The 123,179-nt window shown below is 41.9% G+C and overlaps 3 protein-coding genes and 1 pseudogene across 5 annotated transcripts; 1 reads left to right on the forward strand and 3 right to left on the reverse strand.

The window, feature by feature from the left end:
• Positions 1 to 34,879: 34,879 nt before the first annotated feature.
• On the reverse strand, positions 34,880 to 67,107 carry LOC100473722 (allergen Fel d 4). Of its 2 annotated transcripts, XM_019806630.2 has the most exons (10): positions 67,033 to 67,107; positions 66,247 to 66,476; positions 42,494 to 42,645; positions 39,052 to 39,392; positions 38,555 to 38,691; positions 37,755 to 37,828; positions 36,973 to 37,083; positions 36,517 to 36,618; positions 36,316 to 36,361; positions 34,880 to 35,142 (listed from the first exon to the last, which is right to left on the reverse strand). In XM_019806630.2, the coding sequence occupies exons 4-9, from the start codon at positions 39,304 to 39,306 to the stop codon at positions 36,324 to 36,326; spliced, it is 717 nt and encodes a 238-aa protein (XP_019662189.2). In that variant the 5' UTR covers positions 39,307 to 39,392; positions 42,494 to 42,645; positions 66,247 to 66,476; positions 67,033 to 67,107; the 3' UTR covers positions 34,880 to 35,142; positions 36,316 to 36,323. The 2 variants fall into 2 exon arrangements, 1 of the variants encoding a protein (XP_019662189.2); XR_004626542.1 differs by lacking the exons at positions 34,880 to 35,142; positions 36,316 to 36,361; positions 36,517 to 36,618; ... (3 more) ...; positions 39,052 to 39,392; positions 42,494 to 42,645 and adding an exon at positions 62,500 to 65,042.
• Positions 55,036 to 89,250, reverse strand: LOC105240560 (zinc finger protein 420). The gene is given in 6 exon segments (XM_034664311.1): positions 55,036 to 57,814; positions 76,817 to 78,067; positions 79,862 to 79,951; positions 81,558 to 81,684; positions 86,988 to 87,046; positions 87,662 to 89,250. Coding segments are annotated over 5 exon segments (2,502 nt in total). The 5' UTR covers positions 87,003 to 87,046; positions 87,662 to 89,250; the 3' UTR covers positions 55,036 to 56,795.
• On the forward strand, positions 70,173 to 70,687 carry LOC105240562 (annotated as a pseudogene).
• Positions 89,251 to 103,026: 13,776 nt separating the features above from the next.
• ZFP37 (ZFP37 zinc finger protein) lies at positions 103,027 to 115,660 on the reverse strand. 2 transcript variants are annotated; one of them, XM_034664313.1, is made up of 5 exons: positions 115,316 to 115,441; positions 110,549 to 110,605; positions 110,339 to 110,465; positions 109,647 to 109,781; positions 103,027 to 105,155 (listed from the first exon to the last, which is right to left on the reverse strand). In XM_034664313.1, exons 2-5 carry the CDS (start codon positions 110,555 to 110,557, stop codon positions 103,621 to 103,623), a joined length of 1,806 nt encoding a protein of 601 aa, XP_034520204.1. In that variant the 5' UTR covers positions 110,558 to 110,605; positions 115,316 to 115,441; the 3' UTR covers positions 103,027 to 103,620. The 2 variants fall into 2 exon arrangements, with proteins under 2 accessions (XP_034520204.1, XP_034520203.1); XM_034664312.1 differs by lacking the exon at positions 110,549 to 110,605 and having other exon boundaries at positions 115,316 to 115,660.
• Between the last annotated feature and the right edge of the window lie 7,519 nt (positions 115,661 to 123,179).

A 123,179-nucleotide genomic window follows, 5' to 3' on the forward strand; every position in this document is an offset into this window, starting at 1 on the left:
AGAGAGAGAGAGAGCACACGCAAGCACAAGCAGGGGGAGCATCAGGCAGAGGGAGAAGCAGGCTCCCTGCTGAGCAAGGAGCCCCATGTGGGACTCGATCTCAGGACCCTGGGATCATGACCTGAGCCAAAGGCAGATGCCTTTACCAACTGAGTCACCCATGCGTCTCTCTGGGACCAATCTCTTAAATAATTATAAAACATTCAATTTATGACTCAGTTTATGATCAGGCATACGTTTTTATGATTATTATATCAGTAATGATATTATTCACTAGAAAGTCCCACAAGGATAGGGACTCTGTCTGTTTTGACTCTCCAGCACAAAGCAGTCTGTGTGGATTGTAGCAGATATTCAATGAGTATGTGTGAAACATAAGTGGGTGATTAGTTAAAAGAGCCAGAATTTCAAAGCCTTCTCTAAAGCCATTTGACCCTTCTCGGGCAGTGATAAAAGATACTAATACGGGAGTGAGGTAAAATGGAGAGAAATAAAGTAAGTCAATTTCCCAAATTGATCTTTTTAATTCCTTGAGCATCTCTAGACATCTTCCAATATTTCTTAAAGATGACTGACTGTTATTCTGGGTTTATATCTGACTCTTGTTTCAGTGTCTTAAAGTATTTTTTATCTGGGCTTTAGATTAGAATTTACTCAAGTAGTTCTGAATTCTCTGGTTATCTTCGTCTCTAAGCCATTTTGGGTTTTAATTCCTCTTTTATCACATTTATTATTCCCTTCCTAGTTTGAAGATAATTTTCCTTGCCCGGGGAAGGCAGGTTGGTGTGGTGGCTCAGAGCACAGGCCCTGAACTCAGGCTAGTCCTCGAGGCTAGTCCTCGAGTCCTGGCTCTGATGCTTACTGGCCATGTGATTTTAGTCTCTCGTAACTTATTTTTCTCATTGGTAAAATGGGAACGATATTAGGACCTACCCTGAGGGTTGTGGTGAGGACTAGATGAGTTAATGCATCTAATATGTTTAACATAGTCTCAATAACTGTTAATTTCTATTATTGTCAGCCCGATAGAGGAGTCAGATGTTAATTTATAATTTTCTAGCTGCCAGGTTGTAGGTTTAACTCTTTCTTGTTTGTTTCTGTACTGTAATCAGGGCTAACTATGTCAGTTCCATCTTTTGTGTTCATCATAATCTCCAGAAGCTTTGGCTCATTAAGGGATTTGGTCTTTATTGGCCGACGGAGACTGTTCCAAAAGGGGCAGTGAGAATGATGAGTGACTATTCAAGATATTTGAGGACCTGTTGGAAAAATCATGCTTTTTAAACAGGAAGAAAAGAGTACTAAGGGACGAGGGCAAGATGGGGTAGAGGGAAAAGGAACAGTGTGTTCCTTAATCTGCTTAAAGGACTGCCATGTTGTTGGGGGAGTTGACTTGTTCTTTGTGATCCCAGAAGAAAGAGCTGGGGCCACTGGATATAAGGTTTGCTTTGATCGAAGGCAAGAATCCCTAACAGAGCTTTCCAAACCTACCTCAGCCCAAACCACCAGCTTCTCTCTCCCACCTACTACATAATCTCATAAATTATCTCCCACATCACCAAGGCACCCTGCAGCACCCCAGCTACGCTGCAGCCAAGGTTCTTTTTGTAAAGCACCAACATGATCAAATCATTTCCTTGCTCATTACCTTTCAGTGATTCCCAATCATCCTTGGGACAAAGACCCCAATCTGTATCATGGCCTGGGAGGCTTACTGGATCTGGCCTTTCTCCCTCTCCACCCCTCCCCCCGCCCCCACCGACTTGACACTCTCCTTCCTCACAGTAGTCCACCCACACTGGTCTTCCCCATTTGCGTCTTCAAACTGCCCACTGGGCCTTGAACCTGCTTTTATTTCTGCTTATGACATTTCACTTCCATTTTATCTCATCACTGCCTACTCTCCCTTCAGATGCTAATTCAGCCATGCGTTCTCGAGGAAGCCTTGCCCCAACTTCCTGTCTTGGGCTATTAGATGTTCTGGTAGCATCATGTACCTCTCGGCTGCGTGCAGTTCTTAACGCTGTTACGATTTAATGGTATTTGTATGAATTTTGGCTTAATGCCTGCAAGGTCCATGAGTGCATAGATCATGTTTTTTTCTTTTTTATCATCACCTGACTCCTCATGGAGCATAGTGCCTGGTACACAGTAGGTGCTCAGTAAATACTGCTTGAATGAATGTATGAATGACCCAACAGCTGACGAGCTGTGTTGGTAGGAATTATACTGCTTCTGTGGGAGAAGTTTACAGCTGAGGATATGCGAACTCAAAGCTCTTTTAAAAGAATCTGAGTCTATAATCCCAGGGCCTTTTAATAGAAGTTTATTTGACTAAAAAAGTGACAATAAGCTCACCGGATTGCTGCGGTCAATCTCTGTACTATTGTCGCGTGGTGTAGTTGAAAGCTGCCTGAGCGCCACCTAGTGACAGAGGAAATGCGCCTTTCCCCATCCTCACTGTCCCCTTACTGTCTATTCATTCTATTATGTGCCTTGCTCAACTCCAGGAGGCACCATTCACAGAGACCACGATGTCAATGGGGCTTGTGAAGTTCTGCAACATGGTGTCCCTGACTTTCACGCATGCTTGTTGAGACAGAGAAGAGAGCCATTGGAAAGGAACAGGTTGAAGAATTAGGATGGTGAGGGAACAAGTAACGGATCAAGATTCTACAGGGAAGAGGGAGGGCTGGCAGCACTGGCTTCTCTGAACTGGAAGAGGCCACAGGGGAAAAGGTACAATGGGCCAGATGTAGATGAGGGATTATGTGGGAAGAAGGCATCCTAAGGGATAACATCCTATGTTTCCGATAGTTTTGAGCTTTTAAACTACTCAAAGATAAATACTTTTTCACTGAACGTGTCTTGGGAAAATATCATATGAGGTAAGTTTTCTCAAACTTACCACATTTCACCAAGAGTATAAGACCTGCTCTGTTTTCTGAAATCAGAGATTCTGGACTCTGTCCCCGTCATGTAGGAGACCAGCAAGTGCAAGCCTAGACTTTTTATGGGGTTTGGGCTCAGAGGACAAACGGAAGTTCCCTTCCGCCAGCTCACTTCCCTCAATGTGGGAATTCTCTCCCAATTCCCTGTGAGTACACGGTCCCTCTTTTTCCAAACCCCCAGGCTTCTACGGCCCTATTTTGGTATCTTTGGACCTCAACCATTTTTAGCTGAGGCCTCAGATTCTCTGTAGAGGTAGGAAGGTAGGGCTCGATCCCTCACCACCTTACTACCTCTGCAGACCAAGACACCAGAGTGCTAATTTTGTCCTTAGAGAAGGGATCAGACCCTGGAACCCCCAGTTCAGGAGTTGGCAAGTGACCCCAATTGGGGCCAGCAATCTCTTCCATATCATATCTTAGCTCAGAAGAGCAAGATGGGGAAGGGAGGTGAGGGCAGTCCCATTATAGAGGCTAAGAGAGGAGCAATCATTTCTGAGGGTCAGGGAGAGCTGGACAGTTAGGGCACCTGCATGCCACTGTCAAGGCCAGGGACAGGTGTGTGTGTGTGTGTGTGTGTGTGTGTGTGTGTGTGTGTGTTGAGTCTGGGATTGGAAGAGGAATACATGTGGCTCTTAGGCCAAGGAGCAGGACTCTGGGACCTTGTATGTTGGGAACTGCAGGCCGTTGATGCTGTAAGTAGGTTTATGGTGTATGTCAATAGGCTAAAATCTGTCACATTGTAGGGGGGTCCTTTGTACCACTCCTTCCATAAGAGTTGCCCAGAATGAGACCCATCTAAAGCTCAGAGAAAGCACATGCTGCGTGAGTACCACTTTTTCGTTCACATCTTGCATAGTGTTTGTTGCAAGTGCATCATGGGGGGGGGTCCCCATCATTATCTTCTCACCGACTACTCACCCAAAGTCCAACAGTCTTAAATCATCCAGTTAGCACTGACTACATTTATTAAGGTCTTTTACATCAATCTCCCAGCTCATAGGAGCAAAGCTGATAGCTAGACCCAGATGGACACATGAAGCTGGTTTTTCATCCCATCCCCCCTAAGTCACCCTACACCGTGGATGCTTCGACCCCCTTTATCCCTTCCTACCTCAGGGTAGCATATCTTCTTTGTTCTTCTAGCTCACCTAGGTATCAAAATAGTGTTGGGCTGGCCTAGAAAAAGGGGTCAAGACACCCAAGATGGCCGACTCTCCCGCCAAGATAACCGACTCTCCCGCCAAGATTTAAACCAAAACCTAGGCGGGAAACCAAAACCCGTCCTACCGACTTTCCTCACCCCCCAGCAGTACCCAATAAAACCCTGCCACGACTCTCCAAGACAGACTTTCCCCACCCCCAGCAGCACCCAATAAAAACCCTCGCTGCCCTGCCCTGGGCGCGACTTCCCCGACTCCCCCCTCTGGAGTCACCGAACCTCGACCGAGGGTGCACACAATAAAGTTCCTCCTAAAGGACACCCTCGCTGCCCTGCCCTGGGCGCGACTTCCCTGACTCAAAGCTCTTTCCCGAGTCGCCCGACCTCGCCCGAGGGTGCTTGCAATAAAGCTCACCCCCTGGACCACGTTTGCCTTTGCGGTCTTCATTTTATTCGAGACAAGAGAAACCTTACAAATAGCTTTCCTTAACTTGTTCTGCAAAAGATAATAATGACTTGAGAAACAATTTGACCTATATAACATTTAGGGCTAATCCAGTGTTTTCTTTAAGTTTTGGGTTTTTTTTAATCATTAGGAATAAGACAAGCATTCTCAGCTTTTAAAAATGAGCGCCTACCTTGGGTTCCCTATGGAGCAGACCCGGAGGTAGAGATCTGTGTGTGGGAGTTTATCATGGACTGCTGTGGGGACCATTGCCATGGGGGAGGGGGAAGGAGGGCAGTCAGAGGGTGGAGGTGAATTGTAGTGTAGTTGTAATAAGGCCTCGTCCCACCTTGAGTTGAGGGCACTAAGCCTTTACGTTCCCCTCCCCACAACGCTGATCAGCCATTAGGTTCAGGCTGCCCTAGAGAAGGGCATGTGACTTCGAACAAGGCAGCTCTCCTCAGCTGACACCAGTTCCCAGAGGGGACTCAGCTGCCAGCTGCCAACCCTCTTAGCATCTGAGGGAATTAATGTCTCAGTCCTGAAAGAGCGAGCTGGAGAGTACATCACATCTTCCAGACAATGGGCAAATGACAGGAAGAGACCATTCAGATAGGAAGAAGACATCTGCACCTTCGGCGTGTTAAACAAATCTCCAGCCTCGTTAGTAGTGTGAAGTGCAAAATTAAACAATATAGCACTCTTCGCCTATCAGATTTGTGAAGTCCTAAAAAAAGAGTGGCCACGATTAAAGGAGTTACACTAGCATACTTTGAGACACTAGGCTGGTGATGGTGATGGATTTAAGACTTGGCATACTGGTGGTAGAAACCATGGGAATAAAGGTGATCATTCAGAAAGAGTGTACGTGAAGAACCCAATAATCTTACCAGCTCAGAGGAAAATTAATGTAAGATACGTAGCATAACACGTATTTAAGGAACGCCCGATACCATTGTGCCCGGAAGCCTTTTTCCATGGGAATTTACAGAGCCTGCTTAAAGCATGACCCTGAAATCCACGGGAAGGGCAAAGACATTCTGGTGAGAGTTCCTAACCTCGGTTCTGTAACCGAGGCTTTGACTGGAAGGTCATCTTGAGAGAGACGTGCATAGTTAGATATGACCAGACCGCTCTAAGGAAGTAGGGTTAACTTTATGGAGCCGATGAAGCCCTTTGGAAAGATCAACCTGCTTTCTTGCTTATGGGGCTCCTGGGAGTCTTACCAGGTGAGTAAAAAGGCACTTCCTGGCCGTCTTAGAAACCCCAGGATATCTGGGAGACCTCGAGAAGAGACGAAATAACCCAAATCTATAGCTATTGCAGGTGAAAGTGAAGGGCAAGTATTTGGCTTGGCCTCTGGTCTTGAGAGGCTCTTAAAGCTTTTAAGGTCAATCAGTACTCCTATGTAAGTTGCACTTACATAATTAGGCCCAATTTGTTAAAACTGGACTTACTTTGCCAACAAGTTAGTCTTAATTGGGCTATCTTTGCAAATGAGGGTTAATTTTAGAAATCCTGTTTTAATAACCTACCTTTGTGGATGTTAAATTCTAATTCTGATTGCCTTTGAATGTTTACCTCTAAAACTGGGCTGGATCCTGAATTTTTCTAGTTTCTTTGATCATCTGCCTAGGACTCCCCAAACTAAGGTTTTCCAATTTTCTGCTATTCTTTCACCTGGACTCACCCTGCCCTTTTCCCTGAAGCCCCAGGAACGGAAGCTAGACAATTTCAGGTAAATGTCAGCGATGTGGCTACAACAGACCATGTTTAGACAAGCTTTGTGCCTGTTGCTATATGGGCCACTGGGACCACCAGGGGTTATTCGCACTGAAGACCAGGAAACTCTGACCGCTTGCCACTGTCTGCCCTCACTCCATCTGAAGACGCTTCAAGCCTGACATCTAGAAGTCTTCTCCCTGGCAGCACTTGACACTCAGGCACTGCATTTATAATCTGCTCCAACCATCAACATGTCTTTCCTTTGTGTCCACAGAAATGCCTCCTAGTATGGGACTGCTTATACAATACAGGCCTAACTTTGAGAGCCCACCTGCAGGACCACCTCCTGACAGGACACCACTGCTTAACTGAACTGACCTAGTCTCAAGACGGACTGCTTCATGAGCTCTGGAGTAGACTTCTTACCGAAGGTCCAGAACAGTTAAACTCTGGCCAGGAGGGAATAATGTTGATCTGTAATGTTTGGGGGGGGCAGAATCTTGGTCAAAAGGTAGGTCCTTCCCATCACTTCTCACTAAACCCTGGGCTTCTCCGTGTCTTGACAGTTGAAAAATAAGAGGGATCTACTTATTAGGAAATTTGGTGACCCCGTTCGGTCCACAGTTCCAGTGAAACTAAGAGGGCTGGTCCCCTGACTAAACTTTTTACTGAACAAGGGAATCAACACCGGATGGGGATTAGTCGCCTAGTAATCAAGAGGAGAAATTTTGATATTCAGTTGGGAGAACATTTTGACCCTGGTGGGGAATAAGGGCTCGGGAACCCATGATCAAAAATCTTTCTTACCTTACGGACTTTGGCCAATGAACCTGCTCAGGCATTAGCGGCTCAGCACAGACCATCCGACCCCTTGGCCCGGGTGGTGCTGGACCATAGAACAGCCTTGGACTCGATTTTGGCAGAACAAGGAGAGGGATAAGCAAGGCAATTAACTTTTCCTGCTGCCTTTACATTAATTCTCCAGCTGAAGTGGACAAGCCCCAGAGACAAGAATAGAGAACAAGCCCCTTGCTGCAGCAAATTGGAGCAAAAGGGGGGGGGGTTGGGTTTTCTAGTCTTTTGGGATTCCTCACGGAAGTCCATCAATACCCTGGGGATTAACCCAAGTTGGCTTGTCTGTTGTGCCTATTCTTTTTGTGACTTACCTGCCGGTGAAATGCGGCAAAAGCAGGAATGTAAGCAGCCCCGTTAGGCAGCACCAAACAGGGCTCACGGTCAGGAGCAAAACCCTTTCCTTTCTCCAGTCCTGACCTGGGCCCCTCTTCCACAGAAAGGAGCTAGACTGGTCCTTATCCCTACCCCTCATTACTGAAGAGTGGTCAAAGACAAGAGGGTCTGACCCCAGCGATGCAAACCCCCACATCCCCTGCCTTGTAGACCGATCGCTCCTACCTGGGACCGGGGTAGCCCTTACTTCCTGAGGCAGTTTCATAGGTTTTTAAAAATAGTAACGAAGTTGCCTCCAAACAGCCTGTGGGCTGCCCTTCCTCCTAAGAACTGTGATGTTTACAAGAAAAAGCTTTGCAGCTTCCTAAGTCGCAGGATGGAGAACATGTGCCTTCGAAGTCCAGAGCTGACCTCACTCAGGCAGTCAGCCGGGAAGGGGGTGCGGTACCAGGCCCCTGACAACGAAGGACCCCCTGCCTCCAGTCACACCAAAGCCAAAGGGACAAGATGATCAGGAAAGGAATTACACGCCAACTTAATCCCTAATCAGCAATCAAGCCCCTGCGACCCTAACCCTGAATTTTTAATCCCTAATCAGCAATCAAGCCCCTGCGACCCTTACCCTGAATTTTTACCCTTTAAAAGCCCCTGCTTCTAAGCCATGGGGGAGTTTGGGACATTCTCCTGGGCGGTGCCAACCCATTAAAAGCCTACCTTCACTGCAAAACTTAGTGTCCGTTTTTCTTGACTTGCGGTGCATCCGGTGGACAAACTCCCGTTTGGTTTGGAAGAGGCAGGGGGCCAGAGACAGTAGTCTTGCTCCTTAAAGAGTTGGAATAACCCAGCAGAGATCCAGCAAAGCAGCAGTTTGAAGAGCATCTGGTGCCTGGGAAGAGGAGTTACTAATCTCCCAACACACTGGAGAGGTGGGAGACTTCTTTAAGGATAAAAGACCAGTTCTGCGCCCTCCCCCGCAGCCTAGATAGGCAGACACCTGCGTGCCCCACTCCCCTCTGCTCCTGAGGATGGGCCCCATCATCCAACCCACCCCGTGCTATAGGGGTCCCTCCAAAGCCGCTCCTGCCCCCACATACCCTGCAAGCAGCCCCAGCAGGGACTGGCACCACTCACCACTCCAAAGGGACTCCTGCCCTGGGCAGAGCGGAAGACAGCCACACCCACCAGCGTACCTGCTGTCCCTGCAGACAAGCCTTACAGATGGCAGAGGGCCTGGGGGCAGGCATCTGGTCTGACTGCTGGCCTGCCCAGCAATGAAAACCTTTGTGGGAGGGCAGCACAGGAAGAGGGCCCAGCAGTTCAGTAGGCTTTAGGATATAATTATTTGCAGTTTAAATAGGAAATATAGGGGTGCCTGGGCGGCTCAGTCAGTTAAGCATCTGCCTTCAGCTCAGGTTATGATCCCAGTGTCCTGGGATGGAGCCCCACATCAGGCTCCCTGCTCAGTGGGGAGTCTGCTGCTCCCCCTGCTTGTGCCACCCCCCACCCGGACAAATAAAATCTTAAATAAAAAATAGGAAATACAATAGTGAACCTCAGCCTGCATTTAGCTACCTGTAAAAGAAAAAAAGAAAATGGGGCGCCTGGGTGGTTCAGTCGTTAAGTGTCTGCCTTCGGCTCAGGGCATGATCCCAGCGTTCTGGGATCAAGCCCCACATCAGGCTCCTCCCCTGGGAGCCTGCTTCTTCCTCTCCCACTCCCTCTGCTTGTGTTCCCTCTCTCGCTGGCTGTCTCTCTCTCTGTTCTCTGTCAGATAAATAAATAAAATCTTAAAAAAAAAAACCACACCCAAAATACAAATGAGACTTGATAGGACCTGTTTTCAACAATCATGCTGAACTTAAGAGGCAAAAATAAAACAACTTGCAGTAATCTAACAGTTGGGTAGTAAAATACAGGGAGAACAGACACCCTGCGGAGCACATGAAACAGGACACATACATGACTACATATTTAAAACAAAACTTCAAGGTTCTTTTCTGATTAGTAATAAAAGATGAAGAATTACTAATTTAAATTGAGAGAGTATCTTGATTTCCTCTTTGATCCACATACTGAACTTAATAAAGTAGAAGTAATCTATAAAAAGCGAATTTTATACCAAAAACATAGGACACAAATTTGAGAGCATGTTAGCTTTAAACACCTTTTATATTTTTAAGACTAAAAGGTAATAATGAACCAAATGTTAATTTCAACATATGGGGAAGAACAAAACAGTAATAGCTTTGAAAATAAACAAGTGCTGGGCACTGTTTTAAATGCATCAATCCTAACACAAACCAGATGAAGTAGGTAAGGAGGAAACAAGTGAGAGGATAAGAAACCTGCTCGAGATCACACACCTAGACTTTCATGAGGGATTCAATCCCAGGCAGTCTGGTTCTGAGTTCATGGCATTACCTGCCATGCTCGACCCCTCCCTTCATATAAAAGTTGAAATTAACAGACTAGAAAAAGTTGAATAAAACCAGAAACTGGCTCTTTGAAAAGACCGGTAAAGTATATAAATCCCTGGCAAGGTCTGATAAAGGAAAACTTCACCTTTTAATATTTACATGCTCTGCTTCTGGGCTCCCAGGGAAGCTATACCTTAACATTTACCAAGGTCAAAATGAGTCTGCGAAACCCCGGAGCAGGGCCTCTATTTCCGCCCTGAGCACACATTGTACATCTGCTTTGTTAAAAAATAACCAAGGAGCGTTCTACACATTAAAACAAAACCAAAAACAAGAAACCTTCCCTGTTCCCATAAAAGTCAATAAGTTTGCATATTACTAAAAAGGTAAGCTAAAGCCTGTAACATTCTGGAATGTTCTTTGTCATGATGCTTTGTAACTCTTTACATAAAAAGCATCCACAACCCTCCACTATATGCCCCCCCCCCAGCCCCGGAGCATTCTCTTCTTGGTGAAGATTGTGTAATCCAGCCAGCTGTCCTAACACAGGCTCAAATAAAACGCTCTTCCTTTCTCTTTAAAATTTTAAAAAAGGTTTTGTTCATTTTGCATCAACATTTCTTGGCACAGTCAGCAGGAAATCAGGGTCACTTGCCTGAGAACACTGGGGGTCCTCTGGAACTCAGCACTCGGTACCAGGGAGGCCCCCTTAGTGCTCATCTGACTTCTCAGCACCTCACAAGTTTATCTGCTGAGTTCTCCTGGTATCCAAACCTCCCCCAATTTGAGTGGACGGTCCTTTTATTTGAGCCGTTGAGAGTTGCCAGTAATACTGTCTAGGCGGGAATAACCTAGAGGGCTTGCACTTGATGGATTGGTTGTTTTTTAATTTGGCATTATACTAACTGATATTAATATAAGGCTAGAGTAAGCTTTCTAGCTAGAAAAAGGAGACTGAATCATTCAGCTCCAAAGAGAAGAGACACTTGCTCCTTCTGGCGCAAGGACACTTTCAGGTGACCGACCGAAAGCCTAGCAGAAGTGTCTGAGGCTGTTCTTCGAGATGTGTCGTGGTCCCATAGGACTGTCTCATCTCATAAGGTAATTAACAATCAGATCCTCCGGGGACACACATGACTGATCATCCAGGGCTCAGAGTTCCTTCAATGGGCTTGGACCTTGCAGGCAGAAACTGGGACACACAGAGTGTATTGCAGCAGTCTGGAAGAGACCCGTACAAGCCACAGCCTCTTGACCCGCCATACTTAATATCCTCAGACCTTATTCAAGCCTTATTCTAAAAACAAAAGTGAAACTGAAAGGAATACGGAACCATGCTTCAAAAGCTACAGAGCTGGGTGGCTCAGTCAGTTAAGTGTCCGACTCTTGATTTTGCTCAGGTCATAATCGCAGGGTCGTGAGATCAAGCCCGGTGTGGGGCTCAGGGCTTGGTGCCCGGTCTGCTTAGGATTCTCTTTCCTGTTCTCTCTGCAACACCGCCCCCCCAAATTGTGCTCTCTCTCTCTCCCTCTTTCTCTAAAAATAATAATGAAAAGCTAAACAGCCCCCCCAAAACCACCAACCACCCACAGAAAACTCCAGTGGGCTTTATGTACAATACATACGGAACCTATGCTTGTAAGTGCTTACTTACTTGGGAAAATGTCAGGATAACCTGGGTCTCAGAGGGCCCAACTGGGGGTTCTTTGGACATGTATGAATTACTTTCTTGTGTGCACAATTAGAGAAAGCCAGCTATAAGACTAAGCAACCAGAGTCTAGGAAGCCATTTGGTTCATTCAGTGAAACTCGCTGGCTTTGGGGGAGGAACCGGTGCTCATGGGGGCGCTCTGGGCCTCATTTGGTTGGTTTGTTGCTGCAGCTTCTGGTGTCTTTGGGTGAAACTGATTGTGTTCTGATTGGAGGGTGGAAAATAATAAATGACTCCATAAATTATAATGCTATTTTGCAGTTAGATTCATTTTAATAAAAGGGAGATATTTGGAAATTGGGGTCTCTAATTACCTCTCCACATACACGACTGAAACAAAGGCTGTTTCGTTTACATCTTGCTTGTGCGTATGTGTCCACAGGTGTTATAAATGAGATAGTTTCTCTGCCTCCAGATGGTGTTGCTACAGCTTATTTGTAAAGGAGCTCTATTTAATTGATTTAAAGACAAGTGCTTATAAAAATTAGGCATTCTCAACCTCAGATAAAAACTCCAGCGTTTTTCAAGTTCACGTGATCTGGGATGAAATTCCTCACATTCAGACGTTGATGTTACTCTATAATAAAGATGCCTCGTGGGAAGGGACCCAACTGATGGTCCAAAGAGATAAAGATGGACAAAACTCTAAGACCTGACCCTCATCCTGATAGTCAGAATAATGAAGAAATGGAGGAAAACGGGCAGACACCAGAAATCCTAGATCCCTCCCCTCCTTTGCCCCACGCCCACCCCCAAACACAACACTAGAACTGGAGCCCAACCCCCTACCTGTACCCCCTCCAGAGGGCTGAAAAGCCACAAACAACCCACCCACCCTTGTCTCTGCAGGAGGGAGAGACAGGGACAGAGTTGGAGGAATGCTAGTCCAAACTCTGAATCTGCCCCTGGCTCCTGCCCACTTGAGATTTCTCCACGGGAGCCCCAGGTGAAACCGACCAGTGGGGAACCAACTGCCTTGTGCGTGGGCACAGGGGAAACATATTTGGTACGAAAGCTAATTCAAAGTTGGTTTGATTAAAGTCGACACGTTTTTGGAGTTATCGTCAACTGTAACAGATAATCAGCTTTCATTCTACCTGAACTTACTAAATTCACATTGTGTCTGTTGCAACTTGTCAGCAAAAAGGACTTAAAATGATATTTGATTTTGTCTGTCTCATGAAGTTTTCATGGGTAATTGCTAAGAGCAAATAGTTTAAATAAATAAAAACATTTAGAGATAAACTTTTAAATAGCTCCCAAAATCTTTGGGTTAAATCCATTAGGTATCTAAGTCTTTTCCAAATAAAATAAAGTCCTGCAACATTAATTACTAAGCATAGGTTTGTCTGCTTAGGTCTTATTACGGAGAAACTAAAGATACTTTCATCTGCTAAGAAACACGTTTTACATTTTATTGAAAGTTGTACTATGAAAAACACGTTTCTAAAAATTATGAAATGTACTCATAAGTTTACAAGTCTAAAGAGTTCTAGTGTAATAGTTCACAACTGGTTATGACTTAGTTTTCACTGGAGACGGAGGTTTCTAAGAGTTAAAATTCTGCATAAATATAACTGAGACTACAGGAAATAAGGAAAGCAACTCTGTAGGAGATGTTTGAGAAAGGTATAAGTAATGAGAATACATTTTTGTTGTGGGAAAAGAAAGTAGTTTTGTCCCGAAATGAGATTGGTTATTTAGAGAGGGAAAACTTAGGGCAAAGTCTAAATGAAAAAGAAAGTTGTAGCAGCTTTGTGAAGGGGAATCTTTGGAAAAGAATTTTATGCATGGTCAGGACTGGTGAAGTTTGGAATAAGGGAATTTTTAAAGTATGCTCATATAAGACTGGAATTTGGTTTTTCTCTCTGTTAAAAGAACAAAGTTTTCTTAGATTTTTGGTCTGCTCTTGATAAAAACAAAACAAACTGTAACAAAGGTTTTTTTCTTTATCTGCCCAGAAAAACAAGGTTTCTATATTTGTTTTTTATCAGGTTTTTAATTAAGAAAGCAAAACTTAACTAAAACTTCTCAATATTAAAGGAGGTAACAACTATATAACCTTCTGTGGAATCTCTAATGGCCACCCTGGTTATACAGAGAATTAAATATTAAGTTTTGTAGTAATCTGTAATTCTATTTAGGTATGTGCTTTAAAACCTTTTCATATTTTTAAAGGACTTCCCAGAAATTCAAATCCCAGATAAAGTCTTTCTGACTAATTAGGCTTATTTGGTTTGTTAAGTTACATGGGAAATATGGTTGAACAAATGATGATGAGCGTTCTCAGGTTGTATTAATATGTGAGTCAATGCTGTAACTTCCAGAGATTATATAAAAGTCCTCAAGTTTCAACATATCCTGGTATAATGTCACCACATGTAATTCTAATTGACAGGTTGTAGGTCACAAAAATAACCAAATTCCCTTGTCAAGTGCATTATAATGAACTCCCATCAGATTTTTTTTTTTAAAGATTTTATTTATTTATTTGACAGAGAGACAGCCAGCGAGAGAGGGAACACAGCAAGGGGAGTGGGAGAGGAAGAAGCAGGCTCATAGCGGAGGAGCCCGATGTGGGACTCGATCCCAAACGCTGGGATCACGCCCTGAGCCTAAGGCAGACGCTTAACGACTGCGCTACCCAGGTGCCCCCCATCAGATTTTTAACCATGCCCGTTTTGGAGTCTTCTTTCATTTATAGTTATTGTTCTGATGCTCTTGCAAAATATATTTCAACTTCAAGGGGATTCATGAAAAGGATTTTCCACAAATACACATTTCTGATTCCTTTAGATCATAAAACTAAATCGCATAAGAATTTCTGGAACTAATGGGAAATTTCATTCAAGCAGACGAACACGGAAGCCTCTGCCTTTGGCTCAGGTCATGATCTCAGGGTCTTGAGATCAAGCCCTGTGTCGAGCTCCTTGCTCAGTGGGTCTGTTCCCTCTCCCGATGCTCATGCTTTCTATCTCAAATAAATAAATAAAATCTTTTAAAAAAAAAAGCCAGACTAATATGGGACTGAATGAATTAAGGAAAATAATTATAATTTCTAGGGCTTGTTTGAAACATTGCTGGTTCTCTAATGTTTGCTCTTCTAGATTTAAAGGAAACTTTTTTTTTCTTCAGATATCTACAACTTACAGAAATTTGAAAAAACATTCTTTTGTTAAAAAAAAAAAACCTCCAGGGGCGCCTGGGTGGCACAGCGGTTAAGCATCTGCTTTCAGCTCAGGGCGTGATCCCGGTGTTCTGGGATCGAGCCCCACATCAGGCTCCTCTGCTATGAGCCTGCTTCTTCCTCTCCCACTCCCCCTGCTTGTGTTCCCTCTCTCACTAGCTGTCTCTATCTCTGTCGAATAAATAAATAAAATCTTTAAAAAAAAAAAAAAAAAAAAAACCTCCCCCCAAAAAACCCAAAAGACAAACATTTCTTTGTAAAGAAATATTTTTCTCCCTACCTGAACCCTCCAGAATTCAGAAACCCTCAGTGAGAATTCTTTCTTTGATGACAATTATACATTATGTGCACAGGTTCAATGAGAACCTGTTCTCATTGGACACCAATGGAAACATCGGTCCTATTACCAAGGCTTTGATTGGAAAGTCATCTTTGAGAGAGACGTGCACAGACTCACATATGACCAGACAGCTTTAGGGAACTAGGGATGACTTTCTGGAGCCAGCAAAGCCCCTTGGAAATACCGGCCTGCTACCTTGCCTACAGAGTTCCTGGGAGCCTTACCAGGTGAGTAAGGAAAGTCACTTCCTGACAGGTATGGGAACCTCAGGGCATTCTGGCACCTCAAGAAGAGATGACTTCACCCCAATCTATAGGTATCACAGACAAATCTGATGTCAAGTTATTTGACTTGTCTTCTCCCTTGTTTAAAAGGACAATTAAAGGCTCAATCTGAAATTACTTATAAAAAGTTCCAGCAAAGCAGATTAAAACAAACAAAAAACCCTGTATGGTCGAAGGCTATCCTATATATTGTGCTTATGTAAATAATTAGGCCAAGTTAAGTTGGACTCATTTTACAAACAAATCAGTCTCAATTTGGCGGTCATTCACAGGAATGAAGGTGACTTTAGAGAGGAGGATTATATTTCAATAACACTTTGGTGGATGTTAGATTCTAGTTCCGATTCACAGTCTTTGAGTGTTTGTTGTTTGCCTGTAAAACAAGGCTGGATCCTGAATTCTTCTGGTTTCCTCGAGTATCTGGCTAGGACTCTCCACAAGAGGTTTCTTCTCCCATTCTCTCATCTTAAAATGCTGAACTAACACTGCCCTTTTCCCCGAAGCTCTGCACATTGAAGGGGAAAACTTGACATAAGCTTCAGAGAAGCAGCCACACTGGCTCACGTGTAGACACTCTCCGTGCCGGTTGCCCTATGGTCACTCCAAAGGATCACCAGAGACATTTGAACTCCAAACCAGAAAAATCCATCGGGTTGCCCCTCCCTGCTCCCACTCCATGTGAGGCTTTGAGCCTGACATCTAGGGACCTTCTCACTGGCGGCACCGGAGCCTCAGACACGGGGTTTATAATCTGCTCCAACCATTAACGTGTGTTTTTCCTTTGTTTCCATAGAAATGCCTCTTATTTAATTCGCTGATTGCTTGAACGAGGCAGAGCCTATGTGATGGCTACCACGCCTTGCTGCACCTGTATTCACTCTTCCTTGCAGATAAGAACCCATAGAAATAAAATATCCTTGACCCACGCCCCTTTTCCTTTCAAGGTGACCGGGGCTAATCTACTGATCTATGCTCTTAGATACCCACCAGCATCAAATTCATTTTAGAGGTAATGATAAAATCGGACTTGACTATACCGTTACCATTCCTTGGAATATACTCAGGGATAAAATTAACGATGTCATGTAGTACCGAGCTGTGCAGAAAAACATCCAAGTTCTCAGATAAGGAACTACCTCTGACAGCCCTCCATTAGCACAGGGGACCCAAACGTACATCCTACACCCTGTCAAATTCTTTCATTCCAAACCCCTGCTGCGCCCTAAATCAGCTTGTAGCAGTTCGGAAGGTGGACCTCCACCCATGTTCCATAGAAATGGAAGGAAGGATTGATAATGGGAAAAAGACTTAGCATATCGGACTCCATGTTGCTTCCATTTCCCTCGCGGCTGTGGCCCATAGGTTAAAAACGTCTGCTTAGCCCTGCATGGAGGCATGTTACCACTAAGAATTTACAAAAACTGCTCTTTCCCCAAAACCTACCTCGCCTGAGAAGACAAAGAATAGCCAGAGCTGTTTTCATCCCAATTCCTCAAGATTAAGGAATGAGCATAACTCAGGGCTGGGAGGGGGGGTACTGAAATCGTGCCCCATAGGGTTAATGAAGTTAGAACTGGCAGGAAATTTAAAGATGGTTCTCTGAAGAGACAACTCCCCCTCATCAGCTATTGTCCCTGCCCCCGCCAGGTGCCTCTGCAGAAGCCAGGACTCAAGGTCAACCAATAGGGTTCTAGCCTGGGAGCAACACAGGCCCCGCATTCCGTATTCAAGATAAGGAAGCCTAAGACCCCTTCCAGATTATACCAGCTTTCAGAGCATGCCCATAGCCCCTTCTCGTCCTCAGATCATCTCCTGACATCAGGGGCTGAATGTGGCCGTGTTCTGATGTTACGTTTCCACCCCAAAAGTAAACATGGAAACGTATGTTACATATGTTTGCTCCTGTGTGCGCTCCGTCTTTCCTCAGGAATAGTCATAAACTTCCCTGCCCTTTTATCCAGATGTACGTGAAGGATTCTTTGAGTTTTACTCGTCTGTTCAAATTTATTCCAATGTTGCTTCAGTTCCTTTGGCACGATTGGAATTCTTTTACTGTCCACCTACCTTTTATAAGAGCCTTATCAAGTGCAAAAACGGACAACCTAAGCCAAGCACACATGCTATGTTTGCTCATCAGCTGGACTTAATAGAGAACATAGGTCCCTTTTCAACATCCCACCATTTATATTACAATAAATTCCCCCTAACAAGGAGCCCTAGGCAAAAACCAAACCAGACCAAACCAAAACAAAAAACCTATCTATCTATCTATCTCTCTATCTCTCTATCTATCATACCTAGTAACATACGTAGCAGCAAGGGACTTAATAGATCCCAGGAAGACAAGCCAGTCACCTTGGCACCGAGGGACATAAAAACAAAGTTGATCATCAGTGCTTTCTGATGGAAGATGATCGATCAAAAGGGGGAAAGATAAAGGTAAATTTCAACTTTTAATATTTGTGGGCCCTGCTTTTGGGCCCCCAGGGAAGCTATAGTTTAACATTTACGAAGATCAAAATGACTGCAGAACCTCAAAGCAGGGGCTTTATTTCTGCCCTGAGCACACATTGTACAGCTGCTTTGTTTAAAAAAAAAAAAAAAAAAGGAATATTCTAAACAAAAACAAAACATGAAATAAATCCTGTAACATTCTGGAATGTTGTCATGATGATTTGGAACTCTTTATGTAAGAAAGATATATAACCCTGCACCGAATGTTCCGTCCCTGGAACATTCTCTTTGTAAAGATTGTGTATCCTGGGCAGTTGTCCTAACTTAGCCTTGAATAAAACTCCTTTCTTTTTAAAATTAATAAAAAGAAAGAATGTGTTCATTTTACGTTGGTAGACTGATTCAGATAGCATGAGAGTAAAAGTGAGACTAAGAAAGGCAACATACCTAATAACATAATTAGACGAGATTACAAAATACACAAGAATATGAAGTATAACTTTATGACAATGTACTTGAACACCTAAAGGAATTTTGCTTTCCCAGCAATGCCTGAGTGTCCAAAATGGAAGCCATGGACCAGGCAGGGTATGCCATGTTACACTGTGGTGACAACCTTCAAATTCCAGTGGGTCAACGCCATGAGGATTTCTTTCTCAAACTCAACCACCCGTCACAAGGTGGGGACTTTGAGCTTTGGGTCATTGTCCTCTGGGACCAGGTAGACGGAGTCACCATTGGATACTGGCAAGGTGGCAAAGGAAGGGACAGACAGAATGCATATTTGCTCTCAAAACTCCTGCCAGAAAGTGACACACATCACTTCTAACTATTACTAGCCAAACAAGTCACATGGTCACACCCAACTCCATGACATGGGTGGGGCAGGGATGTGGGGATGGGGTGAGTGGAGAGAGTGATTCCACTAAGAGCCCCAGGGGAAAGCCAGAAATAAAGGCAGAGGCTACAAAATGTTCCCAGTCTTTCAGTTTGCAATACCCAAATCTTCATGGAATATTTGTATTAAAATAATGGGTTTGGGGGCAGATGTTCAGGGGAAACTTAGATTTTAAAAAATGCCACATTTTGGGGTGCCTGGGTGGCTCGGACAGTTGAGTGTCCAACTCAGGTTGTGATCTCAGGGTCCTGGGATCAAGCCCTGTGCTGGGCTCTGCCCTCAGTCGGAGGTCTGCTTGAGATACTCTCTCTCCCTCCCCCTCTACCCCTTCCCCCTGCTCACATGCTCACAATTTTTTTTAAATGGCACATTTTTAATCTGTGGGAAAGCTTGAATTATATTCTATATACAATCTGTAGAACTTCAGAATCATCAACAAAAGGAATATGCATCTTTGATGTTCTAAGAAAAGCATCACAGTCTTACTGAACATAAAGCAACCATGTTTGTTTTTGGCGATGAAGCAGCAATGTTTTTAGCTGTTTACATCCCAGCATTACAGTTCACTGCTTTTTGTAACTGAACACAAGTTCATTTGCCCAACATGCCCCACAGCCAATCCCTGAGATATCAAGTATGCAGCAAGAAAGGGGTTTATTCTAGAAGCAGCCTGTAGAAGTCTGGAGAACAAGCCTCCAACCAGGGGCGTCAGGGATATCTAAAGGCAAACCAAATAAGGTCTGGGTCAAAAGGTGCAACTGTACTTATTAGCCCTGTTGGCCCCTTGGTGACTGGTTTCAATCCCCACTGTTCTTTGATCATTCCTCATTCTTGAGGGAATTGGAACGGTGACCAGCCTAGCTACTTCCTGCTGAAATGGGGCAAGACTGGGGGTAAAGGAATGGAATCTTCCTGCACTCATTCAGAAATATTCTTTGGTTTCTTTGGACCAGTTCTCCTAAATGGTAGCTTCAGGTCTGTCAGAGGCTTGCTGGTCCAAGCAGAGTTCTTTTTGATGTTCTCCTTGCTGACAGAATAGAAGGAACCTATGGATCCTTGTGGAACCAGCTTTACTCCCTTTAGTTTCATTGAAGAATGGGTGGCCCACAGCACCTCATAGGGTCCTGTCCAATGAGATTGGAGTTGGTCCTTCAAGGGGCTTGTTTCCAGGTCTTTAATAACAAACACCAAGTTCCCAGGATTCAGGAAGTGTAAGGGCACATGTGTGGGAAACATTATCCTGCTGTTAAAGGCTACCCACCAGTTGGGGCACCTGGTTGACTTGGTCGGTAGAGCATGCAACTCTTGATCTCAGGGTGATAAGTTCGAGCCCCACCCTGGGTGTAGAGATTACTTAAGAAAATAAAATCTCAAAAAAAGAAAATCTGCCAGTCTTTAGCTTTAATTTGAAGTTGTATACCTTCAAAAACTGGCGGGGGCCCAGTCTTGTTTTTAGCACAAATGTCCCACTTGTTGGACTGTACTTTGAATGGTTCTCTGAAGATTAGGACCCACAGTGTATTTCTGGACCCACTGAAGAGTGGCAGCTCACCTATAATGGATGCTTTGGTGAATATGGCGAGTTATTTCTTCCATAAGATTTTCTGTGATAAGGATTATTCCTTGTTCATTATATTTCCAGCCAGCTTTAGTGCCAGCATGGTGTCCAAACCCCCATTCCTCAGCTCTTGGGTCTTCTGAGGAATATTTGGGATGATATTCAGATCTGTGTCTGGTACTAAAGCCATCATAGAGGGTTTTGGAGTCTCTGTAAGTTTCAGTCTACAGAGCTTCAGGGAAAAGGGCATTTTTAGTTTTCAAGGATTCCAAGTCAAGAGAATGGGAGAACATCAGACACCTTAGCTTGGAGAGTCACAGCCAGATATTTAAGGAAATCAGAAGAATCCAAGGTCCAGCCAGTTTAATAGGCGAACAAACTCTCCAATACAATTCATCAGAACTAGAATCTAACATCCTCAAAGGGGTGACTGAAACATGATTTCTCTAAAATCACCCTCCAATCCGCCAAAATCACCCTCCTATATACCAAAGGCAGCCAAATTAAGATTAGTTTAAAAAAAAAAGTCAAGTTTTAACAAATTTGGTCTATCTATATAAGTGCAGTGAGAATAGTGATTGGCCATATGGGTTTTTTTTTTTTTCCTTAATCTGCCTGGCTGGAACTTTTCATAAGGGATTTCAGATTGAACTTTTACAGCCTCTCCAGGCTAATAAACCAAGACAAATACTTGTCAGACTTTGGTTGCAATACCTATAGATTTGGGTGATTCCCCTCTGAGGTTCCTGCAACTGCCGGGAAGTGGCCATATTTCCTCACCTGGTAAGGCTGCTGGAAGCCCTGTAAGCAAGATCAGTTTTCTTTATTTTCCCCAACTAAAGTCAACCTTCGTTCCTTAAAGTTGTCTGGTCATATCTGAGTCTTTGCATGTCTCCCTCAAATAGGACATTCCAGTCAAAGCCTTGGTAACATAACCAATTTTTCCAATTGCGTCCTGTCATAAGGGGAACAGAGTCTCATTGAACTTAATCCACAGAAAATACATTGCCATGAAAATGTAAGAATATTCATGGAGAGTTTCTAAATTCTGAAATCAGATAGGGAGAAAAAGACAAATGTTTCATTAATAGTTTACAAAGGAGTTTTTTTTCCAGGTTTCTCTAAGTCCTTAAATTTGGAAGAACAAACATTCGAGAATCAGCAATACCATCATCTGCCTCAATTTGTCCAGCCCCATGCTAATTCTTACTGTTTGAATGCAGTTTTCCCATTAGTTCTGAAAATTCTTAGTTTTAGGCTCTTAAAGCTATCAGAAACCTGCAGGTGTCCAAAGTCCTTTCCACGAATCTCCTGGTGCAGGAGGGTCGGAGTAAAACCAGTGACTGTGAATGACAAGAGACTCAGAGATGGCCATGGGTCAAGATCTGATGAAAGTTCATTATAATGCGGCTGACAAAGAAATTTAGTTATTTCTGTGACACACAGCACTTCAATGATTAGAATTACAAGTGATGACATTCTATCGGACATCAAAACCTTAGGGATTTTGTGTGATTTCTGGACCAGTTCTAGCGTTCACGCACACAACACAGCCTAAGAAGGTTTATCACCACTTGTTAGAAAATGCTTCCCATGGAACTTGACATACCAAGTAGACAAGCCTAACCAGTTAAAAAGATTTCCTTTAGAAGCTGAATTTGGGGAAGTTTGTCAGAATTATCGGAAGGTTTTAAAGCACATGCCTAAATAGGATTACAGATCTTCACAAAAACTTTAAAAACTTGATTATCTATCCAGCCAAGATGGCAGCAAGAGATTCCAAAGGCAGATTCGGAGGGGTTGCGTTGCCGTTAGCAAATCCTAGGTTTTTTAGCGTTAAGATTCAACTTTAAGTTATCCAAGACCTGATAAAGACAATACATAGAAACTGTTTTTCCAGATAAAGATTAAGAAAAACCTTTGTTTACGGTTTCATACTACAACCAGACCTAAGAAAACCCAGTCATTTTAACAGAGAAAAATGAAATTCCCATCTTACACCGGTGTACTTCTGAAATTAAAATTTCAGTCCAAAAAGATTTTTTATTTCTCTTTTCTTAAAAAAGATTTATTTTGGAGAGAGCGCACAGACTGGCGCAGGTGGGGGGAGGGGCAGAGGGAAGACTCCTCAAGCCGACTCCCTGCTGAGCCAGGAGCCTGATGTGGGGCTGGTCTCAGGACCCTGAGATCATGAGCCAAAACCTAGAGTCAGACATTCAATCAACTGAGCCACCCAGGCACCCCCCAAAAGATGAATCTTTAAAAAATTTATGCAGCCCCTCCTTTTTTCCTCCGGGTCATCTGCCATGTTGAAGCATGCTTACGGAGACAGGGACACGGAGGCACGGCATGGCCCGGAGTTCTGGCGGTGGGTGCGAGGAGGCGCTGGTCAGAGCCCCCATCGGGAACGAGGGAGTCTCAGCTGTGGGGTTGCTGCCAGCAGACGGTTCTCAACTCTCAGACGCCATCAAGGATTGCCTTGACTGAAGACAGCTGCCTTGCCAAGGCTGTGGCCTCTTCCCAGGTGGTCACATCGAGTGACTAGTCATAGGACGGTATCAAAGTCTGGCCCTTTTGCTCCAGTGTAGGATGGTTCTCAAAGGTAACCCAGCCTTTGGAACTGCTCGGAGAATCAGCTCAGCTTCTGCCTCTTCTTGTTCCCTTACCCTCCCTTCTCTTCCCCAGGTGTCGGTCACTTCCCTAATAAACTTTTTGACCTACTAATCTCTGCAATCTTGTGCATGGTTGGGACTAAAAATTCCTTTCTCAAGATTCCCTTCTCACGAACCTTCTACAACTTTCCTTTTTAAAGGCAGATTTTGTCCTAAGTTCTCCCTCTTTAAATAACCAGTCTCACTTCACCTGCATAGAGTTGTTTCCCTTATTAAAATTCTTAACTCTTAGAAACCACAGTTTCTAGTGAAAACTAAGTAGATTACCTGTAAAACTTCATTAGGCATTACACAAAGTTCTAAGAGGTTTTTTTTTTTCCTTTTCCTTCTGACAGATTTTGCTACAGAGAAAACAAAAATAGCATGAGCCCAGCTGACTTGCAGTAAACACAGACAGAACAAGAGTTTTACATCAAATGCTGGCAACTCTAAAGACGTGTCCATTTTAATTAAACAACGACTTTTGCACGTTTTCCTAGATTACATGAACTCGGAAAACATTTGGGTTAGTTTCTATCTTTCAGAGTTAAATTTAGAATGGCTAATTTTACAAGCACTTGCCTTCAAACCAACTACCTAGAGCCCTTGTACAAACTAATTTTAGCAAAACCACCCAACGTTAGAGAAAATAGCTCACATTCACAACATACACGGACCACACACAAATACACAGGTAAGGTACGAACAAAATCTTAAAGGCCCACTTCCCAAATAGCTCCCTTTTACAAAATAAAATTGCAACCTGTTAAAATTTACGGTTCCATTATCGGCCATTTTCCTCCAGAGTCTAATGAATATTATCATCAAGCATTGTTGGTAGAAAAAAAAAAAAAAAGGATTGCCCAATTTTGGAGAACACAGCCAAAGGGCTGCATGCGGGCACTGACTGTCATTTCCCATTTTTCAATTAGAACACGGCTAGTTTGATCCAAAGATACCAGAAGCTACAGGAACAAACCGAAGGAGCTCAGAGTACCTCTGTGAGCATTAATTTTTTCCTCCCTGAAAGTTGGGGCTTCACTAATTGAACCAAATGGCTTCCTAGTTAACCCATTTTTTTAAAAAAAGTATTTTGTTTATTTTAAAGAGAGAGGGAAGGGGTAGGGGAAGGACAGAGAGAGAGAGGGAATCTCCGGCCGACTCCACCGGGAGCGCAGAGCCCAACACTGGGCTGGATCTCACCTGAGGTCATGACCTGAGCCAAAACCAGGAGTCAGCCGCTTAACCAACTCAGCCACCCAGGCACCCCAACCCCTTATTACCAGAGCAAGAAAAAAGGCTAAGAGAGCCAAACCAATGGGAGGAAGGAGTAAGCTCACCTGTCCTCACGGAGTTCTCGCCAAGAGATGTCTGTCCTAAAGGAAACCAAAAAATGGTTAAGCATGGAAGGCCGGTCACGTGCAGTCAGGGTGGGGTCCTGGGGATGATCCCTAGGACAAAGAGCCCGGGGAAGCCTGCTTGCCCTCCTCATGGGACTCCTGTTACAGGCTGGGGGCCCCAAACAACCAGCAAAGAGCTCGGGGCTGGCTTGCCCATTGTGTAAGCGAACCCAGGCTCGTGGGCCTGACCGTCAGCAAAGCCAAACTGCGAGATACCGGGGATACAGCAAGGAAAGGATTTATTGGAGAGGCAGCCAATGGAGGAAGACGGGAGAGCAAGCCCAACTCTGCCTCCCAGAAGCAGGACAGTAGGGGTTGTTTAAAGGCAAAGGAAAGAAAGGTGGGAGTAAAAAGTGGCAGCTGTGCCTGGTAGCCCTGTTAACCCTTTGGTTACTGGTTGCTTTCCCACATAGGCACTTCCTATGTTTTACTTGGATTTTAGGGAACCATTGGGAAGTGCGGGGTTCTGCGTCACACATTATTTAAAGTGGATGTGGAGGAACCGGAACTCTCATACACCGCTGATGGAAGCGTGAAATGATACAGCCGCTCTAGAAGAGATTGTCAGCGTCTCTCACAAATTAAACATACACCTTGTATATGGCCCAGCTGTTGCACTCCCAGGTATAACCCGAAAAAAGTGTGTCCATAGCGGCGCCTGGGGGGCTCAGTCGGTGAAGCGTCTGCCTTCAGCTCGGGTCATGATCCCAAGGTCCTGGGACTGAGCCTTGCGTTGGGCTCCAGGCTCAGCGGGGAGCCGGCTTCTCCCTCTCCCTCTGCAGCTCCCCCTACTGGTGCTCTGTCTCTCTGTCAAATAGATAAAATCTTAAAAAAAAAAAAAAAAAAAAAANAAAAGCTATGTCCCAAAACATGAATGTTCATCAAGCATTATTCGTAATAGCCAAGTATCTGCCAACAGACGAATGGGTAAAAAATTTTAATATTTCCATAAAACTACATTATTCAGCAATAAAAAGGAACGGGCTATTGGTGAGCACAACATGAACGAGCCTCAGAATAACGATGCCAACTGAAAGTAGACAGAACAACAGGAAAAGCCTCCCTACTGATGACGGCATTGCTATAAACCTCTAGAAAATGCAAACTCTGGAGCCAGACCATGGATCAGTGGTTGCGTGGGACTTGGGTGACCGGTGGGAGGGAGGGTTTATGAAGAAAACTTTTGAGGGTGAGGGATATATTCACTACCCTGACTGTGGTCGTGCTTTCATGGGCCTATCTACATAAAACCTCATCAGATGTTATACTTTAAATAGGTACAGTCGATTGAAAATTACATCTCAAGAAAACTATTAAAAATAGGAAATAACTTTTCAGTTAGCATTTTCACATAGAGCCTCCGATGGTCATGAACACGATTTTCATTCCTGACATTAAGCGGGAAATGCCTGTGGGTGGAAGACAGGACAAGGGGCCTTGCCACCCAAGTTCTCCCAGCACAGGGCCCCTGCAAATCCTTATTCTGAACTTTGCAACAACTGCGGGTGTCAGGAGGAGGAGACCAGAAGGGTCTGGAGGCTCCCTGACCCCCAGGTTCTAAAAAGCACCTGTACCAGCCTCCCCCTTCACCGTTAGGCTGCCTTCCGCTCCATGCTCCGCGCCGACCTGGTTTCTCTGGCCTGCAGAGAATCTGAGGAAGCCAGCATGAGCCCAGGCCTTCTAGAAGAGGCTTTCCAAAGTGGCCCATGTCCTCTTCCCGCTGGACTAAGCGCCGCCCCCACCGCCCCCTCGACGCCCGGCTGCGATGCTCGCGGTCGGCCACCAGGCGGCGCCAGACCTCCCGCTGACGTCCTCGGAGGGCGGCCCCAGCCAGTGCACCTGCCCGCGGGAGGTGCGGCCCTCCCGGTACATCTCTCCCTCCTGCAGGGAGACAAGGCTGAGCAGAGGCATTGAGAGGCCGCCTGTGAGGGGGCCGAAGTCGTTCTCTGGATCCCTCTGAACACCGGGGCCGATCTGAAAAGGGCAATCTGCGATTTCCCCTCCCACCCACGGACGCCCGGCAGCAGCAAAGACCTGGTTTAGGGCCTCTCTGGGCATCCCCTCTCCGCAGTGGTAGTTCTAGAGATTCTAGTTTAAAGAGTTGTGAGGAAACCAACTCGTTCCATCCTTACATCAATGTTTTTCACTTTGGCTGCCCTTGTGAATCACCTGGGGGGCTTGAAAAATCCTGAAGCCCGGGACATATGGAACTTCCCTCACCTTGTACTGATCAAAGCAAGTCATAGAGCCGCACCTAATTTCAGCGTGCCCAGAGAAACAGAAATCTTTGGTGGTTAACACAAATATCACAGCCCTCCGGGCGCCTGGGGGGTTCAGCTGGTTGAGCGTATGCCTTCAGCTCAGGTCATGACCCTGGGGTCCTGAGATTGCGCCCCACCTCAGGCTCCCAGCTCAGTGGGGACCCTGCTTCTCCCTCTTCCTCCTGCTTGTGCTCTCTCTCAAATAAAAAAATAAAATCTAAAAAAAAAAAATCACAGCCTAAGAGAAATAGAAAACTAGTAAAGAAAAAAAGATACCAAAGATGATGGTGCAATGATTTTATAGATAAATTCTCTTTAATTTAAGTGATACTCTAAAGACTAGATCATCCTGAAGCTATTTAAATTATTTTCAGGTGCAAACCTGCCTTATCTGTTTTATGAAGGCAGCATTATCTTAAAATCTGATAAGAATCACTGAATAAAAAGACATTACGGAGGAAGCTTAATTGTGGAGGTGTGTGTAAGAATTACAATGCAATTATCAGCAAACTACTTCCAGAAATGCAGCAAAGGAATAATGACAGCAAAGGCTTTAAATAGTACTTACTGTGTGTCGGGCACTGTTCTAAACACTTTGCAACTTTAATTTAATCTTTACAACAATCTATCGTTTAGATGTTGCTATTATTATTCCCCTCTTATAGATGGGGAAGAAATGTGTGGAATCTTGCTATATTTGGTGCTTTAGAGCTGAGATGAGAAAGTGCAGTGAGCGCGAGTGGAGAACAGCGACTCAGGTGGAGACGCTTCCTGCACTCTTTTCAGGCCCCAGGGGAATGTGGACATGTGGGCCCCGCTGTCACTTCGGGCGGAGGCGTAGCAATAGAAATATCGCACTAGATGACTGCTACTGTAGCAATCTCTGTTTTTGTTGAGTGGAGGTTCATTCATACATGTACGTGCCCCGAGAGTCTGAGTCAAACCAGCCAAGCTGATTTGCGGGAAGGGAGACAGTAAGGTAGGCATAAAGTCTGCCCCTGAGCTCCCCACGTGCTCAGTCCCTCCCTTTCTTCCTAACCCTGCAAAGCTGCTCTTCCATTTTCGTCTGTAATCCAGAGACCTCTGGTGCCCTCAGGCCACCTCAACTCAACTCTGAAGCCTGGATCACATTTCAGAAACATCCATCTCCTTCCATCTGGCCAAGTCTGTGCCTATCATTTCACTAATTTCTCGAATCTCAACTTCTTTCAAGCCGCCCCCCTGGGGAGGGAGGGACAGAAATGGCAGTGAGGTGGCACTCTGGCCAGGGTGGTAGGAGATGGGGAGACAGGAAATGAATGGATCCCTTCTTCCACTCTCAGAGGTTGATTGCTAGGCCTGCTCTTCTTGGGTGTGTGAGGGACAGCCAGGCCCCACTCCAAGAGCCCAGGGTTTTATGACGCAATCGCCTTCCCATCTCTCCAATTCCACCAATGGGCAACATTCTGGAGGTCCCACATTCTTCGGTTTGAGCTGAGACACTCTCCTGAAAATATTAGGGCAAGAAAGGGAGAAAGAAGAAGGGTTCTTTAATTCCTCCTGTGCAAGTCAGGGGAGCCCACATATTAAGGCAATAAACATGGGGGGCCTGTGTCGTGATAAGCACTCTTCCAGGTGTTGGCTAACGTGGTGAACAGAATAAACTCCTTGATTTCATGGTGTTTGCATTCTTGAGGGAGTGGGTCCAGGCAAGAAACAAATAAATAGGAGAGGCCAGTCAAAGAAGGTGGAGAAAGAGTGATACTTGATCCTCGGGGTTTGGAGGAGTCCCTGTAGGGTGACGCACAGGGGCCAGAAGGTGGCGAGGGAGTGGGCCATGCAGATATCTGGGGGATGAGTATTTTAGACAGAGGGAACAGCAAGGACAAGAGTTCAGAGATGGCATTGCTCATGGGTGTTTGAGGAAAATGGTGTGCATAACTAATTCAGGCTTAACAGAAACATGGAGAGAGAAGGTCGTTGTGTCAGGTTGTAGGAATCCTGGCAGCTGGATAATGGTGTCCGCACTGTTGACCAGGTCTTATCCCCCAGGCCAGGCTCTCCTGAACCACCTGGCACTCCAGTTCTCTGTCTTTACCAAGAGATTAGCCAGTAATTGTCTATTATTCTCATAACCAAAACAGAGCCATCACACGTTTTTTGAAACCAACAGAACAGTGTTTCTGAAATGCTAATTTTAAAGAATAACAGCTAATATTTTGATGGGCTTACTTCCAGGAGCACATTCTGCACCAAAAGTTCTGTCCTGGGACAAGAGGATCAGATGACAAAGTCCTCTGAGCCAAGAGTAGAGATTTGGAATCTTCATCCTTCCCTTAAGCCCTGTAATAACCTCAGGGTGTTCTGGTTTGATATTTACTCTGGAAGTTTATTTGACATTTATCTAAATTTTCTCCTTTCAGGCTCAAACGAGTCATGATATTTGAAGGAGAACAGTAACAGGACAGCTTGAAAATAGCTCCTTAATCCCACAATCGTATAATCGAATGCCCGTGTTACTGAAGGCACTCTGCGGGGACAAGCTTGTTTACTTGGGGGTAAATGCAGTACAAATAACTATAGTAAATAACAATCAGGGGAGAGGCCATGTATAGAAAAGGGGGCTGGCAAAGTGCTTCTCTTAAGGGCCAGATAGTAAATATTTCAGGCTTTGTGGGCCAAGAGGCAAAATCGAAGATGTTATGTAGGTACTGATATAATAATCCAGAAAGCACCTTTTCATGTTGTTGATGAAACTTAAAATATAATATTGAGTACAACTTATTTCTAATATAGGTCTATTGGTTAGAAGAATGGATTTGGACGGGGTAACATTTTGCTTAATTGGGGTTGAAAATTAGTGTTCCTAATATGTTCTTAGCTCATGGGCTATATAAAAATAGGCAGATGGAAGGATTTGGCCCATGGGCCATGGTTTGCTAACCCCTGGTATAGATAGTACGGTTTCAACGTTTAAAGTGGTCCTGAGGTTTGGCTAACGTTATAGGGAGAGAAAAAAAGGGAGAGAGAGAGAGATGTGCAAGCATTAGAAGACATGCATTGACATTATTTGCAGATAATATGACCATACACCTAGAAAATCAACAGAATCCATAAAGCATTAGAACTGATTTTACTGTTACTAATAAAAAAATGTCATCAAGCTTGCTAAGGAGCTTAACTTACAAAAATCAATAACATTTCTCTATACCCAGCAAAAACGCATGATAACAACTAGTGGTTACAAAAACCAAAAACCAAAGCAGACAGTCAAAGCATATAGGACTCAACAACCAAGAATACACAAGATTACTAAGGGGGAAACTTTAGAACTCTAAAAAAAGACATAGAAGATGATCTGAATAAATTGACAGACTTGGGGCTCACTTTGTTTTGGCCCAGTAAGCCCCATGTCAGTCTTCTGACCTTCGAAACATGTGCTGTGGTGATTTGTTACAAGAGAAAATCAGTCCGGGACCCATGTCTCCTGTCCAGCTGGATGCCGAAATAGGGTTTCCTCACTGTATTTTGATGCATAAGCGAGTTTCCTTGCATATATCTTTCACTCCTGGAAGGAAACGTGGCAGGAGTGAAAGTTTGTATCTGTCCGCATTTGAAATATGTTCAGGGGTGCTCTTTGTAGCAAATTATTTCCGTTCCTCAACTCAATTTGTTTTCAGACCTAAGAATATGTGGATGGGCAGTGAGGTGAGAGTAGGGTGATAAGAAAATAATTTAAAAAAACAACTTAGAATTTATGTATCACGGTGGAGAATCGCTGGTGGGACTTGGCTGTGAGCTCGGCCCTCCAGTTCCTGAACAGAGTGTATTGAGAAGCAGTAGCTTAGCTCCGGGTGGTGGCTGATTCCGCCACCTTTCATACGATCCCTGATTCCATTAGATATTCTAGAAAACGTTTAAGTAGGTTTGAAAACGCGACATCTTTCTATGTGTCTTTTCGGTGAAATAATCTGAGCTGACATCAGCGAGATGGTGGAAGAGGCGGTGTGAGCCCTCATCCCCTAACAGAAACACCTATTTCGCGACCACTTATGGGCGAGGATCCCTTTGTGGGAGCTGGGAAGAACAACTGGGAGGTTCCAGCAGCCAGGTGGAGCAAAATACTCCCAGACTAGAAGCACTGAAGAAAGTTAATAGTTTCACTTCACCTGTGTCACCCCTCTCTCTGGGTGGCACAGCGCTGACGTCTCTGGGAGCTCCTGAGAAAGCAGAATCTCAGTGAGGGTCACGGCTTCTCTATGAATAGTTTCACTTCACCTGTGTCACCCCTCTCCCTGGGTGGCACAGCGCTGACGTCTCTGGGAGCTCCTGAGAAAGCAGAATCTCAGTGAGGGTCACGGCTTCTCTACCCCAAAGTGAAGCAGTTGGAAGCAGTGGCTGTGAAGGGGCCATCTAGTCTCAGTAGGACGTAAGTACGATGTAAGGGCTGTGTTCTAGAAGGTCTCAAGCCTGCTGGCAAAGAAGTGATTAAGGGCCCACCCCATTCAAATCCATTGTTTCTGATGGACTCAAAGCAGCTACCTTTAAATTAAGAAAGGGAGATGGGGTGGCCAGGGCATAAATGCCAATCTAGAAAATCGCAGTTTCCAGGCATAAATCTATGCCTAAATAAGATTTTGGGGGATCCTGGGGCGCCTGGGTGGCACGGCGGTTAAGTGTCTGCCTTCGGCTCAGGGCGTGATCCCGGCGTTATGGGATCGAGCCCCATATCAGGCTCCTCCGCTATGAGCCTGCTTCTTCCTCTCCCACTCCCCCTGCTTGTGTTCCCTCTCTCGCTGGCTGTCTCTATCTCTGTCGCATAAATAAAATAAAATCTTTTAAAAAAAAAAGATTTGGGGGGATCTGGTTATCAATACAGGAAAAGTCAAGAGCCAAAGGCATCAGAAGCCTACTGAGTATTTGAAGAATTTGCATTGCCAAAAGAAATTTAGGACTGGCCTATAGCAAAAGCATGTGACTCTTTAATCCACAAAATAANAAAAAAAATATTTTGGGGGATCTGGTTATCAATATAGGAAAAGTCAAGAGCCAAAGGCATCAGAAGCCTACTGAGTATTTGAAAAATTTGCCATTGCCAAAAGAAATTTAGGACTGGCCTATAGCAAAAGCATGTGACTCTTTAATCCACAAAATAATCTCTCCAAGCTTTGACAAGCAGAACGTGGGTGTGGCTGGCGGTGCAATGGACAAGGAAGAACCCCCCAGGGCCAGGGACCACAGAGGACAGTGGGCATAAGACCATATTTCCACCACATTCTCTTTTCTCTCACTTCCTGCAACTCAGGTTGACCACACGGATGAGAACAATGTCTTAGGGTTGGAGAAACAAGATAGGAAGAACGGAATTGCCAGCCAACTTGGAATGCTCACTTTAGATTTTTCATGGGAGAGTGAAATTAATTCTATCTTCATTCAACCACAATGGATATGGTAGAGTCCCCCCCACACACTTTTTTTTTTTTTAATAGCAGGCAAGCTAGATAAATTAATGAAATGTCCCAAACTGAGATACTGATCCTTCCCCACTACACTGGTTCCTCCAGCTGACTGGAGGACATGGCAATTCCATCCTCCTAGCTACCCAGGCCAAACTCCTTGGAGGCGTCCTGTGTCCTAGCCCCCGAGGATACACAGCATTAAGCCAGACCCGACATCTGTGATTTAGCTTGGTGCCTCCCAGAATTCCAGGCAGTACATGCATGGAGTGGGTCTGGGTTCTAGTCCTAAAAAGGTTAATACTCTTCAACCAAAGATCACTAGGAACATACTGGAGTTGAACAAGCTGGGTTTATTATTACAGGGAGGAAGAGCGCTCACCATGGGGAACCATGAGTGTCTCGGTAAGAGAAGGTTAGGAAGAACCTACTACAGGATTTGGGGAAGATCTGGGGAAGCTCTAGATTGGGTGCTGGCAGAAAGCAGGGGCAAGTCTGATTGGTTAGCTTAATAAATCTTACCTATAAGGAGTGGAGACGAGCATGAGAATAAAGAAGTAGAATTCAGTCGTTTTAGCAGAGAGAGGGGGCATATTTGCACAATGCCCTTGTTTTTTTTTTTTTTTATCTCAGAGTGACGCTGTCTGATGTTGATTTTTTATGAGATTGTTTATGTCTAATAATGGTCTAGCTGTGAGCATCGGGCCAGCTTGTGATAACACTGAAGCCTAGCAGTGGGAGTCACGATGGTTCTAGAATAGCAGGGACTGTTTTTCCTTCCCAAACGGGTGGTGGTATCTCCTTTGCAGGCCACAGGCAGTCAGCTTCTTTCTGTGACCCCACTGGCCATTGTGCCACTTGCTCCCAACCCTGCCTGAGTGACCCAGCTGCCTGAGTGACCCAGCTGCCTGAGTGACCCAGCTGCCTGAGTGACCCAGCTCTGTACTTGGAACCCAGAGGACGGTGCTGCTCTGGCTTGTTTACCCACATCATTTCTTTCTTTCCCTTCCTTTCCCTTCCCTTTCCAGAAAGACTGCTCTGCTTCTGATCTACAGACATCTTCACTCCTTGCTTTCCAGTATTCTGAACGTTTCTTGACTCATTTGCATAAAGGGGCTGGAGTTGGAGAGTAGGTTTCAGTGTGAGCTCAAGCTGCCAGATTGACCTGAGAACAACAGAGGGTCCTTCTCTGCATGCCTCTTGGCCGACATGTGGCACTACCCAGCCATCTCCCATCATCATTGTGGCCCTCCTTGGATTGTTAGTGTTGGTAATGTCTTCAGCATTCTCAAGGGTATGTTAAACGATGCCTCTCTGGGTATCAGCTGTTCTATCCCGTAAGTGCTAACAATTAAAAATGAGGGGTTCTATGGGTCGCCTGGATGGCTCAGTTGGTTAAGTCTCTGCCTTGGGCTCAGGTCATGATCCCAGGGTCCTGGGATTGAGCCCCACATTGGGCTCCCTGCTTGGCAGGGAGTCTGCTTCTCCCTCTCCCTCTGCCCCATCCCCCAAATCGTGCTCTCTTTCTCTCTTGCTCTCTCTCTCTCTCTCAAATAAACAAATAAAATCTTTTTTAAAAATGAGGGGTCCTAGGGGCGCCTGGGTGGCTCAGTCAGTTAAGCATTTGACGCTTGATTTCGGCTCAGGTCGTGATCTCAGGGTCATGGGATCGACCCTCATGTTGGGCTCCATGCTCAGTGGGGAGTTGGCTTGAAAGTCTCTCTCCCTCTGCCCCCCTTAAGTAAGTAAGTAAGTAAGTAAGTAAGTAAATAAATAAATAAATAAATAAATAAATATTTTTTTTTAAAAAATGAGGGATCCTAGATTTTCTCGAGACCTGGCATCAGGGACATGGCTACTCCATTTGATAGACTTGTTTCATCACTGTGTTACCTGAGAATAATGTAACATTGTGTGTCAACTAAAATTAAAAAAAAAAAAAGAGGGATCTCAGCCTGACTGGTTGGCTTTCTACATAGCCTTTTGCCGTATTTCAGCCAATCAGACCAAATGCTTAAGTCTGGAGCAATAAGTCTGAGCCTAACTTCTTCTGACCTGGAGGCAGAGTAAGATGTGGGGAGTGCCACATGCCTCCAAAGCCTTCCCTCATTATCCATATGTCCAGACTGACCTAGTCATTCCTTTTGTAGGACAACCCCCCACCCAGGTCTTGCTCTGCCCCAACTCCCATGTGTAACTTTTACACTGTTGCTAAAGGATTATAAGTGGGGAAGGGTCTTTAATTTCCCTTTCCCCAAAGCCTGTAAGCTCCCCAAAGAAGAGGCTGATAGCATTTTGCCTCCTTAATGCCTCCTGACCATACCAAGTGCAGACTGCTGAAGGTAGGGATTGCTCACACTTAATGGAACCTCATTCAATATGTTCACAGAAGATGACTGTAGGGATTAAAGGCGCTTTTCCAAGAGAATGGGAGGACACCCACCATCTCCGAGGATGAATGACATGGAGAAGCTGAAAAAAGGGGACAGGTCCTGAACCCTGTTGAGCCAGTACCAGGCTCTGCGGCATCTGTCTCTCAGCACTCCACTGAAAAAGAGAATTCTAGCATGGGGCAAACTCTGGGCAGGTTTGTCTTAACAGGTCACTAAGAAATAGGCAAGTCAAAGGGCAAGCAGCGCTCACAGGGACAGAGAGTTACGGCAGAGGAGGGAGAAACTCAGGGACGATTCTGAGAAGCTAGAGAAGGATTATGGGTTCAGAACCAAGGAGGTCCCCCCCCCCATTCAATTGTTGTCAGCCCCACATTGCTCATATACACAAAGACAAACCACAGGACTGCAAGGCTAATGATTTATTGACCAAGTAGAGGAAGGTCTTATTCATGGTAGAGTTCTCCTGGGTATGGCAAAGGGAGTTGGAGTTAGGAGAAAATCTTTAATTCTTGGTTGGTCGTTGAGTTTTCCTAGATAATTAGGGAAGATCCTGAAAACCCAGACAGAGATAATGCTTTCACAAGTGATAATGATGGAAATCAGGTCACAGAACTTGTTACTAGATGGCGTGGGGACCATGGAAGGGAAGATCCTGGAGCCCAGATGAGGAAGCATTCACTCAGCCCTAAATCAGCAGATGAAAAAGAGAACACAGAAATGTATTACGCACTTCTTGGATTGAATTGAGAACAAAAAGAATTTCTATTATAGAGACAAATGGTGAGAAAGGAGATGTCAACCTGTATTCTAACCTATGTTATTTGCCAAAATAGGGGAGGGAGGGCAATGAGTAAATGCCTTTTTTTTTTTCCTGTTGCTGATCTCATCTTAATATTCCCCAAACTGAATCTATGACAAAAAGAAAGGAAGCAATGAGGGATACAAGGCTTCTTTCTGCCATCTTCAGCACTAGAAGTTTTGAAGAGTTTTTGATAAATGGAGAGACAATGGCAAAGCCATAGCTACCTTTTATTAAATGCTTACTTTATGCAAGCCACATTATCTGAATGAAGCTCTACAATAAATCTAAGATAGGAAAACGATGAGAAAAGTCAGAGTCTATTTTCCAGCTTAGAGGACAGTGGACATTCAGACAGTGCTATTTCCAGATGAGAAGTTAAGGACGTGTGGAGATCAAAGGAAGAAATGTTTGCCATAAATTGGAGGGTGAGATGGCCTTCTGGGCGTGGAAGATAGACCATGAACACAGAAATGGCTATGTGTATGAATAATGAGTATGAAACTCACACCCTGTTACTCTTACCCTATTTCAAATGTTTAAGTCTTAACGATTTTTAGCACGTCATCAATTACTGAGGCCTTTCACCAACATCATGTCCACACAGTAACTCAGTAGGGTAGACATCATTGTTCCCCTTGTAATTGCTTAGGTCATCTGTTCAAAAGCACATGATAGGAATGAGTCCTGAACCCAGCTCCTCCAACTCCACATCTCAAGCTCTCCCCACAAAGCTTCCTACCAAATTATTTTCATTGTCATCTTTGGTTTTTGTTTTTTGGTTTTTTTTTTAGATTTTATTTATTTGACAGAGAGAGAGACAGCCAGCGAGAGAGGGAACACAAGCAGGGGGAGTGGGAGAGGAAGAAGCAGGCTCATAGCGGAGGAGCCCGATGCAGGGCTCGATCCCGGAACGCCGGGATCACGCCCTGAGCTGAAGGCAGACGCCTAACCGCTGTGCCACCCAGGCGACCCTCATTGTCATCTTTGGACACAAACCCCTAATGCTTCTGGAAGGCACTCATCCCTGGGCCACCGTCTCCACCAGAGATCACCAACCTGGAGTCCTAGGCCTTTTCACTCCCCCGGGCCTGGAGACAGCGATCTGTAGAGACAAAGCATATGCAAACACCACCCCCAGTTTACTCCCCAGGGTAAGACAAAGGAAACAAATCAATTGGGGGCATTGCCTTCTCTTGGTTTTTTCCCTTCAGTAACATGGGAATTTAGGAAGGCATAACCAAAAACAGCTGAACTTACCAACTTCTGTCAGGTCGAAGATGTTTTCCTTAACAATTCCATGTTTTTGGCAATATTCCACAAACCTTTTCCTGACTTCTTCACTCGTGTCTGGTTCTCGGGCTGTGGGGAGAGTGACAGGAACTATTGTATCTTGAGTATGTCACTGAGGCTCGTGAGGGGGCAGCTCCAGATGGATGGGGAAATGAACAGCACTGATTGGGTGCTTAGGTGGAAGTCTTGGGGATGGGTTATAACCTGTCTTGAATTTTACATCTTAAGGATATGTTCTGGCACCATGAGAGAGGTTACCATTTTCCCATCACTGAGCTTGAGGGATTACCAAATGTGAGCATCTGTCTTCAGGGGAGCAGAGACATTCCAGGATAAAATTGGGAGGACCACTTTGTCTCCAGGCTCACCTTCCTTTCTCCCCCTCCCCACCCCAAGATGAGTGTCAGAGTGAAAATACTCTACCAGAGAGCTCCATCATTTGAAATGAGTCCTTCTCCTTGAAATTCACAAGATGAAATATAATGTAGTCAGTGTAGTCTGTTTCAACTATCCTAAATACATTGTATCCATCATCTGTGGAGGAAACAGAAAACAGCTCAGAGCTTGTTTGGTCCACAGGAAGCAAGGGAAACCCTTAGTCTCACCCACAAAACAGATTCAAGTGCATATGGTGGAAGAGATAGAGCGCGCTATCTAATGCCTTCATTTACATCTCCCGGGGCTTTGTGAGGCAACATCCCAAGGGATACTGGTACAATGACTACAAGTGGTAGAAAAATTCAGCCATAGCGGCAACTTATGCTCTATCACCCTCCCTGAGACTCATCTACCTCCCTTGACCAACTTTGCCAACTATGTGTCTCTGTCCTCTCTACAAGCCCCACTGGCATCCATACCCAGGGCTGTATCCTGAGCCATGTGCTGTGGCAACGGCCCACCAGACATCATCAGAAAGTGCGCGGGGAATTGGAAGCTGCCCTGCCACTTGTTTTTCTGCGAATTTCCTTTCCTTGCTGGAGGTACCTATAACCAAACTGCCTTCTTTATCTGATGGCATTATGTGCCAGGCATTGGCTTTTATACCCAAGATTCTTCCAGATTCAGGATATTATCTATTAGATGGCCCCCATTATATCATGTGCATAAACACTGCTCAGGAATCGGTCAAGATCCTGAAGATATTGGAGTTTAGTAAATTCTTGGAGTTGGAAGTCAAATTTAGAAAGGCTTTTTCATATACTTACACTCAACACTATATTCACCATCCTTTTCTGTTTTGTCAGAAACCAGAGCAATTTCAGTACACTTTCCATCCACTCTGTAAAACAGAATAAGCTGATGTCCCAGAGATATTGACGGGCTAGGCTCTCTCACACTCTACCTATGAGTTTCTATTCCACTTAACTGTTGAACGCTTTGGGGGTGCAGTTTCCAAAGAGCTTTTATTTACATTATTTCACTTTAGGTGATACTTTAAGAATGAGTCAATGACTTCTATCACTGTTCTTCTGCCACTATTTCCCACTATTACTACAACCACCTGGCTAGATAATTAGCCGAGGTCTCACCAGGGGCCAACCTCTCAGATAAGTGCTCTACAAACATCACCTCACGCGGTCCTTGCAAAACACCACGAGGGAATTATTATCATCCTCTTTACCCAAGGGAAAACTGGGGTGGAAAGAAATGAAGTTTCTTGGTCATACAGCTAGTAAGAGAGAGGTTCAAGAGAGAGAGAGGCTGCCAATTCCAAATCCTGTGCTCCAAACCTATGCCACACTCCTTATGATTCTGAAACCCTCCACCCCTCACCTCCTCTACTCCTGTTTTAGTTTATTTCTGTCATGATTCTTATCCCTGAATCTAGAAAAGGCCCAGGTTCTCCAGGTCCTGAATCAGTGTCAGATAACGGGCTCTGATTTTGAATACAGACCCAGGGTGTATGTGTGCACCTGTGTGCATGTGCGTGCGCTCGCACACAGAGTTCTAACACCCTATTCAGACTCTCGTGTTTCCTTTCCCAAGTGAAAAAGGCCACACTTACTTTATATGCATGTTAAAGAGCAGAGAAGAGTTGCTCAGGACTTCAATGTGATTCACAAAAACCCTCATGCTACTGTTTTCTTCTGTCTTTTCCCTGACATCGGAGGCCAAGAGAACAGAATACCAATATCCTGAAATCTGCAATAAATCAGTAAAATGATTGGGTGAGAAAAGAAGAAAGGGAACACCACAGGATCACGTGTCTCCATGAACCCTGGCTTGTGGGCCGGGACTCATAATGGTGACATGAACGTGGAATTAGACCTCAGGTCAATTAGCACCACATCTAGGGCTCTTTCCACTGCCCCTCCAAGGAGAACAGAGGACCCCAAACACTGTCGTCTTTTCACATGGGACAACTGCTCTAAGTGGAAAGTCTGAAACCACCCCTTTGTCTAGTATGTCAAAGGAACCCCTGTCCTCCGGTAGGGCCATGTTGCCTCAGAATCCTCCAAACCACCCCCAAGGTCCGAAGTTACTACACTTTACTGACTCTACCTTTGAAACATCGAAGTTTCTTCTCACATCGTTTCCTTCCTCATGGGCACAGACTAGAATCAGCCCCAAACACAGCACCAGCAGCTTCATCTTGGCAGGGTATGGCACCGTCTTCCCCACAGTCACTGAGACGGAGTCTCTTCCTGATGGTGGCTCCACTCTCCAATCCTCTGTTTTTATATCTGGTCCGGGTCTAGTTTTTTCATCCAGGGGACACCACCTTTTCTCCTCCCACTCCATGAAATGGTCTGTCATTCACTGGTGTGAGGCCAAGGATTGTTCTGCCCTTTTGAAACTTGGCAATCTCCTCTCTTTTAGGTCTACCTGGTGGCCTTAGATTTCTCAAAACACATACGCAAGAGATAGTGGGAAAAAAAAGAGCTGCCTTTTGGAACCAGATTTAACTGTGGATCTGGCTCGGAATCAAAAAGGCAAATATGTGTGGCGGGAATGGACTATAACTGGGACATGGAGTGTGCAGCAGACCTGTATTCCACCACTTATGTGGTGTGCAGAATTGGGCATGCCACTCCATTGTTATTAATTTCAGAAGCAAAGAAACTGTCTCTACCAAAGATGATAGCACCTTTCACAAAACAGTAAAATAGAGTTGATCAAAATAGGATTGGGGCGCCTGGGTGGCACAGCGGTTGAGCGTCTGCCTTCGGCTCAGGGCGTGATCCCGGCGTTATGGGNTTAAAATAGAGTTGATCAAAATAGGATTGAATAAAATAATGAAATATGGTTTCTGATATTCAGTATATTTTAATTTCTTTTCCTTATTCTCTGAACCACTGTGGTTTCCCCTTCCCCCCACAATGAATGGACAAAGTATTTAATCCTTGTGTATATTTCACTATACCACAGGCCTCGTAAGAGAGATGGAGAANGATTGAATAAAATAATGAAATATGGTTTCTGATATTCAGTATATTTTAATTTCTTTTCCTTATCCTCTGAACCACTGTGGTTTCCCCTTCCCCCCACAATGAATGGACAAAGTATTTAATCCTTGTGTATATTTCACTATACCACAGGCCTCGTAAGAGAGATGGAGAAGTACAAAATGTCATCTCTTCCTTCAAGTAACCTTCAATGGAGTTGGGGAAATGCTTCATCTACTCAATGAAAACTTTATTCTACAAGTATATGAAATAACCCAACTGAGTGGGACTAAGTCCAAACCATTGTAGGTCAGAAAAGGGGTGACACTGGGAGGTGGAATCCATAGAAAGGGCTTAAGAACATGGCTTTGGAGTTAATGTAGATCTGGGCTTCCTTCTTATCTCTGCCATTTTGAAGCCATGAGGACAGAGTTAACTTCTCCGAGCCTTAGTTTCCTTTAAATGGGGATAACTGTATGTGCCTCATAGATTACTGTAGGGAATTCACTGAGGGTGTGCGTAGAACCCTCGGCATAATGTCTGGCACGTAGTGGTCAGAGAATTATTCCTGGAGAAGGTGGGACTTGGTATAGGTCTTGAAAGTCAGGGAGTGTATAAAGATGTGGAGGGCATGTGGGAAGAGCATTGCAGGTAAGTAAGATCCCGTGCCCCCAGCTGGGGCTTGTTAAAAGCTGTGGTTCATTTCTGCCTTGTGTCTTGTCCCTTTCTGCACCACCCCCCAAACAGAAAGAGGTGGGTGTCATGGAAGGAGCTGGGCACAAGGCAGTGAACCCAGGAATTGTAGCATTCTATTTGCAGCTTTAAAGAGTCACTCCAGGAACACCTGGGTGGCTCAGTTGGTTAAGCGTCCCATTCTTGATTTTGGCTCAGGTCATGATGTCAGGGTCCTGGGATCAAGCCCTGTGTCGGGCTCTGCCCTCAGTGCAGAGTCTGCTTGAAATTCTCTCTCCTTCTCCCTCCCTCTCCTGCTGTGTGTGCACTCTCTCTCAAATAAATAAATAAATCTTAAAAAAAAAAAAAGTCCCTCCAGACCCTGTGAACCATTCCTTATATCTGCTCAACCAGTATCTAGGCACTGGTATTTTGAGGTCTATATAACTTTAGCCATTATGGGCTATGGGTCTTCCTGCCCTTAGATGAAAGAACTGACCTTGACTTGGTGGCAAAGGCTGTGTATTTTATTCCCTCCATTTGATTAACCAAAATCAACATCCCAGTAGGCACTTTTTGCTAGAAATTGGCAAATAGATTTCAAAATTTTTAAATTTATATGAAAATTCAAAGGTTCTAGAATAGCCAAGACAAATTTGAAAATGATGAACAAGCTGGAAAATTAACATTATTCTATTTCAAGATTTTTAAATAAAGCTAATAATAAAGACCATGTCATATTAGCATGATCAACACATACACGAATGACCGATTTTTGACAAAGGGTATGATAGTTTCAACAACTGATGCTAGAAAAATTGGCTATCCACGTGGTGAGATGAATTTCAATCCTTACATCGTATACAAAAATTAACTCAAAATGGATCATAGACATAAACTGAAAACCTAAAACTTCAAAACTTTTCAAAGAGAATAGAGGAGAAAATCTCTGTGACCCTACGTTAGGCAAAGATTTTCTAGATATAATACAAAGTATGAGTCATAAGAGAGCAATTTCCTAAATAGGATATCATCAAAATTAAACAGTTTTGTTCTTCAAAAGTCACAAAAGAATGAAAGAGACAATTTGGGAGAAAATACTTGTAAAATAAATAAATATATAAACAAACACACATACATATATGTTTTACATACATATTTATGTAATATATATTATTAAAAATAAAATGATATTTTACATTATGGGTTCTGGCACAATCCCATGATTGTGGCCTCTGCTGCTGTATTGGGGAGCTAGTCTTTGCACCTTCCCTTTTATGAGATCAGCTGAGTAGGGTCCTGATTCTTGTTAAGGGTAGCCTGTCGTTCCAGGGCTGAACTGTTTAGGCCCCAAATATCTACCAATCTTTTACGACCAGAGAGCTAATATTCAATCATATAGTCACATTTCAAACATGAAACCTGAATCCAAACTGCTATATTACAGTCAAGTTGCTTCAGCAAATTTTATATTTAAGGCTTTTAGGCTTCATCAAACTTAGGAACAATCTGGTAACCAAAGAAAGAAGGTCTTGTTCAAAGTCACATTTGTTCAAGGATGGGATTGTGCCAGAATCCACTTACCAAGGCAAATAGCTGTAATGAGGATACGGCAGTACAAATATCATTTGTCCAAGGGCCCGATACATTAAAAAAATATTTAATGTCAGAAATAGAGTAAGAACTCAGTATTAGATAACTGCTTTACAAATATCCTTTCCTATAATCCTCATAAGAGCTTTATATGATAGGGATTATCCTGTTTTGCAGAGGTAGGAACTAAGATTCAGAGAGGTTAAGTAAACCGACCAAGACCACACAGCCAGTCTGTGGGAGAAGCCATATTTGAACCCAAGACTGTCTGACCCCAGAGCCCCTACTCTTACCACTTCACTTGTCGAAGATCAAAGCTTGATGTTTCTGACATGAAGGACAAATGCTTTAGACCCTCAGAGGCACCTGCCGGGTAGTTATGACTGAAGAAGCCGCATGTCGATTTCTCAGAAATGTGGAACCCGTGGGTGTAGCTGCCAGGGGTCTGACCGGATGAAGGGCAAGTAACAACTCTTTAGTAAACAGATATCTGATAGCTGAATGGGTGGACGGGTGATATGGACAGATTGTTCTTCTCATAAGGAATGTGGAGATACTTCTATACCAAAAAGGAAAAACTCTTCCCTTCCATTCATGGCTTCAAGTTCAGAACCTGGTCACCAACACATTAGGACTTCCTCACTCAACACCAAATACAAGGCATTTTATAAGTGACCCAAGAGAAGGGTGACAGTCTACCAGGTGGTTGAGAAATGACTGGCCTACATCGTGACTCAGCATGTGGGTAAGGGGCTTATGGAATCCATATATGAGTGGATAACAATCCATTTACAGCCAGGCAACTCGATTGAAATGAATTGGCTGACTGGAAATGGACTTAGTGACCTTGTCTTCAGTCATACTCTTAATTAATTGAACAGATCACTCACTGAGAACGCCAGTGGGAACATCCAAGCCATGTTATATAAGCCAAGATGTTGCCAGTGCCAAGAAGAATAGGAAGAAACACAAGCTTACTTAATTCATGCGCCAGAATGGAAGTATTTCTTGGTCCCTAGCACCCAGGGTGATTATACATTCTCTTGGTACCAACGCAAATCCAGTTCTAAAATATCCACTCCCTTTACGGATGAAAGGTTTCTTGGAGCTAACAACATACCATCTGTGTCAGCTGGGTCCTCTGGAAAGCAGACACTGAGACAGAGTTGGGGTGTAAAAGGCTTATCTGGGAGTAACATTTGTGAAAGGAAACAGGAGGAGGCAAGGTTACAGCAGGATTAGGAAAAGACGGTGTAGGTCCAACAAGTTTCCGTCAGCCCAGTGGGCAGCTCTGAAGAACGCTGGAGGGGTCCCGCGTCAGGCGGAAATTGGATAGGACCTTGTACCACAGTCGCGTTCAGTCACTGGCTGGAGCCCCCTCAGGAAAACCAGTACCTCAGCTCAAGAACGGAGGTAAATCGGAACAGTGGAGGCTGTCAGCTAACCGCACTCCTCATAGCTCAGCCATGAGCCCTTTCTCGGAGGGAGAATCTGAGGAATACATCTCTATGTCTGGCACACCATCCTAGTGTCCAGAAATAAGGAGTCTCCTCAAAAGAGTCCATAGCTCTCTTTCCACATAGGGTAGAAGCAATGGTAAAAGCAGAACTCTTTACCTTCTTTTCTTTTTTGGGGTGGGGGTGGGGGTTCCTTTTTTTAAATTTAAATTCAATTTCTAATGTCAAGTTTCTACCACAGCACGAGGGCTCCCTGTAGGTCAGAAAACCAAGAATCCCAGTGATTATTGCCTCCAGATCCACTCATCAAAATTCAGCAAGTACTTATGTGCATATGGCCCCAAGCTACCCAGAGGACCGTCTTTCCATTGAAAAGATAATAGTGACTTTGGAGTCAGAAAAACCTGGATTCAAATTCTGACTACAATGAACCCCTGTGAGCTTCCCTTTCCTCAAAGAGCTTTTGCGAAGATAACATGAAAAGGTTTAGAAGGTGTTAGAATGCAATAGGTTCCCAAAAAATATTAGTCCTTGCACTCTCTTCCTCTCCTCTTCTGAGGTTAGAAACCACGTTTGGTATTTCTTGTGAACTCCACCCTCCCCCTCCCCCTTGGTCCCCCACCCCAGCCAGGTTCTAGTAGAACGCCTGGACTCTGCATAGCAAGTTTTCAATAAATCTTCGCTGACTGTGTTATATATGTCTCATTCGTGACTTAGGCAAGTTCATTCTCTTCTCTGGCCTCAATTTCCCCAGGACAAAAATGAAAAGATTCAGTGGTTCATAACTATGGAGGGCACTAGTCCTGCGAGGTTTTGGAAATGAGGGAGGGGGTATGGCATTTTTGGTTTTTACAGTGACTGGTAAGTGCTACTGACATTTGGTGTCCAGGATCCAGGGTTGCCAACCCTTCTACCACACCTAGGCTGGTCCCCCGCGGTGGAACTGTTTCATCAACGCATCCATAGCGCCCCCTTTAGAAAGCATTGAATGATCTCTCTAGGGCTTGGCAAATCTCACCTTCTGACACCAAATTGATGCTTCTCTGGTGTGTGTGTGTGTGTGTGTTTTCAAAGGATGGACCATCACAGCTGCACTACAAAGGCCTGTTTTGCTTAAAGAAGGTATTTTTGTTTCCAAACATTTCAGCAATTTCCAGATTATTCCGGAAGAGCCAGAAGTGCAGCAAGGCACAGTGTGGCCCCCTGGTGGTCATCCAGAGGACTGCGCTGTCCCCCCGCCCCATTGCTGGTGCTCCCGACCCGCTGGAACAGCCTCTTGCCGGCTTCCTTTCGTCCTGCGTGCACTGTGAGGTTTCTGCCGTCGGGAGTATTAAATGGTTGCTTATTTTTGTCATATGCATACATACAAATATAATTTGCACCTATCAGCTGAAGAGTCTCAGCGGACTACAGAACTGGTTCACATTACGGTCTGAAAATTGGGAAGTCTGTTATTTTGACAAATTTGAGAAATCTAGCAAAAGCTCTTGGCTCTCATCTTCATCTCGTTGATTTCCATTCACAACTTAACCCTAGTCCTAACCAATTTTCCACAAAGCTTCCAGAGCAAACTTATAAAAACGGTAAAGAGATCACTTTACTCTACCGTTCTCCCCATCTGTTGACCCCTCCAAGCCCAGCCTCATGTCTGAGTCCCCTCCCTCTTCCACTGGTCTGCTATTCCCTGAACACGTCGAGCTTGTTGCCGGCTCATGACCTGAGCAATTGCTACTCCTTCTGCCTAAAACACGTTCTCCTACCTCATTGCAAGGCTGGTTCTCCCCAGAATCGCTATCTAGCCCTGCTTTATTTTCCTCCATAGCACATAGTCACTGCAATTTTATTATATATTTATTTTGTTGCTTGCTTATTGTCTATCTCTCTGAATAGGATATACACTCTGGAGAATAGGGATTTTGTGTGCTTGTTCCCTGCTGTGTCTCAATGCCCAGGACAGCACCTGGCACAAAGCTGGAGTTCAGTGTGACAAATAAAGAATAAAGAAATGGTAAGACATTGGCTATGCGGCATTTCAAAAATCCTACTTTGGATGTTTCATGCCAGAGTGTTGTTTTGTTTTGTTTTTTTAACATGTTTGTTTGTTTAATATCTAAGAAGGAGCCAAAAGCACTGTGGGAATAAAAGATCTACTTCTAGGGGCGCCTGGGTGGCTCAGTCAGTTAAGCATCTGCCTTCAGCTCAGGTCATGATCCCAGGGTCCTGGGATGGAGCCACGCATCCATCAGGCTCTCTGCTTAGCGTGAAGCCCACTTCTCCCTCTCCCCCTGTTGGTGTTCCCTCTCTTGCTGTGTCTCTCTCTGTCCAATATATAAATAAAAATCTTAAAAAAAAAAAAAGAAAGAAAGAAAGAAAAAAAAGAAAAGAAGATCTACTTCCATCTTAATTCTGTAGATATGTAAGTAAACTAAATCACACCAGTGACAAAATAAATCAATTCTGGGAACTGAGTAGACAATGCTTAATACTTTTACAAACATTTTACTAATGTTTCTTAAAAGAGGAAAACAATCAAAGACCGCAGATAATTATGTATCGAAAATAACAGAAATATTAATACAGTCTCCCCCAGAGGGTTCAAACTGGATCATTTCTGGGTGTCCAGTCTTTTCTCTCCCCCAGATGGGAATCATCACAGCCATCTTGCCCAGTGTGTATTGGAGGAAAGAAGCACTCAGGATCCCTCTGGTTTTCTTTTTTACAGGATGCACTCAACAGCGTTCACAAGCCTCAGCCTCCTGGTGCCCAAAGGGGAGGACTTCTGCATTGCCTCCGTCACCCTTGCTGCAGGGTAAGCCTGAGGCTGTTGCTCAGCAGGGGCAGGACATGGAAAGAAGAGCCAGACACAGCAAGCTGAAGGTAAGGAGATCAAGTGCAAGCTGGAATCTACTGGGCACGGCTGCATCTGTCTGTCCATCACCTCATCGGACTACAATGACTTCAGAGAGTCATGGCCATTGCTTCACTTCCAAATTTCCTGCACGCTCTTCTTTTGGCTAAGTCCAACTAGAACTACACAGGGAAAGCATTGCTGGAAAATACAGTTCTCAGGGTAACCAAGCTGACAGAACACAAGCCACTATATAGTCACGAAGACCATTCTTAGGAGGTGAGTCCTGAGCTGAGACCCAAAGGATGGGAATGTATCAACCCCAGAAAGCATCAGGCGAGAGCTTTCAGGCAGAGGGAACAGTATGTGCAAAGCTGTAGCTTATGTAAAGAACAGAAAACAGACCAGGGTGGCTGGATCAGAAGGAGAGAGGGGGGGAAAGGGTATGAAATAAAGTGAAGCTAGAAATAGGGAATGGCCAGATTATGTTGGGCTTTATTTTGTTTTTTAAAAATATTTTATTTATTGATTTGTCAGAGAGAGAGACAGCGTGAGCACAAGCAGGTGGAGTGGTAGGCAGAGGGAGAAGCAGGCTCCCTACCGAGCGGGGTACCTGATGTGGGGCTTAATTCCAGGACCCTGAGATCATGACCTGAACCGAAGGCAAGCGCTTAACTGACTGAGCCACCCAGGCAGCCCACAGTGGGCTTTATAAAGACAGGAGTTTGTATTTTATCTCAAGTACAACTCATTGAAGGGTTTTAAGCAGGGAAGTGACATGATTAGACTTGAGTTTTCAAAGATGACACTGGCACTGTGAGCTAGACTGCAGCGCAGCAGGACGAGAGGAGCACTAGTGAACGCCGTCGCACATCTGTGTGTGTGTTTCTGTAATCTGGATTTCTAACAGGAGGAATCTCTCGGTCAAGAGGTAAGCACATTACCTTTAGTTACGAATCCAAATTGCTTAAATATCACCTTGCAGGGCCCTCTAGGACCCTGCTACCTAGGTATGCCAACCTCCAATCTTTACTTTGTGGCACCCCATTTACTTTCTTCTTAGCAGGTGACAATGATATATAAGATTTTGTGTTTATGTTATCATCTGTTTTTCTCATGAAGGCAAGACTTCTTCTTATTCCCCATTTGACTTAGTGCTTAGNGAGGTAAGCACATTTTACCTTTAGTTACGAATCAAATTGCTTAAATATCACCTCCTTGCAGGGCCCTCTAGGACCCTGCTACCTAGGTATGCCAACCTCCAATCTTTACTTTGTGGCACCCCATTTACTTTCCTCTTAGCAGGTGACAATGATATATAAGATTTTATGTTTATGTTATCATCTGTTTTTCTCATGAAGGCAAGACTTCTTCTTATTCCCCATTTGACTTAGTGCTTAGGACAGTGCCTGGCATAGTAAGTGAAGATTTACTGAATAGATAATGGCCCTCCAAAAACCCTGCACAGACTTATACTTTCAGCAACACTATATGAAAGTCTGGTTTCCGGGGCGCCTGGGTGGTGCAGTCATTAAGCATCTGCCTTCGGCTCAGGGCATGATCCCAGCGTTCTGGGATCGAGCCCCACATCAGGCTCCTCCTCTAGGAGCCTGCTTCTTCCTCTCCCACTCCCCCTGCTTGTGTTCCCTCTCTCGCTGGCTGTCTCTGTCAAATAAATAAATAAAATCTTAAAAAAAAAAAAAAAGAAAGTCTGGTTTCCAAATTCCTCAACCAAGAAAGGATATTACTACTTTTTTTTGCCAGGGAGAGGAGGCAAATCTAAATGATATTTTGATATTTTGGTTGTTTCTTTACATTTTAAAATTAAAACTACAGTGACATATCTCTAGAAACTAATGAGAACGGCAAACCCTGGAAGAATTCTCATACATTGTTGGTGGAATGTAAAATGACACAGTAGATTTATATGACGGTGAATGAAAAGATCCAAAATTAAGGAACATCACAAACTTAAATTTGAGAACACTGGAGGAGAAGAAAAGAACCTAAGAGTTCACAACAACAACAAAAAGTCACATGCAAAATCAGATGGCATTCTTAACAAAAACACTAGAAACTCAAAAATGATGGCAAAATAACTTCAAACTCATGAAAGAAAGTGATTTTTAACCCAGGGTTTACAAAATCCAGCCAAACTATCAGTCAAATGTAGGAATAGGATCAACACTGTTTCACCTATGAAAAATTGAACATATTCACTTCCATGAATCCTTGATCGGGAAGTTTCTGGAGGAAGAGAGTCACAAAATGAGGAAGGAAGTAAAGAAAAAAAAGATGTGGACACGGGATGGTACACAAGAGAAGCAAAGGGAGACCTGCGGATAATGGGAAAGGAACGTTCTAAGACAAGAGCAAGTACCTGACTGGAGAGGGGGAAGAGCGCCAGGATTGTGTCTCCGAGTTTAAAAGAAGGAGGAGGAGGAGGAAGATAAAAAGGAAGAGGAGGAAGAAAAGAAATAATTAAAAGGCAAATTACATTTCTATCACATAATGAATAAGGGAGAGATACATAAAATAAAACTACAAAACAGTAAGTAACTCTAAGGAAAATGGACGTTTCTGGAAGAAAAGATGTGTAATAACATTACACCACAAAGTTCCAGTATAAGTCATACTGAGAGGGACCAAATAAGGTAAAGCCGTCAGCGTAGCCACCTGTCGGGAAGCCTGCGCGCCTAGCCTGATATTCATGTTCTACGGACCGCAAGTAGCCCTGGACCCGCTGGACACTCACCCCCCTGGGAGTGGGCGCACAGCCACCAGCCCCGTGGTGCACCTGGCTCAGTGGGTAGTTGATGCATGTTCTGCTCAGCACTTGGGCAGCAGGGATTGATCTGTAAACCGACAGATGGATCAGATGTATCGGGCTGTGCACGTGCTTCTGAGCAGGGCTCATTTTGTGGGAGGGCAACCCATTGGGACAATGGAGCAGGTGCATGGACAGAGGATATTCGCACAATATGTATGTCTGCCATTCCTCGCTTTTCATTTGGATATGATGTTCCCCAAGTCCCATGAAGAGGGAATTGCAGTGGACTCACAGTGTGTAGAAAGGAACTCAGTGAGACTCAAGAAAGGTTAAGTGTGTTGTAAGTACAGGTGCTGACGGCCAAAAAGAGGCTGAGCTTTCTGTTCCAATGAGAAACTCGTTTCCATCTCAGCATGAAGGCAATGGTGTTGTAAGAAATACAAACGGTACCAAGGAACCACATCTTACCCTTTTTCATTAGAGATACATCCCTGCATTTACTGAGGCTGAAAATTATGACAAAGACAGGAAAGAAAACGTGGCATAACACGGAGTTTCTTTTCTCGTGGTCCTTACTGTACACTCATCAGGAAGCTGGAGGGAGAGAACGTTGGTGGAGCGTGCACATGTCAAGAAAGGATGTAAAAAGTGAGTTCGTTTTGTATGGCATTTTTCTGCTGTCCTGGGAGAATGAAACGCATGTGCATACATGAATTACGAAACCCAATTGGCTTAATTTTGGTGATTCTACATATGTGTTGAATGCTGTTTATTGCATTTAAAGCCGACATTGCACTATAGGAAGATGAAGAGGATAAGTTATGCTAATAATTAATAGTGAAGACCGGAGAAGGGGTAAAAAAAACCCCTATTTTATTGTTGTACCTTTCAGGGCACATTTTTCTTCTTTTTTTTGAACAAGGATTCCTGACTTTTCATTTTGCACTGGGGCCCACAAATTTGGTTGCCAGCCGTGCTTCTGAGGTCCAGTCCCCTTGAATTTTTCATTAATGTCTTCTTGTTTCCTTCTCCCTCCCCACTTTGCCTCGATTACATTAACTAGTGGTTGTCTAATTTTCCCCCATTTTTTCCAAAGAATGAGGATTCTAACTTATTTGCTAGTTCTACTGCCTTTCTATTTTACACAGCACTAATATCTACTTTTATTTTTATTCTGTCCTTTCTTTATCTTGATGTTTTCATGGGCTTTTTGAGATGGGAATTTAATCTGTTTTCTCCCATTCTAATTGACATGCCCTACAGTCTAAATTCTGACTCCCTATCCACTGCCACGCTAGCAGAAATCTCCACGGCCCTGGGGTTCCGTGTTAAAATGAGAGGCAAAATCTTTTTCCACGGGGCCAATCGACAGTTGCAAAAAAGCACGACCCTGGGAGGTTGCAGTTGAGGCTGGTAGCCGCTAGGCGGAGACAAAGCACGCGGGGGTGAGGCCACGCCTTCCGGCGCGACCTTAAGGGGATCTAATTAGTTGTCCATCAGACTTCGAGAGCGAGGTTAGCCCCCCACCCGCTCTTTTCCGTCCCTCTTCCCCACGGGGCCCTCGCCAAGCCCTGGAAGTGGTCCAAAGAGACCAGTCGAGAAACCTCTGCGGGCGCCGGGAAGAAAATGGGGATCCAGAAAAGAACACGCAGAGGGACAACATGCTCAACCCAAGGGAGACTGAGGCCACCAGAGCAGGACAGCAGGAGGGCCTACGATCAGCTCTGCGGTGTGCCCGTGAGCACGTGTGCACGTGAGCGCGTGTGCGAGTGTGTCCACTTACCGGGTCCTCTGTCTCGGGCGAGGGGCCTCTGAGGCCGAGCACTTGGTGGCGGGATTGCAGGAAGGTGGGACCGGTTTCAAGGCCCTGTGGGCTTAAATGAAGTAGTCCAGGGCTTGGCACAGGCGCCCAAGGGAGCAAGGAACGGGCAGCCAGAGCCCGGGTCAAAGAGGAAATCACAAGAAAATTAGGAAATGTTCAGGTCAGTTAAATGACAATAAAGATGCATCATATCAAAATCTGTGGGGTGCAGCTAAGGCAGCGTTTAGAAGAAAATTTGTAGTTTTAAATACTTCTCTTTTTATGAAAGAAGTCTAAAAATCAGTGCCCCAACGTTTCACCGTAGGAGGCTTGTAGAAGGGCAAAGTAAACCCAAAATAAATAAAGGAGGTGGGTGCTGCCTGAGGGCTCCACCGCTCCCCTTCTTTGGCCCTGTGCCGCCCTGTTGGGGTGCTGGCCCGGGCACATCCTCTCTGGAGGCAGGGGTGGGTGGGTGCATGGCATGCTGGTGGGTTAGAGGGCATCCTGCCTGGGCGCACTGGGATAGTTCAATTAAAGCCCCAGTCCCACAGGACGCTGGTTGCTACCAATAGGATCTTTTCAACTGGGGCTGTTTTTACTTTGAGAGAAGGAGTAAAATGGAGAAGCACCCAAAGCAACTCTCTCGAACCCTCCCGGCTCAGGCCTTCTTCACCAATTTCTCTCAGTGTGGTTAAACATTGATTTTAAAAAGACAACTTAGGTGAGACGCACAAGCTTTAACACTTCGTCAAGTAGCCAGTCTCCTTTTGGAGAACTGCAAAATGGGGCAAAAAGCAAAAAGACTTTATAGCATAAAGAACAAGGAAGAGACAAATAAAAAATATCTAATTGGCTGGGGCCACATAGACAATCTTGTTTCAGGTAAGAAGGCCCAGAGTTGGCTTGGCGTTTGGGGATTGGCTGACGGAATAAACTGCATTTCTGTCAAATGGAGCATTTACAGGGACATGAGCATTATCTAAATTTTTTTTGCTGAAGAGCCCCCAGGAGCAGCTCCATGTTGGGTCTAGAAAGTTATTTCAACAGTGCTCCAAAGGAGAATGCTGAAGGGAAGGTTATCAGGGCACACACCTCCAATTCAGATATAACTAGAAAAACAAACAAACAACAACAACAACAAAACCAAAACAAACCCAGAAGAATCTAGTATTCCAGAAACTCTAGAAAATGAAAGGAAAGCAAGTATATCATATTTCAAGAATCAAAGAGGAAGGAAGAATATTGATTTATCTTCCGCTGGTGACGATGCCTCCTCAAATTGCTCCAATAAGGCTCAAGAGACAAAATTAACAGACACAGTGGTTTTAGTTTCTGAGTCATCTAGAGATGAAGGCTGCCAGTGCCCTCCTACCAGAGCAAGGAGAAATAATATTTCAGAATAGGAAATTCAACTTCTTTGATGAAATGGCAAAATTCCTCCAAAAATACAACTTAGCAAATCTTTCACAGTATTAAACAGAGAACCTGAATTTGAATGATCTATTAAAGCACTGGGTGACTGTGGATGAGTCCGTTAACTTTAGCACCTTAATTTCTTATACTGTTTAATTTAGCAACCAATAAGTGTTTGTTCTCCTTCCTGTATATCTAATCTCAAAGGTGTAACCTTTAGAAAGGGTCCTTCACTGCCATCACGGTTACATTTAATCTTGTTCCTATGTTTTAGGTTTATTCTTTTACAATCTTTTTTTCCCCTAAAGCAATGTTGTTTGCTTTTTCCATTTTTTGGGTAATGATTTGGAGAATGATGCCATAATTCTATCAGCGGTTATAATAAAACTTTTTCAAAACTCCTCTTAAATTTGCGTTTACCCAATTGTGATTGTACATTTCAAGAAAACTTCAGACTCGTGTGCCCAGCTCCTGTCTCACAGAAAACTATCACAAAATGGCATTCACTTACTCCTCCCTTCTGAATTTAATTTTGTGTGTGTTATGAGGTAATTATTTTCCCAAATAAACAGTCATTCAACTCAACATCATTTAATGACTAGTCCATTTTTTTCCCTACCATTTTGGGATGCTACTGTTACCATAAACTAAATTCTCATCTACTTTTCTGTTTTCTATTCTCCAGATCCAATGGTTTCATTTGCAGTGTACCAACTATTTTGTTTCCTACAGACGACTATTAGAATTTCTTGGAGGGCAAGCCCCATATGTTGTTCCTAATTTTTAACATTCTTTTAGTTATTCAAATATATTTAGTGTGCTAAATTTTATTTTAAAATCCCATTGAATGACAAGGATGATGAGACAATTAAATGTGAGAAATAGTCTTTTCAACAAAGGTGCTGGGATAACTGAATATCCATATGCAGAAGAATAATGCTGGACCCTTACCTCACACCGTATACAAAAAGTTACCTCAAAATGGATCATAGACCTAATAAGCACTAAAACTATTAAACTCTTGGAAGAAAATACATAACTCTTCAACTTTGGGTTACACCAAAGGGACAAACAATAAAAGATAAAAATAGGTAAGCTGGACTGCATCAAAATTAAGACCTTTTCTGCTTTAAAGAACATCAAAGAACACCCACAGAATGGGAAAAAATATTTGTAAATTATATATGTAAAGTTTTAGTATCCAGTATAAAGAACTCTTACAACTCAATAAAAAGACAGTAATCTAATTTAAAATAGACAAAAGATCTGAACAGACATTTCTCCAAAGAAAATATACATCTATATTTATTATTTATGAAAAATATACCTATTGTATATTTGTGGAAATATTTATGAAAATATACACATACTTTTATAGAGAAAACAAGTGTTGGTGAGGATGTGGAAAAATAAGAACCCTTGCATGTTGCTGGTGGGTTTGTAAAATGGTGTAGATGCTTCAGAAAATAATCTGACATTTCCTCAAAAAGGTAAACATAGAGTTAACTTGTGACTCAACAGTTTCACTCCCAGGTATATACCCAAGGGAACTGAAAACATGTCCACACAAAAATTTATATGAGTGTTCACAGCAGCATTATGCACAGTAACCAAAAAGTGGAAACAACTGAAATGACCATCAACTGATGAATGGAGAACAAAATCTGGTAGATCCATACAATGGAGTCTTATTTCACCATAACGAGAAACAAAGTACTGATACTTGTTACAACTTGGATGAACCTTGGAAATATTAATGCTAAGTGAAAGAAGCCACAAAAGGCCACATATTCTGTTATTTTCACTGATATGAAAAGGCTAGAGTAGACAAATCCACAAAAAGAGAGTAGATGAGTGATGACCAGAGGCTGGAGGGAGGACAATAGGGAATTACTGCTAATGGGTATGGGGTTTCTTTATGAGGTGATGAAAATGTTCTGAAATTACATAGTGGTGACGGTACCACAACCCTGAATATGCTAACAACCACTGAATGGTAATTTAAAAGGGTGACATTTTTGGTGTAAGAATTATACCTCAATAGGGGCGCCTGGGTGGCACAGTGGTTAAGCGTCTGCCTTCGGCTCAGGGCGTGATCCCAGCGTTATGGGATCGAGCCCCACATCAGGCTCTTCCACTATGAGCCTGCTTCTTCCTCTCCCACTCCCCCTGCTTGTGTTCCCTCTCTCGCTGGCTGTCTCTGTCAAATAAATAAATAAAATCTTAAAAAAAAAAGAACTATACCTCAATAAAACTGTTCTTTTTAAAAATTCCNTTGGGGGCGCCTGGGTGGCACCGCGGTTGGGCGTCTGCCTTCGGCTCAGGGCGTGATCCCTGCGTTGTGGGATCGAGCCCCACATCAGGCTCTTCTGCTATGAGCCTNACCTCAATAAAACTGTTCTTTTTAAAAATTCCATTGATTTGATTTAAATTTACAAATCAAAGATAAATTTGAAACAAATAGATCTCTTTATACTNAAATAAAAATTCCATTGATTTGATTTAAATTTACAAATCAAAGATAAATTTGAAACAAATAGATCTCTTTATACTATTTTTCCAAATATGTTTCTTCATTTATTATATTATTCTGTGTTCTTCTGCAAAGATTTGTCCTATAAACATCTCTTGATTTTCTTATTCCTGGTATTTTTAGATTTTTTGTCAATATTGTGACTGTCACTTTTTTCCACATTTTCTATTTTTCTACTTAAGATAGCTTTTCACTTATGCACTGTTGATAAATTATGTATCTCCACTTTACTAGTTCTACTAGATTTTCCAGTCACCAAACATACCATCTCAAATGATGTTAGTTCTTTCAAATATTACTAACTCATTTTTTTTTCTCTTACTAAATTATCTGGGACCTTCAGAACAATGCTAATAGTACTGACACCAAACATCGTTTCTCATTCCTGTTTCTGGTAAGAATGCATCTGGCTATTCACAATGTTTACATAGGTTTCTGATAAATATCCTTTATCAGCTGAAGTAAGTTTCCTTCTGGCCCTAATTTTAAAAAAACACCAATCCCTGTAGAACTTTGCCAAATATTTTTATATCATCTGTTAAGTATATTCTCTTTATTAATGTACATTTCTACTTTTGAACTAGTTTGGAAGTCCTATGATAAATCTCAGTATTGTTTTTACAAAACTGCTAGATTTGACTTGTTAGTCATTGAATTAGAAATTTAACTTCCCTTTTATGTACCTTTACATTCCTTTTTTTATAGATGTTTTTTTCTTTTTCCATTGTCCTACTTGCTAGAATTTGTCTATTGGCTTATCAAACATATTTTTGTTCCTATTTCATTAATGTGTACTTTTATATTTATTAATGCATTTTTTATTTTCTTTGGTTTCATATAATTATTCTATTTCCTTTTTTGGTAATGTAATAATTTATGCCCTAATTTTATTATTTTCTAATAACTGTCTTGTTTTCTCTTTGGACTTATCCTTTAACACAAAAGTTACTTACAAAATTATTCTGTAATTTCGAAATAACTTTGTGGTGCTATTTTTACTTGTTCATATCTACTTTTATCTCATTGTGGTTTTAAAAAAAAACGGGAAGGGCTTGAATATTTCCCTTGGGGAGAATTTGTTGAGATCTTCTTCATAGCCATATTTTTTAATGGGCCCATATATATACACATATATAAAAATATATGTATATATATTTTAATGTATACATTTTTTAATAGACCATGTATATATTTTTTCCAGTATTCATGGAATATTTTTTAATGGACTATATATGATGTGCTTTGGCAAAAAACTATATATATATTCCATTAAAAAATATTCCATGAATACTGGAAAATAATGCAAATTTCTCTGTGGAGGAAAATATTCTCTTTTATGGCTATTAGACAAACTTATTAATTTAAAAAAACTCAAACCCACTATAAAGGTGTTTAACAGTGAAGAATAACATGAGAATTACTAAAAGGATAAAAGATGATATATAAACAATTTTCATCATCCCACTAAAACTTTTGTGTACCTGAAAAGCCTTTATTATAAGCAAATATATACACTTGTAATAAATTATTTCTAAGAATAATTTTCTAAATATGTTTTTAAAAACAAACCAGTTTGGGGATAATTCCATTATAAGTTTTTATCTGAATGATAACACATTTTCAGGATTAATTGCAAGAACAATGCTTTTTCTCAGCATAAACAAAGTGAGCAATTTGCCTAAAGTTTTGCTTGCATTAACAATCCTAGGGGTTCTTACCACCGAGTTTTCAGATATAAGTGATGATCTATGGCTGCAAGCTTCCCCACATTCATTACTCTGATAGGATTTCATTTCTAAAATGAGTTATTTGATGTCAAATTAAAGCAGCACTATGACAGAAAACGTCACTACATTTCTTACATTGATAAGGTTTCTCCCCTGAGTGTGTTTGCTTATGTTTAGTAAGAGCTGAGCTTAAGCTGAAAGATTTCCCACATTCATCACACTGGTAGGGTTTCTCTCCTGTATGAATTCTCTGATGTCGAATTAGTGATGTCCTATAGCAAAACAGTTTTTGACACAGATTACATTGATAGGGTTTCACACCAGAATGAATTTTTAGATGTTCAGTAAGGTGTGTGCTTCGGCTGAAGGTTTTTCCACATTCCTTACAAACATAAGGTTTCTCTCCAGTATGAGTTCTCTGGTGTTCAGTAAGATGTGCACTCCGATTGAAGGCCTTTCCACATTCATTACATTCGTAGGGTTTCTCTCCAGTATGAATTCTCTGATGTTGAATGAAGGCTGGGGTATGACTGAAGGCTTTTCCACATTCATTACATTTATAGGGTTTTTCTCCGGTGTGAGTTTTCTGATGTCGGATCAGCGATGTGCTATGGCAAAAAACTTTCCGACATTCCTTACACTGGTAGGATTTCTCCCCAGAATGACTTCCCTGATGTTCAATAAGATGTGTGCTCCGGCTGAAGGTTTTCCCACATTCAATACATGCATATGGTTTCTTTCCAGTATGAATTCTGTGATGTTGAGTAAGGGCTGAAATATGGCTAAAAGCCCTTCCACATTCATCACAAGGATAGGGTTTTTCTCCAGTATGAATTCTCTCATGATTTCTAAGGGATGACCTATGACTAAAGGTTTTTTCACATTTGTTACACTCATAAGGTTTCTCCCCAGTATGGACTCTTTGATGTTGAATAAGATTAGTGCTCTGACTAAAAGCTTTTCCACATTCATTGCATTCATAAGGTTTCTCTCCAGTATGTATTCTTTGATGCTGAATAAGATTAGTGTTCCGGCTGAAGGATTTACCACATAGTTTACATTCATGCTTCTCTCTCATACAAATTTTCTTATGTTCCATTAGTACTGAAGTATGGCTTTACACTTAAATTGTTTCCAGAATAAGTAAGGTTTGAGATAAAAATGCATCCTTGCTTATTTCTAATAAATTATTTTCCATTTATGAGTTGCCTTTTAAAAAAATCAACTGACACAGACTATACTTTAAGCTGCTATCATTTATAATTATGTCATAATTGTCATTAGAAACTCTCGGTTGTTTAAAGAGAGTTGAGTTCAGGTTAAATATTTCCTCAAAATTATTATAATGATCTTCCTCTTTAATTGAGTGTCCTTGTAATTCGGTTTTACTAGCATTTCTCAAGTTGGTTATCAAATTCCAATTCTTCTAATGCAAAGTTTTAGGAACTATCATTTAGAAAAATGTCTAACATCATGCCATGACACTATTCTTTTTCAGAAGCTCTCTGCTTTGGAGTTGATGTTCTGACTTTGGATATAGTATCCAGGATTAAGGAGAAGACAGTATCTCTTCTCTCTGGAATATAAAAGGAAAAAAAAAACTCGCTCATCAATTACAGAAAAAAAAAGTATAATAGAAATAAAAATGAACCAGTGCTATGATGAAACAAAAGATTATACAGTATAGGTCCTGATTAATATGAAAATTTGAAGAGGGGAGAATTAATACAGATAGGTAGAGTAGAAGAAATGGAAGCATTGCGACAAAATGCATAGCATAATAAAAAATAAAGACACAGAAAAGTACATGACATGACAGAAAGTCAATGACACTAATTCAAATGAATGTTTTGGAAAGCAGAGGTTAAAAAAATAAGAAAGGAAAAGTGAAATGTGACTGGATAATAAAAACTCTGACCAATACAGAAATTCAATGCCATACAGTAGGAGATAGGAAAACTAAAGTTTTCTGTCATAATAGTAACATGATAACTATGAAACATTTTGGATAAAGATGTTTGTTAATTTTATTTAAAGTGGATAATGAAAGAATAAGGCTTCTGAATTCAGCAAAAAGTATAATATAAATGATATGGGCCTGGACTGGGGTAATACTAGCAATAATTTAGTGTAGGAGTAAATCTAAAACATAAACAGGAAGAAAGAAATTAAAAAACAATACTGACACTGATTATGGGGAGTTTTTACAAAATGAAGTTTATAAAGATACAATAGTTTCTAGCCAGTAAGTTTGGAACTAATGGTCACACTAATTATGGTACTAACAGAGGAACTAACAGTAAATACCCTAATAGGTACTAATGATAGAAATATTGAAGGAAAAGGAGGCGACTTAGGGTAAGCCGGTGATTTAATTTTTCACCATATTGAATTTAAAGTCATTTAAAGTGAAGTGGGACATTTAAGTGGAAACAAGACTCTAAGCAGGAAAAACTATGGGGACAGAATGCAAATGAAATATTGGGACTGAAAAAAACATTTCAGGAAGTTAATGGCATGGGAGGACTATGAAGATACCAGAATGCATGGATTCTTTGAGAAAAAAAAATAAACAAGTAGAACATAAACCTTAAAAGCGCATGCATTTGTGTTAGGGCAAAAGTGAAGCTATTTAAAAAGCATTTGGAAAGGGACCAGAACAAAAAAGAATCCACCGATGTCACACAAGCAAAGAAAAAACATCAAATGCAGCAGAAAGTCCAACTACAGAAACGACTAAGAACAGAGTGCTATCAAGAAAGAATTCAGGATTCAGGAGTGTCTTCCAAATAATGTTAGTATAAAAATAGAAGATAAGAATCTGCTTCATAGACAACAGCAGAATAGGAACTGAGGTTGTTAGCTACAAGTACAGCAAGTCTGATAATGAAAGGAGAGAAAGGTGGATAAAAATTAAATTATGTTATACAAGGAGTACTTTTAAAAGAAAAAATTTTGACTGTCGGAAGTTAGAACTGGGAATGACTAAATAATGCAATAATTACTAAACCAAAGTCCTAAAACCTTGATGAGTAAAAAAGAATGGAGTCTGGGGTACAGATGGAGAGATTAATTAGCAGTAGAAGAGCCAATATCTATTTCTCTGAGATCACAGAGTTATGTGAGAAGATGGATAAAGATACGTAGAAATGAAGTTGATGTTCGCCCTAGATGAACTCAGTTTTTGACACCGATAAAAGGGCCCTGTGTAGTGGGCACTAACAAACATTTCCAAATCTATCTTCTAGTACCAGTATTGTTACTATCACCACCACAATGGACAGATGGACTGTTACAAGGATTTCTAGCTATTTGGTTGTTACTTAGCTATCTGATTTCTTCTTGGTTAAGTGTTTTGTGAAATTTCTCCATTTTTTCCTCTTATCTGTATAAATATGGTTCTTTCTTCTTGAAAGATAACATCCGATTTAAAAAGCTGATATCCCATTCTCGATTTAGGATATAGGCTTGGGTGTTTATGATGGATCTCACAAGTGTGTCCTAAGTTGTCTTCAGGAACTCTGAGATATAGGAACGTTGATGCTAAGGTGGCACAATAAAACTATCCATTTACAATGTTTTGAAGAAAAGACATATCACCTGTTTAATAGTAAAAGAAATATCTTATCTCTGTGCACAAATAAAATAAAAAATCTCTGGTCCCCAAACTCAAAGCCCAGTCTCAGATAAGCACTTACAAAACATACTTTGACATATTTCAGGGGAAAGTCACTGTAATCTGTAGTAATTACGAAGCTTTATCTATCTAAGGAGACACGGCCTCTATAATTGTCACCACATCCCTTACACTGTCTGCTAATGATCTGGTTCTTTTCATTCTTACGAGGTAAAGTTCACTGGCACATCCTCCAGTGGCACTGGTTCCTAACACATCAAACACCTACTCACCATAGGATCACTTAGGCAACCATTTATGACAGAAAGAGTAAAGCTAAGAACTGAAAATAACGAAGTGCAGGGCTAGCAAGTTGTTAAAAAACGATTCACATTCTAAGTAAAAAAAAAAAAAAGTGGTTAAAAGTACATTATTTGGCACCACTATATATCTGTTGAAAGCACAAAGAAGCGAAACAAAGAAACAAATCTGGGAAAAATAAAACAAGACGAAATCAGAGAGGGAGACAAACCATAAGAGACTCTTAAGCATAGGAAATAAACTGAGGGTTGCTGGGGGGGGTGGGGATGGGGTAACTGGGTGATGGGCATTAAGCGGGCACTTGATGGAATGAGCACTGGGTGTTATATGCAACTGATGAATCACTGAACTCTACCTCTGAAACTAATACACTATATGTTACTTTACTGAATTTAAATTATAAAAGGAAACTCCCGCCCCAAAAAGCAGCAAAACAAGAGGAGAGAACAAGAACATTGCAATATGTGAAGGAATAAGGGTGGAAAATTTTCCCAACTGATGACTCAGAGATTCAAGAAGTCCCAAGCCATAAGCAAGCTAAATACAAAGAAAAGCACATCCAAGGATATCATAGTCAAACTTCTGAAAATCGGTGGGGGAAAATCTTAAAACCAGTATAAGAAATAGGCATGGCAACTTCCAAATAGCAATACTCTGCTCACTTCTCAGCAGTTAAAGAGAATCAACTGAAAATGCATCTATCTGGATGAAGAGACTCAATATCTTAAAGATGCCAGCTCTCTCTTATGAGTTAAAGGTACCCTCCCAAACACACTGAGGTCCTAACCCCCAGTACCTCAGAATGTGACCTTACTTGGAAAGAGTCAGTGCAGATATAATCCAGATGAGGTCATACTAGAGTGGGGTAAGCCCCTTATAAGTCACGTGAAGACACAGACACACACGGAGTACGCCACGTGACAATGAACGCGGAGACTACAGCTATGCAAGCCACCAGAAGCGAGGAAGGGCTCCCCCACAAGTTTCAGACACAGCATGGCTGTGTTGACAACTGGATTTTGGACTTCCAGCCTCTAGAACTATGGGACAATACATTTCTGTTGTTTTAAGCCACCTAGTTTGTGGTACTTTGCCACAGCAGCCCTATGAAATGAATATGCCTCCTAATTTTACTTAGAGAATATGTATTTTTGAAAAAGAAAAACAAAATGAGGCCAAAGGGGGATGTGTCCATACTTCCTATCAAAACATAGAGTAGGTTCATTAAAACAGGGTAATAGTGACACAACAACCGACAGAAAAAATAATAAAACTGAATAATGAGCCTAGAAATAGGCCTATGCTTTTTAGGGATTTAATGCATGATAAATGTAGCATTTCAAATATTTGGGGAGAGATGGAGATTCAATAAATGATCTTGGGACAAGTGGCCTATTCATTTAGGGAAAAAATAAACTTAATACTATTGCCTTATAAAAATAAATTATTGGTGAATTAGAGTGAAACGTTAAAAATAAAACTACAAAGTAACCAGAAAACATATCAGAGGAAAATTTTTGTAATCTTGCAGTGGGAAAGTCCTTTAAAAATGTAAAACCTGGAGGTTATACAGGAAAAGACTCGGATCTGACTACACAAACCTACAAGGCAATCAATGAAACTAAAAGAGAAAAGTCATCTTGGCAGTAAATATTTGCAACTTAATAAAACAAAAGGCTTATGGGCTGTATTATATAGAATTTTTACAAGTCAATTAGGAAAAAATATAATGCAATACAAATGTGAGCAAAGGAAACAAACAGTAAATTTAGAGAAGAAAAACAAATGGCCAAGAAATGAAAAGATTTTCAAGCTCACCTTTAATCATGGAAACACAAATTAAAATAAGATCTCATTTTTCAAAATCAGATTGGCAAAAATGTTAAAATACAGATAATATCCAGTACTGCTTAAGTTATGTGGGGAAATAGGTGCTCTCATATACCATTAAGTGGGTGTTTAAACTGTAAGAGTCTTTCGGGGAGGGGACCTTTTTTGAAAAGGGCACTTATTTATATGTATTAAAGTTTCATTACAATCATACCAGGTTCGTGACAATAATTTATCTTTGTTTTAATCATATATTTTAATAATAATTATGTTACCTGCAAAAATTAACCCATGGCATATTATACTCCATCTATTATTACATTTATTATGTTTCAGTGTTCCACTTTCAATGTTCTGTTTTCCTTCCTAGAGTATAATCTTGAGGACAATGACATTGTCTAAATTACTCGTTTGTCTCTAGCGCCACACACAGAACCTGGTATATATGACACATCCATTAAATATTTCTTGAATGAGTGAAGACTACTCTCGATTCCCAATCCAGTGGTCTCTGCACAATAGCATCCTGCCAGTTAAACCAGCTACCTTAAAGAAGTGTGACTTAAGACACTATTTTTCCCTATGTCTCAATAGTCAATCAAGGTGTACAGACTGCATTACGAAACTACCGTAAAAAATTCAGAATTGAACAGGATTAGGATCCTAAAAAATCATCTAGTCTGTCCCCCTTCTTCTGTGCAGGCCTATCTAGAGCTAAACCATTACTAATTACATTTTTCAATCCAGCATTTATGGAATGTCTTCTAACTGCAAAAGAAGTTTAGAGTTAATGTTTCCTGTGGTCAACTTTCTTATTTCTGAGCAAGGACTACAATCACCAATTTTTTTAAAGCCCCATGTACTCAGTAGGGTGCATTTTAGATGTTTCAGTGAGTACTTGTTGATTAATATTCTACAAACTGATATTTATTCCTTTATCAGCTTAGTTTCTGGAAGCCTGCATCTCAGAACTCTAAACCATACCTCTGCTGTTGTTGCTGAATCTGTGAGGTTTCTGAATCTGAGTAGCCAGACAGAACCCATGACAACCCCCCCAAAAATGTCATCATAGACCCTGTCTTTCTTACGTCCTAGTATCCTGGTGACCTGACATCTGTCATTAAAACTCCGTGTGGTTACTATTCTCTCAACTCAGAACCATCCCCATGATCAGCCAGGCAAAGATGTGCAACTGTCCTAATCTTTGCCATGTTCCTCAGATCATCAAACTGTGAATTCTTTGTTGTTGTTGTTTTCAGGGCTGACTCTGATGTTGATAGAGAAGTAAAGACAAGAAGGTGAACACAAGGACCAGATGCTAGAGGCTTTTACTTTCTGAACCTCACAAACGATGTCATAATGTCAGGCATTTGAGCTAGAAAGAGGCTCAGGAAACATGACGACTAATACCCTAGTTTGCCCAAGACACAATTCAACCAGCAGGAATGAAGTAACTTGCCTAAGGTCACACAGCTGCTAGCACTGTAGTCTCTCTCCCATTCTCAAGTTCAGTATTATTTCTCTCCATTTAAAAATAGTCCGAGCACTATTTATGAAAAGAAAATGACAAGAATGACCAAAAGTATATTTTGAATTATCAGTTAAATCCAGAGATAAAAATTATTAAAAATCAATGGTTTAGAAGTCTGTAGCAACGAGCTATTCAACTTTACCTGAGTCTTTCTAAAGACATGAATACATTATAAATTAAGTGTTTAAATAATGAAGACCATAACAATGCATCTGTTTTTAATCAAACAGATAGCAGTAAACATTTTTAAATGGACAGCCTCACAGTTGACACTTGCAACTTGAATGCCTGTAAAGCAAATCTCCACGCACGAATGACAATGGGATCCGTAGGCAACTGAAGTGAAATCACTACATTTCAATGGTTTAAGCCCAAGTTGAAAATATAGATAGCAGAGCTTTAAGAATTGGCTAAGATGTCTTGTCTTTTCTATGTTCGAAATAAACTAAACTGAAAATGAGACACACTTGGAAGAGAAGGAAATCTTATACGTTTAGTTCTGTTCCAATAAGGGCTATAGGTGAGCTTTTCGAACAGAAGTCCCTTGTAACTCAAGAATGACAGATGCATGAAATAACTGTAGAGATTACTTCCAGGGCATATTAGTGTTGATGGATATTATATCATTTACAATTTTTAAATCTGCATTTGAATTTTTCTGGAAAAATTACTGTTGTTGATATATCCATTTAAAAATATATATATACGAACAACAGAACTATCAGGAATTTTGTCCAATGATTATCCCAGACACTGGCCTGGGAATATGAGAGGAAGTGAGATCTAACACATAAGAAGAGGGGCTGGCCATAATTAGAGCACAGACCTTTTCGGTATCATACCAGGAGGACAGACTACATGGGGATACTTCCAGGAAGGTTGGTGGACGGGAGGATGAGAGCCTTTGGAGGTTCTTTTCTGGTTGTTCTCTCCTCTCAGTGAAACAGGAAGCAGGATCATCAGCTGAGGGTGAACACAGGGAAGGAGCTGGAGGTCTGATGTGAGTAAGGTGTCAGATGGTTGGCAGGAATGGGAGAGTAAAGAAAACAGGGAAATCATCTTTCACCTGGATCACTGCCTTAGTTCCTAACTAAATGTCAATGTCTGCTCTTGTTCCCATACAGTCTATTCTCAACAGAGCACCCAGAATGGTTCCTTTTACAGGTCATATCACTTCTCTCCTCAAAATCCTCCTACAAAAATCAGTAAATTGCATGTAAATTATACCTCAGTAGAGCTGATTAAACAATAATTACTACAGCCACTTTGCTATGGCTTCTCTTCTCACTCTGGGTAAAAGCCAAACTCCTACACAGCCCTGTGTGATCTGGACCCCTCTTATCTCTCTCCTCTCAACATCTACTATGCTGTTACTCACACTTCTGTCCACAATGGCCTCCATAAAGGTTCAGCACATTTGAGCCTCTGAGCCTTTGCATTTGCTGTTCCCTCAGCCTAGGAACTCCCCAACTCAGATACATACAAGGCTCACCCTCTCATTTTCTTCAAGTCTCTACTCAATGTCACACTACGTGAAATAACAGCTCTCCCAGGCCCTCCCTAAGCCCGTTACTCTAGTGTAATTTCCTCTGTCAGTCACCACCTGACACACTTATATTTACTTGTTTGTGGCCTGTGTGCCCACCCTAGACCATCAGTTCTGTGTATGCAGGGACTTTGTTTTGTTCACTGCTGTATCTCTAGTGCCTCAAACATTACCTGGCAAAAAGGCAGGCCCTCAATCAACACTTATTCAATGAATGAAAGAAAGAAAGCTCTTTCCTCCCTCTGGGCACAGAGAGGATACTTCAGGAAAGAAAAAGTAAAACCGAGTTGCATTACAGACTCACTTGCATTTTTTATGTGTACAAAGTTGCCAGATAGGCTCAAGAAAGTATGCCACCTGGAGTGAAGCATGAGATGGAAGATTCTGTTTCCTCAGTCTCAAGTCTCACATGCTTCTTCTAAGTGAACGTCTTGCCACGCTAGGAATTATTTCAATGTTTAAAGAACATATTTGGGTACATTCATACATATATTACTGCATAATTGTATACATATAATGTGTACATATAAATTATGAGCAGTTTAAGAAAATTTCAAAGGATATTCAATTACATGTGGTTTTTCAAACTTCAGATGGGAACTTTAGAAATTAAAACCAGCTTATGGTACTTGGCCTTGAAAAGTTTTGCTCACCAAAGGCAATGTAGTCAGGTCTTCTTTCTTAATGCCATTTGTCTAGTCAAATAGACACCTGAGAAGGCAAAGCTGAAAAAGACAGGGGCCCTGAGAAGCCAGGATTGTCTTTATGGGAACCTTCTGACTACCCGGATGTGACTCACAACAATCGCCGCTCTTCATAGCCCACAGAAAGTAGGCAAGCAATTCCACACGTGGCTCCTACAGAAGAGGCTTCAGAAATTTGCCTACAAAACAACAAAACAAAAAACCTCTGCAGAAAGTGCTTTTCAGAGGAAAGAGCAAAGGCGTGGATGTCGGAAGACCTACATCCTACATTGGGGCGGCGGGGGGGGGGGTGCTACTAAGTTCCTAGATCAGTTTTTCTCTAATTCCCAGACAAGGTCTGGAGCAGTCGATCCCCAACACAGCCAAAGGCCCCGCAGCCCCACGCTCCGTGCTCGTGACCCCCCCCCCACTCCCAACCCACAAATGACAGCCCAAACCCCGACCCTTAAGGCTGAGATGCCCAGCCAGAGCTCTGCCTCCCCCTAACCCATACACAGCCCTAGACCGGCTTAAACCCGATGCGGAGTCCAGGCGACCGCTTCGCGCTGAACTCGGACGGGAACCCGGACCTCCCAATTCTCCGCCTTTCTTCCGCCCCCTCCCCTAAGCCCGGACTACAAGCTCTCCAGGCCCCTCGCGCCCCCCGCCCCAGCCCCAAGGGTCTTGAGGAGTCCTGAGCAGAGGCCCCTCCCCAGCTACCGCCCGGGTGTAGGCGTCAGGGAAAAGAAGTCTCACCAACTCCAAGGAGAAAAGAACACCCTCCGACTATCCAAACCCCCACTACCTCGCAAGCCAGAAAGTGCGTCTGCGCACGCGGCGTCCTGGAACTACATTTCCCAGTATGCTCTGCCAAAGCCGGCGCCCTCCACCTGCGTCTCCTACGGCGCCAGAGTTGCCTTTCGCTCTCTGGAGCGACTTGCAAGCTTGAGTAGCGTTGTTCTGTAACTCAAATAAAAAGTAAAAAGGAACGGAGACAAGCTTTTTCTTTCGCAATAGGCAAATGTGAATCTGGAGGGATGCAGATTTTTCGTTGACCTTTACGTAAAAGGAACGCCTGTTCATTGTATTAATAGATGAACATAACCTCTTATTCAACAAGTAAGCTAAAAAGCGCCAAACTAGATGGAATTCCTTAACAAAGAGATAGTCACTGTTAACATTGTGGTGTATGATGTGGGAAACAAAGGCAGAAGAAAAATTATAAATTTTTTTTTACTACCTACAGCCCACTGACAAGTCCTTGAAACAGGCAGAGTGACATTCCTCTAGGGACTCAACCGCCTCAATGTTAATACTTTGCTAAGGGCAAAAGGCAATCCTGGCTGGACACCACCCCCGCCCAAGGATCCTATAAGTCTACTTTAAGGTATAAAATTCTTTTGGAAACTTCCTTTATCTCTAACCCCCCCCCCCACAAGGTACGTGTTGGTAATCATCCCCCAAGCATATGGCCCACCGATATACATCTGAAGAGTCTCAGGACTAAGGTTTGATGAGACAGTAATAAGTGACTTTTTCCCAACAATAGCTAGCCCTCTCAAGGTCCTGGAAACCTTGCTTCCAAAATTCCTTAGGAGACACACTATCACTAACCCCGTCCCAACTTGAAAGTATATAATGGGCCACCCCTCATGACCCCGGTGCAGCTCTTACTGCCCATGGGTCCTGTCCTTGTGCTTTAATAAAATCACCTTTCTGCACCAAAGGCGTCTCAAGAATTCTTCCTTGGCCATCAGCTTCGAAACTTACTGTCTTTACCACATCAGTATACACATAGTATTCTAAAAATAAGTCTCACAGCCCCATTCTTCGTGTGTGTGTGTGTGTGTGTGTGTGTGTGTGTGTGTGTGTGTGTTTGAGGAGGGTGAGGGGTGAAAGAATGATTGATTCAAACCAAGAAGGAGGTAAAACTTATTTTTTTGGGTAACGTTTTTTCTAGCGTTTTTTTAATGTCTTTCTGTCATGTATTTAGGTTATGTTCACTTTAATACCACCCAAAAACAGTGTTTTGATGAATCCTTGTAAATTAATTGGTCCCCTCCTCCACATCTCTTCTTGAGTAGAGTCCAATAAGTGCAGTTAATTAAAAGGGAATGTAGGGGCGCCTGGGTGGCACAGCGGTTAAGCGTCTGCCTTCGGCTCAGGGCGTGATCCCGGCGTTATGGGATCAAGCCCCACATCAGGCTCCTCTGCTATGAGCCTGCTTCTTCCTCTCCCACTCCCTGTTTGTGTTCCCTCTCGCTGGCTGTCTCTATCTCTGTCGAATAAATAAATAAAATCTTTAAAAATAAAAAAAAAAGGGAATGTACATACCTTACCTTTTTTTCTATACAAAGAATATAGATGGATTACAGAGAATAGAAATAAGGAAAACAACAAAATTAAAATAAGATAAAAGCATATTATAAGATGCCCACTATTATATATGTAAATACTATAGGTTATTTCTCTATATCCCTGTGTGCATATACGTAAATATATATTTACATATGGTTAAATATATACTATATATACCCTTGAAATTAAAAACAGAGCAGTGCAGGGGCACCTGGGTGGCTTAGTCCATTAAGTCTGCAACTCTTGGATTTTGGTTCAGGTCTTGATCTCAGGGTCCTGAGTTCAAGCGCTCTGTTGGGTTCCAAGCTGGGCGTGGATTCTATTTTAAAAAGATTAGGGGTGCCTGGGTGACTCAGTCAGTTAGGCGTCAGACTCTTGGTTTGGGCTCAGGTCTGATACCTGGGTTGTGAGATCTGGCCCCTCCCCCCCCCACTCTTTCTCTAAAATAAATGAATTTTTAAAAATCTTTTTTAAAAATTAAAAATATAGCAATGTAACAAATTGAAAGTGCTTTTTAAATTTAATTTCTTGTAAACATTCCTTCATGTCTTTAATTATTAATCTACATTAATGTTAGTACAGCTTTCCATCAAACTGAATCTAAATATTTGAGCGGTAGCATGTTATTTCCAATTTTTTCTATTATAAGCAAATATGAACTAAATATGCTCAATGCTAGATCTTTATCCACATCCTTATTTGATTAGGACAAAATCACAGAAGATAAAATAAATTTTAGATATCATCAAACTATCTTTCTAAAAGGCTACAGTGATTCATACTTTTACCAGCAGTGCATGTGTCTTATTCCATTTGGGAGGCTGTAACAGGGCACATAACCATAGACTGGGTGGCTTATAAACAACAGAAATTTCTCAGAGTTCTGAAGGCTGGGAAGCCTAAAACCAAATACCATGGCTTTGGGGATTAGGTTTCAACATATGAATTTGGGGAGAACACAAACATACAGCCTCTGACAGCTATTGTTGCTACTCTCTGCTGTGTCTCACTGTTCCCTTTTTGCATTTAATGTAGGTATTCTTTTTTTTTTTTAAGATTTTTTAATTTATTTATTCAACAGAGATAGAGACAGCCAGCGAGAGAGGGAACACAAGCAGGAGGAGTGGGAGAGGAAGCAGCAGGCCCATAGCAGAGGAGCCTGATGTGGGGCTCGATCCCACAACGCCGGGATCACGCCCTGAGCCGAAGGCAGACGCCCAACCGCTGTGCCACCCAGGCGCCCCTAATGTAGGTATTCTTATACCTTTGTAACAACTTCCCTGTATTAAAGCCCCTTCATTGAACTATCTACTATAGGTTCTATTTTCCTGACTAGAATCTGCCTTATATATCCACTTTAAAAATTATTTTTGCCTATTGGATATTTTCTTGATTTTACTTTGTTTCCTTTATTAGTAAATTTAGGTATGATTTATATGTTTATTTGATTGATTACTTGTTTTATCATTTGAAATTTTTTCTTTTTCCTCTTCCTCGGCACTGCCTACAGATGTGGCACCCATCTCGTACTCGGCATCATGGCCGCCCTCAGACCTCTGGTGAGGTCCAAGATTATTAAAAAGAGGACTGAGAAGTTCATCAGGCACCAGTCAGACCATTATGTAAAAATTAAGAACAAGTGGCAGAAACCCAGAGGCACTAACAATAGGGTGCACAGAAAATTCAAGGGCCAGATCTTGATGTGCAAGGTTAGTTACGGCAGCAACAAGGAAACAAAGCACATGCCGCCCAGTGGCTTCCACCATGTCAAGGAGCAGTGAAGTGCTGCTGATGTGTAACAAATATTACCATGCAGAGATTGCGCACAATATATGCTCCAAGAACCACAAATCCATTGTAGAAAGAGCAGCCCAGTTGGCCATCAGAGTCACCAGTCCCAACAGCAGGCTGTGCAGTAAAGAAAAGGAACAGACAGCTTATGTGTACATCATATTTGTGTTCATGAAATCACAAAATTACAAGGAAAAAATTTTTTTCTTTTGGGTAGATTATCTTTATCTGTTTTATTTTTAGGAACTTTGCTGTATTCTGAATATTAATATCTTTTCTGTTGTAGGCATTACAAATACGCCCCCTGCCAGTCTGTCTCTTGTTTTTCAAACTGTAAATACTGTATTTTTGTTTATTTGTTCAAATCTATCACTCCCACTTCTATGGATTAGGATTTGAAATGCCAAATGCATATCTATCTATCTATCTATCTATCTATCTATCTATCTATCTATCTATCATATACACATGTATTCATTTATATTTAATTAAATATAAATATTAAAATATATTAATATTATAATTAAAATATACACACATATTACATACATAATTTTTTGGACTCCCAATTTTTTACTACTGAGCTATTCCTGTGCCTATACCATAACACTTTAATTACTATAATGTTTAAGGTAAGTTCATCAGGTAGGGAAATTCCTCTGTGAATGTTCTTCTTTGCCAATAAATTTTGGGCTATTTTTGCATTTACGATTTCAAATGAAGTTGAAAATAAATGTGACAACTCTATTTTTAAAAAACCTAGAGGGATAGGATGAAGGTAATAATTCTACTACCATCCACGATAGAACAAAAGAGACCAGAATTACATTCTTAGCTTGAAAAACCAGGAAACTGAACAAAATACATAAAACAATGGTTTTCAGACACTGGAAAATAGAACAGAACTGTGATCCTTAAGAGAAATAAATGAAGTGAGCTCTGATTCCCTCCAGGATAAATCCTCAGGGAGTAATATCTCAAACAAAAAGTTTATTTAAAAAATCAATTGACCATGTGTGTGCATGTTTCTGGACACTCTTCTTTCTATTCTGTTGATCTAGTTTTATGCTTGGCCAATATCACACTGTCTTTACACTTAGGACAATACTTACACTGACTTGAAATCAGATAGCTTAAGTCCTCCAACGTTAATTTTCCGAGTTATTTTGGTGCTTGCACTTCCATACAAGTTTCCATACAATTTCTTAAAAAAAAAAAAAAAGCCTGTTGGGCTGTTGACTGGGATTGAATAGATCAATGTGGGGCAAATGATGTATTAACATCATTGAGTATTCCAGTCCATGGAAGATGAATAACCTTTCCATCTCCTTAGTTTTAAAGTTTCTGTGAACAATACTTTGCAATTTTCAGTGCCTCGCTTTGGTTAATTTATTCCTATTTTATGGTTTATGATGCTATGGTAAGTGGATTCTTAAATTTTATTTTTCAATATTTGGTTGTTAATATGTACAAATACAATTATCTTTTGTATAATGGTCCTTTATCCTAAGAACTTGCAAAATTCACTTACAAGGTTTAATCTTTGAGGCACCTGGATGGCTCAGCTGGTTCAGCATCTGACTTCAGCTCAGGTCATGATCTTGTGGTCCTGGCATCAAGCCCCATGTCTGGTTCCATGCTCAGTGGGGAGTCTGCTTCTCTCTCTCCCTCTGCCCCTCCCCCTGCTCATGTTCTCTCTCTCTCTCTCTCAAATAAGTAAATAAGATCTTAAATCTTAAAAAAAAATTTAATCTTTGTAGATTCCTTAGGATTTTAAACGTATAAGATCATGTTGTTATGAATAAAGAAAATTTTACATCATCCTTCCCAATTTGTATGCTTTCTTATTTTTTCTTTGCTTACTACACTAGCCAGGACTTCTATTACATTGTTGAATAAAAATGAGGGGGTGCCTGGGTGGCTCAGTCCGTTAAGTATCTGACTCTTGGTTTCAGCTCAGGTCATGATCTTGGGGTCCTGGGATTAAGCCCCAAGTTGGGCTCCTCACTCAGTGTGGAATCTGCTTGTCCCTCTCCCTCTGCTCCTCCCTCCCCGCCCCCGCCCATACCCCACTCTCTCTGGAATAAATAAACATCTTTTTTAAAAAATGAGGACAGATACTTTTGCTAGGTTTCTAATCTTATGTAGAAAGAAGTAACCATAAAACTGGTTGAGGTAGAGAAGTTGCTATCTGTTGTTCATTCGACAAAAGTTTTCATTACAAATGGATGTTGAACTTTGTCAAATGTTTTTTCTGCATCTATGGAGATGATGTGAGTTTTTCCCTTTATCAAAAAAAAATGGTGAATTACATGATGGATAATCAGATGTTTAAATAAAATATTGCATTCGTGAACAGAGCATATTTCACTTTTCATGTATTGCTGGATTCAAAATATTTTTTTAAAAGTAGGCTCCATGCTGGGTGCAAACTCACAACCTGGGGCCTGCACCCACAACTCTGAGATCAAGACCTGAGCTGAGATCAAGAGTCTAATGCTTAACTGACTGAGTCACACAGGTGCCCAACAAACTATTAATTTTAAAGAAATCTGCACATCTACAGTTATCCGAGATATTAGCTTATAATTTTTAAAAATAAATTTATTTATTTATTTATTTAACAGAGAGGGAGAGAGAGTATAAGCAGGGGGAACAGCAGAGGAAGAGGGAGAAGCAGGCTCCCTGCTGGGCAGGGAGCCCAACGTGGGGCTCAATCCCAGGACTCTGGGATCATGACCTAAGCCGAAGGCAGACCCTTAATTGACTGAGCCACCCAGGCACCCTCAGCTTATAATTTTCTTTACTTATGTCTGCATCTGGTTTTGGTTTCAGGGTAATACTAATGTAATATGACGAGTTGGAAAATGTTAATACTCCTCTACTTTCTAAAGTTTTTGTGGAATTAGTATTAATTAGTATTAATTAATTAGTATTAATTTCTCCCTTAAATATAGATAGAATGCCCCAGTGAAGCCCTAGACCTGGAATTTTCTTTCAGGGAAGATTTTAAATTACAAATTCAATATCTTTAAACAGGACAGGGCTATTTGAGTATTTTAATTCTTCTGTACTCAATTTTGGTAACTTATGCTATTTCAAGGAAATCTTCCATTTTACCTAAGTTGTCAAATTTTTCATATAAAGTCATTAATAACTATCATCTTTTTGACTCTAAAATAGTGGTGCCACCTCCTTTGTTCCTATTAGTAATTTTTGTCTTCTCTTTTTCTTGATCAGTGGATCCAAAAATTTACCAATTGTATTGATTATTTCAATGAGCCACCTTTTGTTCTCATTGATTTTTCTGTTCGCATATGCTCCAGTTTAGGAATTGGCAAACATTTTCTGTAAAGGGCCAGATACTGAATATTTTAGGTTTTGTGGGCCACCTACAGTTTCTGTTGTGTAGTCTGTTTTATTTTTTTTTTCTTTTTGTTTGGTTTGTGTGTTTTTTAACTCCTTTAAAATGTGAAAATGATTCTTAGTTTAAGGGCTGTATGGAAACAGGCCACTAGCCAGATTTGGCCTGTAGTCTGATCCCTGTTCTAGTTCATTGATTTGTTTCCTTCCATTTATTACTTACAACTTCCTACTTATCTGGGGTATCATTTGCTCATATCTTTCTATTCTCATAAGATGGAAGCTTAAATAATTGATTTTATACACTTCTTTTCTAATATTTAAAATTATAAATTTCATTCTAAGCTCTGATCTAGTGACATCCTCAATACCCAGACACACGATGAGTCCTGACTTTCCACTGAAGGCTTTCCCACACTGAATACATTTATATTTCTCACTGGTTAGAATTTTTGGTTGTACAAAGAGGTGTGATTTCTGCATGAAGGCTCTGATGCGTTCATTAGATGTTCTGTTCAGATGAATTCCTGTTGCCAGTACATTGTTCCATTCATGATCTATCTCCTTGATTCTGACATATTGTATTTTCATTCAATATTATCTAAACATTTTCTAATTTCTCTTGTGACTCATCTCTACCTAGGCTAACAAATAGAAATTCAATTTTCTCCACCTTTTCAGAAAAAATTCCATGGTGTGCATTGCTCCCATCTTACCCACACTCACACTTACATAATGCCATTTTGTTCTGTTATACTCTAAAAATGTCTAAAATAGGGTAGATTCAACTGGGAAGTGTGTAACTGTGATAACTTGAAGTTGAAATAAAAATAATACCTAAGCATTTGAATGACCATCAGCATATAAAACTTCAAGTAAACATTAACATCTCAATAGCAAGCATGTTAACATTGTAATTATTTAATTTCCAAACCATTTAAAACCATATTTTCAGCATTACTAGGGTAGTTCCACATGTCTCAACTTTTAACTGCCTGAAAACTCTGAAATATCTGTTTATGTAAAGTTTCAGAGTCCCTAGGTATGAGTCATGGTAACTTGTGTAATGTCTTAAATTCTAGTTGTTTAAGGAGAATAGTACTAATTCATAGTGCCCACAAAATATCTATTAGTAATACTACTGAAGTAGAAAGAAGGTAGTATGAAGTATCCTTTTTAAGAAAATATAAGTAAATAGGCTTAGATGACAACATATTAGGAGGCAAGTTAAAAAAAAACTGGGGGTGCCTGGGTGACTCAGTCAGTTGAACAACCAACTCTTGATTTTGGCTCAGGTCATGATCTCAGGATCATGGGATCGAGCCCCATGTCATGCTCCACACTCAGTGCAGAGTCTGCCTGTCCCTCTCCCCCTGCCCCTCCCCCCACTCCTCCCCTGACTCATGCTCTCTCCTTCTAAATAAATAATAAATAAATAAATAAAATATTTTTAAAAATCCCAACACTGTAAGAATTTCCTACCTATCTTATGTTCATGGTGATACTATGTATAGGAAACCATTAAATAGAAAGCAAAACATTGAAAATAGAGATATTGAATCTCCTAAGGACCTGAGACTTGAAATGACTATAGAAAGGGCATGAACTTTCTTCTTGCTGAAGTCATGCACAGAATTAATGGGATGATAAGAAGGATAAAAGCAAGAAAAACAATGAATTCTAATGATGGAAGGCTCTCTGAAAATATTATGTAGTTTCATACATGGCCTGACAGGCAAGCTGGATCTGAAAGAACTTCTAATAGACAGGATTTCCACAAATTATTGGCTGTACAAGTGGCATTACCACATAGTTTCCAAGATGACAACACTGAAGGGCATCATTGCCTGCTTTGCCTGTTGTTTGATGTCTCTGTTTACTCTGTATGCTTTATACTAAGCAATATTTTTAAGTCTACCACTAACTTTTTTTTTTTAAGATTCGAAAGAGTGCATGGGGGAAGGGGCAGAGGGAGATGGAGAGAATCTCAAGCAGACTCCCTGCTGAGCACGGAGCCCAATGTGAGGCTCGATCCCATGACTCTGAGGTCATGACCTGAGCTGAAATCAAGAGTCACTTAATCGACTGAGCCACCCAGGTGCCCCTCTATTTCCAACTTTTGATGTCTCTATAAAGGCATTGGCTTCATCTTCTCTTAATTTTAGAAAGAGAACCTCAAGAAAGAGTGGGGGAAGAGCTTTTGTAATTTAGTTACAATTTATCCTTTTATGTTTTTTAATATGTGGGGGAAATGGTGTCATTTAGTGTCAAAAGTAAGATGTGAAATTCCACATTCATTTCCAAATGACAGATAATTTGGATTATGAATGCCATTCCTACATCACTTGTAGAATGATCACATATAGTCATCGCTTTGTTGTCCTGATTAATCAATTTGCAGTTGCCTCTTGAACAACACAGGTTTCAACTGTGCAGGTCCATGGATTTTTTTTTTAATAAATACAGTACAGTACCGTAAATGTATTTTCTCTTCCTTGTGACTTTCTTAATAACATCTTTTCTCTAACTTATTTAATTGTAAGAATACAGTATGCAATACATATAACATAAAACTATGTGTTGATTGACTGTTTACATTACGAGTAAGGCTTCCAGTCAATAACAGACTATTAGTAGTTAAGTTTTTGGAAAGTCAAACGTTATACATGAATTTTCAACTGCATAGGATGACTCTAATCCATGCTGTTCAAGGGTCAACTGTACTCACTCATTTAAAAAATTTGTACTACAAGTGATCAAGCTAATCATATGTGGTTGAGATTTTTCTACATACTTAAAAAAAAAACTTTTACTATTAGATCTGAACCAAGATGTCCAATGTAATTTTTTGGAAACATGATTTTTCAAAATTGCTTCTCAGTATGAGTTTTCTGGTGCTTAATAGTTTGGGAGCTATTGTTGAAGCCTTCCCTTATTTAGTACATTCATAGAGTTTTTAGACTTTATGAATTCTATGATGTGTGATGAAATTTTGATCATTGAATTAAAGTTTTCTTATTCCATTAAAAGGGTTTCTGTTCCATATGAATTTTCTGATGGACAATGAGAGTAGATTTCTTACTGAAAGCTTTTCTACAACTACTACATTCATAGGGTTTTTCTCCAGTGTGTATTCTATGATGTACAGTGAGGTGTGACTTCTTACTAAAGGCTCTTCCACACTCAGTGCATTCATACGGCTTCATCCCAGTATGGATTCTTTGATGCACAATGAGCTGTGATTTCTGGATAAAAGCTTTTCTGCATTCACTGCATTCATAGGGTTTCTCCCCAGTATGAATTCTCTGATGTTCAATGAACTGTGAGCTCCGGATAAAGGCTTTGCCACAATCACTACATTGATACCTTTTGTCCCCAGTGTGAGTTCTCTGATGTACAATGAGATCTGACTTTTGAATGAAGGCTTTTTTACATTCATTACACTCAAAGGGTTTCTCCCCAGTGTGAATTCTGTGATGTACACTTAGATCTGACTTCCTGTTGAAGGCTTTACCACACTCATTACAACCATGGGGTTTCTCCCCAGTATGAATTCTCTGATGTACAATGAGCTGTGACCGCCAGATGAAGGCTTTCCCACAGTCACTGCATTCATATGGTTTCTCCCCAGTATGAGCTCTTTGATGAACACTAAGTGTTGACTTCTTGATGAAAGCTTTCCCACATTCATTACATTGACAGGGTTTTTCCCCTGTGTGAATCCTCTGATGAATAATGAGGTTTGACTTCTGGATGAATGCTTTCCCACATTCATTACATTCATAGGGTTTCTCTCCTGTATGAATTCTCTGATGTACAGAGAGTTGTGACTTCTGAATAAAGGCTTTTTCACATTCATTACATTTGTATGGTTTCTCCCCCGTATGAATTCTCTGATGTACAATGAGACCTGACTTTCCACTGAAGGTTTTCCCACACTGAATACATTTATATGATTTCTCACTGGTTAGAATTTTCGGTTGTACAAAGAGGTATGACTTCTGCATGAAAGCTATGATGTGTTCATTAGATGCTCTGTTCAGATGAATTCCTTTCCTCAGTACATTGTTACATCCATGATCTATCTCCTCAGCCAGTGGCTTATTGTTAATGAATGCAACTTGATTCAAAAACTTGTCTTGGTTTTTCTGGTGATTTATCTCATCTTCAAATCTCCAGTCTTCAACAGTTGAGTATACAATCATGTTATGGAGTATCACTTGTTCAGAAATGCTCTTCCATGGTCTTAATTCTTTCATCTTGGGTCTAATACCAAAGTCTGAAAAAGGCCCAAATGTAAATGGTGTTACTTCACTCTTGAGCTCTGAAGAATACAAAAGCAAATAAAGCTCTTCATTTTAACAGAAATAAATAGAAATCTGCTAATGAGCACAGTCAGCTTTGAAATGTAAGAATATGACCTTAAAACTCAAAGACAGAAGAAGAAACAGACATAAAAGAAAAAGGAGTGAGCAAGGGAGCAATGGAAAAAGAAGAGTTGATGAACTCAGTGTCAAAGTCCCACATGGCACCAGCGCCAATCCAGCACAAGGCTCTGTGAAGAGCAGAAGCAGATCAAAAAATCATTTCAGGAAAGAAAGAGGAGGATGCTAGCAAAGGAGACTGAAGGTGAGTTCAAGTGACCAGCAGAAAGATTAAATCCACACTACATATAAAAATATTCATAAATATTTGATAAGTAACCTGGCAGAAGCACAACTACAGGGTAGGGATTTCCAAGTACATGCATCTTAAAGAAGCAGATGACACAAAAAGCATGGGATGGGACAGCTCTATTTAAAAGGGGGAAATTCTGAGTTAGAAGAACAGGCAGTTTCAGAGAAAGAAAGAAAGGCAAAAAGGGAAGGAAGAAATACCTGCTCATAATTGGGTGGTGGTAATGGGGAAAGAAGAAAAAGGGAAATTCAGGGTCCTGGAAGACAAAGAGAACCACAAAATCAGAAAAGCCAAAACTCCTCTTCAATCCCAAAAGAAAGGAAGGAGGGAAAGGCCCTGCTATATTAACAGAGAAGGATTCCATAATATTTAAAAATCTTTTGAAAACACTGTAGTGTAACAAAAATGAACAAAAGAAAAATATAGTCCATAGAGAACTACTACAGAAAATCAGGAAATGAATTTGTGCAGATATAAACAGAGGAAATTTGACAAAACCAAAACCAAAAACAACAACAACAACTAGCCATAAAGCAAAAGAAAATTTTGTCTGAACTCCAAACAGAATTAAATATACTCAAACAAGCATTTGAGGACATGGAAAACCACCATGAATCAGAACTTATTTAAAAAAAAAAAAAAGAAAACAAAAAAACAAAAAATGGGTTGATGAAAAAGAATTGGTTAAGCTCGGGGTGAAAATGAAAGATTAAATTACAATGTGTGGGCAGTGGGTAAGGGGAATTTAATAAGCAGCACTGAAAAAGGCAAGAAAACAACCAAGATACTGAAAATGACATAAAAAAAATCCAGTAAAATTGGTCACAGAGAAATGAGAAAAAGGAGAAGGCAAAGACAGGCAAAGAAGGAATATTTATATTACCGGAGTATCTAAAAAATTTAAAAACACAAAGCAAAAGATTGTAACTCCAAGACATCACACTGAAAGGAAGGTGAGAAAAACAAGGTAATTAGAAAGGATATGAATATCATTCAGTAAGTTACTCTGATAGAAGGCATATCTAAGACTGGGTGAATGCATAAAGGGAGGAGTATAAGCCCATTTTGGAAGAATAGGGTGCTGAAGATGTTAGCCAAAGGGAGGTTAACTAATTAAGAAATGTCCTACATGACATGGGTATAAATACGATCCAAAGTACAGATAAGGTGTTACCTCTCTTTCTAAAAGTTAAGCAAAGAAAATGGATTGCATGGGTGTTAGACATGTAACAGTGTTATTTAGGTATTTGACGATCCCACACCCACTGTCTTCAGTCATTTCTAGACATCTACGGCCTTAAAGAATGATTTCCTAATAAATATTTCAAAGACAAATGTCTCATTAATCAGTACTAATCTTACATCCCTGTCTCCCATATGTCAGGTTCTCACTTACCTGAATAGGCCCAACTTGAGATTTCTTCCTCTTTCATCCATGGTTCTCCTTGTTTCAATAAGATTACATCTGACTTCAGAGACTGACACCCTATTTATGGGAAATGATACAGGACTTGGCATTAGTGGACGTCCAACCATCCTAGAACTCAAGCCCACCACATATGCACCAGAATAGCTAAAATTAAAAAGACTAACATTACCAGATGTTGATGGAACTCTCATACATTGCTAGTAGGAAATAAATTGGTATAACCTCTATGGAAAACTGCCTGGTACTATCTACTAAAGCTAAATATACATGTGCCCCATGACCCAAAAATTCCATTCCTATGTATACCCAATAGAAATAAAATGCTTATTTCCACTAGAAGATGCATATTAGAATGTCCATAACAACAAAAATGGATATAAAAAGAGTTTAAAAAAAAAGTAACAAAAGACAAAAAGACAAAAACAAACAAGATTAAAAGAAAAAAAAAAAAAAAAGAATGTCCATAACAGCTTTATTCAATGACCCAAATCTGAAACAAGTCAAATAACTATCAACAGTAGAATGGATAAGTTGATGAATTACCCTATACTCATTAAATGGAATATGATGCAACAGTACGGAGAAACAAATATTGTCATGTGCAACAACATGGATGAATTTCACAGACTATGTTAAATGAAAGATGCCAGACAATTACAGTGACTACACTTAGAAGAAGTTCAAGAACAGACAAAACTAATGTATGGTGATAGAAGCCACAAGTTGTTATCTCTGAGGAGATAAATGGCAAGGGGTCAAAGGGAGCCTGCTAGGGTGCTTGAAATGTTTTACACCTTGATCTGGGTGATGGTTAAATAACATAGGAAAAAGATGCATCAATCTGTATATTTAAGATTTGAGCACTTTATTATATATGTTCTATTTCAATTAATCTATAAAAACTAAGAACTTGGGCACAGACCATTGTCTTTAACCCTCAAAGAATGAGCAGGATGCAGCACCCATTTTCTTTTCATCCCAGTCCACTAGAGTATTTGGTACTCAAAATCAATATTCTTTTGACCTTTGTAGCTTGAAAGGAAGCTCATTAAACATGCAGAGACCCAGCAGCTTTTAGTAAATAAGAAAGGAAAGGCAGTCAATTGGGTACAATGGTGGATTTAATATATGTTCCTAAATTCCTTGGCACTCTTCCCTTCAAGAAGTCCTCTCCTTCCCTTAAGCATGGGCTGGACTTGGTAACTATTTCTAATAAACACAATAAGGTAGAGGTGATGGTATGTGATTCCAGAGACTTAGTCACAAAAGGCACTGTGACTTCCTCCTGACTCTCTTGGATCACTCTATCTGGGGACGTTTGTCATATCATGAGAACAGGCCCCCATGGTAAGGAACTGAGATCTCTTGCCAACAGACAACAAGTAGCTGAAGGCTCCTGTCAACAGCCATGTGAGTGAGTTATCTTAGAAACGGATCCTACAATCTCAGTCGAGCCTTCAGATGACTGCAGCTGCTGCTAACATCTGATTATAACCACATGGGAGACCACAAGCCAGAACCACCCAGGTAAGCCCTTCCAAACTCCTGACCTACAGAGATTGTTAGTAAAAAATGTTTGTTTTAAGCCACTAAATTTAGAAGTAAATGTTACACAGCAGCAGGTAACTAATATCCAGTACCCTCTGACAGAAGGTGTTCTTACCCACTGAAACAAGGTTGCTATAATTCTCCAGCATCACATCTCTGTACAGGCTTCTTTGAGCAGAGTCTAGCTGCTGCCACTCTTCCCAAGTGAAGTCCACAGTCACATCCTTGAATGACACAAATCCCTGTAACAGGACATTCCTGTTCACTCTAAAGTGAAAAACACTAGGTAGTGTGTAAAGGATGCTTAATCATGCAGAGTTCATCATAATAAATTAAAGAAGACGTTTACTATGAGGCCAGTTTTACTAAGTAGGAGAAGCAGAACTCCTATTAGAAAAACTCTGCTCTTGAGAACAATTCATCCTTTCTTTCCAGCAATAAGCACATATTAGGCCACAACACAACTAGCTTTATTTGATGGTCAGAATACAAATATGAAGAAAACACAGGAAGTTTACAGACTAGTAGATGGAGACAGACAAGTAAATAGATAAATGTCATTAAGTATTAAGTGGGTTATAATAGACATAAGAAAGAAGAAGTGATTCTATTTTGGGAGGTTGGATTGGGTTTTTGTAGAAGATGTAAAATTACACAAAATGAATAATGAAAGGTGTAAAAATATTTTTTTAAAAAGTAAAGATAAAATAACATTTTTTGAAATGTTAAAAATGAATAGTGTAAACTCCAGTAAGATATGGAGGTGGGAGAAATATCATTCTGCATGGAGAAAGGAGTAAAGAAAAAAGACATGGGGACATGAAAAAGAATATGGAAAATTCAGAGAACTGTTTGTACCTTTGGGATAATGCTCAGACATCATTTATTCATTTACTGTTTTCACAATTTTTACTATCTGCATGTCACTCACACTATTTTTGACTTAATAGTTTCAAAGGCTTTTACTTAAATAAATGCTTTTAAAAGGAAACCACTAAAGGGAAAAACCAGTATCAGTTCCTGAAATGAAGATAACAGAAATCTATAAAACAAGCATATACTGATAAATGTCACATTGGGTTTGCTTTAAAATACTCTAGAGAACAGGGACACCTGGGTGGCTCAGTCAGTTAAGCATCTGACTCTAGATCTCATCTCAGGACTTGATCTCAGGGTTGTGAGTTCAAGCCCCACACTGGACTCCACACTGGGCATGGAGCCTGCTTAAAAACAAAAGCATACAAACAAAAAAACTCTAGAGAACAAATAAAGGAAGAGGGAGGGGAAACAAGATTGGAAAAACACTGATAACTGTTGGAAATATATGAAGAAGCACAGGGGTTTATTAAACTGTTCTCTAAATTTTTGAGTATGTTGGCATTTTCCATTATAGAGCTTATAAAAATTAAATACAACAAAACCATTGTTTTTAAAGTTCAAATTAAAATAAATACAATAAAACATAAGCAATATTTAATCTGGTCAATTTATTTTTTAAATATCTACTTAGAAATAAGAAGAATAGAATAATTTATGATCGGTTAGTCATAAAGTACTACTTTGTTTTTACTTATTTTTCAAACCATGATTAGGTTCTGCCTCAATAAGAATTCAGTTTTTAAATTTGATGTTAATCAAATCCAACTGAGGTATATCTGAAAGACAGTGGGAAGATGAGGGAAGGCGAGGAATCAACTTAAGAGTGCTTGGCTTTCAGGCTAAGCAACTGGCATCCTACTCAAGTCCAGAAAATAAGAAAGAGCAGGTTTGGGTGGAGGGGAGAGGTAGAATCCAGGACTTACTTGTCCAACAGTAAAAGAGCAAACGATTTAATTTAAAAATGGGCAAAGGACTTTAATAGACATTTCTCCAAAGAAGATACACAAATGGACAATAAGCACATGTAAAGATGCTCAGCCTTAGTAATCGCTAGGGAAACACAAGTCAAAACCACAACGAGATACAACTTCACACCTAAAAGGATGGTTCTAACCAACAAAATGGAAAATACAAGTGTTAGTGAGGACATGGAGATATTGGAACCCTCATACGTTGCTGATGGGAATGTAAAATGGTGCAGCTGCTATAGAAAACACTTGGGCAGTTCCTCCAAAAGTTAAATGTAGAATTACCATATAATCCAGCAACTCCACTACGGAGTGAGACCAAAAGATCCCAATAATTGGACAGCACCAGCTAAAAGACAAGATGGATGCCTTTATCTCAAGGGAGAGAAACTACAATTTTAACCAACCCAAACGACCATGAGAAACAAAACCAGTTAGCATAGCATGAGGTGACAAACCCGTACAAAAGTCAACAAAATCCATAAAATCCCTTGTAACACATCCTATCATCCTGAAGCTGCCACCAGGAATGCCAAGTGGACTTAGGACTGGAGTCTAACCAACCTGGATAAGGGCACAGACTTGCAGTTTTTGCCTATTTAACCCCAAACATAAACCTTCCCCTTCAAAGCACACTTTTGGTTGTAGCTGAAGGCTGCCATCTCCCCAGTTTACACACTGTATGGCAATAAAGCTTTCCTTTGCCTCTGACTAAATCTTTGCATTCCAGGAATTTTGGTTGACATAGGTCTGTACCTAAGATTTGAACACAGGTACTCAAAGACATACTTGTAGGCCAATATTCACAGTAGCTTTATTTACAATGAAGCCAAAAGGTAGAAACAACCTAAGTGTCCATCAGTAGATGAATGGATAAACAAAATGTGTTTATATAATGGAATTATTACTCTGCCATAAAAAGGAATGAAGTTCTGATATATGCGACAGCATAGATGAACCTCAAAAACATGCTTAGTGAAATAAGTTAGACACAAAAGGACAAATTTCATATGATTCCACATCTATGAGATATTTAGAATAAGCAAATTCATAGAGTCAGAAAGTAGTTTTGAGGTTACCAAGGGCTGTGGGGGTAAGGGAGAAATGGGAGGTATTGCTCAATTGGTACAGAGTTTCTGTTTGGGATGAGGAAAAAGTTTTGGAAACAGAGAGTGGTGATGGATTCACAAATTGTGAACATAATTAATACCACTGAATCGCACACTTAAAAATGGTTGAAGCGGAAAATTTTATATTTCACCACAAAAATTCTGTTGCCCAAATTAACTTTGGTTTAAGTTTCCTTTGTGAGATAACTCACCCTGGTATAGTTTCTATCTGTGACTCACCAAGGAGTAAACTCACGCTAGTTCCGTTACAGTACTAACAGTACTGATAATGTGATTTATAATAAGAAATATATATTTGGTCTTTGTAGTTCCTAGCATAGAGCTCCTAAAACCCTAGGAATTTCCTGTGATGGAAGTGATAAAGGTGTCTTTTGTTATGTTAATAAGGTGGCTTTTAGAAAGCACTTAAGGAGGGGGTGGCTGGTCACCAGGGGAACCAACCAAGAGTAGACCAGTGGAACTTTCAGTCCCACTCCTGATTTTGGGGGAGGGAGGTAGGACTGGAGATTCAATCCATCACCAATGGCCAATGATTTAATCGACCATGCCCACATCATGAAGCTTCCAGAAGACCCGAGACAGTTCAGAGAGCTTCCAGGTTGGGGAACCAGCAGGCTTCCACATGCCAGGTGTCAGGTGCCAAGCCTTGAACTCCATGCTTCCTTGTTCAGGACCTTGTGTCATGTATCTCTTCATCTGGCTGTTGATTTGTATCCTTTAATATCCTTTTAATCAACTGGAAATCGAGTGGGTAAATTGGTTTCCTAAGTCCTAGGAGCCACTCTAGCAAATTAATAGAACCAAAGGAGGGTGTTGTGGGAACCTCTGATTTACAGATAGTCAGTCAGAAGCATAGGTAACACTTGGACTTGTGATTGGCTTCTGAAGTGAAGGGCAGTCTTGTGGGACTGAGCTCTTAACCTATAGGATCTGACACTATCTCCAGGTGGGTAGTGTCAAATTTGAGCTGAATTGTTGGACAGCCAGCTGGCATCAGAGATTGCCTCGTGGTATGGGGAAGAAACCCCACACACTGAAACTGGGTGCAGAATTATAGGTACATAACCCAGTAGTCCCCAAACTTTTAAAATCAGAGACTAGATATTGTGATACAATAAGAAACATATATTTTGGTCTTCATTGCTGGCTCCTAATCAGAATTTCTAAAACCCTTGGAATTTCCTAAGCAATAAAGGTATGATGAGCATCTTTTGTTCTAATATTTGAATCTTGACTCTGGTTCCTGACACAGAACTCCTAAAATCCTTAGACTTTCCTGGATGACAGGAATGTCTTTTGTTCTAACGACTCTTGATAAGACATTCTTCAGTTGAATGCGTGCACGTGCGCATGCACACACACACCTCAATAATATATACCTTTTAAAAAAAACATAAAGTATCTCAATACTGAGATATTATGGTCATTAAAAAGAGATGTAGGTAGGGGTGCCTGGGTGGCTCAGCTGGTTGAGCATCCAACTTTTGATTTCAGCTGAGGTCATGATCTCAGGGTCATGGGATCGAGCCCTGCATGTCAGGCCCTGCGCTCAGGAGGGAGTCAGCTTGAGATTCTTTTTCTCCCTCTCCCTCTGCCCCTCACCCCCACTTGTACTCTCCCACTCATCTCTCTCTAAAATTAAAAAAAAAAAGAGCGAGAGTGAGAGAGAGATGTAGGTAGTTCTCATCTTTTCTCCCCATACCCCAGGGGATCACCGTGCATATCTCCTAAGGAATGGATGCTCCCCACTTTGAAGACTATACTGAAACTGTGCGCTATATAGTGGGTATAACCAATGGAACATGATAGATAAAAATTAGATATATACCTTCAAGTAAAAACATATGACAATCACAACCATTAAGATGCCTGCTAGCAGTGTTTAGCTGAGTGATAAATCAACAGAAATTCACTTGATTTCCACTATCAATGAAGCATACTCACTTGATATACACTTTGAGGCTCTCAACCTATTGCATTTTCAAGGAAAAATATTTCATTATTTGTTGGTTAAAAACTGTAAATTAAAACTGATACTATCATGACCTTTAATAATATTAATTCCTTGGACAAATTTTACAAACCTTTATTTACAAATCAAGGCAGATTTTTTGACAGCTATGTACTTGGGCCCCACGATTTTACTGCCTAGAAATTGAATTCTGCCTTGTTATTCTGCCCTGTAGTTATTTTGAGAAGTGGTTTAAGAAACAGCTACGGAGAAGTCCCCTACTTATTGGTAAATGTTAAAGACATGGCCTACTACATAATATGTATGCATCAAGAGAATAATTTCAAACCTAAATGCCAAAAATTCTCTACTTCCCTCAAGAAAATATCACATTTAATATGTACTGTAAATCCCATCATTGTAGATGATCTGCTCAGCTGTAGTGAACTATGAAAGAGCTTATAACTTCTACGACTATAGATCTTCTATAGATCTTCTTCTAGATCTTCTATTTTATTTTCCCAGATCTCTATTTACATTTTTTTCATTTAACTGAATTAATTCTTTTAAACTGCCTCAAATAAATTGGAAAACAATACGAGGTATAAATAACTCACCTGAGACTCGGTCATTTTCTGTTGCTCTTCAGAAGGCGCAGATATCTGTACAGGCAGAGCTGGGATGAGCAGGGAGGGGATAAAAAGAAAACCACCTTGAGAATCTGGGCCTGCCCTGTGATTCCCAGAATCATGAGCCTAGAAATTCCATAACCAACTACGTAAAAGACTACGCTTCAGAGACTGCCCCTTTCCAAGGTTCCTATGAGGGTCCACAAAAGATTATGCCGTGATAACATCAACCTGCTACAGTTCTGAAAGGGTCAGGCCACGGCATGTTTTACCTTTGCGGATGTGTATCCCATTATATATTTAAGAAGTTTCTCCTCCTTTGATCCCATAAATCTATAATTAGATATTTATCCTTAAAAAAAAAAGCATGGATGTACATAAAGATATAGCTGCAAGGATATTCATCACAATGCGGCTTGATCACTTAAAAAGCAGAAACCACCTAGATGTTCAACAATAGGGATTGGTTAAAACAGTTACCGAAGTATAGAATACTAGATAGTCATTAAATTATCTTAGAAAAGTACTTACAGACTTGGAGAAATGGTCTTGTTGTATTACAAAGCAAGAGAATGGGTTATAAAATAATAAATATATTGAAAAGAAATGTATTTGATAGAAAAAAGTGTCTGAAAGGACAAACATCAAAATGTTATGGTTACCTTTGGGTGGTAGAATTACAAGTGATTTCTATGGAGTTCTACTTAGCATTTTCAGTTTCCCTAGAATAAACTGTTACTTTTTAAATTAAAAAAAGATTGTTATTTTTAGCAGCTAGTGTCCTACTGACCTCTTAACCCAAACTCATATGAAGGAAGTTCTAAAGGGCACAATTCACTAGCTCAGTAAGTTCAATAAGCTGTAACAGTCACTCTCATCCACAGACTTACAGGACCACTTCAAACTTATAGGCTCAGTTCAAATGTCACCTCCTCTAGAAAGCCTTTTCAAATGTCACCTGGATGGACTCAGCCATTCCTTCCTCTGACTTTCCCACTGCGTCCAACATTCTGATACAGGGTTTTCCTGATACAGGTTTACGGCAAGGGATGATGAAGCCTGGCTAAGACCATGGCAGTGGGAATGGGGAGGACAAACTGGAGAGATGTCAGGGAGGCAAAATCACCAGGATCAGAAGATTGATCCAACGTGGGGAGGATGGGGAGAAAACTAGATGTCTCCAGGGTTTGTACTATGGGCACCTAGAAGGAGAGTGATGCTATTCATAATGATGAACATGGTAGGACGAGCAGGTGAAGTATGGAGAAGGAAGATGATATAGTCTATTTCCATCATGTTAACATTGAGGTTCTGTGAGTAAACCTCAGAGAGATGTGTAGGACACAGTTGGCTACTGTGAATCTGGAGCTTGTTAGAAATGTATGGACTGGTGCTATAGACTGGCAAGTCATGGCTTTAAAGGTGAAAGCTGATTGAATGAATGTGGTTGAAATTATCCAGAGAAAGCACAACGATTGAAAGACTGGCAAAGGGAAAAGGTAAAGCTTTGAGAAAGGGTTTTTGAGAGAATTCGGCTTGAAGTACTTAGCTAACTACAAGACAGTAGTAGAGAATATAAATTGCCTGAAGTCCATTCACCAGATAGATCCGGGGATGGGAACAGAACCTCGGGGGGAAGGATGGGAACTCTCCTCTGACCCTCATATCCTTATGTGTGGAGTGCAGCCTGAATGCAAACTGTTATTATTAAGGGCTGGAGCCCCAGTCACTGGTAACGAGCCATCTGCTCCCCAAGCTACCACACAGGCTCCTAACAGTAGCCCACTACTACCCCCACACACCGATCCGAATAACCCTAAAGATGGTTATCTGCCTTCGGGACCCAACCATTGATTTCTATGTGACCCCAATCCGTGACTCTGTCTCAGAATCACACAGAAACGCCCAATTCCTCGTCCCACAAATTCCCAGTCAGTCGCTGAAACCTCCTCAAATCCACTACCAGCAGCACCACTAAGTACCGACCTTCACCTGGCGGCAAACTCTATTTTGAGCGGGCCTGTTTAATTAATAACCACAATTAAGACCGAAAATTACGGACCGCTACAGATGCTCAGCCGCTGACCAAACATGATGCCCTAACTCCCAACACCGCAGCCAGGGACTGAAACTTCCTTTTCTGAAAACAGGACCCCTCAACTCCCAGCCTCGCCAGCAGGGCCCTCAGCTGAGCGCTAGGGCCGCCCCCTCCCGCCGCCAGGACTGCGGAGTCTCCGGTGTTAACGGCGGAAGCCGGAGCGGACCGGCGACCTGCTTCTATCGCGAGACTTACCGGGTTTTTAGTCGGCCTGAGCCTGAGGATTAATATGGCCGCGCCTAGTGAGCGAAAAGTGTGACGGAGAGGGAGGCGCCATATTTCGAGTAGATGCGGGCGCCGTACAGCAGAGAGTGCTAAGAGAAAGGGAAGTTAGAACTGGGATACGGGAGCTACTGAAAAGATGTACTGGGACAATGCGGGAGCAAAAACATAAAGTAGGAAAGATTCCCAGGTATCCGAGGATGGAGTCAGGGGACCCCTCCAGCTAAGATGTGTAGAAAATGGAAACGCAGCGCAAGGTGCAAATGAAGGTGGGGAAATAGGAGAAGCCACTCCTTTTATTAAGCAAACGAGGAGCGTCAGTCTCAGACCAAGTCAGTAGATCCACAACACATTACCTCACTTTCCCAGTGTTAGGTATAGTAAAGATAATAGTATGCGTACTGAGGTAGGTTATTTAATTTAGGTTTTAACTGAGGTGGAAAAGCCAGGATGGAGCAAGATACTCCCTGAGAGATAGCGCTGGGGGAGGGAAAGTCAGAATGCTTTCATCTGATGACCTCCAGCCTGCCGTCCTGGAAAATGAAATTAAAATGTCCTTTTCTGGGAACGCTTTCCCAGATTGGGATGGGGAGACTCTGCCCCTGCTAAAGACACATCAGATAGCAGCAGAGGGGAAATATTTGAGGATAAACTCTGTAGGATGATTCAGAACCCCTAGGTCTTCTTCTCCACCTGGTCTTCAACTTGCTCTGTGGCTTTGGGCCAGCCGCTTTCCCTCAGGTCTCTCATTTGTAAAGTAGAAGAAGATCGTAAAATACTCGTTTGGGTATTTCAGTGTTTGCTGACATAAAGAAGAAAATTTCAGGCTCAGTGTCAATGAAAAGCACTTCAGAACCCATGCAGTTGTCGTTTTTTTTTTTAAATAATAAATACCATATAATAGCCTTATTACTGTTAAACTAAAAAGGAGGCTGTTAGACTGAGGTGGTTCTAATGCCTTAGCAACCCTAGTAAGCAAACCCAAACCTAAGCCTGTAAATGCCCCAAGGTTAAGAAATCAAAACCAATCACAAACGAGACTTTCCCGAATAAGACAACTGCTTAACTATAGGCCATCAAATAATTTCCTCACCTTGCTGCTGGGTCTTACCTATAAAAGTCTTGCCTCTCTCATGTCAGTGGAGCACTTCTAACCTCTTGTGGTTTGGTGCTGCCCAATTCGAGTCAGTTACTACTGCTCAAATAAACTTTAAAATTTTAATATGTCTTAGTTTATCTTTGAACATTACTACAAAATATCCAGCCCTAACTGATGCTGAACAACACTATGGATTAATTCTCTGGGTTCACTCAGCTCTTTCAGTCAGATACAGTGGACGTCATGCTTCTGGGGTGTCCTCCCCAACCTTATGTCAGGAAAAATTCTATTTGTGCTTCAAAGCTGGGCTCAAATATCCTGTTCTAAGTTTTTTTCTAGAGCCTTCTGGCATCTGTGCCTTTTTATGGGCACAGCTGCAGATGCTTTCCTCTATCACAGTCATCGCTGCCTGGCTCTGGGGTTTGCAGTGTTTGTGTCTTTTCTCCCCTAGGGTCTGACAGCTACTCAGGGCAAGACTGTCAGAATCAGCTTAGTTTCCCTTTTTGTGTTTAATACATATTCATGTCTACTGAGTCTTCCCCCATGAGGTAAAACTCATTCCTTCCTTGACTCACACACACTCATTATTGTCATGGTTGGTAATGCAAGGTAGTGTGATCAGTGACCCGACAGAGGCATGACTGGTGCTGTGGGGCACAGTAAGAGGTAACTAGCTCGGTTTGGGACCGGGACGGTAGTGGTGGGGGTGTGGGAAGGGGCTCTCAGAAAGGCTAAGGACATGATTTTAAAACCTGAGTCTTAGAGGGGGAGCAGGAGTTTGTCAGGAAAACAAGGTGAAGAAGGGAAGTCTCAGTAGAAGAACAGTAGATAGATACCACTTCTCCCATACGTGACAGCAGACTAATCCCACCTCTACATCTATGTTCAGGTGGTTCCCTCTGTTAGGAAGTCTCACACACTCCTATTTTGGGGGGAAATTCCACGCCAAAAACCGGGGGAGGCTCTTATGCTTTGTGAGGGCCCAAATTAATAGCTCTTTCACATGTATAATCTAATTCAGAGGTCTTCAATCTAGAGCCCGGAGGCAAATCTGGCCTGCTGTCTGTTTTGATAAATAAAGTGTTATTGGAACACAGTCATGCTCATTCATTTATGTATTGTCTATGGTTGCTTTTGTGCTATAATGGCAGAGTTGAGTAGTTGTGACAAAAATCATATGGCCTACAAAGTCTAAAAGACTTACTATCTGTTCCTTTACAGAAAAAGTTTGCTGACCCCTGATTCAATTTAATGCTGAGGGAGAAACCATTATTATCCCTCTTATACAGAGAAGGAATCTGAGGCACCAAAAAGTCACATAGCTTGTTAGTAGTGCAGCCAAGATGTAAACTCCCAAAGTCTAACTCAGATCTTACGCGCCTAGACACTACACTACACTATGCTTCAGCGAATGTCTTTTGAATATCAATTAATTTCTGTTGGTAAAGAGACAAAGATATCAATATAATTTGTCAGCTCTGACCGTGAAAAGAGGTGGTATTAATAATTGTATCTGGACAACTGGCACAAAACCTCTTTTGGGCGATCTGTGACGTGTGATCACCCTAGAGATAGGAATAGAGATACACAAGATAGAGCAAAATACATAGATAAAATAATGAAAGATTTTTTTTTAAAGATTTTATTTATTTATTCGACAGAGATAGAGACAGCCAGCGAGAGAGAGAACATAAGCAGGGGGAGTGGGAGAGGAAGAAGCAGGCTCATAGCGGAGGAGCCTGATGTGGGGCTCGATCCCATAACGCCGGGATCACGCCCTGAGCCGAAGGCAGACGCTTAACCACTGTGCCACCCAGGTGCCCCGAAAGATGTTTTATTTCATAATCCAGATAAAGGTACTTTCTTGCTTTAGAGTCGTACACATATACATTAAGAATACTTTCTGGCGAATTGTTATGTTACTCTCATTAGCTTAGGATACTTCGTCTTTCTCAAACAATGAAAATAATTCTTACTGTCCAAATACTCCAGGTTAATCATGTTGTGGGGGTAGTGGTGGGGGAGTGTTCTGTTCAATATTCTACTCTACTCTCAGCTGGCTTATAAGGTAAGAGGAAACATGGTCGGACAATCCATGGAAATGGCATAATGCACATCAGAAAAAAATAGAATCTTATGTGCAGCAGATGTGTGCAAATGTGTGATAGCTACTTACTTGGACACAAATTTATAATACAAGTATTGCCTTCAGTCAACCAAATATAATCAAAATGCACCTAAAACTGGTGGTTCTGATTATTATAGAAAAAAGATGCAATCAGGGAAAGCACATACAATGGAAAAAACAAGACAACCTAGGGTGGGCCTGGAAAGTTTCAACTGGTGTCGGATAAAAGAAAGAGGAACTGATGATGGGAACAGAGGATAGAGGGTGGGAGCAGAAGATCAAGAAGAATGGTGTCAGAGGAACTAATGGTGAAATATTTCAAGGAAGAGGGAAGCATCAAATGTCAGATGCAACCAAAAGTCCACTAAGATAAGAACAAAAAGTGTCCCATGGATTTCATAATAGCAAGATGGTCTTTTTAGAAATTGTTTCATGGTAATGATGAAGACAGAGCCCTACCGAATTGTACTGAAGTATAAATGTGAACTGAGGAAATAGAAACACCAAGGTAATACCAGTCTTCAAGAAGCTTGTATATTTAGAGAGAGAAAGATGAGGATTCAGGTTACAAGCTGGTATTTTTAACATACAAGAGAATTTAAGCAGGTCAAAGACCAAATTATTTCGAAGAAACACGTCTTCAGACAATTATAAAGACACAGATCAAAAATCCAATGGAAAATAATAAAGATATGTAAATTAAACAANAATAATTAAAGATATGTAAATTAAACAATGAACTTTTCCATGTTGATAAAATTTTTTAAATTGGTAATATCCAATTTGAAGAAATCAAGTATGGAATTATTTCCATATACATGTAGATGGGTGGCAGACACTTGGCAATACTCTCAAAATTTAATATGTGTTAAAACAACTTTAAAAAAGAAAAACAAAGTGGGAGGGCTTACTCTCTTTACCTGACTTCAAAACTTAGTCTAAAGTTACAGGAATCAATTTAATGTAATATTGGCAACAATTTAATGTAATAGATAAACAGATAAATGGAGCAGAGAGTCCATAAATAGACTCTCACATACATACTCTGCTGATGTTTATTTGAACCTTGGTATTGGTGGTATCAGTGGTGGGGAATGGACACCATGAGGACTTTGTGGCAAGCTCCAGTAGGAGAACAACATGGGCTCCTCAAATTTTGGAGGAAGCCCAGGCCGTCTGCAGTGCAGGATTAGATGCTTTCATAAAACATCTGTTGGCAGGCTGTCGCACCCAGGTAAAGACCAAATACATGACCACGGGACACTAAATGACTACTCCACCAGATCTTCCCAATATGAGTAGAACCTGTGAAAGCCATCAAGTCATGAATTAAGTGGGTTTAGAAAATATCCATTTTAAGATACAGGTGGAACATTCAGGAACAGCAGGTATAAGCAAGCACATGGCATCCACCACTGTTACATCAGCATCCCTTATGGAAACTTCAGGTTGATGCCTAAATACTCCGAGTTCTTTGTGTTCAGGAACCAGCAGGCAAGAGGAGGTATCACTATCTTAGAAGAAGTGAATAATCCTGACATCAGTAGAAACTGAGCTCCTATCACACAATGTGGGCAGGAAAGAAAACACAGAACCCAGTGATCCACTTAGTACCCCTTGCCCCATTGTGACTGTAAATGTACAGGTTCAGGTCTAAGAAGGGCAAAATGGCCAGTGTTTTATGTCAGCAGAGGCAGCTGAGAATGGATAGTGGAGTAGTGATATGATGAGTTATCTATTATGACCCTGGGACCACTATAGCAGCAGAAGCTGCAGTTCATCCCACTAATTCTCTCTTGTGATGTCTCCCCAGGCAAAAAGGGACCCAGAAATTCTGGAGGATGTATCTATATATCTATATCTATAGAACTGAGCAAGGGAAGTATTATGATGGACATAGAGTTGCATATCCAGATTCTTCTGCAAGGAAGGACTTGCTGCTTGGCTATGGGGGGTGCAAGAAGAAGTCAACCTCTAGCTGTCAGCTACTTGGAAGTAGGCCTGTTACAGAGAGCCGCCTCACCCCCAGGTCATGCCTTTCACAGGGCAGCCTGCATCTGCTGAATGAGCGAGATGGGTGTATAATACAGGGGGTAGGAAAAAACACTCAATCCAGAGCTCTTCACCAGGTTGGCAGAGGCTTTGTTGGGCCTGCAATGGATGTAAACTTCTTCCTTTGTCCAATCCTGCTTTTCCTCCTTCCTTTCATAGGTATTGCTTTTTAATAAACACCTGATTCCTCCAGCTCCTTCTCAGTATCTGCCTCCAGAGAACCCAACCACAATTTTATTGTGGTCAGAGAACATGCTCTGCATGATTTCGGTTCTTTTAAATGTACCGAGACTGGTTTTGTGGCCCAGCATATTTTCTCTCTTGGTGTCTACATCGCGTCCACTTGAGAAAAGTGTATATTCTACAGTTGTAGAGTTAATGTTCTATAAACACCAATTAGGTCAAGGTTTCTTATAGCGTTCCTCAGGTAGTGTATGTCTTTACTAATGTTTCTTTTTTTAAAAGATTTTATTTATCTATTTATTTAGAGAGTGTCGTGCACACGAGGTGGGGGAAGGGCAGAGGGAGAGATTCCCAAGCAGACTCCCTGCTGAGTGTGGAGCCCAAGGTGGGGCTCAATCTCACAACCCCAAGACCTCAACCTGAGCTGAAGTCAAGAGTCAGACACTCAACTGACTGAGCTACTCAGGCGCCCCTATCTTGACTAATTTTTCTGTCTAGCTGTTCTATGAGCTGCCTAGAGAAGGATGTGGAAATCTTCAATTATGATTGTGGAATTTTTGATAACTCTCTTCAGTTTTTTCAATGTCTGCTTCTTATACTTTGGAGCTCTGTGTCAGGTGTATAAATGTTCATGAACGTTATGTCTTCCTGAGGAGTTAATCCTTTAACCTTTTAAAATTGGCCCTTTTTATCTCTGTTAACACTTTTATTGAGAAGTTTGCTTTGTCTGCTATTAATATAGCCATTCATGCTTTTGTATGCTTACTATTTGTATGATATATCATTTCAATCCATTTAATTTTAGCTTATCTGTGTCTCTTTAAAGTCTAGATCTTGTACAGAGCATAAAATTGGGTCAATTGGGTATTACTTTTTTATCCCATTATGAAAATCTCTGCCTTTTCATTGGAGAGTTTAGTCCACTAACTTTTAAAGTAATTACTGCTAAGATTGGATTTAGGTCCACCATCTTATTATTTGTATGTTTCTCTCCTTTGAGGTTCTTCTTCTGTATTTCCCTTCCTATTTCCATTATTAATTTTAAAATACTTTTTAGAGGTCCATAAATTTGTGTTATGTTTTTGGCTATACCTCTTTGCTTTACTCTTCAGTAATTACTTTATCACCCTTGACTTTCATAGTCTACTTGAAGGTGATATTGTACCAAATCACATACAATTTAGAAAGCTTTCCACATTACAGGTCTGCCCCCATCCTTCATGCTAGCATTGTTACATGTATTGCATCTAAATGCCTTACAAACCACATAAGACAATGTTGTAAGTTTTATTTTAAAAAAAACTAAGGGGCGCCTGGGTGGCTCAGTCAGTTAAGTGTCTGCCTTTGGCTCAGGTCATGATCACAGGGTCCTGGGATTAAGCCCCAAATCAGATTCCCTGCTCAGTGAAGAGCCTGCTNGGTGGAACATTCAGGAACAGCAGGTATAAGCAAGCACATGGCATCCACCACTGTTACATCAGCATCCCTTATGGAAACTTCAGGTTGATGCCTAAATACTCCGAGTTCTTTGTGTTCAGGAACCAGCAGGCAAGAGGAGGTATCACTATCTTAGAAGAAGTGAATAATCCTGACATCAGTAGAAACTGAGCTCCTATCACACAATGTGGGCAGGAAAGAAAACACAGAACCCAGTGATCCACTTAGTACCCCTTGCCCCATTGTGACTGTAAATGTACAGGTTCAGGTCTAAGAAGGGCAAAATGGCCAGTGTTTTATGTCAGCAGAGGCAGCTGAGAATGGATAGTGGAGTAGTGAGATGATGAGTTATCTATTATGACCCTGGGACCACTATAGCAGCAGAAGCTGCAGTTCATCCCACTAATTCTCTCTTGTGATGTCTCCCCAGGCAAAAAGGGACCCAGAAATTCTGGAGGATGTATCTATATATCTATATCTATAGAACTGAGCAAGGGAAGTATTATGATGGACATAGAGTTGCATATCCAGATTCTTCTGCAAGGAAGGACTTGCTGCTTGGCTATGGGGGGTGCAAGAAGAAGTCAACCTCTAGCTGTCAGCTACTTGGAAGTAGGCCTGTTACAGAGAGCCGCCTCACCCCCAGGTCATGCCTTTCACAGGGCAGCCTGCATCTGCTGAATGAGCGAGATGGGTGTATAATACAGGGGGTAGGAAAAAACACTCAATCCAGAGCTCTTCACCAGGTTGGCAGAGGCTTTGTTGGGCCTGCAATGGATGTAAACTTCTTCCTTTGTCCAATCCTGCTTTTCCTCCTTCCTTTCATAGGTATTGCTTTTTAATAAACACCTGATTCCTCCAGCTCCTTCTCAGTATCTGCCTCCAGAGAACCCAACCACAATTTTATTGTGGTCAGAGAACATGCTCTGCATGATTTCGGTTCTTTTAAATGTACCGAGACTGGTTTTGTGGCCCAGCATATTTTCTCTCTTGGTGTCTACATCGCGTCCACTTGAGAAAAGTGTATATTCTACAGTTGTAGAGTTAATGTTCTATAAACACCAATTAGGTCAAGGTTTCTTATAGCATTCTTCAGGTAGTGTATGTCTTTACTAATGTTTCTTTTTTTAAAAGATTTTATTTATCTATTTATTTAGAGAGTGTCATGCACACGAGGTGGGGGAAGGGCAGAGGGAGAGATTCCCAAGCAGACTCCCTGCTGAGTGTGGAGCCCAAGGTGGGGCTCAATCTCACAACCCCAAGACCTCAACCTGAGATGAAATCAAGAGTCAGACACTCAACTGACTGAGCTACTCAGGCGCCCCTATCTTGACAAATTTTTTTTTTTTTAGATTTTATTTTTTATTTATTCGACAGAGATAGAGACAGCCAGCGAGAGAGGGAACACAAGCACGGGGAGTGGGAGAGGAAGAAGCAGGCTCATAGCGGAAGAGCCCGATGTGGGGCTCGATCCCATAACGCCGGGATCACGCCCTGAGCCGAAGGCAGACGCTCAACCGCTGTGCCACCCAGGCGCCCCTTGACTAATTTTTCTGTCTAGCTGTTCTATGAGCTGCCTAGAGAAGGATGTGGAAATCTTCAATTATGATTGTGGAATTTTTGATAACTCTCTTCAGTTTTTTCAATGTCTGCTTCTTATACTTTGGAGCTCTGTGTCAGGTGTATAAATGTTCATGAACGTTATGTCTTCCTGAGGAGTTAATCCTTTAACCTTTTAAAATTGGCCCTTTTTATCTCTGTTAACACTTTTATTGAGAAGTTTGCTTTGTCTGCTATTAATATAGCCATTCATGCTTTTGTATGCTTACTATTTGTATGATATATCATTTCAATCCATTTAATTTTAGCTTATCTGTGTCTCTTTAAAGTCTAGATCTTGTACAGAGCATAAAATTGGGTCAATTGGGTATTACTTTTTTATCCCATTATGAAATTCTCTGCCTTTTCATTGGAGAGTTTAGTCCACTAACTTTTAAAGTAATTACTGCTAAGATTGGATTTAGGTCCACCATCTTATTATTTGTATGTTTCTCTCCTTTGAGGTTCTTCTTCTGTATTTCCCTTCCTATTTCCATTATTAATTTTAAAATACTTTTTAGAGGTCCATAAATTTGTGTTATGTTTTTGGCTATACCTCTTTGCTTTACTCTTCAGTAATTACTTTATCACCCTTGACTTTCATAGTCTACTTGAAGGTGATATTGTACCAAATCACATACAATTTAGAAAGCTTTCCACATTACAGGTCTGCCCCCATCCTTCATGCTAGCATTGTTACATGTATTGCATCTAAATGCCTTACAAACCACATAAGACAATGTTGTAAGTTTTATTTTAAAAAAAACTAAGGGGCGCCTGGGTGGCTCAGTCAGTTAAGTGTCTGCCTTTGGCTCAGGTCATGATCACAGGGTCCTGGGATTAAGCCCCAAATCAGATTCCCTGCTCAGTGAAGAGCCTGCTTCTCCCTCTCCCTCTGCTGCTCCCCCTGCTTGTTCTCTCTCTCTGTCAGATAAATAAAATCTTAAAAAACAAAAAACCACCAACTCTAAGTATTTTAAAGAAATGAAGAGGTTAAAATAGTCTTATATTTACTTATATATTTATCATTTCTCGTGCTCTTCAGTGCTTCCTGAAGGACTGAGTTTCCATTTGGTGTCATTTTCTTTCAACCTGAAAAACATTATGGTCATCTGAGGATAAATTCTCTTAATTCTTTTATCTAAGATGTCATTACTTCGCCTTCATTTTTGAAGGATACTTTTGTTGGATACAGAATTCAAGGTCGGAGGGTTTTGTTTTGTTTTTCCATACCACTTTAAGGATACTGATCTGTCTTCTGGCCTCCATAGTTTCTGATAGTAAGTCACCAATCATTAGAATTGTTTTTATCGCATATTATGTGTTCTTTTTTCGCCTGGCTTTCCAGATTTTATTTTTTTTTATTTTTTTTTTAAGATTTTATTTATTTATTTGACAGAGATAGAGGCAGCCAGTGAGAGCGGGAACACAAGCAGGGGGAGTGGGNGCATATTATGTGTTCTTTTTTCGCCTGGCTTTCCAGATTTTATTTTTTTTTATTTTTTTTTTAAAGATTTTATTTATTTATTTGACAGAGATAGAGGCAGCCAGTGAGAGCGGGAACACAAGCAGGGGGAGTGGGAGAGGAAGAAGCAGGCTCCTAGCGGAGGAGCCTGATGTGGGGCTTGATCCCATAACGCCGAGATCACGCCCTGAGCTGAAGTCAGACGCTTAACCGCTGTGCCACCCAGGCGCCCCCCCAGATTTTATTTTTATCTTTAGGTTCTAGCAGCTTGTCTAGGATGTGTTTTCTTCACACTTAACCTGCTTAGAGTTTACTGAGATTCTCAAATCAGTACATTTATATCATTTACTAAATTTTGGGAAATTTCAGCCATTATATCTTCAAATATTTTGTGTATCCCACTCTTTCCTGGCCCTTCTTTTGGGACTTCAGCTACACATATTAAGACATTTTGTTATTTTCCCACAGGTCACTGAGGTTCTCTTCCTATCTTTTCAATCATTTCTCCCTCACTTTGAATCATTTCTCCCGAGCTATTTCAAATTCAATCACTCCTTCCCCTGTCATTTTCATTCTGCTGGTAAACTTATCCAGGGAATTTTAAATTTCAGACATGGTATTTTTAAGTTCTAGAATTTTCTTTTGGTTTTTCTTCATAGTTTCTCTTTCTTTGCTTAGTTTTTAAAAAATCTTTATTCACTGTAAGCATATCTTTATTTCATTAAGCACCGTTATAATTATATTAGTATCCTCATATGCTCATTCCAACTTCTGGATTGGTTGTCTCTCTTCTTGAAATGAGGTCACAATTTCTTAATTTTTGACTGTCAAGTAAGTTTTTCTTATATCCTACATATCATGAATGAAAAGTTGTGGAGAGCTTGGATTCTGTTATATTTCTCTGAAGAGTATTAATTAATTTTGTTTTATCAAGTAATTAGCATGGTTGAGCTCAAAATTCAAACTAAGTCTGTGGGGCAGCAACACAAATAAAAGCTCAGTTCTCTTGTCTTTAATTGAAGCATTAGGAGTCTTTGCCAAATATGCATGGTTCAGGGGTCAGTTAGAGATTTGGGCAGAATTTATTCACAGAATTTGGATTACCCCCTCTTTGAGTGTCTCTTTTCTGGGATTCTCCTCTCACTTTCCAAGTGGCTGTGGTTGCCCTAGACTCAGTCCTATGGTTTTCCATCTCAAAAAGACTGCATGTTTTCTATCAAATTACACCCCCACCCCACAACACCAACTTCAGCATGTCCTCAGGCTTAAAGCTGTGATCTAACCTCCTACATATCCTTCTTCCAAGTTTCAACTCTTTCACATAATCTGCTTTTGTTCACTCTCCAGTACCTTCAGGTCATTGGTTATATGTGTGTGGCTTTGTCCAGAGTTTATAACTATTTATTGTGGGAGGGTCAGGAACAGTAGGACTCTACTTGGCCATACCCCAGTAATGAATATTCATTACAACAAAATAAAATTAATTCAGGAAAATGAAAAATCATTTAGAAAAACATAAACTTACTCTTAAACTGACAATCCTGAATCACTGTCCACATAATGATAACGATATTATGCATTTCCCAACATATGTATTTGTGTATATAAACATTGTCTTCACATTAGAGAAATATCTCAGAAACATTTTAAGATACTTTTTAAATTTACTTCAACAATAATTTAAATCAGTGTTTTTCAAAGTATGGTCCCCAGACCAGCAGCATCAGCATCTCTTGGTAAGTTATTAAAAATGCAAAATCTCACTTCCCCGCCCTGACCTACTGAATCGGAAAGTCTGCGTGGGGCCCATTTCTAAAGTCTTTGTTTTAACAAGCCCTCCAGGCAATTTTGATACATGCTGTCATTGATTTGGACTTACCTCTGTATATCTATTTTCTTTCATCCTTTGCCTCCAACGATCTTTTAGACATCACTTCCTCATTTATTGATGCTAACTTTTAATTCCTTTCTTACTCTACAGGATGGCTTTCAGCATTCATTTCTACTACTCAGGCATACTGTGCCAGGTACGGACTATTACGGGTTCTCCAAGTGGTATGGGAAATTTAACAGAGCCATAACATGCAACTGTTTTATCCTTCTAAAAAGTGCAGATTTTCCACAGCTCTGGACAGTGAAGACTCATTCTGTGCATAGTACCAGACTTCCACCTGGTTATAAGTTACTGATGGAAAATGGCTTTCCCATTGCATTTTCCTTCTCTGGGAGTAAATAAGTTACCTGGAAATGAGGTTCTAACATCCATGAGTTGATTTTTCAATGCATGTGTGCACGCATACATGCACACACACACACACACAATTCCATTCTCAATACTTACATCTGTTAATTCTCTGAAATGAGGAAATCAGGGAGGCAAGGAACTTGAATGGGAGGTATTTGCAAAAATGGCACTTAATCACATATTTGTTGAGGGTCCATCATTATGCTAGACTAGAATAGAGGTGAAATATTTATTGAGCAGAATTGACCACAAAGAAAAGTCAATTGCTTATTGACCCATATATTTATTCTGAAGAACAAATGAGGTAATGTAGTGAATGTGCTATGAAAATGTAAAAGGTGACATGCATGCCAAATATTATTACCTCATATAACAAAAGCGTTTTTGTCCTTATGTCACTGTTTTTAGTGTAACAATTGAAAAACAATTCAGTCGTATTTTTTAATCTATTACTTATGAGTATAAAGTAATGATAGTAAATAAGTATGCAGTGGAAAACAGGTCTCATATGCAAACCCAAACTGATTCACAATATCTTCTGGAATGCATACTTAAGAGTGACTTTAAGGCCAAGTCAAGATTCACTCAGAAAAAGTGCAGTGATCCATTAACAATACCTGCTATTGAGCAAGAACAGGAAATAGTGGCATTTGCTGCAATACATTTGAAACCCCAGATTGTGGTGTTTGTATATAAGTGCTCTGAATATGTGATAAAATGGAGTGACTGTTCGGAAAATCACTTCTGTCCACCTACAATCACAACTTATCTTCAGTCTTTTAAAAATATGACATATAGAAGAAACATGGCACTAAATTATAGTTGCAATTATTTTAATAAAAAGATGTGTGTTTCATAGGAAAAGTTTTTGTGAATTCAGTATCAAGTTTAATACCATATCCTCAGATTCATCACCCTTCGTAATAGGCATAGACACTTTTACTTCATCAAACAACACCATAGAGTGAGCTCAGCGAAAATTTTAATCAGTGTTGATGTATGCATATTAAAAAGATTTTAATTGTGAAAATAACACATGTACATTATTTAAAAATTCAAACAGTATATATCATAAAAAGAAGGTCTCCCTCCCATCCTAGCCCCCATTCCTGTATTCCTCTGCTCATGACAACCACTGTAAAATTTCTTCTGTATTTTTTCAAACCAAGTCTATTCACATACAAATACATACATACATACATACATAGAGACAGGCAAACATACGATTTTGTACATAAGTGGGAACATACTATACACACAGTTCAGCAACCTGCTTTTTTCACTTAACAATTTTATTCACTTAACAATTCACAGGTGCTGTTGGGAATGATGTCCCTATCCTCAGCTGCTTTCTTTGATTTTTTTTCTTTATTTTTTTTTAAAGATTTTATTTATTTATTCGACAGAGATAGAGACAGCCAGCGAGAGAGGGAACACAAGCAGAGGGAGTGGGAGAGGAAGAAGCAGGCTCATAGCAGAGGAGCCTGATGTGGGGCTCGATCCCAGAATGCCGGGATCACGCCCTGAGCCGAAGGCAGACGCTTAACCGCTGTGCCACCCAGGCGCCCCTGATTTTTTTTCTTAATTTTGTGTTAATATTTTTTTACATAAATAACTTTTAGAAAGTTTGCAGCTGATGTAGAAGCTAACAGAGACATTAAGAAAGAGTTAGGTGATAATATGAAAGATGAGGCTTATATCAGTGGCCAGACGCACTTATACCTGGAAATTAACAGATATTCAAACTCAATTCTCATATGTGGAGCTTAAGTACACACACTGAAGCAACTCAGGAATTGTCAGCATATGTAATTTGTTTCTCCATTGCTCTGATTATTCAGGCCATTAATGATTTTTAAAGCTTTAGATTTTGGTCTGAATATATAAATAATTAATAATTGAGTATTTTAAGACAATATTTTAATAAAAGGTTGGTATCATCCATTGCTTCTATGTAAGATTCACTTTCAAATTCTCTCATGTGTAATTAGGTGTGACTTCTTATTAAAGGCTTTCTAACATCCTTAAAATTCAGAATCCTACTAAGGTTAAATAGAACCTTTAGTTGAGTTAAAAGATTTCCCACATTCATTTCACTCATGAGATTTTTCTTCTGAATGAGTTTTCACATGTTTGGTAAGGGATGCATTTTGTTTGAAAGCTTTCCCGCATTCATTACATTTATAGGGCTTCTCTCCAGTGTGGGATCGCTGATGTATAACAAGTTGTGACTTCACATTGAAAGCCTTTCCACATTCGTTACATTCAAAAGGTTTTTCCCCAGTATGAGTTCTCTGATGTACAATGAGGTGTGACTTTTGGCTAAAAGCTTTTCCACATTCATTACATTCATAAGGTTTCTCCCCAGTATGAACTCTCTGATGTTGAGTAAGCCCTTCAATTTGTTTGAAGGCCTTCCCACATTGATTACATTCAAAAGGACTTTCACCTGTATGAGTTCTCACGTGGTAAGTAAGAGATGAGCTATGTCCAAATGCTTTTCCACATTCATTACATTTATAGGGCTTCTCCTTAGTATGAGTTCTTTGATGTATAATGAGGTGTGACTTCTTGCTGAAAGCTTTTCCACATTCATTACATTCAAAGGGTTTCTCCCCTGTATGAATTCTCATATGTTTAGTAAGGGATGAGCTATACTTAAAAGCCTTTCCACATTCATTACATTCATAGGGTATTTCACCTGTGTGAGTTCTCACATGTTCAGTAAGAGATGAGTTATACCTAAAGGATTTTCCACATTCCTTACATTCATAGGGCTTCTCTCCTGTATGAGATCTCACATGTTGAATAAGGTTTGAGCTGTGTCTAAAAGTTTTCCCACAATCAGTACATGTATAGGGCTTTTCCCCAGTATGAACTCTCAGATGGTCGGTGAGGGCATGTTTATGACTGTGGGCTTTGCCACACTGAATACATTCATATGGTTTTTCTCCAGTGTGAGTTCTTTGATGTACAACGAGGTGTGACTTTTGGCTAAAGGCTATTCCGCATTCATTACATTCATACGGTTTCTCTCCAGTATGAATTCTCTGATGGTCAATGAGTCCTTGTTTATGGCTGAGAAGCTTCCCACATTGATTACATTCATAGGGCTTTGTTTTAGCTTGAGTTTTGTCACACTTAGTAGGAGATGAGCAGGATGATTTTTCATGTCCAGTTTTAATTTCGTCCTGTTTAGTATCAGATGAGCTATTCTGAGCTAATTTCTCATGTTTCTTGCCAGTTTGAGTTTTGTCACACTTATTAGATAAGCTATGGTTGGGTAATTTTTGTTTCTTTCCAGTTTGATTTTTGTCTTTCTTTGTATCAGGTAAGCTATGGCTGAACGATTTCTTGTGCTCTTTAGCGACACTAGGCTTCTTTTTTGCATAGTTTCTTATATGACCAGGTAAATCTGAATTCTGTTTCAAACTCTTTCTATGTGAATCAAATTTAAGCTTTTTTTTTGAAGGAACATGTTTTGTACTCACACTTTTTTCCCCCAGTGAACTACATTCATGGTCTTTCTTCTTAGTCAGACTTTTTTTCTTGAATGTAACTTCCTTAAGGAGTTTGTTTTGAGATTCCTGATCATTCCCGAGCTGGTCATTACCTTGCTGGACTTCGTCTAAAATGGAATTCAATAAGACATTCTTGTGAATCTTTGCCCTTTCATATTTTGGAATACAACTTATAAAAGAAATGGCCTATTGTGGGGCTGAATCTTTATTCAAGCCTAGTATACCAAAATGAGTGAAATACCAAGTGGAAATGTCCCTAAGCTCTTGGGCTTGAGGGGAAAGTGCTGTAGAGTAAAAACAAGAAAAGTTAATTGATAACATTAATTAAACAAAACTTTGCCTGTTTATAAATATGACTTTGCAACCTGGGATGGAAGATGAAATAAACCACAAGGAGCAGTGACTAGGTAATAGATGAAGGTAAAAGACCTTGTGATTGTAGTTGATATTTTTTGAGGTTTTCCTAACCCCAAGCTTCCCAGCTTTGATAACAGCCAATCCATCCATAGTATTTGGCTCCCACAGCCTGTACTATATTAATTCAACTCTCCATGGTCACAGTTGGAGACACATCTGGCTCAAGCCACGGTGTCTAATAAGAGTCTTCCTCCTAGAAATTTAGATTCTAGTTAGTCTCCACTGGGTTTTGCAATGATATAAGACAAGAAATAGTAAAGTCATACCTTCCCTGTGTAAACAGAAGGTTCATCAGTACAAAAATGAAGCACATATCCACAGGGAAGAAGAGATGTAAGATCACGTGTCCTCAAAGAGACCGTTTACATAATCCCAATTCCTGATGGCTTCCCATTCCTAGTTCTAGTCCCTGGTAGGGTCTGGCTGAAGTATCTGCCTTTAGGTTACGAGAGATAAATGTAAGTCCTTACAATAAATTCCTCTATTTACTTAGGCTAGCTCAATTTTTGTTGAGTTATTTGTTATTGCACTCCAGAGAGCCAAAATAGAGAAAATAAGGTAAGTCCACCAAGAAATACTGAACAGCTTATAGGTGACTAAGGGAATAAGCAGGAAAGGGTGTTACACTGCTACCACCAATGATCGACATAATAATGACATTCCTGTACTAAATAAAAACCCTCAAAAACAAACAAACAAACAAAAAACCAAAATAACAACCCTGCAGTTCCTCTGAGTTTCCTGATGCTGTTATCATGATAAAAGTAGTGCCATGATAGTAATGAGATTAGCAAACAAACTTTATAGCATTTGGATTTACAATATACACATGTGCTTGTTTTCCAACAGTTTGCTATGGAGCATACCTTTGTTTCTGCCAGGTCACTCTGCTAATTACCAATTATACATCTTAAGCTTATTCCCAGCTTTAAGCGATTGCTCACATCCTTCCCTCCACACATTATACAATGACATATTTTAAGATCTCTTCCCAGTGTGTGTGTTCCTTCTCTGAGACCACCACCCACACTGACAAATGGGGGTAACCATGTTAGAACCATATGATCCAACCCCTGGCTGAAAACAATTGACTGGACAGTGGTAAACATAGGGCCCCAGCTAGACCAATAATATTCTCTCTCCTAAGAATTTAGAATTGAAACCCAAAGACTTCTTTCAGCTAGGTATGGATACTACATGTGTAAAAATCCAAAAACTTAAGAGTTGAGACTACCACTTTGAGGGGACTTTTTTCAGTTATGTGCATGGAAAAGCAGAAAAATCATTTGGGTGGGAACTAAACAGATGCAAAGAGAGAAGCACATATGAGTCTCCAAGAAAGAAAGAGACAGAAATTGAACAGCTGCCTTGGTTGTAAAGAGACATTACATAGATAAAGTGAAAACTGGGATCAAACAGAAAAGAGTTATGTTATTTGAATATAAGCCAGGAAGTACTACTCCTTTCATCGAGGACTCTTAAGAGATTAGTTCCTATACAGAAAAAGATCAATTTTTGTAGGTACAGATACAGTACGGAGAAGTAGAGTTGCCAGCTGCTTTTTCATTTTGGAAATTTTAAGTTATACAAGCATTTTGGGGGAAAGAATATAACAACAGTATGACAAAGGCAGCATCTTCCAATGCCTAAGGATGCTGGAGGGTAGAGGCAAATCTCTTTCTGGGAAGAAAGGGATCAAAACTCAAAACTACACCTCTTGACGTGTAACATTATAGGAACCCCTTATGATGATGGAAATTGCCCACCAGGAAAAGATATAAAGCACTAGGAGAGAAATTTACCATGAAGGCAAAAAAGAAAAGAACCTGAACTAGTGCGATGGCATAATAATAAGGTAATAACTAGGAGACAGTTGGGTTTGACAGAGCATGTAATTAAGGCTGGAAGCTTGTCCTGAATCTGAGACAGTCACTAAAACATGAATTTTAAGCTAAAATGACTGTAAGTTCAGAAACTAAAATATACAGTTCATTAGGCTCAGCAAATCATTGGAGGGAATAGAACAGTCTTTCCTTGAAGAAACTCCAAGTACTATATAAGAGCCTGAACCAAGAAGAAAGTCACTGTAGTGACTCAGGACTATTTTTTAGTTGTAACACCAAGTATCAGAGAGAAAAATAAACATAGCCAAAATTGAAGCCACTGATGGATGAATCAAAACTCCATGAGGTCTCCTCATTTGTCATTTGAAGGACTAGTTCCTCTGGTTTCAGGAAATTCATGGACTCTTGGAAAATTCGGAGGACACTTAAAAATATATTGTAAACATTCTGCTATTTGGGGGACTACAGTGATATAAATAATAATGGAATATTTTAATGTTTGGTGGCAACATCTAAGATGAATTGTAAAAAAATAAATAAATAAATGGATCCAACAAATCAGCCTAAGAATTGGAGCAATTTAGGCATGAGATCACATACACCTGATTTGGGTGATGTCTGTGAGAACTGAAGAAAACAAACAAACAAACCAGGAACTGAGGAGAGGACAGTGAAAGAGAAGGCAGAGAGCAGAGATTCAGAGGAACTCCATAGTAGACAGGCCTAAAATCAAAGTAGACCCTGATAAAAATAGGGAAGGTGAAAGGAAGTTCTAATTTGGAAAGGAAGACAGAAAAAACAAAGCTTTCCATTTCTGACATTGAGATTGAGTTCTCCTGTAAGCAGGTAAATTATGAGTGCAACATGAAGAAATATCTGGACAAGATAAATGTACCTTAAAAGTCACCGGTGTGGAATAAATAGCTTGATTCTTTTGAGGTAAATACAACAGAAAAAAAGAAAAAGAAAGAAAGAAAGAACAGATAGTAGAAGACAAAACCTTAGGGACTCTTCAGCAAAGTGAGAAGGAAGAGAATCTGGCAAAGTAAATGTAAAGAAGCAGTTAGAAGAGAAGTCCAGATTCAAGTGGTGTAATTCAAGGTAGATATGCAAGAATTTCATGCTGACCAAAACTATTAAAATATGCACTGGAAGGTAAGCAGTGGTTACTTTAAAGCCAGAAATTTACATATAGGCATGAATCCTGTGGGATTTGACTGCATAGGTTAATGAGTAAATGGAAATAACGATGCACTATAGACCACAGGTTTAGAGCATTTCACAGTGAAAAGAAGGGAAATGGAAAGTAATTAAAGGCAGGGCAGCATCATGCCAAGAGATGTGGAAAGAGGATGGCTCTAAGAAGGTTTGAACACATAAGGAGAGAAATGTGGTACCATGGAGTCCCAGAGTTTGAGTGGATGATGGGAAAACACTCAGGATATTGGGGAAAAAGAAGATAATAAAAAACAGCACTGCTTTAAATAAGGTAAGCAGTAATGGGATTCTGAGAACAACTAAGAGGGGTTACTACCCGTTCTGGAAGCTGAGAGATGGAGAGCCCGGATGAGGAAAGACAATAAGGAAGGGTCAGTTAGGCATCCGAAGGGCTGGTGCCAGAGGTTCAGAGCTCTGGTTTTCACCTTTTTTCCTACCACAATACAAATGGTGTGACAGACTGTATTACTGTTCCCTGTGGAAAGATTGTAACTCCCCGATCCACTGCATGGCCACTTGAATCCTCCCTGTGGAAGGATTATACATTCCTATCCTGTTGAACTAAAGAGTAGCGAGGTGATCTGCTCTAACCAATTAACCAATAAAATGTGAGCAGAAAGAGTTACCTACCACTTCCAATCAGTAATGTTAAGAGTGGTTCTACTAATTCTTCTTTCCTTCTGCCATGAGACCAGAATTTGCCAAATAGGGACTGCTCTTTCAACGGACCTACATTGGGCTACAGCATGAGCAAGAAACAAATCTTTCTTGTTGGAAGCCACTAAAATTTAGGGGTCATTCCTTAATGGAGCGTAACTTAGCCTAAGCTAACTGATACAAGTGGTATAAGCAAACTCCTATGAGTAACACTGGCTTACAACTACAGTGAACCTTCTCATATGAGACGTTCACACATGAAGAGTTTCACAGACGGAAGAGAGACTTGAATCTCTAAGGTTAGAGAATCTTTGTAGTTTGAACTCCTCCTCCTCTGGGAGATTCTGGTATTTTTCAACTGCTACTCCTGGTTAAGAAAAAAGGGTCTGGGATCTTTAAGATTTTTAAAATAAATTATTCATTGAAGAATTCCAAAGTTACGACCAAAAAACAGAAACTTACTTCTATTGGTTCCTATTTGCTTGGGTCTTGCTAGTTCCCTGGGACCATCTTGTTTGGGTCTTTTGCCCTTTCCCAACCATGGCTCTTCTCCTTTTTGCAACTTGGAGATCATGTCTGGTTTGGGAGCTTGATACCCTGCTCATGAGAAATGGCAGAAGTTGAGTGTTAGGAAAACAAACATCCCAGAAATTAAGTGCTAATATTTGGACTTCAGAGCCTTGAGAGGATAAAGAATATATGGCTTTGAAGGAGAAAGAGAGAAAGAGAGAGAGGAAGGAAGGAAAAGAAAGAGAAGAAGGGAGGGAGGGAGGGAGGAAGGAAGGAAGAAAGAAAGAAAGAAGAAAGAAAGAAAGAAAGAAAGAAAGAAAGAAAGAAAGAAAGAGCGGGGGAGAGAAAGGAAGTGGGGGGAGAGGGATAGAGGAAGGGAGGGAGAGAGGAAGGAAGAAAGAAGGAAAGAAGAAAGAAGGAAAGACAAATAGAATATATGGCTTCTGAAATTTCACAATGTGGCTGCCCATGTACCTGGTCTAAGTAGACCTTCCATTTTGGAGACAGGGGCACAAGTATCCTGCCTCATACCCAGAGGGATTCAAACTCTTTGATTCATAATAACCAAGGCCAAACTTATCAAGAACTTCAGAGAGAAGGTATCAGAGTGGACACATTTCAAATTATGAAAGAATTGTCCTTACCCATCAAGGCAAGGTTGCTGTAGTTCTCCAGCATCACATCCTTATACAGACTCCTCTGAGCAGGATCTAGTTGCTCCCATTCCTTCTGGGTAAAGGCCATAGTCACATCTTGGAATGTTACCAATCCCTGTAATAGCAATATTTCTATTCAGTCTAATATTATGCACATTAATGGGTGATTTGGACAAGATAATAATGATTTGTTCTTACCTCAACCATTCAATGTCGATCATGATGTTATATAGGATACTAATTCTTTACCCAATTCTGCATTTTTGAGAGACAAAAATCATATTAAGAAATGTCCTTGTTGGGGCGCCTGGGTGGCACAGCGGTTGGGCCTCTGCCTTCAGCTCAGGGCGTGATCCCGGTGTTATGGGATCGAGCCCCACATCAGGCTCTTTTGCTATGAGCCTGCTTCTTCCTCTCCCACTGCCCCTGCTTGTGTTCCCTCTCTCGCTGGCTGTCTCTCTCTCTGTCGAATAAATAAAAATAAAATCTTTAAAAAAAAAAAGAAATGTCCTTGTTATGGACTAAATGTCTGTGTATCCCCAAAATTAATATGTTGATACTCTACCCTCCAATGTGATGCCATTAGAAGATAGGGCCTGTGGGAAGTTATGAGAATTGGACGAATGCATGGGAGTGGAGTCTCCATGAATGGGATTAATACCCTTATAAGAGTCATAAGACCACTTGCTTCCTCTCTGTTCTCTCTGCCAAGTGAGGATACAAACAAGAATCTGCAACCTGGCAGAAGGTCTCACCAGATCCCAACCATGTTGGCACCCTGATCTTGGGACTTCTAGACTCCAGAACTGTCAAAAATAAATGTGTTGTTTATAAGCTACCCAGTCAATAGTACTTTGTTGTAGCAGCCCAAAGTAACAGTCCCACTTGCAAATTTGTTTATTCGAGAGGATAAAAACAATCATACAATTATCAGAGAGAAAGAAAATTACCAAAACGAAACAGAATCAGTCTAACAAAAGACTATGGAATAGAGTTCTGAGGCAGAAGAATTGAGACCTTTGATTTTTATAACCAGTCAGAAGGTCATTCATGTTTGGAAGCAAAAATAATGTATTTTAGGGCATGTAAGGATGCAGAAAGTATACTACCTATGTACTTTAGAAATAGAAGAAAGGGGACAGGGAAAGAGGAGGAGAAGAAGAAAAGGAGTGATTTTGAAAAGAAGGAAAAGTGCACCAGAATAAAGATTTCAAGATTGGGAAAGATGTAATATATAAGAAAGAGCTATGAATAATAAAACCACTCAAATGTCTAGTTACCCCCAAATAACTTGATAACGTTCTTGTACACCTGTTATAAAAGTATCCTCAAAATCAAGAGGTGTGATATAAGAAAAATAAGCAGCAATACAACTGGTAGGGGTGGGGGATGGGGGAAAAATTAAAGCATGTTGAAGATTCTCCTCTTATTAGGCAGGTGAGAGGAGGATGACACAGCTATTGGAGAATTTTGTCACCGATGAGTACACGTTCAAACATACTTGTTTCACATTGAAAAATGGCCCCTTATCTCCACAAACCACCAATCAATTAGCTGCATATGTCACCAGACCTCCAGTCACTGATTTCTAATAAGCCCCATCATTGATTGCCACTGGCCTCCCAATCACTAATGTAATCCAAAATGACTGACCCCAACAACTTCCCAATCACTAACAGCAACAGATTTCCACAGCCGCTCCCCAGTCACTCCATCACATAATCCCAAGGGTCCCTCAACTACCCATGGAACACATCAATCTCTATCTCTGATACGACCCCAAATCCGTATCCTATCAATCCCCAATCACTGACAGCAACAGCGGCCTTTACAGAAACCCTAATCAGTGCCAGCAAACTGCACTATACCTTCAACCTTTTTGGCCATTCTCTTCACCTGCTCCCTTTATCTGAAATCTGCCTGTCTCCTGAGAATCCCGCCCCTTACAATGCTCCCTGGTAGAGGCTGTTTGCTTCGGCCCAGCCATGACTCATGTACCTCACGGCCTGAAGAGGAGGTAAATGATAACTTTCAATGATTTTTCACACACCCCTCAAAATCCCATACCATGGGACTTTAAACCATTAACCCCCTGGTTCAGTGATTCACTAGACGAACTGAAGGACTCAGCATATAGTTGTACCCGTAGCTATGGTTTAGTACAGCTAAGGAACACAGCAGAATCAGCTAAGGAAAAGGTGTATGGGGTAAAGTCTACAGAAACCGGGCACAAGGATCCAAGGGTCCACGCAGGACATACTTGATTCCTCCAGAAATAAGTTGTGAGAACACAAGTGAAATGTTGCTTTCCAAGGAAGAGCATTAGAGACTCAGTGGAACTCACAGGCACCCTCTTCCTGGCACACACAAAGATCCGAGATTCCCAGAAGGAAATCAGGAGCTTGGCACAAACCGCATTGTTTACATAGTTTAGGCATAGTGAGCCACTTTGATCATTTCTGGGAATGATGGGAAGCCTCCTGAAGTCTAAGTTCTCAGACATCAGCCAAAGGTCAACCTTGCAAGCAGACTTTTCTAAGGATAGCTGTTTGGGGCCACTTAGGTCAATTTCTGCACACAGTCATTCTGCCTCATTCACTGAACACTTGAACACCATGTTTCTCTTCAGTCCGGCTCCTGCACTCTTGCTACATCAATGTAGAGGAGCCATTCCACAGCCGGGCCTCTCTCTTTCCTGACTCCAACTATCTTTTCTCGCACCCATAATCAGCCACCTACTTATCACTCCCTCATTCCTTAGACCTTGCCATATACCACGACAGCACCACTCTACTTAACACATTCTACCCTCGGACCACCGTTCCCTATGCTGCCAGCCTACTTCCTCTAGTACTTCCGTGCCAATAATTCTCCAAATGCATTCAGCCCTTATAACCATTGATCCTAACCACTTCGCCACAATCTTCCATCACCACATGACCTTGCTTTTCTTCTTTGTTTAGATTCTTTGTTCTAACACCGTACACACTGCACGGAAAACAGCTTTAACTTCCCTGTCCCTTTTCTTCTCCACTGTACTTACCTAGCAAAGGCCCAAACTTAATCAAACCCAGCTCTCCTCTTAATCTCTGCCTGCAACCTTGCAGCTGAACATTCCAAGAGAGAAAAATTAAACAACTGTGTGGCCTAGACTCACTTCAGGTTTATAACACATATCTCAAATGGGCATCCAATACTGAGAGTTTCCTATTCCTCTTTCCAAGATGGTTATTCCAAACATTCTCTTCTTTCTCTCTGAAATCTCCAGCATCTACTCCTTTCCCACTCTCAGCTGATAAATTCATCTTATACTTTCAAAGAGAAAGTAAGTGTAAATGGACAAGAACTACCTTGCTTTGTTACCACCAATTCCAACAATCTATTTCCAAAACCCCTATCATCTGTCTCCTTTTTGTTAAAATTGAAGAAGTGTCCCTTCTCTCATCTAAGGCCATTTTCTCCACTTAACGCTCTAGATCCCATCCTCAACTGTCTTCTCAAGGAATTCACCCCCTGCAATTAACCTCTTTCTCTTTTGTACCACCTATTTTTCCCTTTCTACTCAATCATTCCTATTGACATACAAAGTTGCTTTAATATCAATTCATCTAATGAAAATGATCTCTTAATCTCATGTCTCATCCAATGTCAATTTATTTGCTCCCTTTGCCAGCAAAACTCCTGGTGGGTCTATATTTGCTCTCTCTACTTCATTACCTCCATTCTTCCAACTCATTCCAACAGGATTTTATGCCCATCACTCCACTACAAAAACTCTAATCAATCAAAATAACCATTGAGCTACATCTTGCCAAAGTCAAATTCTCTGCAGTCATATGTCTGGGACTCACAAGAGCATATGACACAATTGTGACAACACAACTCACATTGTCTTGAAAAGCTTTCGTCTTTATGCTTCTTTGACACAACATTTCCAGTTTTCATCATATCTCAGTGGCTACTGCTCTTCATTCCCCTTTTTCTTTTTTCTGTCCTCTACCAAACCTCTAAATGTCACAGTGACCCAGAGCTCTGTCCGTGGTCCCTCCTTTCTTCTCTATCTGCCTTCTCTCCCTAAGTGATCTCATCCAATTCTATGGCTTTAAACACCATCTTTATGCTGAAGCCTTTCACATATAGATTCTCTAGCCCAAACCTCTCTTAAGTTCTAGATTCGTACATTAAACAACTACTCATTCTCTACTTGGACATGTAATGGGCATCTTGATGTGGCCAAAAGAGAACCACTGTCATCCACTCTGGCTCCCATTTATATCCACCAAATCTGGTTGTCTCCAACACAACCCTTTCTCCGAAAAGGCAAGCACCCTTTAGTGCCTCAAGCCAAAAGTCTAGATGTAAATCTTGATTCTTCTCTTCCCTCGTCTTTCATATCAACTCATCAGTAAGTCTCAGCGGCTCGTCTCCAGATGTATTCTGAATCTGATTTCTCATTTCCCCGCATTTCCCGATGCTAAACCATCATCATCTCTTGACCTATTGCGATAAACTCCTGAGGTACCTCCCTCGCACCTCTGCACACACACAGGGACAATCCAGTCTCTAACTACCACAGGTGGTTAGAATAATCGCTAGGCTCCCACAGATCACAAATTGCCACACACCTCCCCAGTCTCTGACAAAGCCCCTATTTCTGATGCCCAGACCCTTCCAGACTCCGGGCTTTTCCGTGAGTGCCACAGACTCCCCTCCTCGCTGTCCCCGCAGATCTCCCCAGACACGGATTTCCATAACCTGTAGCCCCCGCGGACCCCGCAGGGCCCCCACCACTGCCCCCACAGATCCCCCAGAACGCCGACGACCCCTCCCCCGCCAGAAGGCCCTCCAGCATCTCCTCCAACTCCCACACCGCTGGTCTCAGAGACTACAGTCACCCTCCAAACACAGACCCCCAATTAGATCACCTCGGACCAGCAGGCCGCCCCGCCCCGTCATCGCGCTCACCGCAGCGCTGCCCCCCGGCTCGGACACAGCCATCTGCGCTGGACGCCCGGCCCCTTCGGTCGTCCCCGCTCTCCTCCTCCGGCCCACGCTCTCCCGCTCTGTGAGGATCCGCTCGCAGGCGGAGGCCGACATGGCTGCGGCTCGAAGCGCGGCCTCAGCCGGTCCGGAGGCTGCGATGGCGGCGCCCCTGGGTATCGCGGCCGGGCGCGGCCATTTTGACCGAGCCTTCGCCGTACAGCGGGGGTTCGTGCTCCCCGCGGACGAGCAGGCGGGTGGCCCGGGGGCTCAGTGGAGGGTCCTGAGAGGTGAGCTGCGAGCGGGCAGAAAGCGTGCTCAGTTCCTCACTGCACGGTGCCTCACGGTGCCTTACGGTGCCCGACGCCAGAGGCTCGGCCACGCGAAGGCAGAATTTGGAGTTGCCTTTCACTGCAGCCAGCTGCCGGGAAACCCGCAAGGATGATGCCCAGCGAAGACTCCATACAGCCAGGATAGTAAGAGAGATTGAGGGAGGAAGGAGAAAGAGCCCGATCGCGCAGACACCATTGTTTTATAGGGAAAGAGCACTAATCGCTCAAATGATGTCTTTACATGTATGGTATTGAGAACAATGAGAAAAAAGGAAGCCCCAGGTTCAATGAACACATCACTCCTCCGTGAAAACCCTCGTCTAATAGAGATCAAATGGAGCCCAACAATCAAGCAATTGAAGCAGAAATTATTTCTCAAAAAGCTATTTGGTGTATCGACGCCTTTCATCCAACAATTGTATGTTGAGCTTTTACTATCGTGCAGACTAGGTTGCTGGGCTGTGCTAGGTAATGGGGAAAGAGTGGAGACCCACACAGACACAGCCTTTGTTCACCCTGCTGGAATTTACAATGGGGCAGTAGGCTTGTGAAGTTATTCCAACTATGTTGTTCCTTTTTCCAGAGTCAAACACACCCTGTTTCGCACCTTCCACTTGGATGAATAAAGGACTAGGTATCCCTCAGTCAGCAGTGGTGGCATCTGCTCCCTTTGCCCTCTCAGTCTTTGGTCTGAATACAATTCTCAGTGCATCTTCACTGAGCTCAAGACTCCCTAGCCCACCTAATTTCAAGACAATTTTCTGCCTAGTCTCCCCATCCTATTATTGAAATTTTTTTCTAATAATTTTTTTGCTGTTCCACAAATCACAGTGGTACGCTTCTCATTTATTCTCAAACTATCCCAACAATGCTTTCCCTAGTTGTGTGGCATTAATTCTAGAGCCTAGCAAAGGATGTTGTAAATATTGTGATAAGCAGAATTCTAATATGGCCCCCATTATCTCTGCGCACCCCCCCCATGTTACAGCAGTATGAAATCCCCTCTCTTTCAGGAACCTGTGATATCATTCCCACGATAAGATCCCAAATCAGTTGATTTTGAGTTCATGAAAGTGGAGATTATTCTGGGTGGACCCTACCTAATCAGGTAAGCCCTTAGAAGAGACTGGACCCTTCCTGAAATCAGAAATTACAAATATGGGGGTGCCTGGATGGCTCAGTCGGTTAAGGAGGCGTCTTTTGTCATGATGTCAGGGCCCTGTCATTGGCCCTTTTCCTTTGCCCCCCGCTCCTGCTCATGCTCTCTCTCTCGCTCTCTCTTGCAAATAAATAAATAATCTAAAAAATAAAAATAAAAAAGAAATTACGATATGCACAGGTCTGTGGAGGGGCCACATGGCAAGGACCTGAAATCAGTCTCTGGGAGCTAAGAGTGGTTTTTGGTCTACAACTAGCAAGACGAGGCCCTCAGTCCTCAACAGCAAGGAACTGGTTTCTGCTACCAATCTGAGGGAGCCGGAAGTGTATCTTTCTGTAGTGGAGCCTCTAGATTAGTAGATAACCCAGCCAACACCTTGATTTCAGCTTTGTGTGACCTTGAGCAGGACTCTAGCCATGCCACGGTGGGAATTCTGACCAACGGGAATTCTGAGATAATAAATTTGTGTTGTTTTAATCCAATAAAGTTAGTGATAATTTCTTATGCAGCAATAGAAAACTGAGGACTCAGTGAAAATTGAAAGCTAATTGCTTGATTGAGATTTCTCTTGGTCTTCTGGGGGACACAGACCTCTTCCCTGTGTTCCAGACTGAGCATTCTTCCATCCTCATCTTCTCGGTGTGACCAGTTGCTTCCCATGATCCTCAATATAGTCCTGACTTAATTGACCCTGATATTACTGTCCTAAAGGTCCAATGTTTATGGGAAAGAAAATAACTCTCTGCTCTCTCTCTGCTGACAGCTAGCTCAGAAAGAAGAGACGCAGGCCAGTGTCTCCAGGCTTTTCTTTAACATAGTATTCCTTCACAAATTGAAACAAATCCCACTATAACTATCAACAAAAATGCTGCCCTAATTGTAACAGCTCTCCAAGCCACCTTGATTCTAGTATTGACCAGTCATCCTCGGATAATACCCTTTGGGAAGCATGTTATTGAGAGAAACAACTGGATGGGAAAGCAGAGGAGAAGCAGGTTGTGGGGATATTCCTGCACTGAAGACGAAGGAGGGGAGCAAGGAGGAGAGAACTGCAAAGAGAAAATGAGGGAGTAAAGTTGGTAGGTCAGGGGACCCAGGCTGGCTCACAAGGTAGGGCATGGGGCTCTTGATCTCGGAGTTGTGAGTTGAAGCCCCACATTGACTGTAGCCATTGCTTAAAGAAATAAATGTTACAGGGGCGCCTGAGTGGCTCAGTCATTAAGCGTCTGCCTTCAGCTCAGGGCGTGATGCCAGCGTTATGGGATCCAGCCCTCATCAGGCTCCTCCGCTGGGAGACTGCTTCTTCCTCTCCTACTCCCCCTGCTTGTGTTCCCTCTCTCGCTGGCTGCCTCTATCTCTGTCAAATAAATAAATATAAATATATATATTTTTTAAGAAAGAAAGAAAGAAAGAAAGGTTACCAAAAAAAAGAAAGTCCGTTGGTGAGAATGGGATGGTTACCAGAAACTTATCNTAAATATATTTTTTAAGAAAGAAAGAAAGGTTACCAAAAAAAAGAAAGTCCGTTGGTGAGAATGGGATGGTTACCAGAAACTTATCAATTTACAAAGTTCCATCATTCCTGCACATTGCAGAATCAGTCAGTTTCCTACATCAGGATAAGTAGGAAAAGAGAAAATCTTTTTTTAAAAAAGATTTTATTTATTTATTCGACAGAGATAGAGACAGCCAGCGAGAGAGGGAACACAAGCAGGGGGAGTGGGAGAGGAAGAAGCAGGCTCATAGCGGAGGAGCCTAATGTGGGGCTCGAACCCATAACGCCGGGATCATGCCCTGAGCCTAAGGCAGACGCTTAACCTCTGTGCCACCCAGGCGCCCCTGGAAAAGAGAAAATCTTATACTTGAATTAATTCTGTAAAGAACATAAGGATCAGTGTGTTGGAGATATAGTTACATGTGAGTTTTTATATATGTTAAGACATTTTCAAATGAGTAAAAAAATTGTACTATCAAAGAAATCCCTTGAAAATTCTCTCTGCTTTGGATCAACTCTCTTTTTTCCTTTGCTATCAGCTGACCGTGCCGAATATACCGTTTTAGGTACCCCAGTTTCTAATTCTGTCTCTTATACTAGTCTGTATTTTGTTCTTGACTCTGTAGAATTTCCCACAACAGTCTCTAGGAAATGTCCTACAGACCGATCCTGTGTAGGGCTGTACCAGGACAGGAAAGAGAACTGAGTGATCCGACGTATCAGTGTTCTCTCCTTCATTCAACACTTCAGTACTCAGTAAGTACTTACTGCACATCTGTTGTATTCCAGGAACTAGGATAGGCATCGTGGCTGCAATGGTGAGAAAGAACTTAAACACAGCTCCTACCTTCAGGGAGCTAAGGATCCAGGGGAGGAGACCACTATTCTTCAAATAAGCACACAATGAAAAGGTAAAATGATAACTATGAGAGGTGTTTCTAGGAAATACACAGAGTGCCAGGAGGGCTCATAATCTCCCCTCAGCAGTTTTGAAACTGTCCCTGAAGAAAGGACATTTCACTCGATAGCTGAAAGATGAACAAGGGTGGACCTAGACAGCGTTTCAGATGGAAGGAATTGCATGAGCAAAGTTCAGGGCACCTCCCAGCCCTCACCTTCCCCCAGAAGAACATGGGACCTTCCTGATCTGCTCTGAGAGCCCACCAGGGGTCTTCATGGACCTCTGTTCCTCCATCCTTTCTAGGGGCCTCACCCTTCTCCTTTCTCTTCAGGGGACAGGTTTCCCTTGCAGGAAATGCCTCCCTATTTTCTGTGTCAAGGACCCAGACTCTCCAAGTCCTCAGCGCCAGAGCTCTTGCCCTGTAGCCATCCCACATCACCCACGTACGTCACTCCCTTTCACTCAGAGTAAGAGACGGAGAAGAGTCAAGGAGTGGTGTGCCACGCAGGTAGGACCCTCTCTGACTATGCGGGTAAATGAAGCATGTGACTTGTAAAGCTCTGTGTGTCCAAAGGAATTCCTTCAAACAACAGTTGGTGTTGGGCGGTGTAAGGATTGCACAGTGGCAAGCTAGAAATACCCCGTGTCCTGATGGGAGTGCTGGTTCCACGTGTGTGTAATACACCTGTGAACGTCTTAGTGATGGGTGCACGACACCACTGTGCGTTCTAGGATTATGAATAACATCTCTTTAATGTTCGTACAATGAAGCCCTGAAATAGGAAAACCAAAGATGAATGAAAGACTCAAGGGACTAAGAGAATGCACAAACACAGCAGCCGAGGTCTGAAGCAGCAGTACATTTATTGCAACATATGTGAACGTGGTAAGCCATGAGGAGGGCACACGTGGTTTCAACTTCGGCAGCAGACACCCTGCGAAACCCCTCACACAGCCAGTTGCTCGTCTGTCATAACATGAGCCCGGTTAGAGGTTAGCTTCTAAGCGTTTGTCCTGAACAAACCCAATCTCCAGCAGCCCCCCCTTCCCCCAAAAGGGACAAGTGTATTTTATTTTTCACCCAAAAAAGGGAAACACCGAGGGATGAGAAGGCACAAATCCCGTCACTCCAGCGATCTGAGGCCACCAGAGGCACAGAAGGGTTTTGCTCCCAAGGCTCATCTTCGCGGGCTGTCTTCCGGACACCTGGCCCGTGTCCCCCAGCTGGGGACCCGGTGGCAGCGGAGCTGTGGTCCGGCCGAAAACCGTCTGGCGGACGGGCGGGTCTGGGCCAGGCTGGGCGGGAGCTGGTCGCCAGCCGGTCGCGGCGGTGCGCACCGTGCGGCCTCGGACGCCTGCCCCGGACTGGGGCGCGCCGATCCGACGGGCTCCGGGCGGAGCGGAGCGGAGCGGCGGGGAGGCGAGCGCGCCGAGCGCCCCTAAGGCCCGGGCTGCGCCGCGAGCAGGGCGTGGAGCCGGGCGGCCGCCCAGTGCAGGGTCGCGCCCGCGTGCGCCAGCTGCCACGAGAGCCAGGCGCGCTGCGACGCCGACGGCTGCGTGCGGCGGGNTCTTGCAAGCCTTCCTCTGGGCCCCACTGTGCTTTGGGGAGCATCTCGCCAGCGGCACTGTCTGTCTCCTCCCCCGGGGTGCCTGGTTTGCGCGCCACTCTCCCTGCCCCCAACACAAACACACAAGCTCCACCCCCACCCCTGCAGAGGCCCAGCCCAGACACGTACCTCTTCTGCCAGGACCTCCTTCTCTAGCGCAGTCAGGCTGGTCCTCTCTTCTCCCTTGGGCTGGAGATGGCCCTCCTCCGCCCTTCTCCTCCCACTGTCCGTTTTCTTTGTGGCAATTGCCACGGGAGCCATCAGGGCTTCTCCATCGCTTGTGCCTGGAGCCCTTGGCCACCTGGCTCTGCCTGGTGATCACTGTGGGTGGAAAGGAGAGGAGTGAGTGGTCTGTGACCCATCTCTGCAGTCTGGAGTCCAGTGGACTAGAGAAGGCTCCGAGTCTGACCCTGGTCCCTAATGGCCCCACCCCCAAAGGAGGGATTCCTCCAGCTGCCAACAGCAAGCTCTCCAGGGCCCAGCCTTTTCCCTCACTGTCTGTGTGCCTGGGCTGCCTGGCACTCATGCCCCAGCAACCCTACCCTCCAGTCCAGACCCCAAGGATCGCTCAGCCGGCAGAGCCCATGACCACAAGGAATCCGACCTTCGCCTTGGGTTTCCCTCACCACTTTCAGCAGTGGAAGGGTCAAATCTTCCCGGTGTGAAAATCAGTAAGGGGAAAACTCATTTACAATGGGGTCGGGAAGGGCTCCCTTGCTGAGTGTGGAGACTGCTTCAGATTCTCTCCCTCCCGCTCTGCCCCTCCCCCACTCCTGCACAACATGTGAGCCTCGCTCACCTGTGTGCATTCTCCCTCTCTCTCTCTCTCTCTCAAAAATAAAAGTAAGAGATGAAATAAAATTATAACAAAATAGAATAAAATGGGGTCGGGAAGCCAGCAGGGGATGTTCTCACACCACAGCACTGGAGGTCAGTCAGGAAAAATCACCAAACACAAACCCCGGGAGGCAAAGATGTGCACTGATTGACTCTCCTACAAGAAATGGGTTAGGCCAGCAGCTCAGCCCACGAGAAACCCTCGTCACCCTGAACCCGATTTTTCTCCCTGAACTTTCCTTCAAAACAGGCCCACCCAACTTCCTCCTTCTTCTCCATCAGGGGACATTCCTGTCCTCCGTGTGTCAGACTGGCCTATGGTTCTGCCAGGGCTTACAGTCCTGAAGTACAAGCCCCGCTATTTCCCCCAGAAACCCATTTTTGCTGGGAAAAGGACTGACTTTTATTTTTGAGGTTAACGGGGGCCTGCTCTTTTGCCCAGCCCAATCTCTTGTGTCTCTCAGACCCTCACAACCATCATGCCAGACCCATCTCCCCAGAAGAGCAGCTGGACCCCTACCTCCTGTGCTCTGCGCGCCCTCTCCGGTCTCCACGATGCCGTCCTTTCTCTGGCTTTCACGGGAACGTGGATCTCTACCGTTCTCTGCAAAGGACACCTTTGCCTTGGAGAGCATCCCTTTGTAGTTTCTGTGGGAGTGACCTCGGCTCCCCAGGGGCTCCTGGCCAGGCCTCCTGCCGCTTGTAGCCACTTCCATGTCAGCCAGGTCTCCTGCCCGAGTCACACGTCTGGACGCCTGAGGACCGGAAAGGCCACTGACCAGGCCAGCAGAGGGCAGGGCTTTTATATGGTCCCCGGGCCTCCCAGCCCCTCCTCCTACCCAGTCAGGGCGGGACCACACCCAAGGGAGGGGAAGCCAGGGGAGTACACGAGGCGGTCCGTGGGCTCTTGGTCCTTAAGCCCCTTGGTGGCTGGTTTCTGAGCCGTCTTCCTGGAGCAGTTTGCAGACCCAATCGGTTCTGGGCTGCATGTCGACTTCAGGGAAGGTACAATCCTTTGTTGTTTGCTTCTGGTTGCTTCTTTCACATTTGTCCTTTGTACCATAGAGGCACGCCCTCTATGCCCGATCAGCAAAGTGTTGGTGTAAAGGACCAACCTTGACTTTTGTGGGACATGCATCCTCTATGGCCGCAACTTGGTTTTGTCCTTGTGGCAGGATTGCTGCCCCAGACCCCACCTACGGAGAGGGGTGGATGCTGCAAATTAATGTTCCAATGAAAGGAGCGTTACAAAACAGCAGCAGCACACGCTCAGCCCAGGGCCCTACAGGCCGACCTCTGCTCGCCACCACATGTCATGTTATGAAGTTGTGATTCGGGCATAGGGGGCGTGCCATGCTGATACAGGTGTGAACATGTGGAACTGTTAAAACAAATGTGGGGGCGCCTGGGTGGCACAGCGGTTAAGCGTCTGCCTTGGCTCAGGGCATGATCCCGGCGTTACGGGATCGAGCCCCACGTCGGGCTCCTCTGCTGGGAGCCTGCTTCTTCCTCTCCCAC

Source organism: Ailuropoda melanoleuca, chromosome 7 (assembly GCF_002007445.2).
Source record: "Ailuropoda melanoleuca isolate Jingjing chromosome 7, ASM200744v2, whole genome shotgun sequence".
In the NCBI taxonomy this organism is placed as follows: Eukaryota; Metazoa; Chordata; class Mammalia; order Carnivora; family Ursidae; genus Ailuropoda; species Ailuropoda melanoleuca.

What these genes read in the sequence shown, in the direction of transcription:
- ZFP37 (XM_034664312.1), bottom strand. Translation starts at nt 115,447, where the DNA reads ATGTCGGCCTCCGCCTGCGAGCGGATCCTCACAGAGCGGGAGAGCGTG. An exon ending in CAGCAACCTTGCCTTGATGG is followed by an intron (nt 109,782 to 110,338) that starts GTAAGGACAATT and finishes TCTCATGAGCAG; the next exon opens with GGTATCAAGCTCCCAAACCA. An exon ending in GCAAATAGGAACCAATAGAA is followed by an intron (nt 105,156 to 109,646) that starts GTAAGTTTCTGT and finishes ATTCCATTTTAG; the next exon opens with ACGAAGTCCAGCAAGGTAAT.
- LOC100473722 (XM_019806630.2), bottom strand. Translation starts at nt 39,306, where the DNA reads ATGACAGACCATTTCATGGAGTGGGAGGAGAAAAGGTGGTGTCCCCTG. An exon ending in GAAACTTCGATGTTTCAAAG is followed by an intron (nt 38,692 to 39,051) that starts GTAGAGTCAGTA and finishes GATTTATTGCAG; the next exon opens with ATTTCAGGATATTGGTATTC. An exon ending in CTCTTTAACATGCATATAAA is followed by an intron (nt 37,829 to 38,554) that starts GTAAGTGTGGCC and finishes TCTGTTTTACAG; the next exon opens with AGTGGATGGAAAGTGTACTG.